The sequence below is a fragment of the Saccopteryx leptura genome, chromosome 9 (genome assembly GCF_036850995.1).
Source record: "Saccopteryx leptura isolate mSacLep1 chromosome 9, mSacLep1_pri_phased_curated, whole genome shotgun sequence".
NCBI classification, from domain to species: domain Eukaryota; kingdom Metazoa; phylum Chordata; class Mammalia; order Chiroptera; family Emballonuridae; genus Saccopteryx; species Saccopteryx leptura.
Genome location: NC_089511.1, coordinates 31,099,136 through 31,243,314, shown reverse-complemented (window position 1 = coordinate 31,243,314; position 144,179 = coordinate 31,099,136). Strand labels below are relative to the sequence as shown.

At 41.3% G+C, this 144,179-nt stretch overlaps 2 protein-coding genes and 1 long non-coding RNA gene across 5 annotated transcripts; 1 reads left to right on the top strand and 2 right to left on the bottom strand.

The window, feature by feature from the left end:
- The first annotated feature begins 12,716 nt into the window (after positions 1 to 12,716).
- MPHOSPH6 (M-phase phosphoprotein 6) lies at positions 12,717 to 38,465 on the top strand. The gene is made up of 5 exons (XM_066348716.1): positions 12,717 to 12,809; positions 18,554 to 18,666; positions 28,716 to 28,806; positions 34,250 to 34,344; positions 37,750 to 38,465. The coding sequence occupies exons 1-5, from the start codon at positions 12,759 to 12,761 to the stop codon at positions 37,880 to 37,882; spliced, it is 483 nt and encodes a 160-aa protein (XP_066204813.1). The 5' UTR covers positions 12,717 to 12,758; the 3' UTR covers positions 37,883 to 38,465.
- Positions 38,466 to 51,903: 13,438 nt separating this feature from the next.
- On the bottom strand, positions 51,904 to 65,494 carry LOC136380987 (uncharacterized). Of its 2 annotated transcripts, XR_010747002.1 has the most exons (4): positions 65,243 to 65,494; positions 65,039 to 65,110; positions 60,630 to 60,711; positions 51,904 to 52,137 (listed from the first exon to the last, which is right to left on the bottom strand). It is a non-coding gene; the product is annotated as an uncharacterized lncRNA (long non-coding RNA). The 2 variants fall into 2 exon arrangements; XR_010747001.1 differs by lacking the exon at positions 60,630 to 60,711.
- Positions 65,495 to 77,765: 12,271 nt separating this feature from the next.
- On the bottom strand, positions 77,766 to 138,795 carry HSD17B2 (hydroxysteroid 17-beta dehydrogenase 2). 2 transcript variants are annotated; one of them, XM_066349332.1, is made up of 5 exons: positions 138,269 to 138,795; positions 105,894 to 106,106; positions 99,281 to 99,466; positions 83,255 to 83,392; positions 77,766 to 78,214 (listed from the first exon to the last, which is right to left on the bottom strand). In XM_066349332.1, the coding sequence occupies exons 1-5, from the start codon at positions 138,534 to 138,536 to the stop codon at positions 77,853 to 77,855; spliced, it is 1,167 nt and encodes a 388-aa protein (XP_066205429.1). In that variant the 5' UTR covers positions 138,537 to 138,795; the 3' UTR covers positions 77,766 to 77,852. The 2 variants fall into 2 exon arrangements, with proteins under 2 accessions (XP_066205429.1, XP_066205430.1); XM_066349333.1 differs by lacking the exon at positions 77,766 to 78,214 and adding an exon at positions 78,295 to 78,507.
- Positions 138,796 to 144,179: the final 5,384 nt, after the last annotated feature.

Below are 144,179 nucleotides of genomic sequence, written 5' to 3'. Positions count from 1 at the left end.
TGCCTTGGCCAGTGGCGCAGTAGGCAGAGCAACGTTCCAAAGTGCCAGGGTCACCTGCTCAACCCCAACAGTGCCTGTTTGACCCCAAGGTTGCCAGTTGGAGCCCTAGTCAGGGCACGTATGAGAAGCAGTCAATGGATGCACAACTAAGTGGAACAACAAGTTGATGCTTTTCTCTCTCTCTCCCTTCCTCTCCCCCCCCTCAAAAAATTGAAGCATTTATAATTTTTAAAATAGAAATTTGATCATGTTATAGAAAGTATTCTATTACTTGCTCTTTCACTTAACAACATATCCTGGATATCTTTTAGGTTATGTTAGTATGTATAGATTAATGCTATTGACAATAAACTTATTGTTAAACTTACTTGATCAAGTGATGGTGCAGTGGATAGAGCATTGACCTGGGATGCTGCGGACCCAGGTTTGAAACCCCGAGGATGCTGGCTGGAACATGGGCTCATTCAGCTTGAGCACAGGTTCAAGAGCTTGACCTCCTGGATGCCAGCTGAGTGTGGGATCATAGACATGACCCCAAGGTCATTGGCTTGAGCCTAAAGGTAGCTGGCTTGAAGCCCAAGGTCACTGGCTTGAGCCCAAGGTTGCTGGCTTGGCTGCAGTCCCCCCACCAGCCCCGAAAAGGCACATATAGGAAAGCTATCAATGAACAACTAAGGTGCTACAACAGAGAATTGATGCTTCTCATCTTTCTCCCTTTCTGTCTATCTATACCTCTCTCTCTCTTAATCTCTCTCTCTCTCTCTCTAAAAAAAGTTGTATACTTTAAGTATGGAGACAAATAAGTTGAATGATACAAATAAGGATATAAAGTGTTCTTTCATCATTGTTTAACTTTTAACTGTGATAAAAATACTATGATTACATTGTTATTATTGTTTTAACTCCTTACCATTTAGAGATAGCTACTAAATTGTTTATAAATAAATTATATGATACCTATGAATGGTTCCAAAATAACTGGAAGAAGGATGGAGAGAAAAAACCTGGAGAGGGAGGGTAATATAAGTAAAATAAGATTGGCCATGAGTTGATAATTAATCTGGCTGGTGAGTACATGGGTGATATTTAAACTATTCTCTGTACTTCTGAGTACTTTTGAAATTTTCCATAATAAAAAAATTTAAACATTTTCTATTCTTAAAATTTATCTACTAAATGTAAAATAGCCATACATTTAAATTACAGCAATTAATTTCTGATTAGATAATTTAATCAACAAGACTAATCATTCCTAACACCTATCCCCTAAGCAGCACAAATGAACTTAAGCTTCCTTGCAGTTTGAATTGCTATAAACACCCAAATAAAATAACCAGCCCAGAGAAGCAATGGTCACTAATGTTATAGGAGGTATTCATTGACTATTGTAAATTATAAACTACAGTGTGTCCGTAAAGTCATGGTGCACTTTTGACCGGTCACAGGAAAGCAACAAAAGAGGATAGAAATGTGAAATCTGCACCAAATTAAAGGAAAACCCTCCCAGTTTCTGTAGGATGATATGGCAGCATGTGTGCATGTGCAGATGATGATGTAACACCATGTGTACAGCGGAGCAACCCACGGCCATGCCAGTTGAGATGTGGATGGTACAGCAGAAAGTTCAGTGTGTTCTGTGGCTCGCTAAATTTGAATCCGTGACCAAAGTGCAACGTGAATATTGGCGCATTTATAACGAAGCACCACCACATAGGAATAACATTACTCGGTGGGGTAAGCAGTTGAAGGAAACTGGCAGTTTGGTGGAGAAACCCCGTTCTGGTAGGCCATCAGTCAGTGATGAGTCTGTAGAGGCTATGTGGGATAGCTACCTAAGGAGCCCTAAAAAATCTGTGTGTGAGCCCACATCGAACTGCACTGAATAGGTATGAAACTGGGAGAGTTTTCCTTTTATTTGGTGCAGATTTCACATTTCTATCATCTTTTGTTGCTTTCCTGTGACCGGTTAAAAGTGCACCATGACTTTACAGACACACTATATTACAATTGTTGCTTTTTAGAGTTAATGTAGAAGTGTTTTATTCTCTCACATTAGAATTATTGCAGCTGGACAAAAACAAACAAACAGTTTTTTGTCTACCTACAATCAAAAGTCAAGATAATATTATGTGCTCTGTTCCCCCAGTTAAAAGGGCACACACAATCTGGAGTGCACTCACCAAAACTCAGCCCTGCTGAAGCCAAGAGAAGGCTTGTGTTATGCCACTGAAGCAGATAATTATTTGAATCTTCAGATTGTGTTTTTCTCTATTAACATCTCAGTAGTTCCAAGAAGGCAGCCAAGACCTTAATATTATATAGGGCACAGAATGGAAACTGCTTGAATTCTACAATTCTTCCTGACTCTTAAAATCTCCACTAGCTAAAGAGGTCATGCCCGTGGACTGGAGGCAAATAAGAAAGCTGCAGTACCTTCTAGGACAGCAAAAGGCAAGTGGAAAACATTTCCTCAATATTGGGAAGAGGTCAGGATTCAGAAAATCTCATGAGACAAAGAATCTATCAAGACAAGGAATAGTCTGTCTGGTGCACCTAAAGAGGTTGGATATAATCCATATAATCCAATGGGACACAATGATCAATGACCAGAGGGATCTTCACCTATGCTTTGCACTATTTAGGATTCTGAACCCTAGTATTTGGGACTGGAGAGCATTAATATATATTTAGATTTAATTCCTGCCAGCCCAGAACTATAATTAAATCTTTATTTGGATTTAAGTGGATTTAAAGAAAATAAAGATGTGCAATGGTTTTTACAGATCTGCGTATTTGTTAACTCATACAGACTACCACTCTAAAAAGTAACCATGCTAATAAAAGAGGCTATAAAAGCAACCTCTGTCCATGCTGTAATAATAAACATTCATCATATCTGCACACTTTGTACATTTGCTAAGGTGTTTTCACATGCATTATCTCATTTCATCCTACAGAGTTAAAAGGGTTCAGTGGCTTCTCTTCTCTCTCTCTTTCTCTCTCTCTCTTTCACTCTCCTTCTCTTTCCTGTCTCTTATTCTTGTTAGAAACAAGGAGAGGCTGACCTGTGGTGGCACCGTGGATAAAGCGTGGACCTGAAACACTGAGGTCACCGGTTCACAACCCTGCACTTGCCTGGTCAAGGCACATATGGGAGTTGATGCTTCCTGCTCCCCTCACCCCTTTCTTCTTTAAAAGTAATTAAAACATATATAAATTTTTAAAAAAGAAACAAGGAGAAAATTTTATTTAACACTTCATTTAAAAGCAACTATGCAAAGTTGTAATTTGTACGATGAATTTCACAAATCCACTGCCAAGGATAAATTCACTTCTTAAGGGGTTGCAATTTAGGCTGCCACCCAATGGTGATAAGTCATGTACAAATTTCACAGAACAGAGGAAAAATAGAACAATAAAACACCTGTATGCATATTTGAGAAAGAGATAAAATTTTGTAAGGCCTTCTTACTGACAGAAACAGTTACCTTTCTTAAAACAACAACAGGCATAAAGTTTACTTGAAGAGTATTTCTTTAGTACTAATTTCTAAAGCCAAAGAATTTAATAGAGGTTGCCTCTCAGGAATGGGAGGTGGAGAAGTGAAGTAAGTGAGAGTTTCATTTTCTACTGTGTACATTTCTATATTTTTGTATTGGTTACAATAAAATATATTACTTTTGTAATATATAATTGGAAAACCTAATCATTTTAATCAAATAATTAATATCTATTAATCAAATGATCTAATATCTAATTAGATTCTTTTTCTCTTTAATTTTTTCTTTTTTTTGTGGCAGAGACAGAGAGAGTCAGAGAGAGGGAGATGAGAAACATCAATTCTTCATTGCAGTTCCTTAATTGTTCATTGATTGATTTCTCATATGTGCCTTGACGGGGGGGGGGGGGGGGGGGGGGGGGGGCTACAGCAGACCAAGTGAACTCTTGTTTGAGCCAGCGACCTTGCGCTCAAGCTGGTGAGAGCCTTGCTCAAACCAGTTGAGCCCGTACTCAAGCTGGCGACCTTGGGGTCTCAAACCTGGGTCCTCGGTATCCCAGTCCGACACTCTATCCACTGCGCCACCGCCTGGTCAGGCGATTCTTTTTCTCCTTATCACAAAACATCATTACTAGTTCTCTTCTTTTATACTTTACAGGGATTCAAAAATAGAACCTTCATTTCTTTAATTGTTTACTTTTGTCATGAAAATCCTTGCCCTGGCTTGTCATGCCCTCTAGACCAGGAATTTCCAACTGTGGCATGAATACCAGACAAGGATGAAGAACCAGCATCAGAATTAAGAATTCACTCTCCATCGGCCTACACCACCTAGCAAGTGTACAGGGCTGAATGCATCTGCCACTAATTTTTCAGGCATGCTCTCAACAAACAGGTAGAAATCAAGGGGAGCAAGTTTTTTTGTTTGTTTCTATTTTTAAGTTGTAACAGGAAAAATTTCTCCAAAAGGCAAATGAATTTTGATGTCTTCAAAACTTACTACAAATAATAACAGAATAGCTACAATTAACTGTGCTTGTAGGAAAAAATAATGGGCTTTTTCTTTTTGTAACAGTAGGACTTATATTCTTATACAACAGAAAGAGCCACTAATCTGGCTTGGTTCAGTCTCCACAGCCTCCTTCTTACAACTGACTTTGACTTCCATAACCTGGCCTCTTCTTTTTTATGTGGTAGAACTTGAGGTAGGTAAACAGAAAACTGTTCAGTCTCTCTAGCCATCCAATTTAAGACCCTTCTTTTGCTCCTTTCTATTTACAAACACACAAGTTCCCCTTGGGGAAATAAATATACATCTGAGCTGTGACTTGACTTCCATAATCATATGTTCCCCTAACACTTCATTTCCACATATTTTTTCTTTCTGAGAACCTCATCCAGTGGTGTAGTTCAACCAGTTCACACAGGTTCAACAGAACCGATACCTAATTTTTTGTTGAGTTTGGCAAACTGGTTGTTAAAATAGCACTTATAATCAGGGTTCTCTCTAAGGTGGGTGCCTGGGCAGCCAACCAATGTGGAAATCACAAATTTACATTCCTTACTGTTTTTTAATGTTCATCTGCACAACAGCGTATTCTAAGTGCCTGTAGTAATGTTCATTCCATCCATAGGTGCAAAAATTTGCAAGTGAAGATGCCAGTCAAGAAGCAATATGGAAATAATGGTTTTACTGTTTTTTGTCAGGTACTATTTAGTATTTTTTCATTAATATTTTAAAGCTCTTATAATCTAGTTTTGTATACTTTATTGTTCTTATTTAAGTATTAAATGCATAAAACAATGAACTACCTTTGGTATATTGTTTTTTTATACTTGAAATGGTCATTAGGACAGAGAACCAGTTGTTAAATTTTTTATTTTTATTTATTTAATCATTTTAGAGAGGAGAGGGAGAGACAGAGAGAGAGAAGGGGGGGAGGAGCTGGAAGCATCAACTCCCATATGTGCCTTGACCAGGCAAGCCCAGGGTTTCAAACCGGCAACCTCAGCATTTCCAGGTCGATGCTTTATCCACTGTGCCACCAAAGGTCAGGCCAAATTATTTGAATCCCACCACTAACTTCATCCATCCCTCACAAATGTCTTCCAGGTTTAGACATGGTGGCTTCATTTGATTAAGTTGGTCATTTTTTTTCTCTTCATAATTCCATAGCAACTGACTTCTTTAGAAACTTCTATAGAAAGCCCAAAGATACCATCTCTCTTCACTGAACAGGACATTTTGAATAGAATTAGTATAGGAAAATAAGCAGATTTTATTACCATGTTTTTGGCCTTTATTATTTTTTCTTTTGTAAAATGAAAAAACATTTTTAATGTCAACTCAGCTAGATAGAATAGGGTAGGTACTGTGGTGCTCAAAAGTTAGTAAAGGATAACAACTTTTAATTTTAAAAGATGCGGTATTACCCAGTTTAAAGGCAGTTTTTCACTTATTCTTTCAATAAGTGTTTATTGAGTATATTAAGAACTGCTTAGAGCTGTGAAAGATTCAGATAACAATAAAATTCAGAACTGACCTCCTGCACCTGCAATAATGTTAGGTAAAAGGCAGTGTATAATTAAACATTTAAAGTATAAAACAGCCCTATAAGCATTAAGGGTGGGAAGAAATCATCATTTTCAGTTAATGTAGGACACTGAAATCTGAACTGGGTTGACAGATAGGCAGGACTTGAAAGTTGAAAGAAGCAAAAACATTATTCCAGAATTAGAAGGCAGCAAGAATATTTACATGGAGAGTAAATCTGGAATGTTTGGGGGCACAGTGAGTAGGTCAGTTTGGCTAGAAGAGACTAACGTGAGGCACAAAAGACAGAGCTAGAAAGCTAGGAGTTAAAAAGGCAGGCGTAAAAAACCTTGATAGTCAGCCTAGATTTTATCTCATAGGTGACAGAATTAACTAATTAAAATAGGAAATTAATCTAAAAGAAATTGGGAAGAGTAATCTGAAAGAATATTTGAAATGATATGAGGGTCAGACATTCTCCCTGCCTTTTGTTTTTCCTTCTTTTGTTTTCTTCACTTTTGGCCAGGATGATCCTTAAGATGACACAATACTAATTGTGTAGTTTTAAAATGATGTCGTTCTCCTGCTTAACACAATTCAGTAGTTTCATGCCAACTTTCAAAATCTTACTAATTTTAAGATCTAGCCTTAGCTAGCCTCTCCAAACCTGTCACTTAACAATAGAAATTATTTAAACTCCTTTCCATCTGACTCAAACACTCCTTCACTTTTCTTGCCCCTTTCCCCTTTTATAAATTAAAAAAAATTATTCATTTTAGAAAAGGAAGGGGAGCATCAACTCCCATAAGCACCTTGACCAGATAAGCCCAGGATTTCAAACCAGTGACCTCAGTGTTCAGGTTAATGCTTTATCCACTGTGCCACCACAGGCCAGGTTGCCCCTTTCCCTTTTTTGTCTAGAATACTCTTAACTCATCTTGCCATCTCAGTGTAAATGCCACTTCCCCAAGGAAGGCTCTCCAATCTGCTCAAATCCAGATTAGGTTCCCTGCTATAACTCATCTCTATGACAGCACTTAGGATCTATATCCTTGTGTCATATATGGCAGTGGTCCTCAATTCCCGGGCCGCGGACCGGTACCGGTCCGCAGAGAAAGAATAAATAACTTACATTATTTCCGTTTTATTTGTATTTAAGTCTGAACGATATTTTATCTTTTAAAAATGACCAGATTCCCTCTGTTACATCCGTCTAAGACTCGCTCTTGACACTTGTCTCGGTCACATGATACATTTATCTGTCCCACCCTAAAGGCCGGTCCGTGAAAATATTTTCTGACATTAAACCAGTCCGTGGCCCAAAAAAGGTTGGGGACCACTGATATATGGGGCTTAAGGGGGAGTAGTTACTCAGAACTTAACAAAGGGCCAGGAACATGAGATTACCAAAAATGTGTTAAAGAATAAAAAAAGCAGAAGATAGAAAAAAAACCCAAGAGTTTATGGCAGGGAGTCATAAAGTAGGAAGATTTAGCCATTAAATTCAGGGATAGGCTCATAGCAATGGAAAAAAAAAGAATAAATGGAGCACACAAAAAAAGAAAGCTAAATGCGAAGTTCACAAATCTGAATTCTGAGTTGATGTAATTTGGTATACATAATTAGGAGATCACCTAGCTCAGTAGTTCCCTAATCATGGCAGACCATCAGAATCATCCAAAAATCAGAAATAATTTTTGTTTTTGTTATAATTTCCTTTGTTTGCTGTCATAACCACTGACTAATGTTCAGGAATTACTTACCTGGATGCTCCGTAAGGCCACTTCTAGCACTAATGATCTAATTTAAGACACCCACAAGATAACTAGAAACAATTGATAGGACTTGATATTGAATGTAAGAGCATAAGAGATGTATTACACTAGACTTTTAAGCTAATTGACCTAGAGTCCTAATTTACACATAACAAGCAACCAATAAATACTTGCTTATTAAATGAAATAGGGGAGCAGAAAGAGGGAACAGATTTTGTGAGAAAGGGTAGATTTGATGTTAAATATGAGTTTTTCAACTAACACTCTACCAAATATTTGTCCTTCAGGGCTGTGTCAACATAATGCTCTTCTTTTCTGCCTTAAATAGGTATTCCTGTTTTGGCTATTATAAGGATTACCTCTTCTTTGGGTTACAGTACCTAATTTCTCTTTAAAAAACTACCCTCTCCCATTTTCAATACTCTCTCAGGGACTATAAATCAGGCCTGTCCTCTCTTAACTAAGACTCTAGGAGACTTTCTCCTAAACTTTGAAAACTTGAACAGAATGTCCTAAGACCAGAGAAATCAGCTAGTACTCATCATTCTTGCAGTGGCACCAAATTAATTCTTGCATCCTAGTTCACTGGGCTACCCCAGTTTCTGTCCTTTTAACTTGACTTTGTTCTCAACCCATCATTATTTATATGAACTACCCAGTGTCTCTCTAATAAATCCTCATTACATTTAATAAACCATTATCAATGCCTGGTATTTGTCAAACAAATAACAAAAACTAATGCAGATCATAGGGGAAGGGAGAAGGAAAGGAGGGAGGGAGGGAAATGAAAGCCATATATGTAATTTTTAACTTTTCTAGCAACATTAAAAAACAAACTGATGGAATTAATTTTAACATTAGGTTTTATTTAAGCCAGTGGTAGTCAACCTGGTCCCTACTGCCCACAAGTGGGCGTTCCAGCTTTCATGGTGGTCAGTAGCGGAGCAACCAAAGTATAAATAAAAAGATAAACTATAGTAAGTTGTTTTATAAAGATTTATTTTGCCAAACTTAGCGAAAATCCGACATAAAGTACTTGGTAAGTAATTATTATTATATGTTTTAACTTGCTGTAACTCTGCTTTATAAATTTTATAAAGTAAAGTTACTTCCCTACTTTATAAATCACCACTACTGTGGAACCAGTGAGCGGTTAGAAAATTTTACTACTAACAGAGATACAAAAGTGGGTGGTAGGTATAAAAAGGTTGACTACCCCTCATTTAAGCCAATACATCAAAACTGTAACATGTAATCAATGTGGAAAAATTAGGTATTTTACACTTTTTCTTGTTCTAAGTCTTTGAAATGTGTATTTTATACTTAATAGCCCATCTCAACTCAAATGCTAAGTTTTCAATTTAAAGTGAAATGCAGTCCTTTCAAAACAACAAAATGAGTATGAGGAAAATATTTTACACTGCTAGTTCTAAATTTAACTAAAATTAAATATTCAGTTCCTCAGTCACACTGCCACATTTCAAGTGCTCAGTAGCTTCATATGACTAGGCCTATGGGAATGGGCTGCACAGCTTTACATACAGGGAGGGGCCAAAGTAGCTCTATAGTTGTAAGTACACGAAACAGTTTATTCTTTTATTAATATTTATTGTATTATTTTTCACAAGAACAACTATAAATCTACTTTGGCCCCACCCTGTATAATTGGCGACAAGAATGAAGAAACTCAGGGGACCTTTTCTTGATAGACCTAGTAGTTGGAAAGAATCGGAGGTTTTCACATTTCCAACACATTTCATCACAAAAGGATTCAGAACTGTATGAAGACTTATAGACATATCTCTTCCCCAAAATAATGTTTCCTTGCTTGTGTTACTAAAACAGGTTAACACATTATTGAGTTTGAGACCTATCATGTGTATCCTACAATTTAGTGGCATAGAGATTTAAGATTTATCTTCCCTGTAAGGGAGTTTAATTCAAAGCTAAAATTACATGATTATGCACTCTTAAATCACTTCTCATTTATTACATTTTGATAGGTAGAAAAAGATTTTTGAAGATTAGCTTTAATTTATAAGTGTTTTCACTATCAAATAAAAATGTAGAATTTGAATAACAGGTTGAAGAATTTGACCTTCATCCCTCAGATATTAGAGTAACAAAATGAAGTCAATGTTTCAAGAAAACAAATCAGAAAGATCCGTAGAGAAAATGTGGAGCTTCTAGAATCCTTAGCTGTTGTACATGAGCTCTTTTATTTTCTTCTTCTTCTTTTCCAAGTGGAGAGGAGGGGAGATAGAGAGGCAGACTTCCGCATGCACATCGACTGGGACCCACCTGGCAACCACCATCTGCAACCAATGTTCTGCCCACCTGGGGCCATGTTCACAACTGAACTATTTGTAGCACCTGAAGCAGAGACTCCAGGAAGCCATCCTCAGTACCTGGGACCAATGTGCTCAAACCAATCTAGCCATGGCTGCAGAAGAGGAATAGAGAGAGAGAGAGAGAAAGGCGGGGGGGGGGGGGGGGGTGAAGAAGCAGATAGTAGCTTCTCCTCTGTGTTCTGACCAGAAATTGAACCCAGGACATCTGCATGCCAGGCTGACACTCTACCACTGAACTAACCGGCCAGGTGAGCGGTTATATGTCAGGAATTATTTTCCTCTTCTATTGACAAGACAGGTGTTGATCCTTCAAGATCTTATTCAAAGTCAGCTGTTTCCTGGATGCAGATGTCAGACTGAGTCCTTCACTGTTGATTCCATTGAACTTCTCTCCAATCACAGAGGAAGTGGAATAGTGGTTGTGGGGGAAGAGAAAATGGAAGTTATTGTTAAACTGGTGCAGTTCCCATTTTACAAGATGAAGTGTTCTGTGGATGCAGGGAGTGATGGTAGCACAGAATTAAATGATTCAGAGGTCTTCCCCAGCCTAACTCCTTCTCTTTCAGATTGCAATTTAAATGTCACACCTTTAAGACTCCTTCCCTTTTCCAGGCCAGAATGGTTGAGGTACATCTGCTATACCCTCTCATGAAGCCTATACTTTTGTTATAGGGTTTTCATTCCAATTATAATCAACAGCTAATTATGTGGTATATTAGTTTACTAAGGCTGAATAACAAAATAGTACAGACTGGGTGGCGTAAGCAACAAAACTTTATTTTCTCACAGTTCTGGAGGCTAGAAGTTTCAGATTGAGGTGTAGGCAGGTTTGGTTTCTCCTGAGGCCTCTCTTCTTGGCTTTCAGATGGTTACCTTCTCCCTGTGTCCTCACATGGTCATTCCTCTGTGCCTGTTCATTTCCTGTGTCTCCCTGTGCATCCAAATTTCCTCTTCATATAAGAACACCAGTCAGATTGAATTGAGGCCTCATTTTAACTTACCACTCTCCAAAGGCCCTATTTCCAAATACAGTCATTTTCTGAGACAAAATTCTAATGAGCTTCGGAGGACGCAATTTAACGCATAATCCCTGGTTATTTCTGTTGTTCCCACCTGGTATACTCCATCACAACTCTTGTCTTGTTCAATAAGAACAAGGACCTGTACAGTTGCTATTCCCTGTTTTTAGAACGCTCTACCACCAATTCTTCATACAACAGGTTTTTCTCAACTTTCAAGTCTTAGCACTAAAATCTGACAAGATCCCGCACCACCTGATTCAGAGCAACCCTAAAAGTCCCTCCATCACGTTTCCTTTCTTCCATGGCACTCACCAGAATGTCAGCTCCAGGGAAAGGAGGCTGTGTATTTTACCAAAATAATGTATCCCAGTGTCTCACACAGTTATGAAGGAATGAGTTTCTGTAACCACTTACTGCATTGACTTTAAACCAAGGAGAAAACCTGCCACGGAGGGGCCACATTTTTATGAAGCTTTCAAAATCTCAGCTCTAACCCTTAACTAGCGGTGAGAACTCTGGGAAGTTCCTTAACCTCTGTGGGCCCCACGTTCCCTAACTACATATATGACAATACCTTCTTCCGCATTCTTATAAAGATTAAATAAAGTTCATACACAATATGGTACCCAGCACAAGAATGTGGCGTACAGTGCACGCTATCAACCGAAATTCTATTATGTTGGATGTTTTCCAAAGTGTGGCCCCTGTGAATGGTATGAAAAAAGCCTGTGGGTGGTACGGGGCACTGACGCTATTATCGTTTCAATTCTTTAGGTTAAAATAAGGTCGTCCTCTTGTTCTCCTGTGTCTTTACTATCTCTCGCTATTCTTCCTATTTGACAGAAAGTTCACTGAAGTTACCACGGGTTGAGCACTGTTGTGCAGGCAGGCCGCCTGGGTTTACACCCAGCTCCCTCAGTCTGACTGTGGGCTGGTTAAGGAGCCTCTCCAGACCTCAGACCTCAGTGGGCTCCAGTGCAACGCGGGGCTAAGGGCAGTCATCGCCTCGGGGGACAGCGTAAATATATACAAAGTGAACTATCACAGGCAGAGCGATGCAGAGCACAGGCAGCCCACCACACGTGTTATAAACACCTGAAAAAAAAAGTTCAGGTGGGATGGTGTGGCAACCGCCTCCAAGGTCTCACCAGGACAACTGAGTGGGAGAAGCGCGGGAGAACCGAGTCCGTGAGGCGGGACGGCACTCGCCATTGCCAGGTCCGAGGCCGCTCTGTTTGGCGCGGTACCTGAGGGACCCGGCCGAGGCCTGCGAGGGACCAGATTCTCGCAGCGGCCAGAGCTCCGGGATCCTCCGACTTCGGCCTCTTTGGGGTCTCCCTACGGCTGTTAAAGTAGCTCATCCCTGCGTGGGCACTCGTGCCCTTACCCTGAGCTTCTTGGGAAGGTAATCGCTCTACGGTGCGACGCGTGAAGGTCGGGGAGCGTTCCAGCACGAGAGACAGGGGCGGGGCCACGGGGCTGGGAGACGCGCGCCACGTAAGAAGACGCCGCTGCGTACGTAGCAGTGCGCACGCGCGGTGGGGCCCTACTGGAACGCGGTACCGGGCGGGAGCTATCATGGCGGCCGAGCGCAAGTCTAAATTGTCCAAGAACCTGCTGCGCATGAAGGTGCGGGGTGCGGGGGAACCATGATGGGAGGGCAGGGCTACCCGGTCTTCCTGGCCCGGCTGAGACCGAGGTAACGGGCGTACGGAGGCCCCAGAGGGGCTCCAGCTGTCGCATTCATTCATTCACCTAGCGCCTGCTCTGCGTTAGGTACTGGGAACTGAATTAGAAATCCGTCGTATTCTCTCTTAAAGCCCGCGACGCGATCAAATAGGCGAGACAGATACGTAAACAAGCAGTTAGGATGCAGCGTACTAAGTGCGGTGATGCCAGAAGCGCCGGGATCCCCGGGAACTTGGGCTTCTGCGGGAAGTGGTTCCTAAGTAGAGACTGAGGGGAGATGGGAGGTAGAGGCATAGCAACCCAAACTGAGGGAAAGAGCGAGTTCAGAAGTCTGAGAGAAAAAAAAAAAAATCCACGATGAGTTTGAAGAACCAAAAATAATTCAGTATGTCTGGAAGGTAAGTAGCAAGAAATGGGCCTGAAAAAGTAGACAGGTCACAGCAGGGAATCTTAGGGCTGATTTAGGATTTTTTTCTTTCTTTTGTGAGTATTGGGAAGCTGTTGAGCACGGGGAACAGTATCATAAGCTGTGCCTCTCACTGTGTCCTGTGGAGAATATTTGGTGAAAGTAAGACCCAACAGGGGACAAAAGTGCAGTCAGACCATCCAGAAGCTCCGATGATCTGGGCGAGTCTTGCAGTGGTGGTGCGGATGGCACTACAACAGTTGAGGTGAAAGTGAGTTATGTCAGGCAAAATTGATTTTTATATTTCAAGTTTAACCAATATCAAAATGGAAAAAAGACAAGAGTAGTTGAAATGAATACAAGAATTAAAAAAAAGGGGGAAACAACCAATTCTTAAACCTTAAATGATGGTAATAATAGCAAACATGTGTAATTCTTGCTGTGTGCCAGACACTGTTACACGTGTTTTGCATATATCAACCCAAGAAATCCACGTAACTCCTTGAGGTGGGTACAGTTATTATCCTTCTCTACATTCAAGGCAACTGAAACAGAGAAGTAAGTAGCTTGCCCAAAGTTACTGCTAAAAAGCAGTGTGGACAAGACTCAGATTCAGACAGTCTCACTCCAAAGCCCCATTGCTCTTAATTACTACTAGTTACTGAACACTTAAAAGATGTAAACTGTTAGATGTCCTGTTTAGAGAGTTGTGGAATTTCCAGGAAGAAGAAGCAGGCTGTAAAGAGTAAATATTTCATGTGCAAATTGTGAGTTGAGTAGAGCTAGGGTGTAAAGGGGGATGAACAGGGTGAGTGAAAATGGAGGGAAAATCATAGCATAATTTATAGTTTCTGAAATACTTCTTTCATGCATATTAGCAAATTTTGAATCTTTACTGAACAGTTTTCTCTTGCCTTATGTAGATTTCAAAGAAATGGAGTAGATAGACAAAAAGGCACTGAAAAGATTTTAGCAGTTTAACTCTTGGAATAAGTCAAATGATGTGCTGGGTGATTAAAACACAGACTGAATATCTGATCTGGGAGTTAGGAATGAAGAAACTAACTTTAAAATTTTATTTATCCCTTACTTGAATGATTAAGAGAAACTCAACTAGATATTGGAAGCAAAGGAGAGAGACAAAAATACCCAGGTTCTCTGAGTAACAACTTCTATTATTGATAAGAAAGAACTTGTCAGGATAGCAGGAGACACAGTACATACAGATAGAGTGGAGTGTCTTATGAGAAGGAATGGAGCAGCTGCCTGAGGTTGTATCCAGTGTAGCTAGCTGTTCAGCTAGAGCTAAGTATAGAACAGGAATGACAGGGTTGAGGAATTACTCTTGACTCGTTTGTTTTCCAGTGTACTTGAAGGCCTCTGACTTGGCTCAGCTGTTAGGGGCTGGAGGTTGATCCTGGTGGGAAATAGAAAGTGAAAGAAGATATAGGTGGGAAGGCTGTGGGTATGATGGAATTGTAGAAAGGGTGCTTATTTGTGATTTTTGCTCTTTTGGACTCTTAAGACAGGAGTTGAACTTTTTTCTGTTAAGGAATAAATACTTGAGGTTTGTGGGCCATTGTACCTCAGAATCAAATGAACATGGCTTTGTTCCAGTAACACTTTATTTACAACAAAAGTCTAACCCAGGAGTCCCCAAACTACGGCCCACGGGCCACATGCGGCCCCCTGAGGCCATTTATCCGGCCTCCACCGCACTTCTGGAAGGGGCATCTCTTTCATTGGTGGTCAGTGAGAGGAGCCTAGTTCCCATTGAAATACTGGTCAGTTTGTTGATTTAAATTTACTTGTTCTTTATTTTAAATATTGTATTTGTTCCCGTTTTGGTTTTTTACTTTAAAATAAGATATGTGCAGTGTGCATAGGGATTTTTCCATAGTTTTTTTTTATAGCCCGGCCCTCCAACGGTCTGAGGGACAGTGAACTGGCCCCCTGTGTAAAAAGTTTGGGGACCCCTGGTCTAACCTAAGGACTATGTTTTGTGATATCTACTCTAGCCCCTCAGTTGTGAGTAAAACGAACTCACTAGCTTTAGAGTATGTTTATAGATGCTGTGGAGTCAGAAGAATCAAACTGCTACCTAAATCTGGAGTTGCTTCATTCATAGTCAGAGGGTTTTCTGTCCTTTCCATATGTATAGAGGTGTGTGTGTGTGTGTGTGTGTGCTGTCAGTATCAGTAGATGTGTATATGAAGAATATCTACTTAAAAATAGGTGGTAAGGCCCTGGCCAGTTGACTCAGTGGTAGAGCATCGGCCTGGCATGTAGATGTTCTTGGTTCAATTCCTGGTCAGGGCACACAAGAGAGACACCTATCTGCTTCTCCACCCCTCCCCCTCTTGCTTCTCTCTCTTTCTCTCTCTCCTCCTCCCCTCCTGCAGCCATGACTCTATTAGAGCGAGTTGGCTCTGGGCACTGAGGAGGACTCCATGGCCTCTGCCTCAGGCATTAAAATATGGCTCTGGTTGCAACAGAGCAAGAGTCCCAGATGGGCAGAGCATTGCTGCCTAGTGTGCTTGCTGGATGGATCCTGGTCAGGGCCTCTGCAGAGTCTGTCTCTGCCTACCCTCCTCTCAATTAAAAAAAAAAAAAGGGCAGTTGGACAGGATTGGTGAGTTTTAGCATGAATATGAGTAATGAAATAAGACATCTAGGTTTAAAGAGAACCACCCAAGAAAGGAAATCTGGAAAAGTAAGACAAGTATAGAATCAGTTACATTTAGAGAGAACTGTTAACTCTCTTTTGTGTACCGGATGCAGCCTAAGCACAAGTAATACAAAATGAACAAGGAACATGGTCTACATCCATAATCTTACTCATTTGGGAGACAGAAAAAGCATAATGGACAATTAGCCAGTGTTTATAAAGCTGTTGTAGAAGCAAGGAAGATTCATCAAAGGACACGTGCTCAGGGCCTTCCTTCACGAGTGAATATTTTGTTAGGCAGAAAATGGAATCATAATGTTGAAAAGCAGGCAGAAGGACTGGGAGGTACAGGGCATGCTTTCCAGGAACTGCCAGTTCTTTCCTGTGATGAGGATCTAGGCCCAGGTAAAGGACTGGGAGGTACAGGGCATGCTTTCCAGGAACTGCCAGTTCTTTCCTGTGATGAGGATCTAGGCCCAGGTAAAGGACTGGGAGGTACAGGGCATGCTTTCCTGGAACTGCCAGTTCTTTCCTGTGATGAGGATCTAGGCCCAGGTAAAGGACTGGGAGGTACAGGGCATGCTTTCCAGGAACTGCCAGTTCTTTCCTGTGATGAGGATCTAGGCCCAGGTAAAGGACTGGGAGGTACAGGGCACGCTTTCCTGGAACTGCCAGTTCTTGCCTGTGATGAGGATCTAGGCCCAGGTAAAGGACTGGGAGGTACAGGGCATGCTTTCCAGGAACTGCCAGTTCTTTCCTGTGATGAGGATCTAGGCCCAGGTAAAGGACTGGGAGGTACAGGGCATGCTTTCCAGGAACTGCCAGTTCTTTCCTGTGATGAGGATCTAGGCCCAGGTAAAGGACTAGGAGGTACAGGGCATGCTTTCCAGGAACTGCCAGTTCTTTCCTGTGATGAGGATCTAGGCCCAGGTAAAGGACTGGGAGGTACAGGGCATGCTTTCCAGGAACTGCCAGTTCTTCCTGTGATGAGGATCTAGGCCCAGGTAAAGGATAAGGACAGACAAACAAACAGTGCAAAGCCAGGAAATGGACAGAGCTTACCCAGATTTTACCATTTTACTTGCACTCTTTTTGTGTGTTTATGAGTGTGTGATTGTTTTATAAAACTTATTGTGTGTTGATTTAGCTAACTACCATCACAATACAAACATAACTACCACTAAGATAAAAAGCTGTTCCATCACCACAAGGTTCCCACTATGTACCCCATTGTAGCAACACCTATTCCCTTGTGTCATCCCTGTAACCCCGGCAGCCGCTAATCTGTCATTCATTTTTATAATTTTGTTATTTCAAGGATGTTATATAAATGGAATCATATAATATATAACCTTTAAAATTGGCTTTTTTCCCTTAGCATAATTCACTTGAGATCCATTTAAATTGTTGAGTATATGAATAGTTCCTTTTTTTGCTGAATAGTGTCCCATTGCTGTGGATGTACTATAGTTTCTTTTAATTACTCATCTGTTGAAGAGTATTTTGGTTGTTTCCTGTTTTGGGCTCATACAAATAGAGCTGTTGTGATTATTCATGTATAAGTTTTTGAGTAAATGTAAGTTTTTATTTCTCTGGGATAAATGCTCCAGAGGACAATTGCTGGGTTATATGGTAAGTTCATGTTTAGCTGGGTAAACTATGCTGCTTTCCACAGAAGAAATCCAGTTTCCTTACCTCCTCGTCAGAACTTGCTGTTATCCCTGTGTTTTATGTGTGAATGTTTTTTAAGTCATTTCAGTTAGTAGTCATTGGTGATGACTAAAAATGTTTCTGGAAGAGCTGGAATGGAAGGAAAAGCAATATGGAGCCTGGATAAGGGCAAGAAATAGGAGTAAATGGAAACCAGTGGAATCCTAGACCTAATAGCTGGGTGGTTTATTTTTTCCTGTATTGAAACTTTATCATTTTACTGTGATTAACTTCTTAGTTTGTTTGTCCCCTGGAAGTAGAGCTATTGTTTGTGCTAGGGAGAGACTAGCAACAGGACTGCTATTTTCTCTACTGGCCTATTTTGAGTTTAGCTTCTGCAAATTTTTGAATAAAGAGCAGCTGTCGAGTTGATCTGCATTTCAGAGGATAAATACAAGTGAAAAACAAGCTTACAGATGTAGCTTTGCTTCTGTCTACAACAGGGGTCGGGAACCTTTTTGGCTGAGAGAGCCATGAATGCCACATATTTTAGAATGTAATTCAGTGAGAGCCATACAACAACCCGTGTATGTTACACATTATCCAATAAAAATTTGGTGTTGTCCCTGAGGACAGCTATGATTGGCTCCAGCCACCCGCAACCATGAACATGAGTGGTAGGAAATGAATGGATTGTAATACATGAGAATGTTTTATATTTTTAACGTTATTATTTGTTTTATTAAAGATTTGTCTGCGAGCCAGATGCAGCCATCAAAAGAGCCACATCTGGCTCTCGAGCCATAGGTGCCCGACCCCTGGTCTACAGTTTTAGAGTCCTCAATCATGAGAAGGGATTACTGGAGAAATGGGGAAGAGCAAGTGAAAGTATAAAGTTGTTTGAGTTACTTTAAGTTGGAAAAATTAGTTGCTAACGCTGATAGTGTTTTGTTTTGACAGTTCATGCAAAGGGGACTAGACTCGGAAACCAAGAAACAACTGGAAGAGGAAGAAAAGAAAATCATTAGTGAAGAGCACTGGTACTTGGATTTGCCAGAACTTAAAGAAAAAGAGTAAGTTTTGTTAGAGATTATATTAATGACATTTTGGGCATTCAGGACAAAATCCTTGTAAATGTAACTCATTATTCCAGTGACATAAAGCCCATGAAATAGCTTCTATTCCATTTCTTGGATTAGCCTTACAAATAGTTTTCTAAATTATTAAACCTATAAGAGGTCTACTTGAATTTATACATTTTTACTGGCCTTTGGCTGTGATTTTTAACATTGTTTTTTTTTTTGCATAGCATAAAGGAATCTATCCCACATATCTGGTAAGAACTGGGAACCTTTTATGAGAATCTGTAATGTACTTTCTAAATACTAAGTTCCAAAGATTGGATGTGAACTTCAGGGCTCTCCAGTTGTGTTTCAGTTTAACAGAATTCTACATTAGACTGAGCTGCTTAAAGGCGGGTCAAGGGATCTTTTGTTTGTTTCTTTTTTTTTTTTTTAACTATTGATACCAATCATCTTAACATTTATTGAGTCTATAGCGGGTGCTAGGAACTAGGAAATCACTTACATCTCTTAATTATTTAATTCTTTTAGGAAACTTGTGAGCTGGCTACTCTATTTTATCCATTTTATAGTTGAAACTAAAGATTAAGAGAAAATAACTTGCTCAGAATCACCCAGCTAGTCATTGCTAAAGCTGAAATAGCACACTGGACCATTTCTCCTCGCTGTAAGCTTGTTTGGTGCTTGTTAAATAATTTTGAATAAAAGAGTGATGGATTCACATCATTCAGTAATTTATCTAAATTCTTCTGAAAGGTACTTATTTCTCTTTGATGCTTTGCTTACCTTATAAGCTGTGTGCTATGGTAGTTTTACTTAAACTTTGTCAAAGGGCTGAAGATGCTGCTTATTATCTTCAGGCATATTTATGTTTTTTCTTTCTGTACCTTCTAATTTATTTTTTGTTTTTAACATGTTATACTCCCTTGTTCATTTGGCTGATCCTCTCTGGATCTTTTTTGAAAGGTTAGATACCTATCTTCTCTAAAGATAGGAAGTATGCATGTCCCTATAGAAGGGATGGGAGGAAGGTACTTTGTTTTCTCTTTTTGTTTCTCTGTGTGCTTGCTTTTCTTTTTATTGCTTCTCAGAGGAAGGAAAATGTTAATGAGGACTAGGAAGGTAATGCCAGAGATGGTGTGGATTTGGAAGCAGGGGGTGTAGTAAAGGACCATTACTAGTAAGCTATAATTTAATCTTATGCCTTAACTAAACCTGCATAAAGTATCCCAGATATCTTGTTACTTACTTTTATTGAAGGGCTGGACGATTTCCATCTTGTTTTTAGTATCCTCCTCCCCCAACACAGTCTATTATTCCCAGAAAAATAACCTTTAAATTTCTTTCCTCAAAGATAAATGACTCAGTCTGTTTGAGCTACTATAACAAAATACCACAGACTGGATAGCTTATACACACAGAAATTTATTTCTCATAGTTTTAGAAGCTGGAAGTCCAGGGTCAGGGGAATGTGTGCCTGAATTTAGATTCCCTCACGGAGAGGTGATGTCGCAGGAAATGAAGTGCACCAGGACTAGAGGGCCAGTGAGAGAGGAACCTAAAGAGCAGTGGTTCTCTGGCCCTGGCTGGGTTGCACAGTGGATAGAGCATCATCCCAGGGTGCTGAGGTTACAGGTTCGATCCCCAGTCAGGGCACTTATGAGAAGCAACCAATGAGTGTACAACTAAATGGAACGACTATGTGGAATAAGTTGATGCCTGTCTCCCCCTCCTTCTCTCCCTCTGCCTTTCTATCTCTTTCTTTCTTAACCCCCCCAATATCGACCCCCCTCACCCCCAGGCTCTTCCACCCCCTCAAATCATTGGAAAAATTAAAAAGAACAGTGATTCCCAAGTTTTCAGTTCAAGGATCATGAACATATTTAAAAATTATTTAGAAGCTATAAAGACTTTCTTTGTAAAACATCTTTTTAAACTATTCATCTAAGAAACAGATGTATTACATGTTAGCATAAGTAATAGATTTTGCATGAAAAATAACTTTACCAAGATAAAAAATATTAGCTAGAAGAGTGACATTGTTTTACATTTTTGCAAATCTCTTTGTCTGGCATAATAGAAGAGTGACATTGTTTTATATTTTTGCAAATCTCTTTGTCTGGCATAATAGAAGACAGCATATTATTTTAATTCCTGCATTCAGCCTGTTGGAGTATGTAGTTTTGGTTGAAGTACATAAAAAAAAGTCCACATGGAGGGGTGTTGTAATACCTTTTTTAGATAATTCTTTGATACTACTCCAAAACTCAAAAAGTAGTAGTTTCTTAAAAGTTAACTTTTAATGTGGAATCTGAAAACATCTTTGAATCTTTTAGAAACATTGATCTATCTTACATTTTTAATAGATCTTTTGCCAATGCATAATTTTGTAACATGCATTTCTCATTTGGAATATATTAGTTTAATGAGTTATATAGATTTTCCAAATAACTCATTTCATTGTACAGTATCAAAAATCACATTAATTAATATCACTGTGGGTTTCAGAGAAAGGTTTTTAAGTATTGGGAAGCTGTCAAACCCGAAATGACATATGCAATCTATTCAAAATTCTAATTTTTGCTTGAAAGCTTGAGTTTTGTTATGGGCAAGAAGTATTGTCAGTTATTTCCCTTGAGATGACAAATTTACTTTATTCATTTTCAAGAAAATGTCTGCTAAGTGCCCAAGCCTGAATAACCATAGCTATACTATACCAAGAAAAAAGTAGCTAGTTCAACTTACAGCTCAGTCACACAGTGTATTTTCTCAAGACAGTCATACTTATATATGCTTCCCATTTTTGTAGAGGATATTTTATAAATGTGTAATCAAAGGCTGAGATCAGTAATAATAAATTTTTAATGCTTCATCTACTACATAATTATTGGCTTTTTTTTTTAACTGTAAAAGCTAGCAATGAGCAATATATAATGACTGCTGGTACAGTCTGGTATCACTACTTTCATTTATAATAAGATGTGGCTTTACCCATAATTGCTTTTGCACATACTGTGTAAATGTCAACATAGTGAAAAAGACAAATAACATCTTAGTGTTATCAAGGAAAAAACTTTGACCTTCTACCATTTTTACCTTCTCTCACTCCTTTCAAGTCTTAGGGGCCTCCTTACTGTTCTCAGGCAAGCCACTTACATTCCTCTCAGGACAGTTACTTTTAACTAGTTCTTTAGGGATTTTTTTCCCCAGGTGTCCTCATATCTTGTTCTTTACTGTCTTCTGAACTTTGCTTAAATGTCACCCTATCTAAGACCTATCCAGACAACACGTCATAAAACAACCAAAGACAAAAATCTTTAGATAAAAAGAATTTGGATGAATTGGATAGAATTCTGTTTTCATGTCTTTGGGGGATAAAGGTGAAATTGCTGGATCACAAGGTTGGCATATATTCCACGTAGGAGAAGCTTTCAGGTCAGTCTCCAAAGTGATTGTGCCATTTTACACTCTCACTAAGGTAGTATTAGAGTTCTAGTTGTCCCACACCCTGCCAATGTTTGGTGTTAGCTTTTTAATTTTACCTATTTTAGCATTCTAGTGGTATCTCATGGTTTTTAATTTGCGTTTTCCTGGTGACTAATAATGTTAAAGAACGCTTATGTGTTTATTGGCCATTTCCATATCTACCTTTGTGAAGTCCTGTTCAAATCTTTCTTATTTTTCTTAAAAAGAGGTGGTTTTGTCCTGTTTTCTAACATTTTGTATCACATATTTTTCCGCTCTCTACTGTCAACCCATTTTATTTTTTATGTATTTCATAGTAAGTAGCAGACATCAGTATTTTTATCACTTAACTAGAATTCACTGTTTGCAAAGGGTTTTTTCTTTTTTTTTTTTTTTCCTGTATTTTTCTGAAGCCGGAAACGGGGAGAGACAGTCAGACAGACTCCCACATGCGCCCCACCGGGATCCACCTGGCACTCCCACCAGGGGGCGACGCTCTGCCCACCAGGGGGCGATGCTCTGCCCCTCCGGGGCGTCACTCTGTTGCGACCAGAGCCACTCTAGCGCCTGGGACAGAGGCCGAGGAGCCATCCCCAGCGCCCCGGCCATCTTTGCTCCAATGGAGCCTCGGCTGCTGGAGGGGAAGAGAGAGACAGAGAGGAAGGAGAGGGGGAGGGGTGGAGAAGCAGATGGGCGCTTCTCCTGTGTGCCCTGGCCGGGTATCGAACCCGGGACTTCTGCACGCCAGGCCGACGCTCTACCACTGAGCCAAGCGGCCAGGGCGGGTTTTTTCTTTTTAAGGTAGAATTTACATACTTCTATACAGATAAGAGTTCTTTATATTCTGAATACAAATTTTTTGCCTGGTACATATACTTTGAGTATTTCCTCCTATTCTGTGGCTTGCCTATTTTCTTACTATCTTTTAATGAACAGTTTTTATTAATTTTGTTTCATTAATTTTTTTCTTTTTATAATTAATTTTTTCTGGATCCTGTTTAGTGAATCTTTGCCTGTAACAAGGTTGCAAATATATTCTCTGTATTTTCTCCTTGAATTTTTGTAATTTTAATCTGTGATCTGTCTCTGCGTTTATGTGTATGGTGTGTGGTAAAAAATCAGGTTTTTGTTTTTTCTTTTCTTTAGATAACAGTTGGTCCCAGCACCACTTACTGAAAAGACTTGTCTTTACTCAATTTTTTTGATTCTCTAGTCAAAAATCAGTATGCTGTGTTAATATAGGTCTGTTTCTGGACTTTAGTCTGTTGCATTTTTATTTTTTGCTATTCTGTTGGCTGATTGCTATGGATTGCAATGAGTCTTGATACCAGATAGTGTAAATTTTCCACTTTTATTATTTTTCAAGATTATTTTGCTAGCCTGTGTCCTTTGCTTTCCCACATAAATATTTAGAACCAGATTATTAATTTCTCCCCATAATCCTCTGCCCCGCCAAAAGTAGGACTTTGATTGGCATTGTACTGAATCTATAGATCAATTTGGGGAAAATTGGTATCTTAACAAATTTGTCTCCCAATCCATAAACATGATATATCCATTTATTTAGCTATTATTTAAATTCTCTCAACAGTGGTTTTATAGTTTTTGGTGCAGAGATTCTGTGTATATATACCATTAAATAGATCTCTACAGAGTTTTATCCTATTGTGACTTTTTTGCCAAAAATGGTTTGTTTTATGTATGTAGAAACTGATGGTTATGTGTTGACTTTGCATTCTGTAACTGTGCTAAATTGACTCACTAACTCTAGTAAAATTTTTTGGAGATTTTTTTTTTAGAGAGAGAGAGAGATGGAGGGACAGACAGAAAGGGAGAGAGAAGAGAAGCATCAACTCATAGTTGTAACACTTTAGTTGTTCATGGATTGCTTTTTTATATGTGCCTTGACCAGGGGGCTCCAGCCAAGTTAGTGACCCCTTGCTCAAGCCAGCAACCTTTGTGCTTTAAGCCAGTGACCTTTAGACTCAAGCCAGCAACCCCGCGCTCAAGCTGGTGAGCACTGTCTAGCCGGCGACCTTGGGATTTCGAACCTGGGTGCTCAGCATCCCAGGTCGACTATCTATTGCAGTGATTTTCAACCTTTTTTGAGCCGCGGCACATTTTTTACATTTACAAAATCCTGGGGCACACCACCTACCAAAATAACACTCTAACTGTTAGAATTTATTTAAAGTTTAAATAAATTACATTTATTAAAAAAAAAAGTTAAATAAAAAAGGATAACTCCCTCATATATACAGTCCCACGTAACATCCCCTTATAAATACAGTCCCACATAACATCCCCTTATAAATACAGTCCCACGTAACATCCCCTCATATACAGTCCCATGTAACATCCCCTCATATACGGCCCCATGTAACATCCCCTCATATATACAGTCCCATGTAACCTCATATATACAGTCCCATGTAACCCCTCATATATACAGTCCCGCTAATAGATACTGGAGCTTTCATCAAGGTTGTGGGTTCAAATCAATTTGGCAAATACTCTCTCTATATAGAGACTGGACAAAATCAATTTTAGAAAATGTTGGGTACTTGTATAACATCATAAGTCCTCAGAGCATCTCTACTGTCAGATTGAGAAGTTTGCTTTCTAGGTAAGGATTCTGATAAATACTAGAGTTCTCCCTGAGGTTGTGGGTTCAAATCCCATGGTCAGCTGGGTGCAGGAGCCTTGGTTCTGTCTGTTTTGATGGTGTATGTAGAGATTTGAGCTCTTGAAGAAGATGACCCTTCAGGAGGCCATATACAATATAGATAACATTGTGATGCATTGTATATCACCCTCTGCGGGGGCCTCTTTTAAAAAGAAAAAGGTCAAATATCTATATACACCATCAGGATAGACATAGCCAGCTGAGGCTGAGGCTTCATCTAATGGTGGCAACATTTAGCTCCAGTCCTGACCAGGATTAGAAATAGCGACCATGGGGAGGAGTAGCAGCTTCAACTACTTGGCGCGGCCACACAATGACAAGTATACGGCAGACCAAGCAGGGACCTTCCTGGGTGTGGATGAGAGGCGGCCTACTATTGGTTCATCGCTAGTGGTCGGAATGAATCCTAGAAGGTGATTGGTCAGTGAGCGTTCCCTGTGCCTCCACTCTTCCTGTCGCTGATAGCTGGAGGGCTTGTGAGGGGAATGTTTATGTTCGGATGGAGGCGGCTGGCAGCGGGCCGTATCCGGCATGCGGGCCATAGTTTGGGGACCCATGTTTAATTTCCCCATGGCACACCTGACCATGTCTCATGGCACACTAGTGTGCCGGGGCACACTGGTTGAAAAACACTGATCTATTGTACCACCACCTGCTCAGACTGGAGATTTCTTAAGATTAGTTACATATGCAATTATGTCATCTACAAAAAAAAAAAGTTAAATCTTTTATTTTATTTATTTCATTGGCTACGCCCTCCAATACAGTGATAAGAGTGGATATGCTTACATAATTTCTGTTCTTAGAGGAAAAGCATTTGACTTGTTTACTATTAAATAAGAAGTGCTGTATGTTTTCTTAGATGCCTTCTATCAGCATATTTTCTTTCCTCTTCTTAGTTTACTGAAGATTTTCATAAATAATATTGAATTTTGTGAAATTATTTTTGATGAGGTAATGATACGAATTTCTTTCCTCTGTTAATGTGGGAATTATATTGATGTTTGAATGTCAACCTTACATTTATGAGACAAACCCCACTTGGTATTTATTTGTAATATATATTTATTTTAATTTACTAATATTTTAGTACTGATTTTTACATCAACATTTGTAGGGGGTATAGAACTATAGACTTCTTAAAATGCCTTTAGTTTGGGCAATAGCATAACTTACGAAGTGTTCCTCCTCTTCTTATTTCTTAGTTTGTATAAAATTGCTGTTAATTTCTTTCTTAAATGTTTGATGAAATTTACCAGTAAAGCCATCTAGAGCCGGAGTTTTCTCTGTGAGAATATTTTTTAATAATGAGTTCATTTTATTTAATAGATATCAGACTATTCTGATCTTTCACTTCAGATATTGTGGGGGGGGGGGTCTGTTCTAGTTTCTATTTGGTAATCTTTTATAATTTCTATTTTTTAATTCACAATCTCTATTTGTATCCTTACATTCATATTTTCCTTTAAATCCTTGAACCTATTGATAATAGCTATTTTAAAGTTCTCTACTAATTTTGTCGTCTTTCATTTTCTATTGACTTGTTTTTCTTCTTCTGTTAATGGGTCACATTTTCTGCTTCCTTACATGTGTAATAATTTTAAGTTGTGTGCGATACATTATGTTATATTACTGACTACATTTAGTAAAGGGTTGAAATTTGTTCCATTAAGCAGTTAATTTACACACTGATCAGCTTGATTCCTGCTTGTGTTACAGTAAGTTTTATTAGCCATACTCTAAGGCAGTGTTTTTCAACCACTGGCCCTCAGACTGGTGCCGGTCCACCCGATATTTTGTGCTGGTTAGTGAAAGATTTAACCACCTTGGTGTTGTATGAAGATTATAGAATCAATAATCATTGGGCACCACTCTAGAATGTAACCTCCCTGAGAGCAGAGGCTCTCTTATTTGTGGCTATCTCCCCGGCTTCTAGAACTGCCTGACTTACACATAGTTTGGTTTGATTGTTTGCTGAGTGAGTGAATGAATGAGTGAATCTTGACAAGAAGCAGGTCTGGCTTTCCACCAAAGAAGCCATAAAAGCCAAGTATTTGCTTTCCTAGCATATTTTACGGTTGGCAGCAGAACTAGAGCCAGATGTGCTCACTGAGGATTAGGGGAAGGAGAATTCTTTTTGGAGACTAGAACATCCACACTTGCATCCTGTTTCTAGGACAACAGTGGCCTGCCTGATGCCCTCTGTGGTCTCCAATATTTAGCCCTCTTGGCAGCTGCAGTGTCATTTTTACGAGGGTAGTTTTATAGCATGAGTTTGGTTTTGGACCAACCACCTATCCACCCTTATATCTGCCCATTTTCTAGTTCTGCTCATCCAGCTTTCCCAGTGATCCTGTGAGATACCAAGTGTCCTTACAATAATTCCTTCTCTGTGCCCTGGCCGGTTGGCTCAGCGGTAGAGTGTCGGCCTGGCGTGCGGGGGATCCGGGTTCGATTCCCGGCTAGGGCACATAGGAGAAGTGCCCATTTGCTTCTCCACCCCCCACCCCCTCCTTCCTCTCTGTCTCTCTCTTCCCCTCCCGCAGCTAAGGCTCCATTGGAGCAAAGATGGCCCGGGCGCTGGGGATGGCTCCTTGGCCTCTGCCCCAGGCGCTAGAGTGGCTCTGGTCGCGGCAGAGCGACGCCCCGGAGGGGCAGAGCATCGCCCCCTGGTGGGCAGAGTGTTGCCCCTGGTGGGCGTGCCTGGTGGATCCCAGTCGGGCGCATGCGGGAGTCTGTCTGACTGTCTCTCCCTGTTTCCAGCTTCAGAAAAAAATTAATAAATAAAAAAAAATTAAAAAAAATAAAAAATAATTCCTTCTCTGCTTAAGTCATCCAGGTCAGTCATTGTTTATAACTAAGAGTTCTGACTAATAAACTCTTTTTTTTATTTTGTTTTAGGTGAGAGGAGGGGAGATAGTGAGACAGACTCTTGCATGTGCCCAACTGGGATCCACCTGGCAACCCCTGTCTAGGGCTGATGCTCAAATTAACTGAGCTATTTTTAGCATCTGAGCATAATGCTGATACTAACCAAGCTATCCTCAGCGCCCAGGGCCAAGGCTCAAACCAGTCAAGCCACTGGCTACAAGATGGGAAGAGGGAGAGAAGGGGGAGAGGGTGGGGGGGAGAAGCAGATGGTTGCTTCTCTTGTGTGCTCTGACCAGGAATCACACCTGGGGCATCAATACACTGGGATAATGCTCTATTCACTGAGTCAGCTGGCCAGGGCCTGACTAATAAACTCTTAAAGCTGCCCAGGACTCTTGTAATAAGAACTTGGTGGAGGGGAGTATAAACATCAAGGAAATTTTGCTTCAAATTTGAGAGATTCAGTTTTATTATAAATACTTTTAGGTCTCTACATTGTACACTTATATTAATTAAATGTAGTGTTTAGAAAGACTGCCTCCAAGCCCTGGCCAGGTAGCTCAGTTGGTTAGGGCATCATCCCAATACACCAAGGTTGCAAGTTTGGTCCCCAATCAGGGCACATACAAGAAACAACCAGTGAATGCATAAATAAGTGGATCAACAGATTGATGTTTCTCTCTCCTTCTCTCTCTCTCCTTCTCTCTCTCTCTCTCCCTTCCTCCTTCTCTCCCCCTCCCCCCTTTTCTCTTTCTTTAAAATAAAAAATTTTTAATGATTTTCTAGAAAAGGAAACAAATGACTGTGCCTTTAGCCCACAGCTCTGGTCTCCTCATGCTTTTGCCGGACAAATTAATCAGGTTTTATCTTTAACCCTAATTTAGAAATCTTACTGTATTTTTACTTGATTCCACTGAGAACTATAAGATTGATTTTTCATTTGAAATCTTGACTATATTTGCTGTGCTTTGTTAAAGGAATAGACACTCTACTGATACAGTTTTATTTTCTCGTTTAGGAGTTTCATAATAGAAGAGCAGAGTTTCCTGTTCTGTGAAGATCTTCTCTATGGAAGAATGTCATTCAGAGGATTTAATCCTGAGGTTGAGGTATTAAATATAATTGCTTCAAATTTTAAATTTTTCCAGTTGAATTCTTCCTGTTAATAACTGGGTTTAGATTTTTTCCCCACCAGGTACCATTTCTCCTCATTATATGGAAAATAACAAGTCTTGAAATATTGCCATAGCTATTTAAAGAAATTGCAGGTGTTGCAGTCTACTTTTATGGTAGAATTGAGTAGACAATTTAACATAGCAGTATAAGACCCTGATAATGCCGCTGTGTTAGAATTTCAGCTTGGGTCTTTTACAAGAATGTCAGGATTTTATTCATAGGATGCTATGATGAAAAATTATTTTCCGGCATCCATAAATATATCTTTTGTAGTGCAAAAAATTTACTTAAAAATTGAGTAATTTGACTTTTTAAAGGATAGGTTTTGATCCAAGCTTGTTAATAGATTTTTAAAAGAATCCTTTGGGAAGTTTGCTTGAAAAGTAAATATTAACCTTATAACTACACTGTTAATTTGAATTTTTTTTTGCCTTGAGTTTGTTAAGACACACAGGCCTTCACTTAACAAATATGGGAACTCTGATTGTATATTAAAAGCTATCTTACCAAGTACTTGACCAACCAAATGGAGGCCTGTGATACAAAGTTTTAGTTTTATAACTAACATTTAAAGCCAGGGTCTGTCAGCCCTGGCACTGTTGACATATTGAACCAGATCATTCTTCATGGTGGGGGCTGTCTTGTACATTGTAGGATGTTTAGCAGCATCCCTGGCCTCTATCCTCTACCCCCTAAATTCCAGTAGTGTGTTTGCATGCATAAACACCCCACACACCCCCCAGGTATGACAGCCAAAAATGTCTCCAGACATTGCCCCAGGTCCCCTAATGAGCAGAATCTTCCTGATTGGAAAGTACTCTAAGGATGCCTGTAGACAACTATAGCTAGCCAAATTAATTGCCAGTTTACTGAAAGATTATAGTTTAATATTCCCCCCCCCTTTTTTTGAAGGGGTATAATTCAGATATTAAATTTACCTTATGCAAGATCAACACTAAAAGTGTTTTTAATATATGCTTTCCTTGCTTTGGCCTACTTAAAGCTTTAGATTGGGGAAAGAGAGAGGGCAGGGAAGCACAGGAGGAAAAAGAAGCAAAACAAAGATAATGAGTGTGTGCTGCCCAAAGCCTGGGGCTGTGGGTAGGCATTCACTCCAAAGTTTGTCTTTAATCACTGGCATTCTGTACCACTGAGCACGTTCTCTCTGGGGAAAAGTTTTGAACTGTTTTGACTTGCTGTCATAAAAATGTGAGCAAAGTTCAATATCCCTGGTTATGAAAAGAATGATACTAACTTGAGAGACTTACTTTTTATAAGCAGGATGTATTTAGAACACATGTTTAATATTGTACGTTTCTAGTGACACCTAGCACAGAGTTTATTTAGTCAGTAAATATTTATTCTGTGCCTGTGGTGCATCAGCCCTCTTGAGGCAGAAATGCAGCAGGGAACGCAAGTATATGCCTTCACAGAACTAGTATTCCCAAAATTATTTTTTTTCAGTCCTTTAAAAGTTGGAAAAGCTAATTGAGATTGTTTTCTCATCTGCTTTTTCTTCCTTGTTCCACCTTCGTTATAAAGATAGTTACTGTACAGTGAAAATAAAATCTGTCAGAGGGTAACTATCAAGAAAAGGTTAATAATGTAAGAAAAAAAGATGGAGGAGAGATCTATGACACATGCACAGGAGGGATGCATTGTCCACCCTCACGTTTGGTAGTGAGGCAGGTCCTCCCATTATACCAGTGCCAGCTTTCCAGTTCTTCCTTCCAGCAATTTGCTGCACGACCCCCCGCCGCCGCCGCCACCGCCACCACCAGCATCAAATAAAATGCATTTAAAATTGCTCTTGATGATAATATAATGCTCACAAAAATTAGGGGATATTTCAAAATGAATATGAAGTGATAAAATATCCCCTAGTTTTTGTGAGCAGAGTACTTGTTCCATTTGGCTCAAAGATGGGAAGTTTGGAGGAAATCTGAATGTTTACTTTTTCCTTCCCCTACTCACTAGAGTGTGTTAGCAGTGTGTCTGCTTTATTTTTTCATAATTTTTAAAAAATTTTTATTTTCAATTACAGTTGAAATACAACATTATATTAGTTTTAGATGTCCACCGTGGTGATTAGACATTTGTATAACTTACAGAGTGGTCACCTTGATAAATCTAATACCCATCTGACACAACACATAGTTACTAGAATATTATTGGCTACATTCCCTGTGCTATATTTTACTTGTCCATGACTTCTGTAACTATCAATTGATCCTTTTAACTTTTTCGCCCATCCCCCAACCCCTCTTCCATCTGGCAAGTGTCAAAATGTTTTCTATTATCTGTGGGTCTGTTTCTGACCTGCTTATTTTGGTTTTTTTTTTTAGATTCCACATATAAGTGAAATCATCTGGCATTTGTATTTCTCTGTCTGACTTATTTTACTCAGCACAATACCCCTAGGTCCACCCATTTTTTTTGCAGATGGCAAGACTTCACTCTCTTAGTTTTTTATGGTTCAGTCATATTCTGTTGTATATGTGCACCACTTCTTTATCCATTCATCTATATATGGACACTTAGGTTGCTTCCATATCGTAGCTATTGCAAATAATACTGCAGTGAACATAGAACTATATATGTCTTTGCAATGTAATGTTTTCAGTTTCTTCAGATAAATACCCAGAAGTGGAATTGCAGGATCCTTTGGCCCTTGTTACAGCCTTTGTTGTCAAGTCTATCATGTCAGATATAAGTATTGCTACCTCAGCTTTTTTTATTTGTTTGTTTTCGTTTTCATGAACTATCTTTTCTCATCTCTTTACTTTTAGTTTGTGTGTGTGTCTTTCAATCTGCAGTGAATCTCTTATACACAACATATGTAAGGGTCTTGTTTTCTTATCAAATCAGCCACAGTATATTTTTTGATTGGAGCATTTAATCCATTTGCATTTGATGTAATTATTGATAGCTATGTATTTATTGCCATTTTATTATTTATATTTTTTATCTTTTTTTTCTTCTTAAGAACCTTCAACATTTCTTGTAATACTGATTTAGTGGTGATGAACTTCTTTTGCTTTTTCATGTCTGGGAAGCTCTTTATATGGACTTTGATTCTAAATGATAGCTTTGCTGAGTAAAGCAATCTTGGTGATGGGTCCTTGCTTGTCATCACATTGAATATTTCTTGTCAGTCCCTTCTGGCCAGCAAAGTTTCTGTTGAGAAACCAGCTGACAGCCTTTGGGAGCTCCCCTCTAGTTAACTGATTTTCTCTTGCTGCTTTAAGATTCTCTTTGTCTTTAACCTTTGACATTTTAATTATAATGTGTTGGTGTGGGCCTCTTCGGGCTCATCTTGTTTGGGACTCTGTGCTTCCTGGCCTTGTATATCTGTTTCCTTCATCAGGTTAGGAAAGTTTTTTCATTATCTTTTTGAAATAGGTTTTCAATTCCTTCTTTCTCTACTGACACCCCCGTGATACAAATGTTGGTACACTTGAACTTGTCCCAGAGGCTCTTTATACTATCCTCATTCTTTTGTATTCTTTTTCTTTTTTGATGCTCTGATTGGATATTTTCTGCTTCCTTATCTTTCAAATAGTTGATTTGATCCTTTGCTTCATCTACTTACTGTTGATTCTCTGTAACATGTTCTTCATTTCAGTTACTTCTTCATTTCTGACTGGTTCCTTTTTATGTTTTCTCTCTGTGTTTTTATGTTTCCTATCTCTGTGTTGAAGTTGTCACTGAGTTCATCTACTCTTCCCCTGAGTTTATTGATCATTCTTATAGCCAGTGTTTAGAACTCTGCATCTGATAGATTGCTTAACTCCATTTTGTTTGTTTCTTTTTCTGGAGTTTTGTCCTATTCTTTTATTTGGGGCATGTTTCTTTGTCTTCTCATTTTGGAAGCCTCCTCTGTTTGTTTCTATGTATTAGGTAGAGCTGCAACATCTCCTGGTTTGGGTAGAGTGGCCTGTGTAATAGGTGTCCTGTAGGGCCAGTGGTGCGATCTCCCCAGTCCCACAAGCTGGGCACTGTAGTTGTGACCCCCAATGTGAGCTCTATGCACCTTCCTGTTGTAATTGAGCCTTGATTGCTATTAGCACAGCGATGGGAAGGATTTACCCCCCGGTTGATCAACTTTGAGGGGTGGCCGAGATGACTGTGGAGGATCTGCTGTGCAGGGGTCACCTCCACAAAGCCAGGCTCACTTTGGCAGGTCTCTGGTGCCCACTGTGTCTGTCTCTTAAGTGTGTTGCTCATGAAGGTGGTTGGGTTGTAATTTGGTTTGGCCTGAAAGCTGCCCACCAGGTTTGCTGTCTTTGGGGCCTCCCAGGAGGTACAAGGTCAGCAGCTGCCTCTGCGCTGCCTGGGGCCACAGCATGAGCTGCATAGCAACCTACAGATGGCCGCTACTTGTGCCAGGCTTGAAGGAGCCCTGGAAAGGCCAAGCTGCAAACCAAGGTGGCTACTGCAAGTACCAGACCTAGTGCCACTTAGCAAGAAGTACAGGATACATTGAAGCCAGATGCTGCTTGTTTGAGAGATTGTAGGGAAGTCCTCAGTATGAGCCAAGACAGGCCATTTGTATGGGAAAGCCACTGGAAACTGCTAGGGTGGGCCCACAAGTTGGGTGGGGTGGAGTTTTAGAGTCACTGGGGTGGGGCCAACAGTTTGAGCCAGGTTAATAGAGACGCATATGGCTCCTGCCTGCTGGATCTTTAGGGAGGAAGGCTCAGCAAAGGAACGAAAGATGGCCTCTGGCCAGCACTTCTCTCTGGGAGAAAGCTATCCCTCCAGCCTCCCTTGATAGCAGATGTTCAGTTCCTCCCTCTATGTCCCTGGATTGTTTCAAAGTTGCTGCCCCAGAGCTGGAGCCCAGAGCAAGTGAATCTAAGTCCATCTGCAGGGTCTTTTAAGAGGAACACCTGGGACTCCAGCAGCCTTCCAGTCTCACTCAGCTAGTCTTCACTGGTTTTCACAGCCAGACGTTATAGGGACTTCTCCTCCTGGCTTTGGAACCCTAGAATGGGGTACCTGTTGTGGGGCTGGGACCCCTCCTCAGCGGAGACCTGTGAGGCTGAGATCTCCCTCCTGAATTTTATCTGCCACACGTGGGTGTGGCAATGTGTCTGCTTTAGATATAAGTAACTAATAATAAGATTTATGACCTAAAAATACAATTTAAATTTATTAACAAGTCTAATCTGCTGGGGATTTATCTTACTATTTTTAATTCAAAGCTGACTTGTGTTAGCACATTGTGGAATAAAGTATTACTGAGAATTCCCTATAAATTTTGGCTAGTCCAGTAGATTCTGACTTCTGTTTCTCTACCTTCGAGTACATTTGACACCAGTGCCTTTCACAAGCCTTTTTCAGCCCTGATAGCCAGTGTTGTACATTTTTCAGAAATTAATGCTTCAGATGAATGCTAAGAACAAAGCAGAAGAAGTTGAAGAAGAAACGGTGGAGCTTGATGTGTCAGATGAAGAAATGGCTAGAAGGTAACTGTTCCCTTGAAACAGCTTTGTAATCTGGGTCCAGTCTCCACTGGCTCTCACATGTGCACTCCCCTTATCCCGTGGGCTACCCCAGCAGGAAGACAACTGTTTCTCCTCTCTGTCACATGCCTGGGGTGGGTACGTACTGTCACAGCTGGCAGTTGAGGGCTCATTTCTAGTGCTGCTTCCAGTACATATTTTAAATATTCATCTTAATTTACTTAGGATGATACAAAAACAAAAAACAGAAGAATTTTATTATTCTTAAAGAATTTCATAAGTTTTTCTTTTTTTTTTTTTTTTTTTCATAAATTAATTTTTATTTTAATGAGGTAACATCAATAAATCAGGGTACATATATTCAAAGAAAACATGTCCAGGTTATCTTGTCATTCAATTATGTTGCATACCCATCACCCAAAGTCAGATTGTCCTCTGTCACCTTCTATCTAGTTTTCTTTGTGCCCCTCCACAACCCCCTCCCCCTCTCCCTCCTTCCCTCCCCCTGCCCCCCCCCCGTAACCACCACACTCTTGTCCATGTCTCTTTTTTTTTTTTTTTTTTAATTTTATTTTTTTAATGGGGTGACATCAATAAATCAGGATACATATATTCAAAGATAACAAGTCCAGGTTATCTTGTCGTTCAATTATGTTGCATACCCACCACCCAAAGTCAGATTGTCCTCTGTCACCTTCTATCTTGTTCTCTTTGTGCCCCTCCCCCTCCCCCTTTCCCTCTCCCATTCCTCCCTCCCCCCCCCCCCCCCCCCCCCCCCCCGTAACCACCATACTCTTATCAATGTCTCTTAGTTTCACTTTTATGTCCCACCTACATATGGAATAATGCAGTTCCTGGTTATTTCTGATTTACTTATTTCGCTTCGTATCATGTTATCAAGATCCCACCATTTTGCTGTAAATGTTCCGATGTCATCATTTCTTATGGCTGAGTAGTATTCCATAGTGTATATGTGCCACATCTTCTTTATCCAGTCATCTATTGACGGGATTTTTGGTTGTTTCCATGTCCTGGCCACTGTGAACAATGCTGCAGTAAACATGGGGCTGCATGTGTCTTTACGTATCAATGTTTCTGAGTTTTGGGGGTATATACCCAGTAGAGGGATTGCTGGGTCATAAGGTAGTTCCATTTTCAGTTTTTTGAGAAACCACCATACTTTCTTCCATAATGGTTGTACTACTTTGCATTCCCACCAACAGTGTATGAGGGTTCCTTTTTCTCCACAGCCTCTCCAACATTTGCTATTACCTGTCTTGCTTATAATGGCTAATCGAACAGGTGTGAGGTGGTATCTCATTGCAGTTTTGATTTGCATTTCTCTAATAGCTAAAGAAGATGAGCATCTTTTCATATATCTGTTGGCCATTTGGATTTCTTCCTGGGAGAAGTGTGTCTGTTCATATCCTCTTCCCATTTTTTTATTGAATTGGTTGTTTGTTTGTTGTTGAGTTTTATGAGTTCTTTGTATATTTTGGATATTAGGCCCTTATCTGAGCTGTTGTTTGAAAATATCATTTCCCATTTAGTTGGCTTTCTGTTTATTTTGTTATCAGTTTCTCTTGCTGAGCAAAAACTTCTTAGTCTGATGTAGTCCCATTCATTAATTTTTGCCTTCACTTCTCTTGCCTGTGGAGTCAAATTCATAAAATGCTCTTTAAAACCCAGGTCCATGAGTTGAGTACCTATGTCTTCTTCTATGTACTTAATTGTTTCAGGTCTTATGTTTAGATCTTTGATCCATTTTGAGTTAATTTCTGTACAGGGGGAGAGACTGTAGTCCAGTTTCATTCTTTTGCATGTGGCTTTCCAGTTTTCCCAGCACCATTTATTGAAGAGGCTTTCTTTTCTCCATTGTGTATTGTTGGCCCCTTTATCAAAAATTATTTGACTATATATATGTGGTTTTATTTCTGGACTTTCTATTCTGTTCCATTGGCCTGAGTGTCTATTTTTCTGCCAATACCATGCTGTTTTGATTGTCGTGGCCCTATAATATAGTTTGAAGTCAGGTATTGTAATGCCCCCAGCTTCATTCTTTTTCTTTAGGATTGCTTTGGCTATTCGGGGTTTTTTATAGTTCCATATAAATCTGATGATTTTTTGCTCTATTTCTTTAAAAAACGTCATTGGAAGTTTGATGGGAATTGCATTAAATTTGTATATTGCTTTGGGTAATATAGCCATCTTGATTATATTTATTCTTCCTAGCCAAGAACAAGGTATATTCTTCCATCTCATTATATCTTTTTCGATTTCCCTTAACAATGGTTTATAGTTTTCATTATATAAGTCCTTTACATTCTTTGTTATGTTTATTCCTAAGTATTTTATTTTTTTGGTTGCAATCGTGAAGGGGATTATTCTTTTGAGTTCGTTCTCAATTGTTTCATTGTTGGCATATAGAAAGGCTACAGAATATAACATATTCTGTATGTTAATTTTGTATCCTGCGACCTTACTGTATTGGCTTATTGTTTCTAGTAGTCTTTTTGTGGATTCTTTGGGGTTTTCGATGTATAGGATCATATCATCTGCAAAAAGTGATACCTTTACTTCTTCTTTTCCTATATGGATGCCTTTTATTTCTTTGTCTTGTCTGATTGCTCTGGCTAGAACCTCTAGTACCACATTAAATAAGAGTGGAGAGAGTGGACAACCCTGTCTTGTTCCTGATTTAAGGGGAAAAGCCTTCAGTTTTGTGCCATTTAATATGATGTTAGCTGATGGTTTATCATATATGGCCTTTATCATGTTGAGATATTTTCCTTCTATACCCATTTTGTTGAGAGTCTTAAACATAAAATTGTGTTGTATTTTATCGAAAGCCTTTTCTGCGTCTATTGATAAGATCATGTGGTTTTTGTTTTTTGTTTTGTTGATATGGTGTATTACGTTAACCATTTTACCTATGTTGAACCATCCTTGAGATTCTGGGATGAATCCCACTTGATCATGATGTATTATTTTTTTAATATGTTGTTGTATTCGATTTGCTAGTATTTTGTTTAGTATTTTAGCATCTGTATTCATTAGAGATATTGGTCTGTAGTTTTCTTTTTTTGTGCCATCCTTGCCTGGTTTTGGTATGAGGGTTATGTTGGCCTCATAAAATGTGTTTGGAAGTATTGCTTCTTCTTCAATTTTTTGGAAGACTTTGAGTAGAATAGGAACCAAGTCTTCTTTGAATGTTTGATAAAATTCGCTGGTATAACCGTCAGGGCCTGGACTTTTATTTTTGGAAGAATTTCATAAGTTTTTCAATCAGGTGGCTTATTTTAATCATAGTTTTGATTTTTCTCATTCTTTGTTGCATTCTTGACAAGGCTTGATTTCTACTTTTTTTATTATTTGAAATTAAACTTGTGCTATTTATCATCTTAACAGATATGAGACCTTGGTGGGGACAATTGGAAAAAAGTTTGCCAAAAAAAGAGACCGTGCCAATTATGATGAAGATGAAAATGGAGACATAAAACCAATTAAAGCAAAGAAGATGTTCCTAAAGCCCCAGGACTAAAGTGGATGCCTTCAGATACGGCTCAGGAGTACTTTGTGAGAGTGAACGTATTCTGGAACTCATTCCACTGGTTTCTCTACACTTGTTAATACTGTGATGTTTATTTGTAGAGATATGTATCGTTTTGGAAACGTGCTGTTTCTGAAACAGGTGTGTGATGGATGTTATACATCCTTTGCTTAACGCTATTCATCAGGAGTGGGTTTGTAGCCCTTGATCTTCAAATCTACAAAGGTACTTCCTGTACATGTTTGCTTCCTGAAAAGTTCTGACCCCAGATTCTTTTAATATATCTCTTCAGTTACTGACCTTAAGTTGACTCATAAATTAATACCAGTGTTTAAATTATCCTTATGTTTATATTTTACTTTAAATTATTAATAATGTCAAGCCAATTCATACATTTTGGACTCAAATGTAATGTGAATTATATAATATGTAAATTCATCAAAGACAAACTTGGTCACCAGCCTAAGTATTTGCATGCTCCTAACTCAGTCAGTTTGTGGAATTACAGTTTTTTGTTTAAAGCTTTTAATTAATAAAAAAATAATGTTCTGCAATAAACGTCTGTTTTCATATACTTTTTCTATTTTCTTACACTTTCAAATAATGATTTTAGTCTGATTCAGTATTGGAGCTTTAAAAAACCAGCCACTAATTTAGAATATGGTGCTATATTAGATTGAACTATAGAAATTGACTTCTGTGGGTTAAAACCAATCATCAATTGCTTATAGTATAGCTCAGTAGAACTTAACCATCCACCAGATCATCTCCTAATATGAACCTTATTCTACATAGTAAGTACAGAAGCCCATGGAGTTTAGTGTATGTGTGTGTGTTTCTCTTTCTATCTGGAGATATATACCTAGGACTTCATTTCATTTTGTTCCCAGAAACTAAATGAAGTGTATGTGTCTCCTCTCTCTCTGAATGTTCTCAAATTTTGATTGCTCTGTGACCTCAGCTATGTGCTGAGTTATGAAAAAAGTCATGAATTTGAAGTTAATCTGTGTCTTTTTCATTGTGAAGGTGAGAGTAATGCCCCTTCCAGTTCTGTACATCCTGGGGCAGAAGCCAAAGTTCTCAGTGCTTTGCCAGCACCACAGTCCATTAAGTTATAGAATTTCTTATTCAGCCTCATTCTGCACAGCATTACTTTTTATACAAAAATCCATTTCACAGTAAAAGAAGTAGGACAATGGGCTTATGCCTTGGAACTCACTGGTCTTAGCCTATACCCCACATACAGGAGCAGCAAGTATAAATGAATGGTCTACTTAAGGCTTAGTTGTGGCCCTAGGTGGGATACATAACTTCATCTCACAAAATGTAATTTATGCTTTGAATCATGACCATTTAATGGGGTTGTTGATCTTATCGTAGTCAGAATATATGGTCTGGAATCAAGCAGGGGTAGAGAAAGTGGCTCCTCTCACTGTTACACCCAGTAACACACTCACAAATGTTTTGCTTCCTACACCTTAATTTAGAGCTCTGTTAGGAGGTCTGAGTTCACAAGGGAAGAGGGCCCCCATCAGAGAACACAACAGTGTTAAGACAGATTGAAACAATCTGGTCATTTAAATCAAAGGTAAAGAGTTAACTCTCCCCATTTCTCTTACTGTATATGGGATTTAGAGGATCAACTTTGCGATAGTCTTGAGATAACAATATTCAGATGAGTCTCTGATTAAATTCTAGATAGTGTAAGTTAATGATCAGGAGATGAGATGAATAGTGTGACTGTCCCAGAAACTAACAGTATCTTCTGGGTCTATGTCTCCTCATTTTGGGAAAAAACGTGAGAACATCTTTTGTACAAAGGATGTTTGCAATTAAGTAGAAATAAAGAGTTGTTTTTCTTGTGGGGAGTTGAATCATGTTTAGAAATGCATGCATGTGGATGTTGAATGGCCCAAGGAGACAGACTGTAGTAGATATTAACCTGTTTCTCAGACTCAAACTTGCCTCCTATACAACTTTTGGTGCTGGGCTGGGACTCAGCAACCCCCATTTCTTCTTTGCCAGCTGGTTCCTTATTGGGATCGGCCAATGGAGGCCCAAAGGAAGAGGGCAGGGCTAGAGGAGGAAGAAGTTTGGTTCTATCTGTCTGCTTCTTCCTTTTTGCTTTCCCCAAAACACCTCTTCACCCCAGCAACGGCTGGTGTTTCAGTAACAGTCATTAATAACCGCTCAGTACCCTGGCCCATAAGAACCCCTCCTTCAGCTCAGATACTGGTATTAACCTGATCAGGGCTCTTGAGTTTAAGCCCTTTGGAGTCTCTCTAAGCTTCTAAAATTGAACAATTTCAGCCTTTTCCCTAAGAGTGACAGCTTCCTGTATGATACCTTAAATGTTTTGTTTTTGCTTTTTTAGATTTTTAAGACCCAATTAACAAATCTTTTTATTGAATTTTCTCTTTTGAAATAAGGATGGCTTTTATCTCCTAACTAGATTTTGACTGATAACAGACTCATCCCAAAGCATCTGTGAAGTCATGGGTTTCGTGGGCTTGAAATGCTTCTTTTACTGAACTGTTCAAGTTTACAGCTGTTGAAGTAAAAATGTTCAGCCATTTGCCAGACTGGTGGCGGCACAGTGCATAGAGCAGGGGTCAGGAACCTATGGCTCGTGAGCCAGATGTGGCTCCTGATGGCTGCATCTGGCTCGCAGATAAATCTTTAATTTTAAAAAATGTTAAAAATATAAAACATTCTCATGTATTACAATCCATTCATTTCCTACCGCTCATGTTCATGGTTGTGGGTAGCTGGAGCCAATCTCTGCTGTCCTCCAGGACAACACCAAATTTTTATTGAATAATGCGTAAGGTACACAGGTCATTGTGAGTTCAGGAAGTAAACTTCCCTCCTTTTAATCAAGTAGTCAGTTAGCTAATTGCAGAAACCCTTTTGATGAAGAAGATGGCTAAAAGAAAAAAAGATGAAGAGTATCATACTTTTCAGCAGGAATGGACAGAGGAATTCGCCTTTGTGGAGAGAGCAGGTTCTGCAGTGTGTCTAAAATGCAATGATAAAATTGCATCGATGAAATGGTCAAATATAAAGTGGCACTTCAACACACGCCATACTACATTTGCATCAAAATATCCAACGGGACAACAGGAAGAAAGCATATCAAGAGCTATTGTGCAGAGTGCAAACTAGTCAGCAGCAACTCCGTGTTTGGACCCAACAAGGTAACTGGAATTTGGCTAGCTTTGCTGGTGCTTTAGCAACTGTGAGAAACGGAAAGCCATTCACAGATGGGGAGTATGCCAAAACATTCATGCTTGATGTTGCCAATGAACTTTTTGACGACTTTTTGGATAAAGACAAGATAATCAAATGAATAAAAGACATGCCTCTGTCGGCAAGAACTGTTCACGATCGTACCATCATGATGGCAAATCAAATTGAGGCAACACAAGTGAAGGACATAAATGCAGCACCATTCTTTTCTCGCTTTGGATGAGTCAACAGACGTAAGCCATTTATCCCAGTTCAGCGTGATTGCAAGGTATGCTGTCAGTGACACACTACGTGAGGAAAGTCTTGCTGTTTTGCCTATGAAAGAGACAACAAGAGGGGAGGATTTATTCAAGTCTTTTACTGAGTTCTCTAAAGAAAAAAATCTACTGATGGATAAACTTATTTCAGTGTGTACTGATGGTGCTCCATGCATGGTGGGGAAAAACAGGATTCGTTGCACTTATTCATGAACATGAAAAGAGACCCATCCTAAGTTTTCACTGCATCCTACATCAGGAGGTGCTTTGTGCTCAGATGTGTGGTGAGCAGCTTGGTGAGGAGATGTCGCTTGTCATTTGGGTGGTCAACTTTATTATTGCCCCAGCTTTAAATGATCGCCATTTTAAAACACTGCTGGATGAAGTTGGGAATAATTATCCTGGTCTGCTTCTGCACAGCAATGTGCGTTGGTTGTCAAGAGGGAGGGCACTCAGCTGTTTCACAGCTTGTCTGAGCGAAATTCGGACTTTTCTTGATATGAAAAACGTCAAGAATCCTGAGATAGCTAACACTGAGTGGCTCCTGAAGTTCTACTATCTCATGGACGACATGACTGAACATCTGAACCAGCTCAATGTGAAAATGCAAGGCATTGGAAATACAGTCTTATCTCTTCAACAAGCAGTGTTTGCATTTGAAAACAAGCTGGAACTCTTCACTGCTGACATTGAAACAGGTCATTTACTACACTTTGAAAAACTGGGAGAGTTTAAAGATGCATGCACAGCAAGTAACCCTGCTCAATATCTTGATCTCCAGCAGCTAGTGGGCTTCACATCTAATCTGCAGTCATTCAAAGCCTGCTTTGGAGAATTTCGTGAGCGCACTTGTCTTTTTAAGTTCATCACCCATCCACATGAGTGTGCAGTGGACAGCACCGACCTGAGTTACATCCCCAGTGTCTCCGTCAGAGATTTTGAGCTACAAGCTTCTGACCTGAAGGCCTCAGACATGTGAGTGAATAAGTTCAAGTCACTGAATGAAGATTTGGAAAGACTTGCATGACAGCAAGCAGAGTTGGCGAGCAAACACAAGTGGGGAGAAATGAAAAAACTTCAACCCGCAGACCAGCTGATTGTCAAATTTGAAATGTGCTTCCCATCACATACCACACACTGCAGCGTGTGAGTATTGCTGTACTGACAATGTTTGGCTCTACGTATGAATGTGAGTAGTGTTTCTCACATCTAAAGAACGTTAAGACTAACCTACGATACGTTTAACGGATGGAAGTCTCAACACCTGCATGAAGCTTAACCTCACCACATATCAACCAGACTACAAAGCCATCAGCAAAACCATGCAGCACCAGAAGTTGCATTAATGGTAAGAAGTACTTTATTCATCATTGGTTAGCAACAGCATAACAATGTTATTAAAAAGAATTCAGAGACTTATTGTACTTTAAAAGTGTTGGTCTTACATAAAATGCACACATTTATTTGTATTTAGTGTTAGATATATTGCATGGCTCTCATGGAATTACATTTTAAAATATATGGCATTCATGGCTCTCTCAGCCAAAAAGGTTCCCAACCTCTAGGATAGAGCATCGACCTGGGACACCAAGGGCCCAGGTTTGAAACCCCAAGGTTTCCAGCTTGACTATGGGCACATCTGGCTTGAGCGTGGGATCATCGACATGATCCCATGGTCACTGGCTTGAGCCCAAGGTTGCTGACTTGAGCAAGTGATCACTGGCTCAGCTGGAGCTCCCCAGTCAAGGCACGTATGAGAAGTAATCAATTAACAACTAAAGTACTTCAACTACAAGTTGATGCTTCTCATCTCTCTTCCTGTCTCTCTCCCTCTCAAAAAAAAAAATGCTCAGCCATTTACAACTTCCTGGAAGTTCTCTCATGTTGCCAGTAGTTAGTATACCACATGTTGAAAAACCCTGAAACACTGTCCCAGTGCAATAAGCCCCATTGACTTGGTTGCTGCATCATTCCTGTTCATCCCCTTAGTTGTCAAGCCACTACCATCCTCTGAGGAAGGGACTGTATCTTTTTTTTTTCTTTGCTCCTGTGCCTAGCAAGGAGTGTGGCCCATATTAAAAATTTCAGTAAATGTTTCTTCAGTAAGTGAATGGTTGTTAGATGATTTGGAAACCAATTGGCCTGCAAAGCCTATTTAAACCACAGTGCTGTGGAAATAAGGAGCAATAAAATAAGAAAACAAAGACTACTCAAGACATGCTATATAGTAGGGAAGTAAGCCATCATCATTTCTGTTTTGGCAGACAAAGGCAAACAGCGGAATGGAAAACCTTAGTGTGAAAAAAAAAAGGCTTCAGATACGCCTTGATTAGATAGAGGCTGTTGGCATGATGAAGTTGTAGGTGGCTAACTAGAAACAGGTATATACTGTGTGATTGGTTAGAGATGCATATTTGACTCTGGTTGGTCCTAAGTTGGAAGTGGGGACAAAAATTAAGGAAGCTCTCAGTTATTTAAAAATCCTTTCCTTTTGGGGCCAGTTATTACAGAAGTTATTGTTTAGCTTCCTAGAGTGTCATTGGTGATACCATCTGGCTTCCTGCAAGGCTGGCCCCCTGAGTTTAGTGGAGATAAGGAGTTGGTTTCTTGGACCGGTTGCTGCAAGTTATAGGTCAAAGTTCTAGGTATTTCTGTAGATAGTCTGGCCATTGTCTGTTTGTTATATTCAGTCTCTCGGTGCTTAAGAATTTCCAGTGACTTCTCTCCCACTCACGGCAATCTCTCACACCCATATCACCTTCTCTGACCTTTGCCCTGAGTCCCTTCCCCACATATAACAGCCATGTCAAATGGGTTTCATCCTTGAGCCTGACCATACTGTAAGGTACAACTGATTGATTATGATTCTGTGGCTTTGATTAAAGAAGATGCCACTAGTGGGATTAGGGATGTTTGTGGCTCTAGCCAATAGTGGAGCTACCTGGAGGCAGACACTGCAGCATTTAGTGCCATAGAAAGAAAGCCACCAAATCAGGCAATTGAACACTTTTGCTATTCTAGATCTTGGGGAGGGAAACTGAATACCATTGGCCAATGAATATAGAATGCAATTTAACAGATAATCATCATTTCACTCATTGATTCACTGACATCCATATTGATTGATGAACTTGATCAAAGAGGGTTATTTGGTAGGGAGAGAAGATGTAGCTATATAGTAGTTTTAAGAAAATCCCTAGAAAACTTCCACTTTCTAATAGGTTTTTTATGAAGATATCAGTTGCCCCACTTGCACACCAAAACACATTTTTCCAATCCTGGCCTCAGTGAACACACAGGTGCCATATCATTTCAGTTCAAGGTGTGTTGGAGCTTCTTAAAGAGAATCTGTGGTCTGACATGCCTTCTTCCTGCAGCAATATCCTTACATGAGCAGTTTATTATAATTATTTGGTGGCTATAAGCTTCTCACTATACAGTAAGTTCTCATTTTAATTTTAGTCATTAACCCATTTTTGTACCCTTTTTTAGCTCTGTTTGGACAAAGAAATAATTTCCAAACCAACAGCTCAATTTTATATCCTAGAGTTTCTTATTAACATATTTTCCTTATTTCCTGTGTGGTGCCATATTTTTATTTGCCCAGGAAAAGAATGATGCCCCTGGATTTCAGATATTCATATAAAGCAGAAACCCCTGGACTTGTTTGTACAGTCACACTGTTTTTCCGCAACGCATATTTAATCTGGATGGTATCTCTTCCATCAGCATTGAATGTGAGAAAATCCTGCCTTCTCATGACTAGCAGAGGTTACCCTATGTTGCAAAATTGCAACACGATAAAACAAGACCATTCAAATAGCGAAGATGACAATCTGACAAATACTGGCAGGCTGTGATTTCCAGTGACTTCTCTCCCACTCACGGCAGGCTCTCACACCCATATCCCCTTCTCTGACCTTTGCCCTGAGTCCCTTCCCCACAGATAGCAGCCATGTCAAATAGGTTTCATCCTTGAACCTGACACCTCTGTTTCCAACTTGAATTCTCATTTAACCACAAGTGGCAGCCATAGTCGAAGTAGGAGACTAACATAAGGAGCAAGTCTCCAGTTCAAACCGTAGACCAGATTCGGGAGTCCATGGTGGAAGAAAACCTGACCTAGGTCAGGAATGTAGGGCACAAACCCACACTTGACCATTGGAGATTTTGTCAAGTATTTACTCAAGAAGGGAGCTGATAATAGTGGGATTAAGATGTTCCCTGTAGGATAATAAAGCAAGGTGGAAGCAGCTGCTCTGCTGGGTGGCTGCCCAAAAGAGTAACCACCATAACGGCTGTGTGGAGATCTGTCACTAAATGTTAGCCATGTACCAGGAAGATTTCTGACATTATTCATTTGACTCAGCCAGGCACTGAATTATGTGCTGGGGGTGTAAAGTATTATCTCTTGTTTTACTCATGAGGAAACTGAGGCACAGAGATATTCATACATTCATAACTCACCTAATGTCACACAGCTGTCACATAATGGTGTCGGGATCTGAACCTAGACCTACTGACCTCAAATCCCATGCTCTTATGTCACACTGTAGGGAAAAGCAAAAGAATAGAATTGGAGAAACAGGTATAAAATAGCTTCATCCACCTGACCTGTGGCAGCATAGTAGATAAAGAGTCAACCTGGAATGCAGAAGTCGCCAGTTTGGAACCCTGAGCTTTCCTGGTCAAGGCACATATGGAAGTTGATGGTTCCTGCTCCTCCCCCCTTCTCTCTCCTCACTGAAATAAAACATATATATTTTTTTAACAGGGACAGGGAGAGTCAGAGAGAGGGATAGATAGGGACAGACAGATAGGAAGGGAGAGAGATGAGAAGCATCAATCATCAGTTTCTCGTTGTGACACCTTAGCTATTCATTGATTGCTTTCTCATATGTGCCTTGACCATGGGCCTTCAGCAGACCGAGTAACCCCTTGCTCGAGCCAGCAACCTTGGGTCCAAGCTGGTGAGCTTTTTGCTCAAGCCAGATGAGCCTGCACTCAAGCTGGCGACCTTGGGGTCTTGAACCTAAAGTTGTTGTTTTTTTAATTTTTAAAAAATTTTTATTTTTTGCCTGACCAGGCGGTGGCACAGTGGATAGAGCATCGGACTGGGGTGCAGAGGACCCAGGTTCGAGAATCCGAGGTTGCCAGCTTGAGCGCAGGCTCATCTGGCTTGAGCAAAAACCTCATCAGCTTGGTCCCAAGGTCACTGGCTCGAGCAAGGGGTCACTTGGTCTGCTGAAGGCCCATGGTCAAGGCACCTATGAGAAAGCAATCAATGAACAACTAAGGAGCCACAACAAAGAACTGATGTTTCTCATCTCTCTTCCTTCCTGTCTGTCTGTCCCTATCTGTCTCTCTCTCTGACTCTCTCTGTCTCTGTCACAAAAAACAAACAAACAAAAAAACTTTAAAATAGCTTTGCCCCATAAGACTGTATTTTCCAAAACAGAATTTTTCAGAATCATATTATACTACCTGGCATTTTTTCATATTGCCTTTTTTATAAATTGGCTTTTTATAGGTGATATTTGTCAAATACGCATTAACAATCTTCATTTGTCAAATACGCATTAACAATCACTTTTTGACACAAATGATTAATATTGTAAATAGGGTATTTTCAATATTAATAATCCCATATTAAGAAAGATACACACGCATCTATGGTAACAATAAAGGTTGGGAAAACAATTATTTGATGCATGCTCACTTGGAATATAACTATACATCATCACACATTTATTTAGGTCATATTTAATAAAATAACCAATTTGAAAACAAGGGTAATAGCTCAGTCTTTTTTGTCTGGTTCCAACCCCAAGTTGCACACACAGACCATTGTAATAAGATAGGTGCTAAAAAAAAGTAGATGCTTAATATATGATAGTGAATAGAATGAAAATATTTTCCTGTTTACCCAACCTCACATAAATGTTTTCTTTGTGTGTGTGTGACTCTTCTGTGAGTTTGTTTAATAAATATTGGACTCCAAAGATTTGCATACTTCACTGTTTCACAAGATAATTCTATCTGCGGGCAGTATTCACAACCTCAAAATCTTCAGTTGTTCAAGGGTAATGGAGTAAAATATTTGTATTTTCCCCAGGAAGTCAGAATTATGAAATTCTTAGTTTGGAATGCACTTCTCCCTTCTGATTTAATCCAGGTACCAAGTTCTACTCTCTTTTGTCAAGTGGAAGATGCAAAGCATTTAAGACTAGTTCTTCCTAGAAACTGATTCCTGGACCTGCTCTATCTGGTAAATCTGGCTGGGGAAATACCCAGGCAGAACTTGAAAAGCGACAAATAGCTTCTTTTGATTGTCGACGGTAAAATGCAAACCAAATACAAAGACAAACTACTGAAAGGACAATTCAGTTTTGTAGCAGAATTTAGAGAAAATTTGAGGGCTCAGGGTGGTCTTTATAGCAAGCAAAAATTCTCAAAGTAAGAAAATGCAAAAAAAGTTGCCAATAAAATTGATCTCAGGATAAATTTTGAGGTAAATCCTCAAAGTCAAGGATGCAGCTCTAAAACCTTTTTTTTTTTTTTTAATTTTATGTCACAAAGATTTAATGGCTCTAGCTGGTTGGCTCCCGGGTTCAATTCACAGTCAGGGCACACAGGAGACGTGCCCATCTGCTTCTCCACCCCTCCCTCCTCTTGCTTCTCTCTCTTTCCTCCCATTTCCCCACCCCCACAGCCATGGCTTGATTGAAATGAGTTGATCCTGGGTGCTGAGGATGGCTCCATGGCGTCTGCCTTGGGAGCTAAGAAAAGCTCAGTTGCTGAGCAACAGAGCAATGCCCCAGATGGACAGAACATCATCCTCTAGTGGGCTTGTCATGTGGATCCTAGTAGGGACGTATGCAGGAGTCTGTCTCTGCTTCGCCTTCTCTCAGTGAATAAAAATTAAAAAAAAGAAAGATGTAAGGGTGTACCTCCTAGACACTGTTTGTTATGTAAGAAAGAGTCCAAGAATCTTAAAGGCACCATCACTGAATTTGAGGACTTTTTGTTATGCAACAACATAAGTAAAATGCCAACTTCAACACATTTGCAATGTGTACAAGATGTGGCATCTCCATGTTTCTTTCACTTGCATTTTTCTAGCTTGTAGTGAGTTTGAGAAGCTCTTCTTGAATCCCTGTGAATCCCCTGTAAATTGGATTGTAAGGTGGTCAGCAATGGGGGAAGGTCACATGAGGAACTCAGACCCGGGAACTTTGGCTGGAGCCGCCCACAACCAGGCGCTCCAAAAGAAACTTCCCAGGAGTCCTTGGGAAAAGAGCGACCGTCTGCCAGCCAGTGAGATTTCACCACGTCATATTAGCTCGACCACCCTACAGACCCTTTAAATATTCCCCACGTGGATCACCCCATGCGACTTCCCTGGCCTCTGCCCCCGGGACCAGGGAACATCGTCTGGGAAGCACTCTGTACTCAATAAAGCTTTTGCTTATCCACACTTCATGGCTACACCCCTTCTTTCTTTCTCATCAGGGAAAAATACTTTACATTTAGTGCCGAAACCCGGGAGGAGTTAGAAGTCCGCAAGGACCACTCCTCTCTCCTTCCCCTCTGAGAAAGAACCAGGATCTCCAACTTTCCACCCACTTCAGCACACAGTGCAGTAAGTCCCCTGCCTCCAGCCTCCCCTCAGTTCTTTCCGCCGAGAATCCTTGTCCAAAACCGCAGCTGTGTCAGGGACTTCTTTTCCGTTCCGAGTACATGTGTGCCCGAGCACACCCACTTTACTTATCCATCCAGTAGCAGAGCTTGAGTTGCAGGATGCCAATTATCAACTCTGACCACTCTGAGAACTGAGGGTGGCCATAGAGGCGCAGGAATCTAAACCTAATCCAAAAAGACTCCTGGAATTGCCTTATTCAAAATCTCTCCCTCCCTAAAGAAGAAGAAACTGTTCTTCTCTGCTGTGGCCAGGCCACAGAACCCACTGGATAATTGAACCTGGTAGCCTCCTGAAGGGACTTCCGGTTTTAATACCAGCACCAATTTAACTATCCCAAAAAGAACTGGAAATTGGTTGGAGATTCCTTGCATTCAGGGCCTCTAGTATTAGCGCTCCCGTCCAAATCTCTGTGCCGCCTGTTCTACCACGCAGCCCTTTTTGGCAAGAGAAACCTCACCTAAACCCTCCACTCCTGATCTTTCCTCCTTTGCCCAACCCCCAACTCTCTCCCCCTCCTGCCTGACCCCTGGGGGCACCCCTTTCTTGGGGCCCTTCTCTGGTCCCTCTGTGGACCTCTTCGCTTGGGTCTCTTCCCTCCAAGAGCCCCCTCCCTTCCCTTCACAGTATCCTGTTTCTCATTCACCTTCAAATACCAGTTTCTCTTTCCCCTCCCCTGCTGGCCAGGGGCCCCTCCCTCTCCACTGTGTTCTTAAGCCCCTCCTCCATCAGGCCATCCTCAGCCTGACATTGGCCCTTACACCGGTTTGCAGGATGCCCAACCCTAATCTTCTTACAGGAAGGCCTGGCCCTGTCCTGCCTCTGGCTCCAGCGTTTCCTGCAGGATCTGGATTCCGGGCTCCCCAGGAGCCCCCTTCCTTTTATTCTAACCCCCAAACCCCTATCTGAGACCTGTGAACATGGCATTTAAAGTTTTTAATGGTTGGGAGGAAAAGGCATAGGCTGTTCTCCAGGCCCGCGTGCAGCAGAAGGTAACGCTCCAAACCCAGACTCTTGTGGCAGCCCTGAGGCCAGCAGAGCAACAGGGGCAAGGCACAGGAGGTGCCCGACTCAAATCCAGGCCGCAAAGAGGAACCCCATCACTGGTCCTGGCAGGGCCCCTGCCCACGACTGCCCACTGAGCCCTGCCCTAACTGCAAGCACCCCGGTCACTGGCGGAGCGATTGCCCCCTTGGGCAACAGGCTCATCCTCAGCACCTCTACATGGAGGACAAGCCACCCAAATGGGAGGCCAGGCCAGCCAGGCAGGCCCACCACTCGAACTTCTAGGCCTTGTGGACAACTGACACGGCCTAGACTCGGAGACCCCCCCATCATCCTCACCAAACCCAGGGTAATGTTGCAAATAGCGGGTAAGTCCATCTCATTTCTTGTGGACACAGGAGCTGCCTTCTCTGTTTTGCCATCACACTCTGGACCTCTAGTGCCCTCACGGGTCTCGGTTATGGGAGTGAATGGGACTCCTTCTTTCCCCTTCACACACCACCTCTGACATGCAGTTTGGATGGAATCCCCTTTTCGCACTGCTTCTTAGTTATGCCATCATACCCTGTACCCCTCCGACGTTGGAACACTCTTCAAAGTCTTGAAGCCACTATCCAGCTGACAACATCTTCCTCACTACCAAGGGCTCCCCTATAATCAATACTACCCTCATTCCTAACCATGTCTCTCACCTCAAGCTTGCCCCCATGCAGGACCACTGGCAGTCAGAACCACAGGGCCCTACCCATCTCTGGCTCATCAAAAGGTTGGGCCCTGCAGATCCCCCTGTTGCTCCTATCCCTCCCACCAGGAACCTGCCGCCAAAGTGAGCTGAAGCAGAGAACAATGCTGTTCAATGAGACTGGCCTGATGGAAGAAAACATCAATCTCCTCAACCGTCTGCGAGAGAAACTGAGCAAGAATCTCTCCTCCCACAACCCACTTAACTCCTAGTGACAGCCACCCCTTCTCACCTGGGCTGCCTCTATCCTAAATCTTCTTCTAATTATCAGCAGATAACTCATATTTGCTCCTCTTTTTTTAAAAATTCTTATAGGACCACATCCACGAAGTTTCTCGAGTCACGGTCAAACAGGTGTGCCTCCCAACTCCCCTCAAAACCACCACCTTATGACCTCCCCTCCCCACGACGCCCCTAACCTACAGGAAGTAGCCAGATGAATAAGTGGCGCCCCTATTTGACACAAAAGGTTGTAATGTAAGGTGGTCAGCAATGGGGGAAGGTCACATGAGGAACTCAGACCCGGGAACTTTGGCTGGAGCCGCCCACAACCATGCGCTCCAAAAGAAATTTCCCAGGAGTCCTTGGGAAAAGAGCCAGTGAAATCTCCACCAGCCAGTGAGATTTCACGACGTCATATTAGCTCGACCACCCTACAGACCCTTTAAATATCCACCATGCGGATTATTACCCCATTCAACTTCCCTGGCCTCTGTCCCGGGACCAGGGAACATTGTCCGGGAAGCACTCTGTACTCAATAAAGCTTTTGCTTATCCACACTTCGTAGCTATGCCCCTTCCTTCTTCTTTGGCACGGAAAAATACCTTACATGGATGATGTGGTTTGGAAGGGGGTTGGGAGAGTTTCCCTAAATTAGCCAGAAGGAATCAGCTATATAGCATAATCTACAGTGCAGATATTGATGGAGAGAAGTTTCCAGAAGAGAAAATAATCCCAGAAGTTTGGGTTGATGGTTGGCCCATCCTTACACAGGACTTGTAACAGACTTCAAGAGACTTGTCCAACAGATTTTTAGAAATTACAATTCAAATGGCCAAAATATACAATTCTGAGGTAGCTTCTATCATCTGTAGCAAAAGTAGCAGAAGCCCCTAGAGTCTCCAGTAGAAATCAAGCAGGAAACCACTGGGATGGAAATCTCCCTGGTGAATAGAAAGTGATGCTGAAACTCTGCGCTTATGTTGAGCTGGGTGACGACAGAGGGTTTCAGTTCCCATGGATTGGCAGTCAGCTACTTTCAAATCAGGAATTGAATGTTTCCAATGTTTATACCTGGAAGCAAAACAAAACAAAGAAATACCTATAGACATTCTGAGTTTACTTCTGATATATAAAGAGATAACAAACAAACAAAAAAACAAGACCATTAAATATATGCCAAAGAGTTCAAAGGTGGGAGGAAGCTAAGAAAAGTTATTCTTAAATGTGAATTAACATATTGGAAGCTGACTCGCTTTCATACTTAAACTGTTAGAATTAGCACCATCTTGCCTGACCATGGTTGCACAGTGGAAAGAGAGTTGACTCAGAGTGCCAAGGTCGCTGGTTCAATCTCAGGGTCCCCAGATCCATCTTGGGGTTGCCAGCTTGAGCTCGAGGTCCCCGAATTGAGCCCAGAGACGCTGGCTCAATCCTGAGATCACTGGCTTGAGCACAAGGTTGCCAGTACGATCCCCAGTCAAGACATGTGTGAAAAGCAATCAACGAATGCACAACTATGTGGAACAAGTTGATGCTTCTCTCTCTCCCTTTCTCCCTCTCTCCTTTCCTGTATACAAAAAGAAAGTTAGAATTAGTACCATCTTGTTCCAAAAATTCTAATTCATATTAAATCAACTCAATATAAAAATTCTAATATATGCTCACTCTTTATTTCCTTGATGAAGAATAAATACTTCTGTTCTTAGAATAGAATGGAATGGGGGAGGAGAAAAATAAAAACTCTTTATTGAATTTCCCTGAAAAGGGGCCAAGGAATAAATTAGCTTCAAGTTGAAGGCTTTAAGTAACTCTTTTGAAAGGTCCGGACCAAAACTTCATTGCATGGGTGTCTTTTATTTTGACACTGTCAACTGGTAAAAAGAAATGTTATTTTCAGTCAGTATTGAGGTATAATTTACATGTGATAAGATGCACCCATTTGAAATCTACAGTTTGATGAATTTTGACAAATGTAGTCACTTGGGTAACCATGACCACAATCAAGAGATGGAATGTTTCCTTCCATCTATCCTAGAAATTCCCTCCTACCTCTCTGTATTTAATTCCCGACCCCTGTCTAAAGCAAATACTGATCTGTTTCTGTCACATTACATTAGTGTTGCCTGTTCTAATATTTCATATAACTGGAATCTCACAGTATGTATTTTTTGTTCCCAGTTTCTTTTGCTCAACATAATGTTTTGGGATTTATCCATGTTGTTGCATGTTTCGGTAGTTTGATTCTTTTGGTTGTTGACTAATATTTCATACTGTGACTATACCAAAATTAATTTTATTCATGTACCTGTTGATAGTCTATACTTTTGTTCTATAATATATAAAGGTATTATAAATATTTGTGTGTGTTTGTGAAAATACATTTTCATTTATCTTGGATTAATACCTAGAGGTGTAATTGCTGGATCTTAAGATGTGTGTTTCTTTTTATAAGAAACAAACTGGTTTTCTAGAGTAGACCATTTTAGACTTCCATCTTCAACATGAGAGTTCCATAAGCTCCTCATCTTTATCAGCACCTGGTATTGACCATTGTTTTAATGTCAGATATTTTGTTTTGCTTTGTTTTACTCCCACATAATGCAAATGGAAGATGTGCACTTTTATGTAACTCATTCTGTAGTGCTCTTTGGTTTTTTTAAAAATATATAATTAAATCTCAAATTTATGAAAAGAGTCAAGAGAGGTTGGACATCCCATCAGGGGACAAGTACAAAGCGTTATGTACATTGATAATTTCAGTCAGCAGAGTGGAAGGCAAAGGATTTCATCTGGGGCTTCTCAGGATAATCAAAATGCATGTTTGCTCTTGAATTTGAAGATCTGTATCTTAACTGAAAATAAGAGAGCAAGTTTGCCTTAGAAGAGTGTCTAGGAGGTAGAAACTGCTGGCTCTGGGGTGAAAGGTTTTGGCTTTTCTGAGAAGAAACCAACTACAGGAAGGCTACCCTCAATCTAGGTCAGAATTTTATCAGCCAGCACAGCAGGCCAAGGAGAATGCAAAGGGAGTGGTGGGGACTGTGGCGAAGCAGAGAGGAGCAACCTCTATGCAGCTTCACCAGGGGGCAGTGCAGACTCAGGCGAGTGTTGAGAGAAATTCCAAATCTAAAACAGTAAGTGCAATTTCTCCAGTTTTAAATGTTGGCAGATAATTCTAGATGTCTCAGACATTGGATAGAGCCAAGCCTGCAGACCTAAGGTTTGCAACCTTTGCCCTAAACAGACTCGGTTCTGCAAAAAGTCACTGCAAAATAGTCACAGGACATCATTTCCCTTCCCTGAGGGCACCTGAAATCCCCTTCCAGACCCTGACAGGGCCAGTCCTGCCTTGTTTTGCAACCCATTCCCCCTCCTGACAAACAAAAATCACATATACGCTCCCACACATTCATGTCTCTGAGTTTGAGAATTATTGTATCTTCTGGGTGTTGCCAAAGCCAAGACTTGTTGAGCTTTGCTTTCTAAGGTCTGTCTGATAAAAACGTTGGTCTTTGTGCTTGTTTTCCAAACATGAAATGATTTTTTCATTTCTTTTTTTAGCAAGAATGTTTTGCACTTAGATTTTATTTATTTTTTATTTTTTTATTTTATTTTTAAAGTGAATTTATTGGAGCGGCACTGGTTAATATAATCATACAAATGAAACAAATCATTTTTATATGTGCACGCATCTCAGATGGCTTTACCCTTGGCCTTGTATGTGAGGCATGCTCCGTGCCCTCACATGTGGGGTGTCGGCAGCAACTCCAACCAAATCGAAGCATCCTGGCTGACATGCCAGCATCCAAAACAGCCCTCTCACTGGTTCCCAGCGCTCATTCCCTGGGGCGCCCAAGACAAAGTACTCAGATTGGTCTGCGGCTGAAGCCACAGAAACTTACTTGATCACTCTGAAGCTGTCTGTGAATAGGCAAATTTATATATCTATTTCCAATCAATGTGTTTTTTATTTCCTTTGTCCTGCCTTATTCCACTTGTTAGGACTTCCAGTTCCATGTTAAATATAAGCGGTAAGAGTGGTCATCCTTGCCTTATTATCAATCTTAGAAACCTTTCTTCTGAAATAGCCTGATATATTAGCAATGAAGAATAAACCAGAGAAAAGTCTTTTCAGAAAGAAATTTCAAGGGGGGGGAAACAATCATCCCAAAATGTAGGGTTTGTTGCTACAAAATTCCTGCCCAGCACAGCAGTAGTTTTGTGGCTGGTGTCCAGAATGGAATTAACCAATGGAATATGACTTATTCTCCTTGATTCTGGGGAAATTGACATCTAGGATTCTTAGGAATTATCATTCCAAACTGCCAAATTTATAAGTCTGAATTGCTTTTATTATCTTAGCCAACATGACATGGGTACCTGAGTGTCTCCAGCACAGAAATTAGAAGGCTTGTTGGTTAAAAGTGGGGCTGAAATCTTCTATTCTGATGGTAGAGGAAGAAACACCTGGGGTGTTAGCAACAGAGATGACAGGAGGTTTGAAAATGCCCGCCAGCACCCAGTGACTGGCAGACAGCAATATTTAAATCAGAAATTGAATAATTTCCAAGTTTTATTACATGGCAGCTGGAGAGCAAACTTGAGGAAAACATGAAGGTTTTTTTTTATATAAAGAACTGCAAGATCTTCACTGATTGAAATGTTTTCATCAAAGATGCACGATATTCACTTTTTGCAGATGATATGATCCTATACATCGAAAACCCCAAAGAATCCACAAAAAGACTACTAGAAACAATAAGCCAATACAGTAAAGTCGCAGGATACAAAATTAACATACAGAAGTCAATAGCCTTTCTATATGCCAACAATGAAACAACTGAGAAGGAACTCAAAAGAATAATCCCCTTCACGATTGCAACAAAAAAAATAAAATACTTAGGAATAAACATAACAAAGAATGTAAAGGACTTATATAATGAAAACTATAAACTATTGTTAAGGGAAATCGAAAAAGATATAATGAGATGAAAGAATATACCTTGTTCTTGGCTAGGAAGAATAAATATAATCAAGATGGCTATATTACCCAAAGCAATATACAAATTTAATGCAATTCCCATCAAACTTCCAATGACGTTTTTTAAAGAAATAGAGCAAAAAATCATCAGATTTATATGGAACTATAAAAAACCCTGAATAGCCAAAGCAATCCTAAAGAAAAAGAATGAAGCTGGGGGCATTACAATACCTGACTTCAAACTATATTATAGGGCCACAACAATCAAAACAGCATGGTATTGGCAGAAAAATAGACACTCAGACCAATGGAACAGAATAGAAAGTCCAGAAATAAAACCACATATATATAGTCAAATAATTTTTGATAAAGGGGCCAACAACACACAATGGAGAAAAGAAAGCTTCTTCAATAAATGGTGCTGGGAAAACTGGAAAGCCACATGCAAAAGAATGAAACTGGACTACAGTCTCTCCCCCTGTACAAAAATTAACTCAAAATGGATCAAAGATCTAAACATAAGACCTGAAACAATTAAGTACATAGAAGAAGACATAGGTACTCAACTCATGGACCTGGGTTTTAAAGAGCATTTTATGAATTTGACTCCAATGGCAAGGGAAGTGAAGGCAAAAATTAATGAATGGGACTACATCAGACTAAGAAGTTTTTGCTCAGCAAGAGAAACTGATAACAAAATAAACAGAAAGCCAACTAAATGGGAAATGATATTTTCAAACAACAGCTCAGATAAGGGCCTAATATCCAAAATATATAAAGAACTCATAAAACTCAACAACAAACAAACAAACAATCCAATAAAAAAATGGGAAGAGGATATGAATAGACACTTCTCCCAGGAAGAAATACAAATGGCCAACAGATATATGAAAAGATGCTCATCTTCTTTAGCTATTAGAGAAATGCAAATCAAAACGGCAATGAGATACCACCTCACACCTGTTCAATGAGCTGTTATTAGCAAGACAGGTAATAGCAAATGTTGGAGAGGCTGTGGAGAAAAAGGAACCCTCATACACTGTTGGTGGGAATGTAAAGTAGTACAACCATTATGGAAGAAAGTATGGTGGTTCCTCAAAAAACTGAAAATAGAACTACCTTATGACCCAGCAATCCCTCTACTGGGTATATATCCCAAAAACTCAGAAACATTGATACGTAAAGTCACATGCAGCCCCATGTTTATTGCAGCATTGTTCACAGTGGCCAGGACATGGAAACAACCAAAAAGCCCATCAATAGATGACTGGATAAAGAAGATGTGGCACATATACACTATGGAATACTACTCAGCCATAAGAAATGATGACATCGGAACATTTACAGCAAAATGGTGGGATCTTGATAACATGATATGAAGCGAAATAAGTAAATCAGAAAAAACCAGGAACTGTATTATTCCATACGTAGGTGGGACATAATAGTGAAACTAAGAGACATTGATAAGAGTGTGGTGGTTACGGGGGGGAGGGGGGAATGGGAGAGGGAAAGGGGGTGTGGAGGGGCACAAAGAAAACAAGATAGAAGGTGACAGAGGACAATCTGACTTTGGGTGGTGGGTATGCAACATAATTGAACGACAAGATAACCTGGACTTGTTATCTTTGAATATATGTATCCTGATTTATTGATGTCACCCCATTAAAAAAATAAAATTATTAAAAAAAAAAAAAGATGCACGATATTTTGGTAGTTTACCAAAATATTATAATTTCATTAGATATAGATACAATATAGACAGCTAGAGATGGTATAGATATATTTAAGAACATAATCTAACATTGATTTATTTAGTAACCCATGAACTCATTTAGAATGAAAAAAATAATCTTTGAAAGCCAATAAAGTAAGTATGATCCAATCAGTCACAAATATTATATTTCAGTACATAATATTTCTGGGTACAAGTATGTAATATTTCAAAGTCAGGGATTTTCCCAAAAATTGCCACTTAATAAGTTTTAAAATAAAAGAGAGTAAAAGGAAAGGAAAAGAAAGATTTATTGGATAATGCTCAGACCATTCAGGGCTGAGAACATTACCATATCATTCTCTAGGAACTTCTAGGTTGAGGATAGGATGAAAAGAGTATAGGCAGCTTGTAAAGCTAGTGCCTTCAAGTATATCACACAAGAAGGCCTGAGGAGTGTGACAGCTCAGCAGCAAACTATGGCCCTAGATCATATTTACAAAGTTTTTCAATAGCATCCTTGTACAAACATTTCACATTTGTCATCATAATATCTGTGGAATTTTTAGGACAAGAATGTGCTTATTTTTTAAAAGCTTTAGAGTGATGTTACCAAATTGACATCCATAATATTTTTATCAATATTATACTTCAAGTCTGCTGTATGAATGTTTGATTTTGCTTACAAAAAAAGAAATCTCTATTGCATTCTATTTTTCTTTTTTTAAGTTTCAAAGGGCATTGGTGCTTTGTTTGGTGGAGGAATTGTGAATGCTCTGAAACTGCCCATGAAATGATTACCTGTTCAGCCTGTGTATAAAACTTTCACATAAAATAAATTATAGCTGTCTTTTTAACTTACTCCTCTTCATAAATAAGCAGAGATCTAGAGTTTTGTTTGTTTGTTTTTAAGCATTAAATAGATTCCAGTGGTTTCAAATACAAAAAGAAATAATAATCATAAAACAAACAAATCTTTGAGTATGTATTATGTAGGTTGGAAACATACTGATTTAAAACTTAAAGTGTAAGAATTTGTATTGTCTTTATTTAAAAATTCTAATTTATTCTAAATTAGTTTAAAGAATCTAATGTAACCTAGCTTACTCTTTATTTTCTTGCTGAAAAAAAAAAAGTAAACTGAAAATAAAGGAATGGGTAGAAAGGAAGAAGGAAGGAAGGGAGGAAGGAAGGGAGGGAGGAAGGAAGGAAGGAAGAAAGGGAGGGAGGGAGAAAGGGAGGGAGGGAGAGAGGGAGGGAAGGAGGGAGGGAAGAAGGAAGGAAGGAATGGAAAGAGGGAGGGAGGGAGGGAAAGAGGGAAGGGAAAGAAAAGGAAGGGAAGGAAGAATGGATGGGAGGGGGAGAGGAGGAAGTTGGAGAGGCAGGGGGAAGTTGAGGGAGGGAGGGAGGGAGAGAATAAAGAAAGCAAATAAGGAAAAAAGAAAAGGAGGAAAGGGAGGAGGGAGCTATCAAGAGAAACAAAGAGGTCTCATTTTGTCTATTCTCTGTCTGACCCACAGAACCATAAGAAATACCATGCTGTTACTAATGAATGCTCTAAGATTTGGGGCAGTTTGTTATTTGGAAGAGCGGCAGAACTGGAAAATGAGCTCACATATTTTAACCCAAGGGCTTATGCTCTTAAATTCTCCAATTAGACTGCTTCAAGATCCTGTGAATTTTGTTTTGAAAAGAAAAGCAGAATGTGCTGGAAATTGGGCCCAGGAACTGACTGTGAGAATAACACAGGCTTGATTCACAACCTCAGTAAGCCTCCTATGTCAAAGTTGGGCTCCAGTAAGAAGGGAGTGGGGTGGAGACATCTGAGTGGATGGACTTGAGAACATGCTGATTTTCAACTTAAAGTGTTAGAATTTATACTGTCTTTATTTGGAATAGATTATGCTAAATCACTCTTTGTTCAAAAAAACTAATGTAGCCTCACTCACCTTTTATTATCTTGCTAAAGAATAAACTGAAAAATAAAGAAAGGAGGAAATATAGCGGTACCTCTGAACCCTCTGAACCTGCAGAATTGATCTATTTACTTTCATTAAAATCCCATCTTTGTCTAGATTAGAATCTTTCCCTGCCCTGTCCTGATTTCCTCACTCTCCTGCAGGCTCCCCTTGTGAGCACTCACTGAATAAACCACTTGCACAGGAACCCTTCTCAGGCTTGGCTTCTACAGAAACTAATGCTCACGGATCCAGGAATGAAGGTGTCAAAGAAGGTGATAAGAGTCCCCCCACCTACCCATGTCACCACTTCTAGTGACCCACTTGGAGAATGCATGCTTCCTGTCCTTTAAGTTTAGGCTTTCCTGGGCTAGAAGTTCTGGTTCCCAGGTGGAAGACTTTTACTAGGGGTCACAGTAAGTGTTCCACTAAACCTACATTTACAGCTGATGATCTTTTTTCTTTTTTAATATTTTTTTTCTTGATTTTACAGAGAGGAAGGGGAGGGACGAGAAGTATCAACTCATAGTTGCTTCACTTTAGTTATTTACTACTTGCTTGTAGTATGTGTCTTGACCAGGCAAACCCAAGGTTTCAAACCAGCAACCTCAGAATTCTAGGTTAACGCTCTATCCACTGCACCATCACAGGTCAGGTAGCTGCTGATCTTTTCAAGCTCATTGTGCCCACAGACCATTAGTCAGAGGAAAGAGTTACTATACCAGCAAGAGAAATTCACATGGATTATCCCATAAGAAGATAAAGTTGCTGCTACATAACAAGGGCAGAGAGGAGTATGCATGGTACTCCAAGAATTCACTGGGGCTCCTCCTGGTACCTCGCTGTCCAGGGAAAACAATAAATGGTAATTTGCATGAACCACCACCTAACAAGGGCTTGGTAACCAAAGTCTCACCGTTTTCAGAGATGAAGCTCTGTGTTACCTCACTGGACAAGCAACCTAGACAGCCAGAAGTGCTGACTAGTAAGAGGGAAATCTAGAATTGGTAGAGGGGAAAAGGGAAATAATGAATACTCATTGTATTATCAGACTCAATTGTAGCAGCAGGGTCTGTAACTTATCTCAGACCTAACTACTCAAGTTTTCATTTTTGACATTGTGACTGGTCACCACCTTGAAGAACCACAGGAGGGATGGAGGGAATTAACGTGGAGCACAGGTAGGTCTCAGTAGTGGAAAGGGTAGACTATAGCATATGCCACTGGTGCCCTGCCCATTTCCCTTAGGTCTTACCATTCAGGGTACTCCAGCCAACTTCCAACTGCCAAAATCCACATCTCTATGCCAAAGCCTTTTTCCAAATTTGTGGCTGAGCATTCTGCCTGGGCACAGCACACTGGAAGTGTCTCAACCAATCACTCATCAGAGTTGATATCAAAACACCCCATCACCACTCAGCAGTGACTACTTGGAGCGTAGCACTATTTCAGAGAATTCTCTAGTCCCAGTTGCCCTCAGCACTGACTTGCTGGATAAGGCAGCTTATTGGCCACTTTTTTTTCTCCTCACTATCCTCCTGCACCTCCAAAATAATCTGCTTGCACATGGATCCTCACCTCGGGGTCTTTAGAGAGCAACTTGGAACCAGGCATTTAAACAGTTTCTATTGATCATATAAGAATAAATAGACAGGCAGACAGATAGACAGACAGATAAAAGATAGGAAGATAGGTAGGTAGGTAGGTAGGTAGATAGGTAGATAGATAGATTGAGAGAGAGAGAGAGAGAGAATCATGGATGGATGGATGGATGGATGGATGGATGGATGGATGGATGGATGGATGGATGGATAGATAGTTAATACATAAAATCAAGAAAAGACTGGAAAGGAGAAAGATCACAGACACTTTTATCTGGAAAGTTTGTATGGATTATATTTATATTTTCTTATTGAATGTTTAAAAATTACAAATTGCTTTGCATTTCTTTCAAGTCTTTTAATTGTGGAAAATTTCAAACCTATGCAAAAGTAGACAGAATAGTATCAGAGATTCCCATGTACCCATTTCCCAGCCTCCAACAATTATTGACTTATAGTCATCTTGTTACATTTATCATTTCACCTGCTTACCTGACTCTATATTGTTGTGAATTAAATTTGAAATATCATACCACTTTATCTGAAAATATTTTAGTGTATATGTCTAAAAGATAAGGGCTTTTAAATAACTATTATCACATGTAAAGTAATTAATAATTTCTTAACATAAAATATCCAATCAGTGTTTAATTTTTTATTTATCTCATAAATGATTTGTTGTTTAAATTGAGATCCAAATAATGTCTCTACATTGTGACTGGTTGATATTTCTTTTGGAAAAGGCTTTGGCATAGAGATGTGGATTCTGGCATTGGAAGTTAGCTGGACTACCCTGAATGGCAAGTCTCTTCATCTATAGGTTACCTACTTCATCTCCCTCTTTTCTTTCTTTTTTTTTTTTGTATTTTTCTGAAGTGAGAAGCAGTGAGGCAGAGAGACAGACTCCCGCAGCAGGTGCCCGCCTAGGATCCACCCAGCAAGCCCACTAGGGGGCGATGCTCTGCCCATCTGGGGCATTGCTCCATTGCAACCAGAGCTATTCTAGCACCTGAGGCAGAGGCGGTGGAGCCATCCTCAGTGCCCCGGGCTAACTTTGCTCCAATGGAGCCTTGGCTGCGGGAGGGGAAGAGAGAGACAGAGAGGAAGGAGAGGGGGAGGGATGGAGAAGCAGATGGGTGCTTTTCCTGTGTGCCCGGGCCAGGAATTGAACCCAGGACTTCCACACACCAGGTCGACGCTCTACCACTGTGCCAACTGGCCAGGGCTCTCCCTCTTTTTCTTGCAATGCATTTGTTGAATAATTACATGATATATTTTAATTCAACAAAACATGGATAATCTAATGCAAATTACATTTTTGCTTCCTATGAGTTATACAATTTATACCCCAGGTTTAAGCCAGTGCTTTGACATGATTTCTTCTTTTCTGCAGACTAATGTTGGAAACTTTTATTTATAATGTGGGAGGCATTCTCAAAATGTAAAAAGCTTGAAGGCTGTAGAAACAGACATATGTATATGAAAGTAAAATCAGGGGCTCTCAGAAGTTGGAGAAGTAAAGAGAATGAGAAAGCCAGAAATAAATGCCAACTTAGTTTCTAAATCTGGAAATTGATCTTGTCACTTCACTTAAAATGTTTCTATGATTTTTCATTACAATGAGGATAAATTCCAAATTCTTACTCTGGCCCCATGTGATCTGGACCTCACTTTGCATCTCACCTTATGAACTCTCCTCTCCCAAATCTTTCACCATAGTAGGGTTTTTGCACGTGCTTTCTCTGCCTGGGTAGTACTGTTCCTCACTCGAAATGTGTTTGCTCAAAATGGAGGACTAAACAGATGCAGGCCACTTTCCACATTTAAAAATGTGTAGCCAAAGCTAAAAACAAGAGACAAAATGTCCCAGTGGCCAGCAGGGGAACTTAGCTACACTAACATGCAGGAATGAAAACTGTGTGGCCTGGGAACATAAATGGTACAACCACTTTGGAAGACAGTTTGGCAGTTTCTTAGAAAAATTAAACATACTTTTATCATATGATCCAGCAATTGTACTCCTTGGTATTTACCCAAAGGAGTTGAAAACATATGTCCACATAAAAGTCTGCACATGGATGTTTATAGCAGCTTTATTCATAATTGCCAAAACTTGGAAGCAAGCAAGATGTCCTTCAGTAGGTAAATGGATAAATAACTGTGGTCCATTCAGACAATGGAATAAATGAGCTATCAAGCTATGAAAAGACATGGAAGAAACTTACATGCATATTACTAAGTGAAAGAAGCCAATATGAGAAGACTGCATACTACCTGGGTTCAACTATATGACATTCTGGAAAAGATAAAACTATTATGGGGACAGTAAATAGATCAGTTGTTTCCAGGGATTGGGAGTCAGGGGGTGTTGGGGAAGAGGGAAGAAGAGATGGAACACAGAACTTTAGGGCAGTGAAAATACTCTGTATGAACTGCGATCATTGCATTATACATTTGTCCAAATACATAGGATATATAAAACCAAGAGTGAACATTATAAGGTGACGGGTGGACTTTGGGTGATTACGACGTGTCAGTGTAGGTTCCTCAACTGTAACAAATGTATTACCCTGGTGTAGAATGTTAATAGTTGGGGAGGCTGTGTATGTGTGGGGGTAAAAGGTATATGGAAATCTCTGTACTTTACCCTCAGTTTTGCCATGAACCTAAAGCTGCTCTCAAAAAAGTCTTCAAAAAAAAAAAAAAGACTGTGTTTCATGTGTGAATCTAGACAAGATAAATCCTTTGAGAACTAGATTTTGAACTCATGTTTAGAAATGAAACCACACTTGACCATAGTTTATTCAAATACAGAATTCTGGATTGAAATTTGTTTTCACAAACCCAGAGATCAAGAGCTATTATTTCTTCCTGAGAGAAGTACTGAGGAATGGACTTAAAACAAAGGAAATATTGTGTCAAAAGAGAAGAATTAGTGAGGATAGAACTCAGCAAAAAAAGGTTTAAAAAAATCTAAATATGTATTGATTGTAATTGTGTAATTATTTAGAAAACTTAAATATTTATTATTATAAATAATCTAATTATCTGGTTTAAAAATAATATGAGAAAAAAATAACATTGAAGATGGGAAAGGAGAATTCTGAGGGAATTTAAATTGTGCTAAAAATCATTAAATTATCCAAGAGGAGACTAGAAATACAAATTTTTGTAAATATATATTTTTTTAAATAAAACATTAAGGGTACATGTTAAAATTTTTAGTAACCATCAAAGGAACTGAAGTAGTCAAGTTAAAAATAGGAAGTCTAAACTAACTTAACTCATCCAATAAGACAGAAAAAGAGAAATAAACAAAAAGCATATGGCATAGGCATAGGATAGACAGACACATGGAACAGCAGAGAGGGCAGAAATAGACCCATATCGATATGGTCAGTAATTCTTTTACAAGGGTATCAGCAATTCAATGGGGAAGATCAAGTCTTTTCAACAAAGGTTGCAGGAACAATTGAATATCCATGTGAAAAATAGTGAACTTTGATCCCTAATCTCACCAGTATGGGCTAAACAGGTCTATTCATTTTTCAAAACTCATTGAGCCATCTGCTTAACGTGTGTGTGTGTGTGTGTGTGTGTGTGTGTGTGTGTGTGTGTGTGTGTGTGTGTGTGTTATACTAAAATAATAGTCAGTTTTTTAATTTTTATTACAGATGATTATGTCTAATTCCTCCACAACGTTTGTTCTCAGCATAAATGTTACCTCCTCAGAGAGTTTCTCCATAACCACTCGGCCATCAGCAAATTCAGCATTCTGCACTGTACTGTCTTCATCCTGAAAGAGGTAAAATGTTATCCAGCCAAAATCCTTCCTTCTCTCCCACCCCGCTTTCCAGCCAGCCTCCATCCCCTTTGCTCACTGGCTCTTCCCCTATGTGTTTGCCCCATTCCCTCCCACCTCCAGCACCTTGCATCATCCATTATCTCCTTGCCTCCCATTCCAATCGCCTCATCTTCTTCCACTGCAAATCCTTGCCAGGCTGCCTCCTGCAAGATGTTGAGGATAGCAAGGTAAGAGGTAATGGCAACCACTCCCAGTTGTTTGAACTTTTGGACCCCAAACTTGCCCTGCCTTCTTGGTGTTCTGTCAGAATCCATGTGGTTTATTCAGTACCTGATGAATTGCTGCTTGGAATTCAAAATCATTTCTGGTGTTCCTAGAGCAGAAGGCCTTGCAGGAAGGTGGAATCAAAACTGGATTTCTACCCTTCCCTTCTCCAGTTGCTGCTTGCTTATCCTCTTTAGTCTCATGCTATCTCAGGTCTTGAAGGGTGCTTTAGAAAAAGGGCATGCCAGAAACTGTCCTTGGAGAACATAGAAACTCAACAAGACTGACATGCATGGTTGTACAGGTTGGGCATTTCACAATATATCCTTCTAAAGACCTTGAAATCCAGCCCTCAGTCCCCTTACCAAGCCAGTCATCCTTAGAACTGTGTCTGTCTAGCAAACAATAGTAAAATCTGTGAAAGTTACTATAGAGTCCAGCATCCACCCTGAAACAGCCTGGGGAAGACAGAAAGGGACCCTGGCTTTGGCTGGATTCGGATTTTCTGAAGCATTCAGGACCCTGAGGTCCTGGAAGGCAGGGGTAAAGTAACCTTGTTTTATAGGATTCTCTGAGTAGTTCCGAGAGAAGGCAGCCTAATGACATGAGCCAGTTTTCATGGAGGCCCATTAACATGTTCAGTGAGCTAAATGATTTACTAATATCATCCACAGCACATGTCTGGCACGTTGTATCCATCCACTCAGCTTTGGCCAGCGATGACCTCACTCCCTCTTAGGCCTATGCCATCTGGCCGATGCCCAGGTGTTTCAAAACCAATTACCAGATCAAACAGATTCTGAGGCTTGTCACCTCAGACCAAAACACAGACTCCTCCTTGTGATCCAGATCCTGCAGACCTGAGTGCTATGCCCCTACTTTGGCGCTGACGTTACAATCAGGCCCAGGCAGAACCATGCTTCCCCACAGGTATTAGATGGGGGTTGGAGTCACTTCTTAAGAGAAGAAAGAGCATGTATCTGAGTTAGAGTGAATTGGACACCTTGGCGTGTCAAACAGTTATTCAAGGGAGAGCTGTAAGCCTTCTTGCATGCCCTGCTCGGGAGGCTTTCATCCTTCACTGAGCTTTCAGAAGAGCCAGTGGTGGTTGGCTCAGTCTTTGGAACCCTGATGAAACAACTAAAATCAGGAACCCCCTTGAATAGGTGTATAGAGAGCTCTATGGTCACTCAAACTTAACAGCACTGATCACATGTTTATGTCAAATAACTTTATTTATTTAGTTGCTGCATGTCAATCTTCCCCACTATACTTCCAATTCCCAGGAGAGTAGGAATCCATCTATTTTGTCCCCAATCTTTCCCCTGTGCCTAGCACCATGCCTGGCACAAAAACCTGTTGAGTAGGAGAAGGAGTTGGAGATGGGTGAGAAATGAAAGAAAAAAAACTAAGGTTTAGGGTTGAAGCAGAACTCGCTCCTTCTGGTGCAGTGTGGGCTGAGTGTGCAAAGTAGGCATCCATGACCTGGTTTGGTATTTGTAGCCCCAGAGAAGATCAGAGAAGGCAGAGTGGCCAGGAATACAGAGCAAAAAACATTTGAGCTCCAGTCTGGGAGTGCAGGATATATAATATATGAAATGCTTCCTCCCTTCAACTCTACTTTGTCGTTGTATAGCTATATCAACTTATGCTTGGCTAGTACTTGCGTGGTATATTGTCTGTCTTCTTCAGTTTTAGGATGTTTGTCTTGTTGACACTCTCTTATAGTGTCTTTGTAGAGACTGCCCCTGGAAGGTCTGAGTTAAGTGTTGGTATATTCCTGTCTACTACACAGTGATTCATTTCACTCTAGTGTAACAATGAAGCAGAAGTCCCAGGACACCAAGACATAGAGATGCCTCATGTTCCATTTTCTTTTTCTTGCACACAAATCACAATGCCAGGTGTTACCTACTCAGTGTATAGCCTCTGCCTCCTTGTGCTTTCCTTATGATTTTTCTTCAACTTTCTATTCACGGCTGTTCTGACAGGGAAGATGTTCTGTCCCCTCTTATCATTTCACATAGGACAGAAATGAAAGACTCGTGATGACACTGAATTAGTAGTGTTCTTTTACCTATTTGAAACATGGATGAGCCATCTTTTACCTAATTTTGCATAGAAATATAAATGTCAAGTGTAATTTTCAAGCAGGAAATTTTGTTGACAATTTGAAAGCTGTGTAATTATGAGAAATAGCATTTTAACAAAGTACACTGACACACTATTTAAGTCTTCCCTCTTACTGCAGGTGACATGTTTTTATGAGAAGAGGCACATAGGCCTTAGTATAGCTCACTTAGGAAGCTTGTTATAGAATAGTAAACCACAGGCCTCATGATCCTTCTAGGGGAGAGATGCTCCAATGGCTTCCAATAGACTTCAATAAAGCTCAGCACATAATGGATGCCTTGGAATAAAGGAAGGATAATTGCTTCTCCTTCTGGGTCCTAATCTTCCCACTTCTCTTGATTACAACAGGTCCGTGTACTGGATAGAGGGACCATACACTCTATAATGTCACTAGTAGTACCCAGTATAACTAAGAACAAACCTCCCATCCCTTGCAAGCTCCTCATTCATTTTACACACCTGATACAATCAAAACAAAACATTAGAGTGAGATAAAGAGCTCTGAAGTCATGTGATTTATTTCTGCACTCCTGACTAAGGAAGAGCAAGTGAACATTTATCTAGAATGGAAAAAAGAGCTTTCTTTACTTCTCGCTTTCTTTGACCTCTTACTTTCCTTCAGTGAGAGATGACTTTCCTCATAGCTAAGCCAGAGCTTTGACTGAGTCATTGGAAAAGCTTCAGCCAACCATAGGCGATGCTGTCTGGAACTTCTAAACCAAGCCACAGTCATCATCAAGGGCTGGATGACAAATCAATTTCTTCTCTTGTACCAGTTCTTATTAATTGGTAGTGGCTATATGGAGCATGGTGCAGAAAAACCATTTGACACCTTATCTAGACTTGGTGGAAAATTTTTTTGATTGCTTAGCAATTCATACCTTGGTTTGTGTTACGAAAAAATCATCTAAAACTTGGAAATACATCAAAAAGATACCTGTAGTCTTTTTAGTATCATGCCACAGCATTGTCTAAAACACTACCTCAGGACCACTTGACTTTAAGGAAATGGGACTTTGCTTGACTTACAACTTATATATTAATGAGGGCCCCAGCTTTGTAAGAGTACATGTTAATCCAGAGAAAATGTCTAGGGTGCAAGTTATTTTTATCCAGTGGAGACGCATTCTGACCATTAGAGAATATAGACCCAAAGATTAGGAGTGTATTACTCTGTAGAACTGTGACCAGTTTTGTATCTAATTTAGCAATTTAATCCTAGCATCCTTTTATTATTTTAAGTGCACTATATTTTATATAACAGCTCCTAAAATCCTCTCTGAAGCCTGCTTTGCTACCCCACTGGTTCTCTATTAGTGAGTTAAATAAAACCTTGGTGCATGTTCATTGTGTATTTGTATGAGATTTTAACACCTTCTGAAAATTACTCCTTGACAGGTGGAAGGAGGAGGGAGGTGGAGTGGAAGTTGTGAGTTTTGCATTCCTGGTTTGGAGTCCAGAGGAGGAGAGAGGTTGGAGAATGGTGCCCCCACAGGCTGCGTTCTGCAGCTTGTCCCAGGCTCTCCATCTGCCAGGGAGGCAACTGTGTCAGTAGAGATGTTCATCGTGTTAGTAGTGGCCTGTTGGGGCCACCCAGTTCTCTAGTGGTGAGAGAGATCATGTTGCCTGTCAACACCAAAGGAAATTCGTGTGATCTAATGAAATCCCACCAACATTATATAAGGAAGTGATATTATCACATCAAGCCCAACTCAAAAAATTCAGTTTGAATAAAACTTTATGTCGATCAAAAACCATCTCCACATCCCCACATCTTTGCTAACACTTTGTTCTAGCTCCTGTCCCAGTATTTCTACAGCACTCTATAATTACCAGTGTGGAATAATGCTTATTATGTGCCTACTATATTTACAAGATAAGTTATAAGTACTTTGGCTAGATTAAGTTATTTAATATGATAACCACTCTAGGAGAGAGAGACTGTTAATTATTGTCTTCTCTGTTTACAAGTGAAGATATTGAGGTACCAGGCACAAGTAAGTTCCTCCAGATCTCATAGCTCATCGATGGCAGAACTGGGGGTTTGAACCTTGAATGAATTCATGCTTTTAACTATTGCACGATTGCTCCTTTCACAAATTAAAAGTTAAACAAACTCAAGCTTGAAAAGCTCAATTCTTGGGATAATGGGAAAGTTCTGGAAATGGAGGGTTGTGATGGTTGTACACCTTTCTGAGTATACTTAATGCTACTGAATTGTACACTTAAAAATGGTTAAAATAGTAAATTTTATGTTATGTATATTTTAGCACAATTAAAAAGAATAACTCCGTTCTACTACATGCTAAGCACGTGACTTTGGACCAGTCAACTACTAAACCTGGTTTCTACTCTAAAAATGCTACTGATGATAGTACCTATGTCATGAGGTTGCTGTAAGGATTGAATTGGTTAATCCAAGTAAATTGCTCGGCAGAGTTTCTGGCAGCACAGAGGAAGCTGTAAATGATTGTTAGCTTAAATAAAAGGTAATAGGGATCATTATCAGGATGAGTAAGAGGGATGAACTTTATTGTTTGTCCATGCAAGACTCCCCGTGCTCTCGTAGAAGGGAGGAGGATTAGTTGATTGGCAGTAAAAATTCTCTTTTGGATCCGGGTGTTCTTTAAGTCCTGACTGCAAAGATTCAGAGCCACATTGCCCCCCCCCCCACCATCGAACCTCAAAAGGATATACCAAGGTGACCTCATTTCCACAGCAAATGTGCTTAGATACAAAGAAAAAGAAAACAATTATTATTCCTACATCTATGAGACTCTGGGTCAATGCCGGCATTATTACCATACCCTTTGCATTATTATCCGATCTCATCATCATAACCTTATGAGATTAGCATTACCACTGTCCCTGCTTTTAAAGTAGAAAGGAGAGGAAAACACTAAAATGCAGAGAAGTCAATAAGTTTGCTTATGGTCACCCAATTATTGAAAAGCAGACTCAGGATTTGAACCCAAGGCTTTACCTCTTAGTCGGTTTTAGCTGCAATAACAAAATACCATAGACTGGAAAGCTTAAACAACAACCATTTATTTTTCACAGTTGCTGGAGTTCGGGAAGTCCAAGACCAAGGTGTTGGCAGATCTGGTGTCTGGTGTGGACCCCTTTCCTGGTTTGCATATGGCCATCTTCTCATATCTTCACATGCAGAGAGGGAGGAAAGCTCGCTCTCTCCCCTTTCTCTTCTTATAGGGGCACTTATCTCATCACAAGGGCTTCACTCTCATGACCTAATCACTTCCAAAGGCCCCACCTCCTGATATCATCACACTGGAGGGTAAGATTTCAACATATGGATTTTAGGGGGGACATATTTAGTCCATAACACCGAGTAATTCCAAAATGCCCATATGATACCACCTTGCTGCTTTGCCACCAGGAATATGACATATTTGGAGCAATATTAACCAGAATTCAAAACGCAAAACAAAACACTGTGGGTGTGGGGAGAGCAGTCTTTTGACCTTAAAGCAGAGAGAGACTAGTAGAGTCCTCCCAGATCATGTATAAGCTTTCCTGGAAAAGTGTTTCCTTAAACGACCATTCTCTTCCATTTCTCTTAACCTGCCCAGGTCAAATCTTAGTCTCACTCCTTAGAGTCTAGCCCACAGCCTTCACTCTGGGGAAGGCTACTTCAGGATCTAGGGTTAGAAAGATGCTTTTCAGTAGAAACCAAAAAGAAGAGATGGGCATCCAGGGCCTGCCTACTGTGTCCTTGCAGGTAGGACAGAGTGCTAGACAGTGCAGAGGAAGAGAGAGTTACTGGAATGGTACACTAGGGAGAATGTACACAACACCACTCTTTCTAGAGGGCACATCCTTCTGGGAACCATTTATGCTAAAGACCCATGAATATGTGAGGCTGTGTTTTGGGGGTGGGTTTGCATGTTGAGGTGATGATGATGATATAATTTAGAATGCTTGTGGTTGCAAGTAACAACAACTGAGTTTTGACTGTCTTTGAACAAAATGGGAGTTATTTGAAAGTGTGTGGTGTGTGTGTGTGTGTGTGTGTGTGTGTGTGTGTGTGTTTTACATAATCAAGGCAAGGCTAGATCGGGCTTGAAAAATTGGACTATGTTGACCAAGTGTCTCAAAGGGCTAAGAAAGAGGAAACACAACTATCATGTGTGGGAGAGTGCCACCAGTACTCTTCAGATCCTTCATTGGCATTCCGTAACCTAGGAAGCTCATACGTTTATGATGCCCAAATTCTGGAGGTTAAGATGATGAAAGAGGCAGGATTTAGAGCTCTGGTATCCGTAGTTGGAGAAAAAGCATTGCTTTCCACCAAGATCTCATACCTGGGGAATGACTTCCAAATAGGAAGGTAAGTGGATACTGAACAGTACCCCCCCCCCCAAAAAAAAACCCTAGCATTACAATGGCAGTGGCATGTATTGGCCTACCCCTCTTCTGATTTTTTCATTCCTGTTTTGCTATTCACCATGGGTATTCAAGATGAAACTATGAGTTTTGTGTTCATCAATGACAATTTCTCGCATAAACATGTGTCTTCCTTAAAAATCATACCCAGACCGAAGAATGGCATATTTCAAGTTAAGACCTTCTCTGTATAGAATCAGTTTATCTTGGATGGTCAAGAAAGAAAGCACAGGGCAATGCCAAAGAGAGAGTTTACAGGGGGATGCATTTGGGGCCACACTAGAATCTATGTAAACACAATAAATTAAAATCAATAAAGAGAGAGTTTACATTATATCCACCAGTGAATCATTGCCTATTATCAAAATAGAAGAAAGAACAGAAAGTGAAGCTGAACAAAAATATCTTTGTGGTAAAATTCGCTGGGCAATTACCTGGTGACCAGAACACCCTCATACAAATGGAATGACCTGAGGAGATCAAATAATTTAGAACAAAAGCCTTCAGTTTGCTTGTTGATCTTCTTGTTTTTCATGGCTGAGATTCTCCATATTTTGCAACATGGTCAAAAAGTTCTTTGATGATCCAGGACAAAATATTCTATGATGCTAGATGCAGTGTACTCTACACTGTTGTCCTAGCCAAACATAATTCCAAGAATTGCCGGAGCTCGGCTGAAATCTTTGTTTTTCAACAAAATCCTTTGGAGCTCAGTAAGGATTTTGTTTCACCTTGTTTCAGAAGAGCCATGCTCACAACCTTGGGGGATAAAGCCCCAAATTATAACTAAAAAAAATTGCTTTTCTCTGAAAGAGGGCTATTGAATAATAATATCATCCACCTAATATCCTTTTCTTCTTTAGTCTCATCTTTCTTTCTCCCCTAGGACATTGCTGCCTTGCCTATTTTTTTTTCCATCAAGGATTATTTTATTCCTGATTCTTCACTGAACCCTTCCCTAGAGTAAATATTTGTCAGGAATTAATTCTGTTGCACATGATAGAAACCCAACTTAAAACAATTTAAACCCTGGTCAGATAGCTCCGTTGGTTAGTGTCGATACACAAACGTTGCAGGTTCAATCCCCAGTCAGGGCACATACAGGAACAGATGAATGTTTCTGTCTCCCTCTCTCCTTTCCTCTTTCTCTAAAATCAATAAATTTAAAAAAAATAGTTTAAAGAAAAAGTATTGGCTTACACAACTTGAAATTCAATGCAAATGGTATATTTGTAGGTACAGCTAGATCAAGATCAAACAATGTCATCAAACCTTGATTGTTCCTCATCATTCTGCTCCATTTTCCTATCATGGCTTCATTCTCTACTCGACTCTCCTTCTGGTGGATTCTAGAAGCTTCAGTTTAACACAGTCATTACATCAGAAACTGATACCTTTTCTGCTCAGTGCCCATTAGTAATCCTCCCACCATTAGGAGTCATGACTGGCTTTCTTGGGTCATGTGCCCACATGTGAACCAATCATTGGAGCCAAGGGTATAGGTTGATTAGCCAGCCTGAATCATATGCTCACTCCTATGGTGGGGAAGTGGGGTGCCTCTGAATGACAGTCTCGCCAAAATTCCCTCCTCTACCCCCCCCAAAAAATGCTGGGCAGGCAAAAAAGTAAGCAACTTCAGACTACAAACGTGTTGAGGTCTCCCTATTTCAAATGTTCAAATTAGTTTCCCATCTCTCTTCCTTCCTTTTCCCTTATTTCTTGATGTGTAATTCTGAGCTGGGTATTGAGCTGGGACTCAGAAATACCCATATAGTGCTGCCATGGCCACCTGTACACCTGAGAGTGCAGATGGAAATACTGGCTTACAAAATAATTTGGTAGGGAACCACTTTATTTTGAACCACTCCAGAACAGGTGTCCTGGGGTCCTACACCCTAGAGTGAACCACTGTGTGTGAACTAGAACGGGGACTATTATTGGGCAGGGGACACCACTACCCCATCACAGACTAGCTCTTTCAGAATTACACCATCCATAATGGCATTCTAAAACGTAGCCTTTGTCACGAGCATAATAAAATTGATCAAATTTAATGTTCCATTCCAATAAGATAGTAAAGTTTATTTATAGGCTTTTATCAGCTCCTTATGTAGTAAAAGAAATCATATTTTCACTGGAAGCTTTTTCTGATTTCTCCCTGTTATCCTGGGTCTGTTGCGAGGATGACCCACTTTCCTACTGCCAGCACTGGGGAGATCCAGAAAAAGGAGTGATATAGAGCGATGGCTGCAGTTTTGCATGGGATTGCATATGCTATTTTATGGCCACATGTTAATGTACCTTGCATCCTGCCTTGGAGCAGAAGAGAAGGACTGGGGGAGTAAAATACTTTTTGCCAGAAGTCCTGTTGTTGAATCACCAATTCATCATGCCTTCTCCTGATAAGTCAACGAATTGTAGGCTTACTGGGGGCTTACCTCTGCCATTAGCTCTTACTGGTTTCTAAACAAGGGACATCAGTTACTGTGCAGACATGATCAGGATATGGAGGTATATTGTTTGTAATAGCAGTCCTTTGTTTTCTGAGAATCTATAGGTATTGTGCTAAAAATGAAATAGATTTGAATTCTTATTAATACTTTCAGGTAATTTGGTCTCTTCTGGTTTAAAACAGGGTTTTCCAGATAAATGTGCAGTGGAATTCAAGACCCATCCCCATCTCCCCACCCCCACCCCCTTCTCTTTTCCTTGTTATTTTCCTCAGAATCTGAGTTCCTAGGGCCTGGGGCATTTTCCCGGCTCCGGAAAAGTTGACACTGCCTGAATTCTACTGACTCTGGTGGATTTCTCATCCCTACTTCAGCCCCCAAGTTCAAGGCTGCCCACGGGTAGCTTTTGTTACACCATTCTCCCAGGCACCCACATTCTTCGTTCCCAAAATTTTTTCAATTTTCCCCTGCTTTTTCCAGAAACCTCAACAATTTTTTTTCAAAACCCACATCCTCTGACCCAAACCCAGGCGAGTCATGATGGAAGTGACAGTGAGAGGTTGTCATTCTGTCTCTGGCCACCCTGAGGTTTCTTTCCCTCCCAGGTAACCCGGAGATTGAGTGGAAGCATTCCTGCAGGGAACCAGTCAGCAGTGCCTCGGCCCATCTGGGTCTCTAGTCAGCACCGTCTGCCCATGTGGCCCAGAGTTTTCAACTCCAAGGGGCTGCAGAACAGAAAGAAGGCCCCACACTCAGGTCTCAACGTGATGTCTCCCGTTCTCCCCCAATGTCCTCAAAGAGCTTTCGCCTTCCTCCTGTGGCCTGACCACATACCCACAGCCTGCTTACTCTCTGCCTTGGAGCCGTGGTACTCAAACTTGGCTGTGCATCACCTGGAGGGCTCATTATGACACAAATTGCTGAGCTCGCCCCCAGAATTTCTCATTCACTCAATGAGGTTCGTAGAATAATGGTCCCTAGTAATGATAATAGCATACGAGTCCCCAGAACTTGGGAATATATTACCTCACACAATAAAAGGAATTTTGCTGATGTGACTAAATTGAGATATTAAGAATATTTTTTTTCCTTTTTCTTTTCCAAGTGAGAGGAGGGGAGATAGAGTTCCAGATGAGCCCTGACCTGGATCTACCTAGCAACCCCCTGTCTGGGGCCATGTTCACAACTGAGCTATTTTTTAGCACCTGAAGTAGAGGCTCCATGGAACCATCCTCAGCACCTGGGGCTAATGTGCTGGAACCAATTAAACCAGGGGTTGCAGGAGGGGAAGAAAGAGATAGGGGGAAAGGGAGAGGGGGAGAAGCAGATGGTCACTTCTGTGTGCCCTGACTGGGAATCGAATCCAGGACATCCACAGGCCGGGCCAATGCTCTACCACTGAGCCAACCAGCCAGGTCCAATTAAGAATCTTAAAATGGGGAGATTGTCCTGGATTATCTGGGTGGTCCAATATCATCACAAGGGTTCTTATAAAAGGGAGGCTGGAGGGTCAGAGGCAGAGCAGGAGATGAGAGGATGGAACCAGACATCAGAGAGTTGCAGACACAAGCAAAAAAAATACCGAGGCCTTTGAAAGCTGGAAAAGGCAAGAAGTGAATTCTCCACTGGAGCCTCCAGAAGGTACAGCCTCGGCTGACAACTTGCTTTTAGCCCAGTAAGACCCAGTTTGGAATTCTGACCTCCAGAACTGTAAATTATAAATGGATGTTGTTTTATGCTGCTGAGCTTTTGGCAGTGTGTTATAGTGACCATAGGAACCTGAAATGCAATAGGGATGGCTCCTAAGAACCTGCATGTAACTTCTCAGGTGATGCAGGTGCAGGAACCACACTTTGAGAAGCCCTCGTTCTCAATCCCCAGTCCTCCTCCAAACTGTGGATTGCAGGTTATACACACCCTTTGCCCTCTCAATGTCTGAACCCGGTAAATGAAAGTGTTGGCTTTGACAACTCTTATCTCCAAAAAGTGCCTATTTTGGAAATCAATGATTAACTTGATTTTTTTTTCTTTTCTTTCTGTTTTGTCCTAAAGCAATAGTAGAGAACCACTGGGCAGCTGGCATGACCAGCCATTAAAAATGCATTGTATTAGAGAACAGACTGACAATTGTCAGAGGGGAACAGAGTTGGAGGCCTGGGTGAAAAAGGTAAAGGGATTAAGTACAGATTGATAGTTACAGAATAGTCAATGGGGATGTCAAGTACAGTAGGGAGTATAGTCACTAAATAATATCATAGTAACTCTGTATGGGGCCCGAGGGGTACATAAAACATCGGGTGACTCACTCTGTAAAATACATAATTTTCTAACCACTATGTTGTACATCTGAAACTGATACAGAATAATATGGAATGTAAACAGTAATTGAAAAATTAAAAAATATATAAAATGTATTAATGAATTTCTAATCATCTCATTACATCGCCATTTATTATTTTCTTCTGGAGAAAATCGAAAAGCACCTTCGGTTTATCTGCTCTCCCCAAATCTCCAAGAGGTTGGGAAATAGAAAAAGAGATTGCACTTTTCAAAAAGGAAATGAGGCAGAGGGAGGTTCACTGTGATCAAGGTGTCTGAACCTCTGCTTCCCTCTTATCAGGCTGATATTTTTTTCTAATTTTTTTTATTCCCCCTCTGTTCCCGGCTCCTCCCCCTTTTGCCTACCCTAGGTGAACTTGGCAACACCTCTCTTTCTCCCTGACATTGTTCCCTTCAGCCAGGCTTCCCCAGGTAATAACACTGGCTTTTCATCCTGGGATGCTCAGATGGAGGTAACAGGGAAGGTTACTATGGACACCAGACCAGCCAGTCACATGTCCTGGGTCTGCCAAAAGGTCTCTGGGACTTTTCTTGAGAAGAGAGGCCTTATATTTTCTCCAGGGCCCCTGGTAGAGGAAGGGAGAGGAGCTGCACAGAGCACTTGATTAAATACAATAAATCTAACACCTCGAATAAAGCAGTTACAGCAGGATATCAGTGCACAGTGAGAAAGGCTCAATTTGACTCTGGTCCTTGCCATTTCATCCTCCTCTTTTCCCTTCCCTCTCTCTTTTTATTACCTCTTCATCTCTCTTTTACTTCCTTCTCTCCTGGAAGACAGTGGAGTTCAAATTAGATTTCAATTCCAGCTCTGCCTTTTGTTAGTTATGCAACCATGAACTAGGGAACTTAACCTTTCCGATCCTTAATTCCCTTACCCATTAAGTAGGGGTGAAGATAACTACCTAGGCTCTCTGATGAGAACTAGATGAGGGAATATCTGAGATGTATCAGGTACAGAGTTGGCACTCAATCGATGCTCCTCATGGTGGTCATTTCCACCCTCCAGATTTCTCACCAGTGGGTCCCATTCAACAAACAGAGTACACGGGAAATGCAAGGTAGGAAACCAGGACTTTAATGGGAAGCTCTGGCTTCCCTTTGACTCTAAGACTATAACATTTCCCACTTACAGTATTTGCCTACATGGCCTTATTCTTCCAGTTAGGCATGCTTAGCGTTCTAGGCATGCTATTATGAAAACTATGAAGTTTTTTATTAAAGTAATCAAATATGCCAGTTGGGCTAAAGGAAACAAAGCAGAACCACAGGTAAGCGCCTGACCCCGGCGTGTAAATGCTATAGGGGTTCTTAGCAGAGATGGCGTGCCGGATGTCCAGGAGCACAGGGGACAGGTCAGAGCTGGAGTACATAGTGAGTGAGTTGAAAAAATTCCGTTGCGAAAGGATATAGTCCTGGCCGTACTCCTCCTTTACGTCAGGGGTGAGGTGGTCCAGGATGTCTTTCTCCAACTTGTTCCACATCTCAGCCGTGCCTGTGATATCTGGGATGCCAGAGGAAAGGGAGGCTCAGGTGCTGGGACAGCCCGAACTGGCACGGCCGACCCCTAACGGGGAAACAGGCCCTTGTGAATTGGCTTCTGCTGAGAAGGACCAGCATTCCCAAACAAATATGTGCTTTATCATGGTATTTGTTATATTTTTTAAACAAAAATTGTGCAGATGACTGAGTTTTCACAAACTGAGTAGCCCGCGGAACCAGCAACCGCATCAAGAAAAGGATAAACCATCCTCGAAGCCCCTAACTTCAGCTCCCTTCCCAGGAGCCACTGTCCTGCTGAAAAGAATAAAGTGGCTTGGCCTGGCTTTGGACATGTTATAAATGGAATAATACATGACATTGAGAGATTCATCTATGGCAGGGGTCCCCAAACTTTTTACACAGGGGGCCAGTTCACCGTCCCTCAGACCGTTGGAGGGCCGGACTATAAAAAAAACTATGAACAAATCCCTATGCACACACATATCTTATTTTAAAGTAAAAAAACAAAACGGGAAGAAATACAATATTTAAAATAACAAACAAGTAAATTTAAATCAATGAACTGACCAGTATTTCAATGGGAACTATGCTCCTCCACTGACCACCTATGAAAGAGGTGACCCTTCCAGAAGTGCGGCAGGGGCCAGATAAATGGCCTCAGGGGGCCGTATGTGGCCCGGGGGCCGTAGTTTGGGGACCCCTGATCTATGGCATCGTGTGGCCATTCTCCCAGCTGCATAGGTTTCCATTGTATATATATGCCTTGAATTATTTATCCATTATACTGTGATGGGCATTTGGGTTGTTTTCAATTTGGAGCTCTTAGAAATCATGCTGTCACAAACATTCAGTACACCTTTCATGACTATTATATACAATATAAAATGTATTAGGCGTAAAATACCTATACTATACATATTGTGAATAATAAGGAGGTGTATCTGGTTTTGTTTTGTTTTTAATCTCTCCTCTGAGGCAATCTACAGTTTTGTGTATCTTTCTTCATTTCCCCTTGTTTATACAAACATATCTACACATACAAGGTTTGGGATCAATTTCTGTTTTACCAGGAACGAACAAAAAACAAAAAGGATCATATGATAAATCTTTTCCAGGAATTTGCTTTCAAGTTTGTTTGTTTTTGCTTTAGTAATAAACCACAGCCAGCCTTCTGGTCAATAGACTGAAAGCAGAGCAGCAGAATTTTCCTCTGGACAGCTCTTAGTCAACCACATCTCCATCGGAGGACTTCCCAGTCCTAGGTTTCACCATTGTTGACAGCTCTGTTGTAAAACACCTTGCATATTATATCCTTTTGTATTTTGGCATTTACTTCTGTAGGTTACAGTCCCCAAGGTGTGGCTGTCTGGTCAAAAGGCACATGCATTCTGTATTTTAATAGCTACCGCCAGATTTTTTTCCTGAAACACTGCAGCAACTCATACCCCCTCCTGCAAAGTATGCGACTGCTTGGGGTTTACCATGGGGATGGGCCTTCGTCTGTGAGCTTGGTTTACTCCCCCCAATATCAGGACCATGAGGGAGTCTTGCTGTGAAATGTAAGCCAGTGAAATCCAGTTATACTCAAGAGATTTTAATTTTAATTTTTTTCTTTTTTATGAAAGCCCATGCTGTACTTAAAGGAATGATTACGCTGACAATTATTCTGGAGGCTTCTGAGTCATGAAAAACATGTTTGCATGAACTATTGTTCTTCCAACTACCTCTCTCCAAGTCTGGGCTTTCACAGTCAGGGGGCTTCCTTTCTGTCTCTACTTCCTCTTTAAATACCTCAAGCACTTTCTAACCATTCTCATGAGTACTTTATCTAGATTTCCCAGACCTCTCTTTATTGGTGTCAAAGCCACAAGCCCTTTGTCAACTTTCACCTGCCACCTTTGACACACACCTACCCATCCCTTGCCACTTTGGGCAACACAATAAAATTGTTAAGACTATCTGGATCCAAATCCCATCTCTGCCTCATATTGCCTCCTATCTGTTCTGAGGCTTGGGAAATTTCTTAACTTTTCTGAGCCTCAGTTTTCTCCCTATAAAATGTGATTCTTGCCCTGGCCAGTGGCACAGTGGACAGAGTATTGGCCCAGATTATGGATATCCCGAGTTCAATTCCCAGTCAGGACACACAGGAGAAGTGACCATCTGCTTCTCTGCCCCCCTTCTCTTTCTCTTCCCCTCTCGCAGCCAGTGGCTCAAGTGGTCTGAGCATGGTCTTGGGTGCTGAGGACAGCTCTGTTGGAGCACATTGGCCTCAGGAGCTAAAAATAGTTTGGTACTCAAGCATCAACCCCAGATGGGTTGCCAAGTGGATCTCGGTTGGGGCACATTGCGAAAGTCTGCCTCATTATCTCACCTTAAAAAATGTGATTATTACAATGCCTACCTCATAGAATTAAGTGAGATTGTGCATGTCAAGTGCTTAAAACCTGCTAAGCCTGCAATGTGTTTTAGCTATTTTTATTGCAGGGCACTAAAATATCTGGTGTGTTTCTCTGAATGTCTCTAGGAGCTCTGAGTGTCAATGATGATTCTTATTTTTCTCTTCCCCCCACCTCAAGCATTATTCTCCAAACTTGAGTCCTCAGTCCTCCATTGTTTAGCCTATCACCTTCAAAGGGTCCATCAAATATCAGCTTCAAATCCAGGGCTTGGCTTTCTGGTATAAAAGAAAGAATCCAGCACTGCATCCAGGGATCTGGTTTCACACTCCCCACCATCACGGTGGTGTGCCAGACACTCATAGCGAGTATATGTGACCCACCTCACCTCAGTGTCCTCATCTGAAGAATTATGTCAATTAAGCCTACCACTCAGAAGTGTGCGACAATCTAAGACATATAAGGAAAGGATGGGACAATGAATTAGAACAATATTTTAGAAAACAGTTTGGTATTATCCAGTAAAATTGAAGATGATTAAATGCTAGGATCTAGTCATTCCACTCCTGGGTATGTATTATAAGAAAAATCATGTACACATACACCACAGGACATGTTACAGAAATCTTCGTAATTGTCCAAAAGTGACCCAAACATTTCATCAACGGTAGAAAAATGTGTGACATATTCACAGAATACTATACAACAATAAAAATGAATGAATCATAGCTACACATAACAAAAATGTACTATGAAAACAATGTTGTAGAATACAAACATGTTGATTCTGGTCGAAGTTCGAAAATGAGCAGAGCCAAACTCTATTGGTTGAGAATACATGTATGGATATACTTTGTAAAGAAAAACAAAAGATTATTACAAAAAGACAGTGGATGCATTTGGGGGATGGGAAAAAGCTATGACTGAAGAGGATCATATAGGGACTTCTGGGTGCTGGAAATGCTTAATTTTTATTTGGATATTAAGGATGTGAGTTTTTAGAATAATTTGTTAAACTATGTGTGCACATGATATATTTCTCAACTAAAAAATAAATAAGCCTGACCAGTGGGGGCACAGTGTCTAAAGCAGGGGTAGTCAACCTTTTTATACCTACCGCCCACTTTTGTATCTGTTAGTAGTAAAATTTTCTAATCGCCCACTGGTTCCACAGTAATGGTGATTTATAAAGTAGGGAAGTAACTTTACTTTATAAAATTTATAAAGCAGAGTTACAGCAAGTTAAAGCATATAATAATAATTACTTACCAAGTACTTTATGTCGGATTTTCACTAAGTTTGGCAGAATAAATCTTTATAAAACAACTTACTATAGTTAAATCTATCTTTTTATTTATATTTTGGTTGCTCCACTACTGCCCACCATGAAAGCTGGAATGCCCACTAGTGGGTGGTAGGGACCAGGTTGAGTACCACTGGTATAGTGGTACTCATCAGCCTGGGACACTGATGCCCCAGGTTCAAAACCCTGAGGATGCCAGCTTGAGTGCAGGCTCATCTGGCTTTAGCACAGGGTCACCGGCTTGAGCATGGGATCATTGACATAATCCCATGGTCTCTGGCTTGAGACCAAAGGTCTCTGGATTAGTTGGAGCCCATCCCGGTCGAGGCACATATGAGAAGCAATCAATGAACAACTAAAGTAATGCAACTACAAGTTGATGTTTCTCATCTCTCTCCTTTTCTCTCTCAAAGATAAATAAATAAGATCAACAACATCAGGAAAGACTATGTGGAAAGTGGCTAGTGTCTAAGAAGAGCAGCTCTCCCAAAATTAGCCATAACAATTTTAATAAATCCTCGAAACTGTAGCTCAAATGGAGTCACATCTCTGTGTTGAAAGTTTCCTTTGGCTGTGCTACCAAACTCTAAATCCTTCTGCCAAGTTATAAGTCAAATTCATCATTTAGCCCTTAGACTAGCTGTCAGTCAACTTTCTTTTCTATGTTATATCTTCTATCTTAGTCTCTCAGTCTGTCACATTTGGCCTTAACTTTGACCCATTCAATTCTCCTCCCCATCCAGGAAGTCCCCAAGGTAGAAAACCTTCTCAAGACTTCATCTCCCTTCCATTCCGACAGTCCTGGTCTAGCCTCTCCACCTGAGTGGTCCAGACTCTTTCTCTCCCTCTCAGAAAAGGCCTTTCACCCTCATGCACCTCCTGGTTAACATAGAAACCTCTAGGATTTGTCCTTTAGGATGTTATCAATCATTCCCAGTTTGCAGTCTTTTTTACATCTTTACTTCAATTACCAATCAAATATTTGATGGCCCAGAACTAAGTACTGAGCCATGGGGGTTGTTTTCATCTGCCTAGAGTTCAGAAGTTCAGGGAGGAGAGAGGAGAGAATGGCTATCTCCTCCCCAGGTAGAAAATAGGTGGGTCATATTCTTCAGAGGGGAGAAGATGGTGTTTAACAAATACATGACATCAAAACTTAATTCCTTGTGGAAGAATGCAGGGGAGTAGCCATAGATTGAAAAAAGGAACCTAGCATTTACCCTTCTGTTCTTAAAAGAGGCCCACCCGTCCCATCTACTCTTGAGCTGATTTCTGAGGTGTTCAGTGGAGCAGAACAAAGGACCTTTAGCATCCCTCCCAGGATGAACATTGCACTTACTTGTTTTGAAGCCTCCAGGCTGGATGACAGAGACTTTAACTTCCCATTTGGAAAGCTCTTGTCTCATGATCGCAGAAAACATGGTCAGAGCTGCCTTTGATGAGCCATAGGCTGCCAGCTTTAGTAATGGGACCCCTCCTATAGAAATGATGGGAGGAAAAACATCAGATCTGATGTTTTCATTTTATCATTCACTAAGTATTCACCTGGTGTGGGGTCCAGGAGGAAGTTGATAGGGGACAAGGAACTTTTAGGGGGTGATGGACATGTTCACTATCTTGATTGTGTGGTAATGGTTTCATGAGTACACATATATGTCTACATTTATCAAATTGTATACTTTAAATATATCTATAGTTTATTGTATATTAATTATAGTTCAATTTTTTTTTAATTTAAAAGAAAAGCAACCACCTGGCTTTTAGAGACCATAGACATTTCAACAAATGCCAGAGATAACATCATGGGTATTTTATTCTGCCTAAAATCCCCAGGTCATTTGCACAACTATCTAGGGTTGGGAAGAGGACCTCCAGTGCTCCCTGGTCTTACCTTTCCATGTTTCCTAGTTCCACCAGCTTTCCCAGCCTTTGGTGATTCTCACCAAATCAAGCATGGGTCTAGTTTTGCACATTGCTTGTCTTTGTTCTCCTAACCTTAGAATTTTGCAGATGACGTCTTTCAGTTCGATGTGCTTCATTCATAGGAGAACATCTCTCTAGCCCTGAGTTCTCTTGCCGAAATCCTAACTCTATTCAAATGTTAAAGTTTTCAGTGGGAGCATTTGAGACCACAAAATATGTCTTATACTCATATTTAACATTTATTAGGGATCATTTATTAAGGGATACTTAAGTCATCATCTTAAGTATGTAGTATATAGGACAAACCCTTGTTCTAAATAGGCTTTCAGCTCCTTCTTCCTGGATGCCTACAAAACACTGAGCTCATTTCTTCATACAGGGAAAGCATGACGGCAGTGACTCTGGTCTGGTTTCTTAAAGGACAATCTTACTTAGTATAGACATTGGCCATTTCTAGTCACTTAATGAAACCATGCCAGAATTTGACTATCTAGACTTGATCTGAAAAAAACACAATGCAAGTAAAAAGAAAATGAGATGATAAAATGTATGAAACAAAACAAACACACAAGTATAAGTAAAACTGGGAAAATCTGAATAAAATTGATGGATTAGATCATAATCAGTATGCTGGTTATACTATTGTACTATAGATTTGCAAAATTTTATCACTGGAGGAAACTGGGTAAATGCTACATTCCTTACAACTTCAGCAAATCTATGGTGATCTCAATAAAAATTTCAGTTAGAAAAAAAAGAGCACAGTATCTGTACCCCCATGTTCATTGCACTGTTATTTACAATAGCTAAGACATGAGAGCAACCAAAATATTCATCAACAGATTAATGGATGAAGAAGAAGAAAATCCTTCCATTTGCAACAACACAAATGTACCTTGAGAACCTTGAGGGCATTATGCTAAGTATAATAAGTCAGAGAAAAACAAATACTATATTATCTCATCCACATGTGAAATCTAAAAAACCATAGATACAGAAAACACATTGGTGGCTTCCAGATTGGAGGTGAGGCGAGTGGGCACAATGGATGAAGGTGGTCAAAAGTATAAACTTCCAGTTATAATCTAAAGTGGAAGATGTAATATACAGTAAGTCCTTACTTAACATCATCAATAGGTCTGTGACTTAAAGGAAAAGAGGTATAATGAAACCAATTTTACTAATTAATATAAACAAGAGTTAAGTTCCTACAGCATCTCAATATATTTCTAATGAAACTAGTTGAATAAAACAACATTTTTTTTTGAGAAAATGATGAGTGAAATAAGCCAGAGCAAGGTAAGTGCCATATGATTATATGATTTCACTCATATGTGGCATCTAATGAACAAAATAAACTAACAAGCAAAATAGAGACAGACTTACAGATGGAGAGCAGGCTGACATCTGTGGGGCGGGGGGCATGTTGGTAGGCTAGGTGGGGGGGTGGAGGGATTGAGAAAAAAAGAAAAACTCATGGACTGGACAACAGTGTGGTGATTGCAGGGTGTGGGGAGGGCAGGTGGAGGGGGGAATAAGGGAGATAAATGGTGATGGATGGAGACTTGACTTGGGGTGGTGAACACACGATACACTGTACAGATGACATGTTGTGGAATTGTGCACCGAAACCTGTATTATTTTGTTAATCAGTGTCACCCAATAAATTTAATCAAAAAGAAAATAAAGAAAGTAAATCTTAATGTTCTCATCACAAGAAAAAAAAAATGTAACTACATGAAGTGATGGATGTTTTTTGTTTGTTTTGGAGTTTATTTTTAGAGTCAGGAAGAGAGAGAAACAGAGAGACAGGAACATCGAGGTGTTCTGTACGTACTGTGACCAGGGATGGAACTGGCAACCTTTGTGCTTCTGGATGACGCTCTGACCAACCCAACTATTTGGCCAGGGCTTAGTGAGGATGTTAACTAACCATATTGTGGTGATCATTTCATAATTATACATATATATCAAATCATTACATGTACATCTTAAACAAATACAGTGTTATATGTCAATTATAGCTCAGTAAAATTTGGGGGTGGGGTGGGGAAGAGCATAGGCACTGAAGGAGAGAAACCTAGAATAATGAATGTTAATTATCATTATTTTTCTTAAATTATTATTAAAGCTTTGGTATGGCTCACATAGTTTTCTTTTTGGGAAATACAGGCGAGGTATACCTCATAGATATTGCAGGTTCAGTTCCGGGCCTCACAATAAGGTAAGAATCGCAATAAAGCCAACCCTAATCTTTTTTGCTGACACTAGGTCTTCTTTTCAATTTGTCAAAAACGTGTCTGTTAAGCTCAATAAAGCCTGCACTGACCCTTAACCTCTGTGCCTCTGGAGGAAGACTATCTAGTGAATGGTTCTGTCTTTCTCATTAAGAGAAGCAGACTGGCCAATCATAATATCTTATCCCCTGGGGGTGGAGTTTGGTTGGAGCTGAACATGTGACTGGAATTGAGCCTTCCTGATAAAGATGGTGGTTTTTCATTCTTTCCTGGCTACTTAGGTGTGATAATGGTGAAACAACCCCCCGGGCCATTTTTGCCAGCCATGTAGGAGAGTTAAGCAAAGGAAAGCCAGGAACAAACTGGGGAAAGCAGAGACTTGAAGGTGGCTGTTGAGGAGGGAAACGGGGTGGGGGTGGGGGAGAGTTACAGTGATCCCATCTTAAAACTTGGTCCAAGCCAGTTGGTGAACTAACTTTTTTTCCCTTTTTTAATTTTTGCTAGTTTGAGTTCTGATCCTGTCACTTAAAAGGAAGAAGCCTGAAGCTTAACTGATGGCATTTCAATGTAGCGGCCAGCATCAAACAATAAGCGGTGCCACCAACGACCAGTTGATTCTTTTTAAAGTAAGTTTTAGTTTCACAAAATCTTAGAGTTCCAAATCCAACTCCGAGAAAGGTCAAAGAAGTTAAAACAACTTGTTCAAAGTTGCAACCCAGCTTGTGGAGTTAGACCGTTTTCACTTCTCCAGGGTTTTTATAGCCGAGAGGCCAGCTAGGCGGCAGGTTAGCAGAGGGCAGCAGTTACCAGTGGGATTCTGGAGCCTGCACTGTCTGTGTTCAAGTCCCAGCTCTGCCATTAATTAGTAAAATCAATTAAAAGTAGGAAAATCACTTTATGTGCCTCTGTCTTTAACCTGTAAATTAGAATAGTGCTGGGCACAAAGTAAGCTCCATAATGAGAGCTTCCTATTGTTAGTACTATTCAGGGATTTTACAATAATATCTCAATAGCCCAAAATACTCCATATGTTCCGTGTTTCTTAGAGTCATAAGTGCACCTGCTCAGGATCTCCCAGGATATTTGTTTATTATATGGATTTCTAGGACCCTCCCTAGACCTACTGGATCATACTCAGCGTTGGAAACCAAGTCAAGTGATTTATTTGAATACTGAATTTTAAACTATTACATTAGGTTTTTTGTCATGAATTTCTGAATATGTGCTTTCATGGTGATTACTTACCTTATGGATAGTATGACAGGTGGTGAGAATTTAGCATATCCCACATTATCCATCTAACGAGATAATATGCTTTGGACCAAACATTTAAGACACATCTGTCTTTTGTATTATGTTGAACCCTATGAAATTGCTGGTATTAGACCACTTTTGACTTACAATATGGCAGTTCTGTAGGGTTCAACCTCACAGATCCAATCTTGCTGTTAATGTTTTATATTAGTGTCTACTATTCCTGGTGTCATAAGATAAAATACATGTCGATATCCAAGACCCACAGGGTCTCAGGGCATTCTCCATTCCTGACCTTATACACCCCTTTCTCATCTGTCCAGTTAGATTCTTTAATTTTTGTCTCTGTTCCATTCAAGTTAAAATCCTATTGCCAGGGGCAGCAAGGCAAAATTTTGCCAGGAACTTGGTAATTTCATTTCCAATTCAACAGGGAAAATTTGACTTCCTGAATGGGGGCTTCTCTACTGGGGCACTAGTAAAAAATGCAGAACCCTGGGAGTATGTGTGGGTTATAATCTTTCTTTTTTTTTTTTCATTTCTCCGAAGCTGGAAACGGGGAGTCAGTCAGACAGACTCCCGCATGCACCTGACCGAGATCCATCCGGCATGCCCACCAGGGGACGATGTTCTGCCCCTCTGGGGCGTCGCTCTGTTGCATCCAGAGCCATTCTAGCGCCTGAGGCAGAGGCCACAGAGCCATCCCCAGTGCCCAGGCCATCTTTGCTCCAGTGGAGCCTCGGCTGCGGGAGGGGAAGAGAGAGACAGAGAGGAAGGAGAGGGGGAGGGGTGGAGAAGCAGATGGGCGCTTCTCCTGTGTGCCCTGGCCGGGAATCGAACCCGGGACTCCTGCACACCAGGCCGACGCTCTACCACTGAGCCAACCGGCCAGGGAGGGTTATAATCTTAGCAACAGTATAAGTGTACTGATATTATTCCAAGGAGGTTAAGTCTTAGAATTTTACATACTCATCCACTAGCTGACATTAATTGAAACCAAATATAGTCGTTTGGGTGCCCAGAGAGATGAATATATATTTAGTGTGTGTGTGTGTGTGTGTTTTGTCTTTAATTCCAGATCAGTGGTACATAACATTGTAAGCAGAGTAGAAACACCTTGAGAATATTTTTTTAATGCCAATGTGCACAGTGGAAAAAGTGTCGACCTGGAACACTGAAGTCGCTGGTTTGAAATGAAACCCCAGGCTTGCCTGGTCATCACCTATGCAGGAAGCAACTGCAGGTTGACGATTCCCGCTTCTCCTCCCCTTTTTCTCTCTTTCCTCTCTCTAAAATGAATAAACAAAATCTTCTTTTAAAACGCCAATGCCCAGGTCCTATCCTAGACCAATGAAATTTTAAAAAATTCTGACAGTGGAACCTGGACATTAATTAGTATTAAATAAAACTCCACAGGTGATTTTAATGTGAGAAATGTTCTGGCCCTGTGGGTCTCAGATTTGGTGAGTATCAGAATCTCCAAGGGAGCTAATGATACGCCCTGAGGTCCAGAGTCCTTTCAAGGAGGAGAGAGCCTCAGTTTTCTTAGTGTTACCAAATACTCCAGGTGAACCTGATTATCACCTCTCCTCCCCCACCCCACCCCTGCCCCAAGTTTGAGAACCTCTATTGTAGCTAATTGTTTTTAGAACAATTGTTTTCAAAGTTGGTAGCTTAATGGAATTTCCTACTGAGCATGAAAAAAAATCAATTCCTTCTCTTCCCCCAATATGATTTCATTGGTTTGGGGTTTATCACAGGCACTAGGGTTTTTAAAAACTGCCCCTGGTGCCTGACCAGGCGGTGGCGCAGTGGATAGAGCGTCGGACTGGGAAGCAGAGGACCCAGGTTCGAGACCCCAAGGTTGCCAGCTTCAGCGTGAGCTCATCTGGTTTGAGCAAAAAGCCTACCAGCTTGAACCAAAGGTCGCTGGGTCCAACAAGGGGTTACTCAGTCTGCTGAAGGCCCGTGGTCAAGGCACATGTGAGAGAGCAATCAATGAACAACTAAGGTGTTGCAACGCGCAATGGAAAACTAATGATTGATGCTTCTCATCTCTCTCCGTTCCTGTCTGTCTGTCCCTGTCTATCCCTCTCTCTGACTCACTCTCTGTCTCTGTAAAAAAGATATATAAATAAAAAATAAATAAATAAATAAACTGCCCCTGGTGATTCTAATGTGCAGACAGAGCTGTTCAGCACTTCTAGAGAACACCTTTGAAATTTTTCCATTATTTCAGTCCTCTGGACATGTAAATGCTAGTACAGATTAGGATCTGAAAAAACAAAACAAAACAAAATAGAGATCTCTGTTTTGGCTGTAGAAGGCTCACATGATCTGAGAAGTTGAATAGCAACCTGGCAGTGCTGTTTTATCCTTGATCTAAGTCTCACAGATGTGGGAGATTTGTGTGTGAACTGTATAATTGTGTGTAAATGTATTTTAGTCAAAACACATTCTTTTTAAATTATGTTGAATGAAAGCCAGTCTCAAAAGGTTGCATACTGTATTGCTTATTATATGATTCCCTGTATATAACATTCTTAAAATTTAAGTATAGAGATGGAGCCTGACCAGGCAGTGGAGCAGTGGATAGAGTGTCAGCCTTGGATGCAAAGGACCCAGTTTCGAAACCCTGAGGTCGCCAGCTTGAGCGTGGGCTCACCAGCTTGAGCGTGGGTAGCTGGCTTGAGCTTGGGATCATCTACATGACCCCAAAGGTCGCTGGCTTGAAGCCCAAGGTCTCTCTGGCTTGAGCAAGGGGTTACTAGCTCAGCTGAAGCCCTCACCTCCCAGTCAAGGCACATATGAGAAAGCAATCAATGAACAACTAAGGTGACTCAACTATGAGTTGACGCTCCTCATCTCTTTCCCTTCCTGTCTGTCTGTCTCTGTCTCTGTCTCTCTCGCAAACAAATAAACAAACAAAACATGGCTAGAGAACAGATTCATGGTTGCCAGGAGTTGGGAATGGGATGGGGGTCAGCAGTGGGCAGTGGCTATGGCTACAAAGAGGTTTCTCAGGGATTGCTTGTGGTGATACTACAGTTCTGTATGTTGATTGTGTTGGTAGTTACAGGAAGCTACACGTGTGATAAAATGGCACAGAACTATAAACACAGACACAAATGAGTGCAGATATAACTGGTGAAACCTGAATAAGTGTGCATTGTAACAATGTCAGTTACATGGTTTTGATATTGTACTATAGTAATGCAAGATGTTATCATTAGGGGAAGCTGGGTGAAGGCTAAACAAGATTTCTCCATACATTTTCCTCACAACTTCCTGTGAATCTATAATCATTTCCAAATTAAACGCTTTAAAATACTTCCTTGAAGACATGCTTAGATTTCGCAGTGGCAGTATTATATGTAGCCAATGAGGTTTATCTGAGGCACAATTATTGCTAATTAGAGGAAGAATTACCTAGCTCTCATGTAGGTCTTTGCATGTACAAAGGTCATAAGGTCTCTAAACTTTTGGAAATAAAATTAAAAATTTGTATTTTTTTGAAGTTTGAGGTGAAAGGTTAAAACATTAAGGCCTGGCTTATTTGAATTTTTAAAAGATGAGATAAGCCCCTTGGACAAGCTAGAGCTTTAGAAACATCTGCCAAGGCTACAACCAAATTTTAAGTAATAATATACCTCTTCACCCACTCCATCCTACCTGCACCTCCGTCACATTAATGTGGCTAACATAAAAATAAAACTTCGTACTTAGAGCAGTACTTGCTCAGGAGATATCAAAATTGAATGCTGGGTTTCCTTCAAATAGATTTTAAGTAGCCAATTCTGATAAACAACTCAGAGTTGGGGCTCACCTGTTAATGGCTGACCTCGTCAATAATCACACTTGTTTTAACCAACCACATACAGATCTTTGGACTCTTTCTACCTGAAAACAGTCTATCCTTACTTAGTGTAGCCACCATAAATGCAGCATTCTCACCCCCTTCCCCTGCACCCCCCTACCTAGCTTTTTTGTCTGGGGAACTACTCAATGACTGTTTCCTGGCAAGTGAATACTCTCAGCATTCACATTGATCACTCCAGTAGCCATTGTCTTTCTTTGATGTCATGGGTACCACTGGTCATGGCTAAAACTGAAGGAGACTTGAAGTTGCAAGTTTGGAGCTTACAGAAGAATTGTGAAAACCCTCTACCCACCCTAACCCTCCTCCATCCCTGCAGTGGCTTCAACCCTGGTCTTTTCCTGAATCTTGGTGTGACATAAGGAGTAAGTTAGTAACATTTGCTAAGGTTCTACCAGCCCAATGTTCTTGATGTCCTTGGAGGTAGTGCAGGGCCTCAAAACACTGGTAGCCATAATAATCAACACCCACATGGAGATCCCTCTTTTTCCTAACCTAAAGCTAACATGCAGAATTATGGAAAAGAAAGGGCACCCTGTGAATACTCTACTTGCAGGGGGCAGAAATACTGCAACTTTTCAGCCTGAGGCTATACAGGTATGGTGTGATATTTTGATTTATAATAAATACATATTTGGTCTTAACAGTTCTGGCACAGAGCTCCTTAAACCCTTGGAATTTCTAAGTGATGAGAGCAACAAAGGTGTCTTTAGTTATTGTTGGATAAACCAATGTTTCTTAAGTTTGCTAGCTTGTATTGGGTCTGTGCCTTGTGTGTATAGTCTATGGAAGACTGAGGGTGCTTGCCCTCAGGGCAGCAGATTGCAAATTGTGGACTGCCTGCCATAGTGGGGAGGGGTGATTGTTTGCTGTTGTTTACTGGAGAAGGGGTGTTTTCCCCCAGCCTGTTTTGCTAGAGTGGAGAAAGAGAGAGAACTGAGGGTCTTGAGAGCCCAGAGATTTCAGCCCAGCCTGTTTGGCTGGGGACTGGAGAGGCTGGTTGGGGCCTGTTTTGCGCTGTGAGTCCGGGAGATTCTGAAGGGAAAAACGGAAATGATCTTCCCTGCCTGTTTGCTCATCTGCCTTTATGAGACTTAAATAAATGGAATGGCCCACCAATTTCTAGCTCCACAGTTCCTTTACCGTCTGCCCGAATCCAATGGGAACCTGCACCAGGATGGCAATGGCTAGGGCCACAGCCTCTGGTCTTATGTTAATGAGCTGACTTGGGCTGATTTGGAACTCACCTAAGGGTCGGGGACTGGTTATTAGGGGAACCAATCATGTGATCACAGGGTTGGAACTCTCAGTCCCACCTACCACCCAACCTCAGGGAATGGGAGAGGGGTTGGAGATTTGAGATCAACCATCAATGGTCATTGACTTAATTAATTGTGCCTATGTAATGAAGCCTCCATTAAAAAAATATTATTATAATAATAATAATAAAAAGAGGAGTTTCAGAGAGCTTCCAGGTCAATGAACATTTGGAGATTCCCATAGAGTGGCATGTTCAGAGAGCATGGAAGCTCCATGCCCCTTCCTTATGCCTCACCCTGTGTATCTCCTCATCTGGCTATTGATTCGTATTCTTTAATATTGTTTTTAATAAACCAGTAATCCAGTGAGTAATTGGGTTTCCTCAGTCCTGTGAGTTACACTAGAAAATTAACCAAACCCATGGGTTCCAATGTATAACCCATGAGTCAGAAGCACAGTATTAGATAACCAGGGCTTGCAACTGGCATCTGATAGTCATGCGAGACCAAGCCCTTAACCTGTGAGATCTGATGCTATCCTCTGATACATAGTGTCAGAATTAAGATAAATTGTAGCCCTGCTGGTGTCTGAGCATTGCCTGTTGGTGTGAGGGAACCCCCCCTCCCCACCCCACATTGGAACTGGATGTAGGACATTTTATAGGGGTACCAGGGTTCCCTACCCACAGCAGCTTTCTCATTCTCTAATACCTTCCAAGCCTTGTCCTGAATGACATTGTCTCAGGAGAATGTAATAAGGACTCCCAGCCAGTTTCTGCCTCCTCCAAGGACACCTGGAGCCAGCTCTCAAGTAACAAAGTCCACCCCTTTTTCATGCCTTTCCAAGCTAAAGAACAAGGACCAACCACATGCCCCCGAGGAGAGGCAGGTTTACTAATCTCCTTGAGGCATGAAATGTCTCAGCAGAAATTTTAGGCTAATTGCATTTGATTATGCCCTTATAAATCTGATCATCTGTGGGGATAGCACAAACTATTATCAAAATAAAAAATCTTAAAGTGTTGAGACAAGATAGTAAAAAGCTAGAAAAATTCCTTGGCAAGTGGACTGGGGAAACTGAGACAGAGAGCTGAACAAACTGGCCGAGCAATTTACAACCAGATATGGGACGTCACCAGGGCAGAAAACCCTGGGCGCCTAGCCACAGGCAAAATTGGCTCAGATCTTGTACCCAGAGTGGCATTTCCTTCCCTAGCATATGGCTGGTCATGTGGTTTAGACCCTCTGACCTTTCCTCCTTAGAGATAACTTCTCTGCCTCAGTTGTATTTTGGCTACAGGCCCAGAAAAGACCAGATGGGTGATACCAGGACCCCCTCCCTGCCTAGGCACTGAGCAGTCAGTGGAGACCATGACCCTGAAAGGGCACACCTGGAAAAGCTGATGAATATTTTATTGAGATCCGCCCCTAAGACTTCCCCTAAACTTCCAGCTTTTAATACCCTCAAAACGAAGGTCCCAGAATGTACTCGCCCTCCCGGGAGTGTGTGTGAGCCTTTCTCTCCCGCTTCTCCCCCCTCCCCCACATACATGCATCTCTTAAACTCTAAGGGACCTCATGACACTTGCAACCAGGGGGGCAATGGGTAATGGCAGTTCTCCATCGTCCTGAATGACATTGTCTTCCTGGGCTAACCCCCTGAAGCTGTCCCCAGGGCCCCCTTTCTCTGACTTTCCCGGGAGCTGACAGCAGCCCCGCCCTGGCTCGCTTCTTTCCCGCAGTGTTTCTAGGGAGCCAGAGCAGCCCCGCCTGGTCTCTCCCCTGCTGCTGCTTCTATCCTAGGCCCTTCCTTGTTTCACTGTCCCCAGCTTTATTAAACGTATTTTAAAATCACCCAGACTCATGTTGTGAAATCTCTCCTGAACAAATCTCTCCTGAACAAAGAACCCATATGCGACAGGCCGACCCTGGGCAGACTTGCTTCAGGCCTGGTCCCCTTTCCAGTAACAGTGTTTCTGAGAAACAGCAGCAGCTGGGAAGATATTAAAAATGCACACCCTCAGGTCCCACTCCAGACCTAGAGAATCAGTAATTCTGGGGCTGGGCATAGAATTTATTTCTTATTGTGATAAAATACATATAAAATTCACCATTTAACCATTTTAAGGTGACAATTCAGTGGCATTTAGTACCTTCACAATGATGTGCAACCATCAGCACTGTCTAGTTCCATAATGTTTCCAATGCCCCAAAAGGAAACCCCATACCATTAAGCAGTCACTTATTCCCTTTCTCCTCAACCCAACAACCATTAGTATGTTGTTGTCTATCTCAGTGGGTTTGCCTATTTGGAGCATTTCATATAAATGGGATTGTCCTATATGTGGTCTGTTGTATTTGGCTCTGTCACTCACCGTAATCTTATACCAAAAGGTTCCTCTATTTGGTACCATGTATCAGTGCTTCATTCTTATTTATGGAGTAATAATATTTCATTGTACGGATAGATCACATTTCGTTTGTCATTTCATCAGCTGATGGACATTGGGTTGTTTCCACCTCTGTGTATTGTGACTAAAGATACTATAAACATCTATGGACAAGTTGTTGTTTGGACACCTGTTTTCTGTTCTCTTGAATATAAATTTAGGCTTGGATTGCTGGGTCACATGCTTAACTTACTGAGGAAGCACCACGTGTTTTCCACGGAGGCTGCGCCACTTTACATTCTTCCCAGCAATTCAGGAGATTTTCAATTTCCCTACACCCTTGCCCTTAAGTATTGTGTTCTGGGTTGTTTTTTTTTATTATAGCCATTCTAATGAATGTGAAATGTGATCTCATTTTACTTTTGATTTCCTACAGTGTTTGTTTGGTTTTTTTTTCAGTAGCTCTCATGGTGATTCTAATGCATCGAAAGTTTGAGAAAATCGCACAAGAGCAGTAGCATTCACTTAGGAACTAGTTAAAGAAATGCACAGTCTTGGGCTCTCACCTCAGACAAACCAGTCAAAATCGGCATTTTTATAAAGATCCCCAGGTGCTCACTACACACGTTAGTATTTGAGAAGCTCTGGTGTAAGAGACAGGCAGCCCTAAATTGCTAATACCTCCTAATCATCATTTTGGCACACTAGAATCAGTCTCTGTGTTTTGTTTGTTTGCCCTGTTTGCCCTATTTGCCCGGTGTGTCCTTGTTTGATAGTCTAGAAAAGTGAGAGGAACACAGAACAGAGGGTGAAACAGACAGACCAGGTAACCAATCTTGACTCCAGCATTTACCAGCTGGCTAATCCTAGGCTAGAGTGTGCTTGATATATAGAAAAGGAATTAATTCCTGCATCCTGCAGACTTTAGGATTACATAACGTTAGGCATGCAAGCGTCTAATACTATTTAGCGCCAAGAAGTTCGCTTAGAATTGTTCTGCTCTCTTCCCCTTACCCTACACTAGCTCTGGCTTTTGTGTGAGAGTTTCAGGAGCCCAGCTCTCAGCTTTGGCTTCCTCACATCACAGAGCAGCTGAGGGACCGGCTGCATGATTTGCCAGGTGATTGATTTCCTGAAGGCAGCCAGCTCAGCAAGAACAAAATCCAGGAATGATCCCACAATCAACTTCTCTATGCTAAGTCAGACCAGGCTCAAAGCTGGAGCCATGAACTCTGCCTGATATCTATAATTTATAGACTTGTAACAATCTCCAAGGCTGCTGACTTTGGTGTAATTTTAATGCATTTTAACCAGTAACTGTGTTAAGAACTCAGAATCCACAATGCATTTATATCTACAGTCAAGATCAGAGGTTCTCAATTGGGGGTGATTTTCTGTGACACCCCCCCCCACAAAGAAAAACAAACACAGTGGACATGTAGCAATGTCTGAATTTGTCAGTTCTGGGGATGGGTGCTCCCTATGTCTAGTGGGTTAAGAACACAGATGCTGCTAAACATATTACAATGAATCAGACAGCCATTCTTCCCCTGAAAAAATTAGCCTCTCCAAAATCAATAATGCTGAGGTTGTAAAACACTGCCCTAGACTCAGGTGCTGGGTCACCCTGTCATTAACAGATGATAAAATGGACACACAGACAAATAAGATGACCTGCTCCCAGATGACCCAGCAGGATTGAAACCACAACTGGCTTAAAAGCCCTGAGGCCCTGAGTTGTTTTTTAAGGTTTGTTTTCAACCATTCTTATTCAAGTCAAGCTTGTAGCTGTACCTACATAGCTTTTACTTTGCAATTTCTTAAGAGGCAAACTGGCCAGAAAAAGCTTTTACATCTCTCAAACATAAAGATTTTTCAAGTGCCCTTTGTACAATCAAGCTAAGAATTACCTCCCAATTCTTCTCTTCTTTGGTTAAATATTTATCAGACTGCCTTGCCAGGTTTGGGTTAAAGAGCTATTGTATTTCTGTGGTAAGGATAATAAACATGATTACAGGAGATAAAATTCTACCAGATAAGATATGGTCAAATCTAAAAGTAGTAACTTGTTAGGGGCTAGTGTGTGACGGGGTGCAGTAGGATGGACAGTGACCCATTGTCACAATCAAGTGTGGTAATGCCAACAGCTGGCAGGATAAAAAGTCACAGATGCACATATAGTCAGCCTCTTCCCCAGATGTCACAGCATGGCTCTTGGGTCTCTAACTCACTAATGCCAGGTGTGACTGATGCTTAAACGTGTGTCATTTCATCTCATCTCACCACAACCCTAAGAAGAAGCAATTATTATTCCCATAGTAAGTGAGGAAGCTGCAATTCCAGGGGTCAGCACTTTGTCCTAGTTGCTCAGTTGTCAGTGGTAAAGACAGGATCACAACTTGAGCAGTTCATCTCCACTCTGCTTGGCTGACTTCCTCTTCTTTTTGAAACCTGATACAGGTAGACCTGTATCGCTAAATGATATCTCTCACTCTTTCCGTTTCTTGTTCCTTTCTTTGGGAATATGGGAGAAAAAGATATATTCATAATGAGGTTGACTTTTCCATGCATCTCCTAGAAAAGAGTGTAAAGAAATAATGTTTTTTCTCTACCCCAATCCTTATACGTGTGAGGCAGGAGTGTCAGAGTCTAAGAGAAATTGGGTGATGAAGGAAGGGTTCTTCAGCCAAGGAAAGCAGGTGACTTCTAGAAGCTAGAAAAGTCAGGGGTATTGATTCTCAGAGACTCTGCAAGGAATACAGCCCTGCTGACTTTGATTCTAGCCCAGTGAAACCTCTCATCTTTAGAACTACAAGAGGAATTTTTTTTGTTTAGCCACTAAATTTGTGGTTATTTGTCCTAGCAACAATATAAAGTAATACACCTGGGCTAATGGTACATCTGCCCTTTTCCCTGCCTTTCATTCCCCCCCCCCTTTCACAAAAAACAAATGTGGAGACTGGTCTTAACACCCAGCATTGGCTGTCCATGCTGAGTTCTGTCGCAGGCCTTCCAAATACTCCTACATAACATCTTTTATCACACATATGTGATGTCACATGCATGGGCATTGTTTATGAAAAGGAGATTATTATATTCTTGACTGAAGTTATTGACTATCTGTTCTTTGACTTGGAGAAAAACGAGTCATCAAATGTCTCACTCTCACCCAAATGTAAAGATTGCAAAATGATGGAAATGATCTTATGGGAAACAGTAGTAGGCAGCCAACTCTGACAGTGCCAACAGAATGAAGACATTTGCTACCATCTAACAGGGAACAAAAGAGTATGCTGAAATGTTGGAGAGGCTGTGGAGAAAAAGGAACCCTCATACACTGTTGGTGGGAATGTAAAGTAGTACAACCATTATGGAAGAAAGTATGGTGGTTCCTCAAAAAACTGAAAATAGAACTACCTTATGACCCAGCAATCCCTCTACTGGGTATATATCCCAAAAACTCAGAAACATTGATACGTAAAGACACATGCAGCCCCATGTTTATTGCAGCATTGTTCACAGTGGCCAGGACATGGAAACAACCAAAAAGCCCATCAATAGATGACTGGATAAAGAAGATGTGGCACATATACACTATGGAATACTACTCAGCCATAAGAAATGATGACATCGGAACATTTACAGCAAAATGGTGGGATCTTGATAACATGATACGAAGCGAAATAAGTAAATCAGAAAAAACCAGGAACTGTATTATTCCATACGTAGGTGGGACATAATAGTGAAACTAAGAGACATTTATAAGAGTGTGGTGGTTACGGGGGGGAGGGGGGAATGGGAGAGGGATAGGGGGTGGGGAGGGGCACAAAGAAAACAAGATAGAAGGTGACAGAGGACAATCTGACTTTGGGTGGTGGGTATGCAACATAATTGAACGACAAGATAACCTGGACTTGTTATCTTTGAATATATGTATCCTGATTTATTGATGTCACCCCATTAAAAAAATAAAATTATATATTAAAAAAAAAAATTAAAAAAAATAAAAAAAAAAAAAAAAAAAAAAAAAAGAAAAAAAAAAAAAAAAAAAGAGTATGCTGAGTTCAGGGAGGGCTGAAAGCAGTTTACCCATAATGCTGACTGACATTAACTGTATACAATATTTCTTATTCAGATCTAGAAAGCATGTGCATTGGCAGTCACATTGTGAAGATATGCAACAGCCCTAAATCTCCAGTAATGAATATATGAATTAGAAGGTGTGTTAGAGTTTGTTCATAAAAAGATTTGAAAGAAGAGAAAGGTTTCATTGTGTTAAGATCAACAGTAAACATACAATTTGACTAATCTTGACCCAGCCCTGCATGAGCGTGTCCTGCTTTCTTGTTTAACCCACAAAGAATGCAGCGAGCCACATCTTGCATGACAGGCACTGCACAACCTTGTGGGGAAAGGCCAACTCACCCGCCATGCTGCTGATATTCACCAGCCTCCCCTTGGATTTCCTAAGAAGAGGCAAAAATGTCTTCGTGACTTCCACAGCCCCGAAGAAGTTCACGGCCATGCATTCTTTGTAATGGGTCATGGGAATGAGCTCTCCATCAGTGGGTAAGCCAAGGATCCCAGCATTGTTGACCACAGCCCACAGCCCTGAGAACAGAAAGGAACAACGATGAAGTTGGGCCAGACTAGAGAGCAGGACATTTTTTAACACTTCAAGTTCCAGAGTCAAAAGTCAGATCACTTAAACTCTCAAACCTCAGTCTCCTTAAATACCTACAACCACTTACCTTGAGAGGTTGTATGGGGAACAGATTCATGAAATATCAAGCAATATTTGGGGGGCATTTTTCTTTTGCTTCAAAGCACTTTCCTACATCCATGAGGCTAAATAAGAGTCTACCTCATGCTTCTTCCACCAAAGAGTATAGAGAGACTGTATAATATTTTAGAACAGGCAGGATGACATAGGGCCTGCCTTCCCTTTTCCTTAAACAAGAAGATCTCATGTCAGGAAACGAGAAAACTAGAACACAAGTGCCAAGAATTACAAAGATAGCCTGACCTGTGGTGGCGCAGTGGATAAACCATCGATCTGGAAATGCTGAGGTCGCCGGTTCGAAACCCTGGGCTTGCCTGGTCAAGGCACATATGGGAGTTGATGCTTCTAGCTCCTCCCCCCTTCTCTCTCTGTCTCTCCTCTCTCTCTCTCTCTCTCTCTCTCTCTCTCTCTCTCTCTGTCTCTCCCTCTCCTCTCTAAAATGAATAAATAAATTAATTTTAAAAAAAAAAAGGCCAGGGCACACAGGAGAAGCGCCCATCTGTTTCTCCACTCCTCCCCCTCTCCTTCCTTTCTGTTTCTCGCTTCCCCTCCCGCAACCAGGGCTCTATTGGAGCAGAGTTGGCCCGGGCGCTGAGGATGGCTCTGTGGCCTCTGCCTCAGGCACTGGAATGGCTCTGGTTGCAGCAGAGCAAAGCCCCAGGTGGGCAGAGCATTGCCCCCTGGTGGGCATGCTGGGTGGATCCCAGTCGGGCACATGCGGGAGTCTATCTGACTGCCTCCCTGTTTCCAACTTCAGAAAAGTACAAAAAATAAAAATTAAAAAACAAACAAACAAACAAAAAAGAGTTACGAAGATTGCAGAGACCCTGAGCCCTATTCCTTTCCCCAGCCAGCCCACTCCCCTTGATCAGAATCACCAGGAGGGCTTATGCAAACACAGAGTGCCCCCTCAAGAGAATCTGATTTGGGATGTCTGGGGTGAGGCCTGAGAATCTGCATTTCTAACAAGTTCCCAGGCAATGCCGATGCTGGCCTCAACCACACTCGGAGAATCACTGTTCACAAGTAGTAGTTTTCAACCTTGACTGCACATTAGGCTCACCTGGGAGGCTTTTTCAAGCCCCAATGTCCAGGGTGCATCCCAACCAATTGGAACAGGACTCTGGGATGGGGGAGAGAGAGGACCTTGGCATTAGTAGTATTTAAAATTTCCCAGGTTATTCAGTGCATAAGCTTAGGAACCACTTCCATAATAGTAGGAAAGGAGTAACAGAAAAACACCAGACATTTCTGTGGGTAAAGGGATCTGGAGCAGAGGTGAGTGACCTGGGTCCTCTTTATCTGAGAGAACAGAGGTGACAGGACCCAAGCGAGGATCATGTAGCCTGACAGTCCTGAAGCAGATCTTCTGAGTTCCTTGAGCCTCAGCATGATTTAGGACAGCGGTTCTTGAGGTGTGGTCCCGAACCAGCAGCATCCTCATCAAGTGGGAACCTGTTAGAAATGCCAATCTGGAACCCCACCTCAGACCTGCTGGATGGGAAATTGGTAATCGGAAGTTGTGGGAGCTCAGCACCTGATACAACCTGCCCTCCAGGCGATCCTGCTGCACTCCCAAGTGTGAGAACCTGTGTTGTGCATAGGAGGGGAATGAGCTCCGTGCTAGCAGAGCACAGAAACGGCAGGAGGCGCCAACGCTAAGAGCCCCCTTCCAGTAGCAACAAGGAGGGAGGTCCATGAGGACTGGAAGGAGCATCGGAGCTCACCACAGGGGCCAACATGAAGCGTTGACAAGCCAAGATGCAATGTCCCATCCGCAGGAATGTAGAAACTATCCCAGGAAAATGAGATGAAGCCCAAAATGATAGAAATGGGTTTTTCCACATGGCAGAAAAATGGCTCAAAATAGACATTGAGTTGAGTTATAGAAAATAGTGACATGACTTGCACACCTAAGTTGGTGACATTTACACACAATAATGTTGGGAGCATCTAGAGAGACGGTTCTTGGCATGTAGTAAGAGCTCAAAAGCAGTTATGAAAATGGTGAGGAGTGAAGAGGATGCCTACTATCCTCTCACTCAGTGGGGGTTTTAATTGACTTGGCCTGATGTACACCTTTAACCAGTCGATGTGCAAACAGCAGCTGGAGAATGCCCTAGAATAGGGATCAGCAAACTTTATTTGTAAAAGGCCAGACAGTAAATATTTTACTGTGACGGGTCCTACTGTCTCAACTCTGCCATTATTGTGTAAGAGCAGCCAGACTTTATATAAATGTGGGCATGGCTGGATGTCAATCAAACTTGATGTATGGACTTTGATATTTGAATTCTATATAATTTACATGTCAAAAATTTTCTTTGAGTTCTTTTAACCATGTAAAAATGTAAAAAACATCCTTTGCTCACAGGCTGTATAAAGACAGGTGGCAGAGCTATATAATAGTCTTTAAATGATAACGTTAAAGAGATAGAGAATATGTTAGTGATTGCCAGGGGTTACAGATTACAGATAAGAATGGTTCTAAAAAGGTAGCAGGAGAGAGCCTGGTGGTATGGAACTGTTCTTTACCTTGATTGTAGTGATTTTTGTATAAACCTACATGTAACATTGAGGTCGCAAGTTCAAAACCCTGGGTTTGCCTGGTCAAGACAAATATGGGAGTTGATGCTTTCTGCTCCTCCCCCCTTCTCTCTCTCTCTCTGTATCTCCTCTCTAAAATAAATAAAGTCTTTTTTTAAAAAAGCTAAAAAAGAATTTCAAAAAAGAAACTACAGAGCTATATACTCATACCTATATACACATACATGCACACACACACACACACACACACACACTTGCATGTACAGCTAGTGACATCCAAATAAGCTCTGTGGATTACATCAATGCCAACTTCCTGGTTTTGCTATTGAACTATAACTATGCAAGATATTAATATTGGGGGAGGCTTGTCAAAAGGTTCTTAGTATCTCCCTGAATATATTTTTTCACTTCCTATGAATCTATAATTATTTCCAAATAAAATGTTAAAGAAAAAAAAATAGCAGGTAGCGCCACCATAGTTTGCCAGCTCCTGCATAGAATTCTAAGCTGGCCAATAAACCCATTATACCTATAGGACTTTAAAATAATTAACATTAGTTAATAATTAACAATATATTGACATTAATTTAATAATATGTTGGGTAGGAACACAGCATGGCCCTCTTTCAGGAGCAGAGATTTTCTGGTTTATCTACAGGTCCCAGAGGGTTCTTTAGCAAACATCCTTCTTGGTGATTTTAAACTTCCATTTCACTGTTCCACATTCTCTTTGAACTTGAGAGGCTAGAGTTAAGAAAAACCTCAAGGAGAGCAGACAGAAGTAAGTGTATTGGTAATTCTGTCTCTGAAGAGGATTGCTCTCCAGAATGCTGGCTCCCAAATACCATGGGCTCATACCTTGTAATGTGTGTTCACCACATCCCTTCATCCCAGACACTGGCATGGTATTTCCTGCTTTATTATTCAGAATGGTCAGTACTACCCCTCTGGACCTCACTAGAGGGTATTGAGTATCTCCTTGAATAAGACACATGAAATCAAACTCATAAGAGGAATGAGTTCAACTTGGTAAGACAGCAAAGACCAGGCCAGGAAAACTACCTGGCTAGAAAATGATCACTCATTGCTAAACTCACTGAAAATTGATTCCCGATAACGAACAATTTATTTCTCTTTCATTCTCTCATTTCTTAGATGTTTATTAAATATTTACTGTATGCCAGGGTCTGTGTTTCGTGTTGAATGAATGGGAAATAAGAGCCCAAACTGGATGCTTGACTCATTTCAAGCACTCTTCTAAGTGCTCTCTATATAATAACTACTCCTTCAAATATCAAATGAGACAGATAATGTAACTCTCCTTTCACTGTAAAGGGATTGTAAGTAGGGAGTGTTTGAGGCTTCCATGGAAAGTCTTGTCATAAAACCAACATAAGAGAAAGCAGAGCTCAGAAATAGAGACTGGGTCCTGATGACATAGTTTAAGTGCCTGGATTCAGACACGCCTGAAGCCAACTGGTCTTCTCAATCTTATAAGCAAATACATTCCCTTTATGCTTTAGCAATTTCGAATTAGTCTGTGTCACTTGCATCAGAAAGAATCCCAGTGGAAACGTGGTTCTGGTTCTCAAGGAACCTAGAGGTGAGGAGTAGTAGATGGACAGATATACTAATACAATGATACAGGTGTGTGCAAGGTATAATGAGTGAGTGCCCCAAAAAGCAAGTGAATGGTGTAACCTGCATTACCAGGAAGGTCATGCAAGCGATGTTATGTTTGAGCCAGGTCTTCCCTGGGAGTAGAGTCTGCTTTTGGATGAAGGCAAGAGTCTTAGAGAAAGGAAGTGGAGGCATGAAGGACATTTTGGCAAGAGGAAGCAGGATATGCAAAGATACAAACTAGCACATTCTATTTTGGAAACCATTCAGAATTTACTGAGTGGACCAGCAGGTATTGCAGATTAAGCATTTGGCTTTCAAATCCTTTATAAGGTGTTTATATTTTATTTGGGGGTGGATAGAGAACCACTGAACCATTTAATGAGATAAAGTAAACCACCTACCACAGAGTTGGCTCATGGGAGGAACCCAAGACATGAAGGCTCTGTATGTCAAGGGGTTTCAGGAGGATGGATGACCTTGCAAGATGTGCACATTATAGAGATGACTCTCCATTTGGAAAGTAAATGGGAAGGTAAAGCACAGATGCAAGGATGTCATTTTGAGAGCCCAGGTGGGAGATGAGGGGCCAGGATGATAAAGATCTGGGAGGTAGATTTGACAGCGATCTGGACCAATAAGATGCAGGGAGCAACAGCAGCTAGCTGCAGGTCAAAGTGACCCCCCCCCAGGTTGATGGCTTAAATGTAGCAGTGCCAGCATCTGAGCTGTGGGGTACAGGAGGGTAAACTGATTTGCAAATTGGCAGCAGAGGTCAGTTTTTGATAAATCAACTTGGGATGTCCGATAGACAATTTTAAATACATATAGTTCCAGACACTGAGAAGAGGGCTAGGTTGGTAATACAGATTTTGAAGTTACATAAATCTCAGTGTTTCTCAACATTGGCAGAACATTAGCATTGACTGAGGAACTTTAAAATGTACTGGTACCTAGGACCCCACATAGGATCTTCTTTCCAGCTGACATTCCCAGCAAAAGTACAGCAACATTACCCGCCTCCTTTTTGAAAGATTCACTGGATTATTGGAGGTAGATACTGATGTAACTGATTGGGGGAGAGGTGCCCAGGCTAGTGTTATCAAGCGTGTGAGACCTTTGCAGTCCCAGGAACCAGTGCTTCAGAAAGGCCTCACGCTTGGTTGAATTCTCTGCTGGCATCATCTTAAAGTCATAATCAGTTTTTAAACTAAAGGAGCCCCATATAATTTTCATTTTTCACAGGGACCCCCAACATCTGTAGCCCATCTGGGCCCAAACTTGGATATTTTCTAATATACCCCAGGTGCAAATTTGTGGTATAGGGGAGAGAACAGTATTGCTCAAAACACGTGGAGTGGGGAGTTTGGGGATGGAGCCTTCGGTAACATTTACATTGATGGGTGGGGGTAGAAGGTAGAAGAAGAAGTTCAGACAAGAGAAGCAGAGAGAATGATCTGTGAACTAGGGAACTAGGGAAGGCAATAGGGGGCTGGTGACCCCAAAACCAAGGCAGGGAGGGTGATCGCCACATTTAAACACTGCAGAGAAGTTAGGAGCTTGGTGTTTAGGAAAATACTGATGAGCTCGGCCAGACCAATGAGAGCCCATGTTAGATTGAAGGTGAAAAAGTAAAAACAGGGCAGCAGAGTTCCAAAGAGCTTGGTCATGAAGGAAGGGAAAGAGAAAGAGCAGCATCTGAGGAAGGACAGTAAATATGAAGGTTTTTTTGTGTTTTGATTTTTTTTTTTTTTTTTTTTTTTTCCTAATACATGTTAATATTGGTGGGAGGTGAGAAATGAGGAAGGAGTGGGCAGTGGTGATTAATGAGGAAGTAACTGAGCAGATGTTGGAGAGAACAGGAACACTCTGTGAAGATAGACCATGCCTGACTCATTCCTAACATCCTCATGTTTATGAGAGGCCCTGGCATGCGGCAGGTGCTCTGTACGGCTGTCTTCAGATGTAGTCAGCAGCCAGAATAGACAAGAAGGCAGGAGTAAAGGAGTATTTAGAGGCTGGAACCCATGCTGGGCATTTACAAGGAGGTGGAGGGCAATGCAGGGCCTGGGCGGCTGACAGCAGTACCTCTGTTCTGCACCTTCTGTACCACTTTGCTGTAGGCATCCTTTATCTGCTGCGAGTTGGTGACATCCAGCTGGAGCACGGAGAAGCGGTTGGAGCAGGTTCTTCGCAGTTCCTCTGCTCCTGATCCATTTTCATTCAGAACTCCGGCAAACACGGTGAAGCCTAGCTCATCCAGATACTTGGACAAAGCATGGCCAATCCCAGAATCGCCACCTGCAAGGGGTCAAGGCAAGAAAAAGTGGCTCCAACTGAGAGGGCAGGAGAAATTACCTAATAAGGAAACACCACATGCTACTTATAATGGTCCATGGTCTCTAGACAGAGTGGGTTTTGAGAAAGTTTCTTTATTTGCTAAGTGAAAAATGAGCAGAGAAACCAAAACAGAAAAATTTTCCTATATAGTAAAAGAGAGATGAGGGAGAATTTGAGGTGGAGCCAAACTTGGTGGGGAAAATGCTGATGGGAGGATGGCCAGGAATGACTGGTGGCAAAAGAACTTAGGAGGCAATAAAACCTCTCTTTATTAAATAAGGATTTGTTTTTTATTTGAAAGTGAATTAATAAAGCCAAAGTTCATAGGAGGCCATCAGCTCCAACTGCTTGTCCTTACCTGTGAGCAAGGGTAGCACAGAGGCCTGAGTGTAAGCCTGGCCCCACCATTCCTACCTGTGCAACCCCAGTCAGGTTATTTTACCTCTCTGTGCCTCAACTTTCTCATCTGTAAAATGGGCTCAATAAAGGTACCTAGATCAGTTAATATCTGTGATGTGTTTAACAGTTCCTGTTCCAACTAATTACTATATAGGTCTTTTCATTTCTTTTTTTCTTTTTAAACAAAACTATGCCGTCCCTCATGAATTTTAGTCCTTTACGTGCATAATATTGGTAGGTGATGAATTTGCCTCTACCAAAAGTTACCTAAACATGTTGGTTAAGACTCAGACTACCTGATTCTGTCTCTTTCACGAATGAGCCTTGCTTGGGACATGTTATATGTAAAGTGATGTGAAACCTCTACTTCCTCATCTGGGAACTGGGATGACCTTAGAAATCAACAAGACAGAGGATATTTTGCACAAGGTCTGGCACGTCATTTGTGGCTGTTATCAGGACTGTGGCTCTAACCCAGACATGACATCTGATTCTACAGTTTTAGAGACCTGGCTGTGCCAGTCCTGGTGTTGTAAGGCTGTGAGTTTGTGCAGCGGTCAGAGAGCCTTGGGAAAGATATGTGACTAGGAGCCACTCCCTGCTGAGATAGGACAACCCTTGTGCATTCCAGAAACCCAAAGACAAGGCTGGGGCCTTTGTGAAAAGGCAAAGTGTTTCATCAGAATTATCCAATATGCCATAACCTCTGAAAATAATCATAACTACTACAAACTGAATGGTCACCAACTTCCAGCCAGCTGCACACGTATTAACTCATTGGATCCTCCGAACCACCCTGGGAACCACCATGGGAGAGAAGTCATTTTACTATTGAGGACTAAATCATTCCAGTGGGACATGGTAGAGGTTGGAACCCATGCAGGGCTTGGGATTTAAACATCTCAGGCATGAAATACTCACTTTTTCCAGAGCACAGTACTTAGCATTTAAGAGGGTACTGGAATGTAAATTCCTTAAGAATACAGAGAGAATCCTATTTCACTGGTGTTGAGGGTATCTGACCCAAAGCAAACCCTCAACCAACGTTTGTTGAGTTGGCCGCTTACCCTAATAGAGGGTGGGGAAAATGCTGGGGTTGGTTTTAAGCTATGTCCTTTTAAGATCATTCTGTCTCTGGTGGCCTGGAAATCCATCAACTTGGAACAAGCAATGAGAACAAGAGTCTCAGTCATGCAAGATTGGAGTGAATTTGTTTTTTTTAAGTGAGAGAATGGGAGATAGTAAGACAGATTCCCACATGTGCCCCAACCAGGATCCACCCGACAACCCCCGTCTAGTGCTAATGCTTGAACCAACTGAGCCACTGGTTGCAAGAGGAGAAGAGAGAGAGAAAGAGAAGCGGGAAGGGAAGAGAAGCAGGTGGTCACTTCTCATGTGTGCCCCGACCGGTGATTGAACCAGAACATGCGCACACCAGGCTGACGCTCTTTTCACTGAGCCAAGTGGCCAGGGCCAAAATTGGAGTGAATTTGAAATAGTGATTCACTCAGTAGAATTAATAGCGCAGTGGGTGGCACAGTGGATAGAGTGTCGTCTTGGGACTCTGAGGACCCAAGTTTGAAACCTGATGTCGCCAACTTGAGTGCAGGCTCATCCAGCTTGAGCATGGGGTCTCCAGCTTGATAGTAAGATTATAAACATGACCAACCACCCCATAGTCGCTGGCTTGAACCCAAAGGTCACTGGCTTGAGTAAGAGGTCATTCATTCAGCTGGAGCCCCAACCCCACCCCTGCCACCCATCAAAGCACATATGAGAGTAATCAATGAACAACTAAAGTGCCACAACTACAAGTTGATGCTTCTCATCTCTCTCCCTGTCTGTCTCTCACTTGCTAAAAAAAATATATACATATACACACATATATATACATATATATATATATAAAGTCTCAACTTATGTGCAAAATGGTAACAATATGTTACTTTAATTCAGAAGACTTAAGAAATGTATAGTTTCAAAACTGGTGGGTAATTGTAAAGGGATGTATTCTGTTGCCACATGGGGGAGCCATATTAGCTGGTAAACAGAAATATATCCCATCATTTATTGGGTTAAGTCTTGAATTAAACAGGTTGTGAATAATTAGAGCTCAGAAGTTCTTCAGTCCAGGTCCCTTGAATGAAACACACCCATCCTGTGAAAATAAGATTGCACATGCTCATGGACACAGCTGGAAGCTACATTCAGAAAGAGAGATAAAGGGTAAGAATATACAAGCCTATAAGTAATCTAGTCACTAGTAAAATGTCATAGAAGTAGTAAAAAAAAATAATGAAAAACTGTAAGATCAACGATGAGATAAAAAAGAAGCTCATCAATGTAGCATAACATAATTTTTGCACTTTTTCTTCTAGTCTTTTTTTATATATTCTTCTTTAGCACACACATAATTTGACTACTAATTTTTAAACTAATATTATATAAACCGATTTTATATACTCTATATCAGGCATCCCCAAACTACGGCCCACGGGCCGCAATGCGGCCCCCTGAGGCCATTTATCCAGCCCCCACTGAACTTCTGGAAGGGGCACCTCTTTCATTGGTGGTCAGTGAGAGGACCACTGTATTTGGCAGCCCTCCAATGGTCTGAGGGACAGTGAACTGGACCCCTGTGTAAAAAGTTTGGAGACCCCTGCGTAAAGTCTTCAAAACCATAAACTAGTGGTGTGTAGATTGTGTTACATTGAGTTGTACACTTGAAACCATGTTAGTACAATAAATTTAAAAAAAATAATAATAAGTCACCTGACCAGGTAGTGACACAGCAAATAGAGCATTGGCCAGGGACACAGAGAACCCAGGTTCGAAACCCTGAGGTCACCAGCTTGAGTGCTGGCTCACTAGCTTGAGCACGGGATCATAGACATGATCCTGTGGTCACTGGCTTGAAGCCTAAGGTTGCTGGCTTGAGCCCAAGGTCACTGGCTTGAGCAAAGGATCACTTGCTTGGCTATAGTCCTTCGGTCAAGGCACATATGAGAAAGCAATCAATGAACAACTAAAGTGCCGCAACTATAAGTTGATGCTTCTCATCTCTCTTCTTTTCTGTCTGTCTGTCCCTATCTGTTCCCCTCTCTCTCTCTCTTGCTTAAAAAAAATAATAATAAACCATAATTTTTTATTACTAGATAAAATTCTACCTATTACAATGCAGCAGAAAGAAATGGTGAGAGCCTGATTGTGGATCTAGGACACCTGAATTCAGAACCTGGCTCTGCAATTTACCAGCTGACTTTAGCCAATCACTTACCCTCCCTGTGCCGCAGTTTCTTCACCTATAAAGTGAAGTAATACTAGGACCTGCCTCATATGGTTGTTAGAAGATGAAATGACTTAATACACTAAAGTAATTGGAACAAAGCCTGGTACATGGCAGTTGCTATCCAGGTGTTTAAGTGGCAACTTTTGAAACATCCTTTCATTGGTTACTTCTAGTTCCTGAAACCAGAAGGGTTTCAGATCTGTTTGTACAGTATCTTAGAAGGTTTTCACAGCAATTATAACTATAGTCATGAATCAGCCAGGACCACAGCTCTGTTTTCTGCTAGTGGTCCCATCTCTCCCAAACCCTATCCCTAAAGCTCCTCTAAGTACCCATTTTGTCAACAATGCCTTCAACCAATAGCAGCTTAAAAGAGTTTCTCAGTAGTTGGGCATCTTCAGAGTTACCAAGGCTCTTTCTCATAGTGGAATGTCACTTCTAGTAGTGGAGAGGGCAAATAAAAATTAAGGACCTACTGTGTATGAATAAGAGCACACGGTCTGAATATGTGTTTGGTACAGCCCACACAGTGTATTTTGTAAAAATTTAAACTAATACTTCAAATGGAGTGATTTCATCTCAAAATCCAGGTCAGTTGTTCTTGATTAACCAGGAGCTGGGCCAACTCTGGGCCTACATTCCTAGAAGAAAGCCATGAGCTGAAGCTGAGGACCCCAATGACTGCCCCTTACATGGGTCATCTCAGAACAAAACTCATTGCTCCATCGTGTGCACGCATATTTCCACTGCCAGCATTCCTCACTAATATGACCTGCCTCACCCCTGTAGCCTTTGAGCCCAAGACCCTGACATACTCTGTCCCATTTGCAAATGTCCTCAGGGTCAAAAGTTGTTTATCTGGAAACCTGTGGAAAAGGAGAAAAGGACTTTCCACTCCCTTGTATAAGACTTAAGCAATCCATCAGATTGCCACTCTCATGTCAACACTGTGTATTCCCCATAAAATAGATTAAGGTATAATAAAATGGTAGATAAATAAAGTATAATTGGTGCACTTAAGACTTCTCTGAGGGCCATACAAGGCTCAGCTTCAAATTCAGTAAGAACAAATCCCTAAAAAATTGTACCACCAACATCCCATACCCCTTGCCTGTGGCAATCTAAAATGATAGTAACTGTTAGGTAGTGAGGCCCTGGGAAATAACTAGATCCTTCATGTCAATTTTTTAATAGAAATAAACACCTGGAACATAACTTTTATGAATAATTCTCCCATACTATTATTATTCCTAAATTAAGATAGGCAACTGTAACGTGTTCAAGGTTACACAGCTGGAATGTGCTAGGGTTAGCTCTCAAAACCAGATTTGCTCTTTCTAAATCATGTTCTTTTACTGCTATGATTCACTGTCTTTTTGGGCACTTGGGCAGAGGGAAAGGGGAATACACAAAGTGAGGACCAATGAGGGAGCGCTTTGCCAGAGAAGGGTCCCCATCTCTGGCGCCAGCTCCCTTCACAGAGGATAGACTCTATCATCTGTGAAACCACACAAACTACTTACATTTGTTCTTCCAGAAGGGATAATGCAATGGATTTGTTCTCAGTGATGCACAGAGAAACAACTCCTAGCCTTGCTGTAAAATAAGCAACCAATCGAAGTAACCGTCCTAGATTTGAACAATGGCTGGGGTCCCAGACCACAGTGCAGTCCTGATGGCTCTCCTGAACTCCACTTGCTGCCACCCTACTGTCAAGCAGAATTCATTATTAATTGCTCTCAATTGCTCCACCTTCTGGAATTCCTAATCCCCCTAAGTGGCATCCCTCCTTCCAGTTACTCAGGACCAACACCTTCAATCCCAGTCCTCACCTCCATTCAGTATCCATGCTTTCCATCTCGAGATTTTGACATCTCTCTCCATATCTCTTTTTCCTAACCTCGTGGCATTTAAAATGCCAGCTCAACTCAGCTCAGCCTGCCATCAGATTGCCACCAAGTCAGGGATATACATTCTCAGGGACAGCAGAATATGACATCATAATTATCTAAAGTTTTTTATTACATCTGTTGAGAGTATTCCAGTGAAGAAACACTGGAAATGCCTCAATACTAAAACCCCAAAATCAATGCTGATGGGGATGATATGCAGTTAGCTGAGATGGCCAGAATTTCAGAACTCCTCAGCCAAGACCAGAGGCCATTAGAAAGAGGTGCATTATGTATCAGACAAGGGTGGAAAAACTCCCTTTCATCAGAACTTGAGGGACTCAGCCATGACTTCCCAGCCCCATTTCTTCCATGAGTGTCTTTGCAGAAACTCAGGGAATACTTTTTTAAAAAATCTACTAAATGCCCACCTCTTCAAAAATAAACAAAATAGGAAGAGTCTATTATTCAACAGGTGGTATCCATGAGTATAAAAACAAAGGTGGTGCAGCCTGACCAGGCAGTGGCGCAGTGGATAGAGTGTCGTACTGGGAGGCGGAGGACCCAGATTCGAGACCCTGAGGTCGCCAGCTTGAGCGCAGGCTCATCTGGTTTAAGCAAGGCTCACCAGCTGGAGCCCAAGGTCGCTGGCTCGAGCAAGGGGTCATTCAGTCTGCGGTAGCCCCCTCCCCCTGTCAAGGCACATATGAGAAAGCAATCAATGAAAAACAACTAAGGAGACTAAGAAGCCGCAACAAAGAATTGATATTTCTCATCTCTGTCCCTTCCTGTCTGTCTGTCCCTCTCTGACTCTCTCTGTCTCTGTCGCAAAAAGAAAAAGAAAAAAAAATACCAAGGGTGGTGCTCTGGCTTTCCCTAATGCCCCTTCTAACTTCTGACACTTCTTCCTGACCCTCTTCACATTCATTCATTCACTCATTCATTCATTCATCATTTATTCATTCAGGGATCACTGTGTCAGGTCCTAGAAATACCACCACAAAAGAAAGACATCTCCTTGCCTTCACAGAGCTTCCTGCCTGGGACAGAGGTTCTCAGACCTGAGTCCCATTAGAATTCCTGGGATGCTCTGAAAAGTGTCAGTGCTCAGCCCTCACTCTCAGAGTCTTAATTAGTTGATCTGGATGGAGCCAAGTACCGGCCACAGTTTCCAATGCTCTCCAGGTGATTCCAATGCATGGCCAGGGTTGAGAAGCCCCGATCTAAGACAGGGATCTCAACGAGGGGTGACTGTCCCCCGGGATATTTGGTCATGTTTGGAGATACTTTTGGTTGTCACAACTCTGAGAATGTGAGCAATGTCCCTGGCATACAGGGAGTAGATGCCAGGGACATTGCTCAACAACCTATAGTGCACAGAGCAGCCACCATCACAAAGAATTATCCAGCCCCAAATGGTAATAGTGCTGAGGTTGAGGAACCCTAGTCTAGGGGAAAAACAGACATTTGAAAATTATTGTACTAATAGTAAGAACTGGAGTAAGTAGAAAAGTTCTAAGAACTCCGAGGCACTTTCTTTACAGAGAACCAGGTCCCATCCTTTAGTGAACACTCCATGGACAAGAATACGGGCACAAAAGAGAAGGAACTAGGTCATCTCCAACAAGGCAAGGACTTTATTGGGTTGTCTAGTTTACTGTTCTATCCCCTGTGCCTAAAACAGTTCTGGACAGTTGCTCAGTAAATACTTGTCAAATGATTGGCTGATTAAATGAAAGTATCATAGTCCAAGCACCATCATCTTTCCCAACACCTTGAACTAGACTGATTTTCTGGACTCATTGCCCTGCAATCCCCCCACCCCGTGCTGCCTCTCCTGCCCCGTCACCTGTCTGGCCATAGTGCCTGATTCTGCATCTCAAGGGTATTTCAAAGTCTACTTTTTCTCTACACCACAATTTCAGAGGTTTTCACTGATTGGAGAACAAAATTCTAGTTCTTAAGTCTGGCATAAATGGCTGCATGTTCAGATTCTAATCGCCATTCACGCTGTCCTTCCACTTGTATCCTGAATGCCACATATCACCATAGCTGAAAGTTCCTTTGTGCCTTTACCCACATCTTCGATCACTTGGATTTTCTGCCTAGAATGCTCACTCATATCCCGTTTGCCATTTCTTACTATCTTAATATTTTTAAGCTATTTTTTACAAAAGAACAAAGAGCTCTATAAAAACTTAGTACCCATCTTCCATTTATAAGTTTCTTCTATTTCCTCCCCACTCACTTTTTTTCTTTTTTTTTTCTTTTTTTTCTTTTAAAGCAAATCTCACACTTAATTTCATGTTATCTATAAATCCGTAAATATGTCAGTATACACCACTAAGAGACAAGCACTTTTAAACCTGTCTATATTGTTATTATAAACCTAATAAGATAAATAATTTTTCTTTAATATCATCTAATACCTAGGAGGCATTCAAATTTCTTAGCTGATTTCAAAAATGTCTTCTTAAAGTTGGTTTGACTCAAGGTATAAACACAAATCACATTTGGTTTTCATGTCTCTTAAGACTCATTTATTATATAAAATAATTTATTATATAAAATTCTTTTTTATGCTACTTATATGTTAAAGATGCTGAAGCATTTGTCTTTTAGATTATCCCACATCCTGAATTTGGCAAACTGCTTACTTGTGCCGTCAGCTTGATCCTCTGTCTTCTATATTTCTGTATTTCAAGTTACATCTAGAGGCTGAGTTAGATTTAGGTTCTTTTTTTTTTCTCCAAGACTGCCCATTAGACAGTGCTGGGTGCCTCTTGTTGCACTACTTCAGGAGATGCGAGGCTGAGCCATGGCCTCCCCCCCTTTTTTTTGTATTTTTCTGAAGTTGGAAATGGGGAGGCAGTCAGACAGACTCCCGCATGCGCCCGACCGGGATCCAACCTGGCATGCCCACCAGGGGGCGATGCTCTGCCCATCTGGGGTATTGCTCTGTCACAACCAGAGCCATTCTAGCACCTGAGGCAGAGGCCATGGAGCCATCCTCAGCGCCCGGGCCAACTTTGCTCCAATGGAGCCTCGGCTGTGGGAGGAGGGGAAGAGAGAGACAGAGAGGAAGGAGAGGAGAAGGGGTGAAAAAGCAGATGGGTGCTTCTTCTGTGTGCCCTGGCTGGGAATCAAACCCAGGACTCCTGCACGCCAGGCTGACACTCCACCACTGAGCTGACTGGCCAGGGCCCCATGGCCCCTTTTAGTGATACTAATATAAAGTTCCCCATCAGCATTCCACATGAGGTTTAACCTACATTAATGACATGAATGATTGTTGCCTCCATTCATATTTCATTGAAGATTCAAAATTAATAATTTTTCTACTTCTATAATTTCTTCTGCACTTATTAGCTAAAATTAGCACATGTTAACATCATTAGGGACCAAGATTTTCAGCATAAAGGAAAAGAGGTGCAAGTGTAAAGTTGAAGAAGTAAAAGTGCTATCATCTGAAATGTGTATTGAAAGTATCAATATGAATTCATGACTTATTTTCCACTTTCTGAACATCACATATTCTCTAGTTCTGTCCCCTGAAAAGGCCCAGAAGCAATGATAATCCTCAAATTTATATGTTGAAAACTAATTCCAATGTGATGGCATTAGGAGTTGGGCCTTTAAGAGGTGATTAGATCATGACGGTGGGGCCTCATGAATGGAATTAGTGCCTTTAAGAAGCCATAGAGGCATCTTTCTGCCCTGAGGATACAAGGAGAAGTCAACATTAAGCAACCTGGAAAATGGCTTTCCCCAGAATTGGACATTGCTGGTATCAGAACTGTCAGAAATACATTTCTGTTATTTAGAAGCTGCCCAGCTTGTAGTATTTTGTTATAGCAGCCAGAGCTGACTAAGACAACTTAACGTGCCAATGGTTTAATAACCAGCTCCCAGCATTCCTGAATATTTAACAATTGACTCTCTCTAGACCCTGTACCACACAACTCCAGTACACCACTGGAAACGTACAGCAGCTTCATGAAACATTCAGGTAGTTATCAGGAACCTAGAAAAGACTGACCTCAGGAATGAAAAAGAATATTAACTTGATACCTAGAATGTGCCAAGTGGCTTGTATCAGAGATATTAGTTCTAAATTTCTTCCTACCTCGGGACCTTTGCACATATAATACTTCATCTTTTCTTTACCTTGCTAGCTCATTTTCGTTTGCCAAGCTTTTGCTCCATTGTGACCAACTCAAAGAGACCTTCCTGATTATTGTGTTTAAAGTAAATACCCCTATCTCCCATGGTGGACACTCCTGTGATGTACCACCCAGGCTGTCTTCAAGAAAAGATGTGCCTTAGATGCTAGGAGTGCTGTCAGCAGACATCCTTCCGAAGTCAGCTCCTCCAGAGATTGTCTCAGCTTTAGAGAGCCAGTTTTCCAAATGCAGTCCACATCCAATAGCTGATCGGTGCAGAAGCAGAAAGGCCTGGTTGTTTCAGCCAACTTGGGAGAAATAAGAAGGGTCATTCCAGTTCTAGAGCTCCCCGTGGGATTGACTACCTTATTTTCTTTTCTCCTTTCCACAGGTGCATATCCCAAGGCATTCCTTAATAAGCACCTTGCATGCTTAATGCTGCCTCAGGTCTGTTTCCTGCCAGATCCAACCTGTATCAATCCCCATCCCAAATCTCATACTTCATTATTCTTTATCTCATCCGCTTGTTTGTTTGTTTGTTTTGTGATAGAGACAGAGAAACAGAGAGAGGGACAGATAGGGACAAACCAACAGGAAGGGAGAGAGATGAGAAGCATCAGTTCTTCGTTGCAGCACCTTAGTTGTTCATTGATTGCTTTCTCATATGTGCCTTGACCGGGGGGGCTACAGTAGACCGAGTGACCCCTTGCTCAAGCCAGCGACCTTGATCTCAAGCTGGTGAGCTGTGCTCAAACTAGATGAGCCGGCACTCAAGCCGGCGACCTCAGGGTTTTGAACCTGGGTCCAACACTCTATCCACTGTGCCACCCCTGGTCAGGCAGCCTTTTGTTTGTTTCTTCAACCCAAAATATATTGTATTTGCTGACCAAATTACTTTTTACATATTTCTCTAGTGGAATATAAAGTAATGAGTTATGCACAAAGATTGTGTTTGTTTTGATATTTCCTATGTTATCACAGTACTTGACTTGTAATAGGTATTCAATAAATTCTTAAAATAAATTCTCAAAGTATAGCCAATGATGGGCCACAAACAGATAAAATTCAGATCCTTTTTTAATGACCACATTTATCCATTCATTTATATGCACCTTCATTAAAAGTTTCTCAAACTTTATATTCACAAATGAAACCAGAGTACACAGATGACTGTAACTCATTCAGCATTCTACAGAGATCTGATTCCTATAAAAAGTTTCATCACCCGCAAGGCACATGACATCCAGCACAAGGCTGGTGTGGGAATGGGTGGAGTAGGTAGGTCCTAACAAATTTGCCCCAAGAATTATGTGGAATTCTTCTGAATGGGAGCTTTGTTTTTTCTCCCTCATTTATTCAAGCATTTATTTATATCATTATGAGCTCATAAATATTAATTTTATGCTTTGGGTTGTAATCCAATACTACTTTATTCCATTGCTCTAATTGTTTCCGCTTTGGCCCTTTGGAGCTATTTCAGTTGGCTCTGGCATAAGTAGTGCATCTTTTTATTCCCATTTTGCAAATGAGGAGACCAAGCTTCAAAGACTATAAAGTTTTCAGCCTCGCTCACTAAGAAGAGAGGTGCAATTAGAATCAAAAGATTCTAAAGCACACATTTGGGGGTTTTTTCCTTTCTGTTCACCATGTTCTATCTGAATATAGTCAATCTTGGTAAGTCAATGGCTAATGTGTATTTTACCTGATGGTTATTAAAGGCAATAACAGTTTTGAGACTATCAATCTGTTATGTACATTATAGAAAACTCCCTTCATTAGTTTTTATTTATTATAGTCTACACCTTAAGAAATTTGCTCAGATTAAATCCACTCAGGCAACCGGCACCCAGATCAAGAAACATCAGCTAAACAGAAATCTCCCTTGTGCCTCCTTCCAGTCATCCCCACCCCATAGGTTACCACTATCCAGTCTTCTTTATTCTTTTAAGAATTCAGAGCCAAGACTCCAACTATAAGAGGAAGTTTGTTTAGAGAGTCTCAAAGGTGGAAGAAGTGAGCGGTAGAAGAAACGGGCACAGGAAACAAATTACAGAGGCAGAGGAAGGAGGCCGGCCTTGGAGCTTTGGAGAGAGAAAGGTAGATAACACGCCTGGGAGAGGAAGGAAAGAGGGAGGGGGAAGGCTAGGGTGTGCTCCTGGGAGGGAGAGCCCCCTACCTGACTTCTAATAGCATAGATCAGTTATACTGATTTTTTTAAAAAATAAATAAAATCATACATTTATGCTTTTTGAGGCTGGATTCTTTTGATCACTCTCCTATGTTTTTCTGTGGTTTGCTTAGTGGAGTTTTTGGGGTTTTTTTTTAAGGTTCCAATCATATATTTTACAAGAAGGTTTTACAAGCAAAGTAACACTTGTAAAAACACGTTAAGCAACTATAGAAAAAAGAGCACACTACTATATAAAAAGTAAATTTACTTAAGATTAACATAACACAGAGATGGGAAAACCACCCAGAGGTGTAGTTAAATTGCCTCTTTATCCTTAGCTGACTTAGTTCTTCCTCCCTGCTATTATCTATAGTTTCATCTACAAAGGGCTGCCTGAATAATGCCTTTATGGGCCTTTTTCACAGGAAAGGTGGTTCCCGACTGGCAGGATGTCATTCTTGCCAACACATAGGTAAACACTCACTGGGCTGCTTCTAACATAAAATGGTGCAAGACGTTACTTGTCAAATTTGGCTAAAGTACCGCCCAGAAATTCAAAAGAGCTCTGATCTACAGAAGTTCTCTATTTTCTGTTTTATTAATAATCGCCACGGAGTGATTGTTAATCTGACCTAGTTCCTCTCACCAGGGATCACAAACCCTTGACCCTTCTGTCACCACACCCTTCAGACGCCACTTTGGAAATTGTTCAATCAAAGTTCTCTCTCTCTTAGAATCTACCTGCCCCAACACTAATCAATAAGAGATGGCACAAGAAACCATCGCACTCACACACAAAACACTGTTATTTTCTGATTGGATCCAGGCTTTCATTGCACTGTTTTCTAGTCAGATTCAGGTTTCTAATTTCTACTCCATCCTCACAATATCATTCTCCCACTCATGAACCTATTCTCGCTCCCACCTGTCTGATAGGTAATAAATGAAGTGCTCTCTCTGGGTTTCAACAATCTCTATGATTTGTTCATGCCCAACCAAGCCCAACTTTAGGACCTACTTTTCATTCCAGTTGGGCTGGTTTCTTCATTATCTCACATGTGTGCTGTTTTTTCATCATTTATTCACTAATTCATTCTTTCAAAAATCTATCGATTAAGCAACTACCATGTACTATGCATTCCTCTCTATCATGGCCTTACAGCAGTACATAAAGCCATCCAAGTCCCTGTCCCATGGAACTTACACTGTAGAGGGAGATAGCATATATTCTAAGAACAAACAAACAAATGCATATGGTGTCAAGTGCTGATGAGTGCTGTGAAGCAGAACAGTGACAGGGAAGAGGATGCCATGTCCTGTATGGAGGTCAGGGATGGCAGCTCTGAGTGGGGAACAGCTGAATAGACATTCCAGGAAAGGCTGTACCAGGCACAGAAAAGAGCAGGTACAAAGACTCTCAGACAGAGACATAATTGTTAGAGAAAGAACAAGGAAGCCATCTGGACCAGAGCAGAATAAGTGAGAAAGAGAATAATAGGAGGAATATCAGAGAAGTAGTCTGAGGCTAGTTCATGTGAGGCCTTTAAGCCAGTGGTACTCAACTGGGAAGATTTTGCCCCTCAAGGGACCTCTGACAAGGTCTAGAGACTCCTTTGGTTGTCGCAAGCTGGGTGGTGCTCTGGTATCTAGTGTGGAGAGTCTAACAATACTGCTTAACATCATACACTACACAGGACAGCCCCACAACAAGGAAGTATTAGTCCTGATGTCAACAGTGCCACGATTGAGAAACCCTGCTTTAAATCCAGTGAAGACTGTGGCTTTTTTTTTTTTAAGACTGTGGCTTTTATTCTAAGTGTGATGAGATGTCACTAGAAAAATTTGAACACTGGAGTAACATAAACTGACTTCGATTTTAAAAGGATCACTTTAAATAATTTGTATAGTGAGTCATAATTTGAATAAGAGCGATATAAAAGACAACCATTTATTGAGCATGTATTACAGTGCAGACACTGTACTAAACACCTTGCCTAAGTTATTGTGGCATTTTTCTTCATTGTTCCTACCACTACTTGATCTATTAATTTTTAAATATTTGTCTCCTTTGCTAGGATGTAAATTCAATATTTGCGTTCTGCTGAATCTCCAGCACCTAGGACAGTGCCTGGCATATGCTGGGTACTTTGTATTTGTTAAATAAATGGGTCCTAGGGTCAATATGTCTATCCCCACAGACAAGAGGACTGAGTTTCATTATTTGTTGCCTGACACGGTTACGAGCAAATCTGTATTTTATGGCCGTTCCCAGGAGGACAATCTCCAAGTTTGAAAGGAAGTTTCTCAGTGAATAATATTTCCTTTCTTTCCAAGAAAGAAAAATTCTCAGTGGATAATATTTTAGGTGAGTTATCTAAGTAGCTATTGCTACACTTTGCTAATTTTTGACATCTGTATCCCACAGGGACTCCAGCAGAAGATATCTTGACCTAATGGGGCAGGGTGACTTTTCCCTGATATCTGAGTCACTTCGATTATCAGGAACAACCGATTAATTAAATCAAAACGTGAGCTTCCATCTATGGTTTTTTGGTCTAGGTTAGAACCTCCCTTGTGTAACACAAACACGTAACCTGCCCATCAGGCGTTCTCCATGTCCAGCCCTTTGTTGGTTCCCCATTAGCAACCTGACATGAAGCTTCCTCTCCGGGGGCAACAGCACACAGGTCCTTTTCTCTAAGCACAGTCTCAGAGCTGACTTAAGACATCTTTAATTCACTCAGCTTCTCTGCCTCTTACTGGGCTGGGTGCTGAGGGTAGAACACTCTTTGTTAGAACACTTTGGAGTCATGAAGTTTCCCTTTTCTAGTGAAGTCAGAAGAGGAGAGCATCCCTGCCCACATGTGGTTCCCTAGGGCTACGGGACAGTCATCAAATTCATTATTTCCCAATTCCAGAAAAGAAGAAGGAAATAGAGAGGTAAGAGGACCCTGGCCTCACTTTACTGTTTTCTGAAAGAAGCCAGATTTCCCACCTGAATGTGGGCCTACCACAGGTGGGAGGCACAACTTTGCCAATCCCATGACCCACCATGGAGAAACCTGGGATTGGTCATTTTTTCCTAGGGACCAGGCCCACGAGAATCATCTCTGCCAACCAGCCATGGGGCTGTCATTAAAGTACAGATACAACTCAACCTGGGGTCACACTGCACAAAGGTCACTGGCTAAGCATTTATGATTTGCCTGGCATCAAGTAAGGCACTGAGGGTACAGTATTGATCCCTGCCCTTGGTGATGGTGAGCTCTGATGGAGACCTGCACCAGCTGTCAAGGGCTAGGAATGAAAATCACAGTCACCTGGGGTCCAGGAGAGAGCAGGGATGACTACACAGCTAATCAGACACTCGTGGATAGTATCCCCATTTTGCAGATGGCTAACTTATGCGCTTAGAAGTTAATAAAGCTGTACCAGGTCACAGAGAGCTAGAAAGCCAGAGTTCACTGACTCCAAAGTCCATGCTCTTTCTGTTGTGCTAGATCATTTCTCACCCTGGAGGACAGCACTGCCTGCCCCATAATTCTCACTTGCTCATTCATGCATGCATGCATTTGTTCAATGCACATTCTTCCAGTACCTACTGCACACCAGCAGCTGCGTTGGAGACTGGTAATAAAGAACTGAGCGCAATAGTCTGAGGAGTCTAGGGGGAGGAGGGCCACAGATACTTACTAGATAAATAAATACATATTTAATTTCAAGGTGAGAAACGTGCCATGAAAGTCACAAATGAGATATGGAGGTTGAGAATAATAGCTGGAGACCTAAAGCCTGGACGCCAGGGAACACCTACTCAGGAGGGTAATATTTAAACCAGTGTTTCATCTGGCTGACGATGTTGCCACCACAGGACATTTGGCAGTGTCTGGCTATTTTTGGGTTACCACAATGGGGGTGGGAGGATGATATCAACATCTAGTGAGTAAAGGCCATGTTTGCTGCTAAACACCCTACAATGCACAGAACAGCCCCAAGAACAAAGAATTTTCTGGTCTAAAATGCTAATGGTACCAAGACAGAGAAATACTGGTTCACTGGTTTAGACTAAGATATAAAGGTGAAGAAGAAACCAGTCCTATAAAAAGGTTCCACCCCCATCAAGCATTCCAGATAAAAGAAAGAGCGTGTGCTAAGGGTATAATACAATGGTAGTCAACCTGGTCCCTACCACCCACTAGTGGGCGTTCCAGCTTTCATGGTGGGCAGTAGCAGAGCAACCAAAGTATAAATCAAAAGATAGATTTAACTATAGTAAGTTGTTTTATGAAGATTTATTCTACCAAACTTAGCGAAAATCCGACATAAAGTACTTGGTAAGTAATTATTATTATATGCTTTAACTTGCTGTAACTCTGCTTTATAAATTTTATAAAATAAAGTTACTTCCCTACTTTATAAATCACCATTACTGTGAAACCAGTGGGCAGTTAGAAAATTTACTACTAACAGAGATACAAAAGTGGGCGGTAGGTATAAAAAGGTTGACTACCCCTGCTATAATACCAGGAAAGGGTATGAGATGAGAGGAACTAGATCTGGCAGAGCCTCTGGTCTTGGGCAAAACTTTGAGCTTTTATTCTGTATAGTGGAAAGCCTTTGAAGGGTCTTAAACCAGAAAGGCGCACCCTGGCTACCCTCCAGAGAATGGGTTGGGGTGTCAAGAGTGAAATCCCAGAGGCCGGGGGCAGCCCAGAAAGAAATGGCGGCAGCTTTGACGTGAGCAAGGTAGTGAAGTAGGAGAACAGTAGGTGGGGTGTATGAAAATACATTGTGTGTGTGTGTGTGTGTGAGAGAGAGAGAGTGGGGGGGGAACATCAAGCTGTTCCTGTATTGCCTTGACATGGCAACTTCTGCGCTTCAGGACAAAGCTTCAACCAACCAAGCTATCTGTCCAGGGCTTTATTTTTTACTCATTGATTGATTTTTAAAGAGACAGAGAGAGAAAAGGAGAGGGGAGGGGGAAGGGAAGCAGTCATTTGTTGTTCCACTTAGTTGTGCTTTCATTGGTTGCTTCCCATATGTGCCCTGACCAGGGATCAAATCCTCAACCTTGTTGTTTGAGACAATACTGTAACTGACTGAGCTAACTAGCCAGGTCTAAAAATCCATTCTTAATTTTTTTTAATTTATTTATTTTTAGAGAGGAGAGAGAGAGGGAGAGAGAGAGACAGAAAGGGGGAGGAGCTGGAAGCATCAACTCCCATATGTGCCTTGACCAGGCAAGCCCAGGGTTTCGAACCGGCGACCTCAGCATTTCCAGGTCGATGCTTTATCCACTGCACCACCACAGGTCAGGCTGAAAATCCATTCTTAAAGTAGAAGTTATAACACAGTGGGGGAGAAGATGGAGAAACAAGGATCAAGGCGACTCTCGGGATTCTGGTCTCCACGGGATGCTAGATAGGGTGGCTCCCCATGATGGGGAAGACTGAATCAGAGTTAGGTAGGAAGGGGTCCCAGATAAAGAGCTCAGATTCAGACATGTAGAGTCTGAAACAGCCAGTAGAATTGGGTACACAGGTGTGGGAGAGAAGAATTGCTGTGCAAGGCATTGAGCTGTGGTTCATTTTCAATGTAGAGCTATGCATTAGCTTCACCTGGGAAGGGGATGTTCTAAAGAAACACTAACAACCAAGTCACATGCCTTAGATAAGGTAAACCCAAGATCTGGGAGTGGGCACCTAAGCATCAATATGTTTTAAAAGGCCCTCAAGTGATTCTAATGCACAGTGATGGAGGACCTCCACTAGACTCAATGTGCTGCCCCAAGGTAGAGAAGTGTGTATGCATGACAGCCCGCAGTGGGCTGAGAAGCCTTACCTTTGTGCATTACCAAAGGAACTACATCTAATTCCTGTCTATTTAACATTCTGTCCCTGCTTTTCCAGGCATTGGCTGAATTCTGTCAAAACAAGGAACTGCTCATAGTCTTGGGTGTTCTTGCATTACCTGTAGTTCCAGACCTTTTGTTCTGAAACTCATTTGTTTATAGCAATCTCAGTCTCCTGGTGATGCCCTTGGGTTGCTCCATATTTTTCATCCCTTTGGGGATAGAAGATTTGCAATCTCCTTTGTGACAATCTTTTCAAACAACTCCCAGCATCCTCTGACTCTATGTACTCAAAGCAGGAAAAAAACGCATTCAGACCTACCTGTCTATCCTTTAAGATCCAGTTGAATTCCCATTTCCTTTTATTATTATTGGGTACCCATTATGTGACTTACTTTCTAACTGGCACTTGGGGACATCATGATCAATGAGAATGATATGGCCTCTGAGCTTGGGAGCTCAAACTCTAGCACAGGATGTCTCAACCTCAGCACTATTGACATGGTGAGGTAATTCTTTGTTTGGGGGGGCTGTCCTGTGCATTGTATGATGGTTAGCAGCATCCCTGGCTTCTACACACCAGATACTAGGAGCATGTTTCTGTGCCCCACAGTGATGACAACCAGAAATATCTTCACACATTGCTAAAATGTCCTCTGGGAAACAAAATTGCTCCCAGTCAAGAATCATTGCTTTAGGAGGAAGAAGACATTAAATAAATACTCATAAAGGATGATAAAGGTGATGAAAGGGGCATAAAAAGAGAGATCTAATTTAACTTGGCAGGAACAAAGAAATAAGAGCTCATAAAGGAGACTACCTGTTCCAGCCCAGAAAATAGCTGGTATTATTTTCATCATCATGCTCTTTGCGTTGACTGTACTGTCTTTTGTCTTCTCCAATATCTTATAGCAGCATTTACCAATTGTGTACTGTTCAGCTAGGCACAGTGTTAAGCATTTGGCATGCCTTATTTCATTTTATTCTCCTAACTACGCTATAACCATAACTGGCACCCCAAACCATTGAAGATTCGCTATATAAGTAAATTGCCTTTTGAACCAATGGCTTTGCTAAGACAAAAGCTGAGACACCCATGGCTTCTACTTTTCTTTACGCCTTGGACAATACCCTCTTACTTCATCAATTACCACAATACTTTTGGTACTGTCAATGTCTTCTGATTTAATTTCAACTCATTAGTTTCAGTCTGGTTTGTATTGCTCATGCCAAGATGGCACACAATGTTAAATCTGAGTCAACATCTCAAAGGAATGTCAAGAAACTAAAAATGGTGCAGAGGACACTGAGAATGATGGAAGTTCTAAAAACCAGACCATGGAAGGGATGAGAATATTTAGTTCGAAGCCAATTTGGCTATATTATGATGCAGTCTTCACGTTTTTCAAGGGCTACCATGCAAGAGAGTACTTTCATTAGATTATGTGATTTCCACAGGCAGATTTAATGCATTGATAGGCATATTTTAGCCCAATATAAGGAAGATATTTACAGCTATTAACATTGATTAAAGGTGGAATGATTTCCCTGTCAAGGTAGTGAGCTTTCCATCATCGGTATTATTTAAACAACCCCACTAGATGGAATGGATAATCCTGAAAAGAGTATTCAGACATTGGGAGACAGTTCATTGAAATAAAGTTCATCCACGACTATGTAAACCCCATAGTAGCAGAATGAGGTGTTCTTTCCCCCTCACCACTTTCCCACCAATATCACAGCTGACCAGTATAAGTAAAGGGGGCCAGGGGAGACCCCTTGCATGTGACCAGGCCCTGCAATGAAACCTCAACCCCTACACCCTTGTCCTTATAGCAATGTTCCCGCAAGATGACTTACTGGTTTATCTCTCTTGTGAACACACACTTTCTGAGGCTTATTCTAGGAGCTTCTCTCCAACTTTAGATGGGAAAAGGTGTGAGTGTTAAGTGGGAGAATTCTGAGGAGGTAACTTTCTTCATATTCTGGGGCCTGTTACAATCATGCTCAATCTCCTTCTCTTTCTAGAATTTGGAGGGAGGCTCTATTAGCAGCCTCACCTTTTGACTATCTGGCCACCACCCTCATGCTGCTCTGTTTGGCTAAGAATGAAAAGTACCATCTACAGATGGCCCTTTATGTGTGTTATCTCATTCCACCTTGGCAACAATTCCAGCGAGATCCATATGATGATTATCTTCATTTTACAGAGAAGGAAACTGAGGTTCAGACGGGTTAATTAACTTGCCCTAGGTCAGAAAGCTAGTAAGTGGCAAGGAAGGAGCTGGTAGCCAGGTCAGTCATTGTCCTAACCGTGTGGTCCTAACCCCTACACCCCCCTTCTAACCCTGAATTACCACAGTAGCCAGACCTGCACTTAGATGCACATATGTTATAGCTTTGTTTCCAGAGAGAAACATAATTTTGGTTTTGTTTCTAATCCCCTTCTTGATGGCCAGGTTTGCTTTGACTCTGAAGGCCACGACACCTCAGTAGACATGAATCTTGAGAAAACAGTTTTCATTGAAATTCATATTCCTTCCCAGTGTTTCAGTTGACCTATCAGAGCCTTTGACCCCATAAAAGTGCAATTTGGGTTCTATTCAATCTAAGACCATGTTAAGCACTGTCTCAAACTAAAATGTATCTGGCCCAGTCCCTAGACCTTCAGTCCTCTTTATACAAAGGACATTCAACACAATGTTCCTAATGGCTTCTGTTCATGAGTTTCAGAATTGTTTTCAAGTGAACACATATCTTTTCAATTTCCAGGTTATGGCATGAAGTCTATGGGAGTTGGCAATCTGAGCACAGAGGAAGAATCTCATGATGTGGGCCAGTGGGCAAAGCAGATCAGGGAGTACCAGAGTGTTATATGTAGTAAATCCTAGGTTAAAGAGGAAATACCACTTGGTGATGATAGTGGATGGGATGGAAGCCCCAGCGGTTCCTGGATCATTCAAGCCAGACGTGTTACCCCATTCCACTTCATCGCTGCACTAGATTTCCTTGTGCTTCCTGCTTAGCTTGCCCCCATCTTATGCTCTTTGGCACCTGGATTTATTCTCATTCCCAGTTATCTGTTTATTTCTGTTTGTTTCAGTACAACTGAACCATCTACCTATTAACTTGATGTCACTGACCTTGCTCCAAACCACTACCTATATCCTTTCCTAGCACATATACATACATTGACAATCTATGGTCTAATCTGACCCCCAGCTCTGAGGACTTAGCTTTGAATCCCAAAATCGGGAAGGCAAGGGATGGGGTGAAGGAGCAGCATCTGGGAAGGTTCATCTTTAGGAACATAAACAGGGGATTCCAAAATCAATGGGGTTCAGATACTGAAGTACACAAATAGATATGGAAGCTTTGGCCATCCTTGTAAACAAGGATAATCTTTGATCATTTTTTGAGATTAGAACTTGTTTGTACCAGGAACGGTTCTGAAAACCTCAGGTTTTCCCTCCTCAGCAGGTCTTTTTTTTTTTTAATTTTTTTAATTTATTTATTTTTTATTTTTTACAGAGACAGAATCAAAGAGAGGTATAGACAGGGACAGACAGACAGGAACGGAGAGAGATGAGAAGCATCAATCATTAGTTTTTCGTTGCACGTTGCAACACCTTAGTTGTTCATTGATTGCCTTCTCATATGTGCCTTGACCGCGGGCCTTCAGCAGACCGAGTAACCCCTTGCTGGAGCCAGCAACCTTGGGTTCAAGCTGGTGAGCTTTTGCTCAAACCAGATGAGCCCGTGCTCAAGTTGGCGACCTCGGGGTCTCGAACCTGGGCCCTCTGCATTCCAGTTCGACGCTCTATCTACTGCACCACCACCTGGTCAGGCTCAGCAGGTCTTAATCTACCTTAAAGGTAGCAATATTTTTAGTGCAGTACCTGGATAGCATACAACTTTTGAATAGCTAATAGGTATCCAAAACTTTCCTGGGAACTTGGGGAATATAAAGGAACTATATAATATGACCTCTATTGTCAAGGATCTTTGCACAGAATAAGTTTTGGCTTTGTATGGATGAGAAAATATCATAGGATTTTATAAAAAGGGGAGTATGGATTGGTTAGCTTTATATTCTTACTCCTCACTAAAATTAGGGGATATAACAAAATGAATATGAAGCAATTAGAAAAAAAGCATTTGATTTTTTTTTATTAAACAAGAACATCAGAAAAGCAAATGAAAAGTCAAAGAAAGTTGTTCAGGCCCTGGCCGGTTGGCTCAGCGGTAGAGTGTCGGCCTGGCGTGCAGGGGACCCGGGTTTGATTCCTGGCCAGGGCACACAGGAGAAGCGCCCATTTGCTTCTCCACCCCCCCCCCTTCCTCTCTGTCTCTCTCTTCCCCTCCCGCAGCCAAGGCTCCATTGGAGCAAAGATGGCCCGGGCGCTGGGGATGGCTCCCTGGCCTCTGCCCCAGGCGCTAGAGTGGCTCTGGTCATGGCAGGGCGACACCCCGGAGGGGCAGAGCATCGCCCCCTGGTGGGCAGAGCATCGCCCCTGGTGGGCGTGCGGAGTGGATCCCGGTCGGGCGCATGCGGGAGTCTGTCTGACTGTCTCTCCCCGTTTCCAGCTTCAGAAAAATACAAAAAAAAAAAAAAGAAAGAAAGTTGTTGTTATGCAAATGAGATGCAAAATTAACTGTTATTTCATTGGTGAAAATGCACTATACAAAAGGCTGAAAGTACTGGAGTATCTGCACATTCCTTGATCCCTAATTTTTGTGAGCAGTGTAGTTTAGAAAAGCACTCATCTGGCTACAGAATGAGGACGAAGAAATGAAATGCAGGGATAACAACCAAGACACTATTACAATAGTCCAAATAAAAAAGAAAAGAGCTTTGAACAAAAAAAGTAGCTTCGGGAATAAAAAGGAGGTAGGGAAAGGTCTTTGAGTTATGAATAAATGATTGGTTGGATGAGGCAATGAAAGAGAAGAAAAAGTCAAGAAGAACTCTTAAGTCTGTGATGGGGGCTAACCGAAAGGATATTCAAAGCTAACTGTGAGATCTCTGACTTGGGTATATGGGGTGGGTGGTGTTAGTGCCATCAACATAGTAGAGAGGACTGGACCGGCTGACCCCAGGACATTCAAGAATTGGGGATGGTGGTCCAGAGTGTGAGAAACAAGCCTGGACAAGGATTTTAGAGATTGATCATTACCAGAATACAGGAGGCAGGTGATGCCACACATGGAAACAAGAGTACTGAGTGAGAGTGTAAGAAATGTAAACACTTCCTAAAGGAAAACACAGGGAATGGGGGTGGGGGGGGGGGTATAGGGAATGCTGGCATTTAGGAGGGTAGACAGCAGAAGATGAACCTATGAAGAAATCATCAATAAGGGATAAAAGGAACCTGCAGAAAGTGGCTGATGTAAAGAAGTGAAAGGAGGGATGGGAAAGAGGTAGAAGAGATAGAATTGGGGAAAAGGAGAGAACCAGGGAACTTAAGAAAAGAAAAAAGGTTAGGAAAAAAGGATGATAAGTCTTTCTTAGAAATGCCAAGTTTAAAGTTTCAGCCTAAAATCCTGGAAATGAGTCAGGAGGTCAAAAGAGTGTCAGGTATACAAAACTACAAATCTGTCAGTCCTCACATAGAGGGCATGGACACCACAGGAGCAAGTGGGACTTAAATAATAGCGAATGTGGCAAGGTAAGAGCGAAGGACAGAGCCACAGGGACCATTTTGGGGGAGGGGTAGGAAGAAGAACCTGGAGAACCCAGGGACAGAGAAGTGGGGGAATAAAAACATAGAAATGCAATCTGCTGGAAGACAAAAGAGGCCATGTCAAGAAGCATGGTCAGCAGTCCTGTGGTGGAAGTCAAACTCTGGTGACTGGGACGGCGCCAGTAACCCTCAGGAGAGCAGTTTCAGCAGCCTGCTGGGGGCCAGAGTATGTTCTGTTTGTGCCGCATCCTGGGTAAGCAGTACACTTAGAACCAAGTGATCACAAAGCCCTTTCCAGAGCAAGCCGACAGTTAAGTCATGGCAGAACAATGGGGCCTCAACAGCTCAGCCATGACACCCTGCCCTTTCTACTCAGGTGACTCCAGCAAAATGTACTGATGGAGATAAGAACCTAAGGAAGTGGGAAGATTGGGACTATCTCATTTTCTTTTTCTTTCTTTTTATTATTAAATTTAATGCAGTGACATTGATAAATCAGGGTACATATGTTGAGAGAAAACATCTCCAGATTATTTTGACATTTGATTATACTGTATACCCCTCACCCAAAGTCAAATTGTCTTCCGTCACCTTCTATCTGGGTTCTTTGTGGCCCTCCCCTCCCCCATCCCCTCTCTGTCCTTCCTCGCCCCCCCTCACCCCCCGCCCCCCCCCCCCATTACCATCATACTCTTGTCCATGTCTCTGGGGACAATCTCATTTTATTCAGCCAATTACCACAAAAAAAGGGGAGGACATATCACAAGCTTGGTTCATTTACTCAGGGCTCATGCATTTATTGACAATGCATTGGGTCTAATGTGCTCAGAGACTGCAAAAGGGGGACATGGTCATAAAAAAGACCTAGTCCCTGCCTTCAAACAGCATATATATATATATATATATATATATATATATATATATATATATATATATGGCAAAGGCAGGGGTGCTTTTATTCCGTGAGAATTCCCCCAACTAAAAAAATGAAACTCAGACACAGACAACAGTATGGTGGTTACCAGAGAGAAGGGAGTGAAAGGGTAAAGCAAAGGGTAAAGGTAGCCAAATTTATGGTGATGGAAGATGATTTCACTTTGGGTGGTGGGCACACAATGTAATATACAGGTTATTTATCACAGAATTGTACACTTGTAACCAATATGAAGTCAAATCACCACATGGCACATCTGATATCATCATCACCCATTTCAAACATCCCTATCCTTGTCCACAGTACCTTCATTTTTATCTTCTTTCGCCTGTATATCTGCATCCACTCAATTGCCAAGTTTTGTAACAGTGAAGTCTTGTGCACATAGTACAGGGTAGGGCAAAAGTAGGTTTACAGCTGTTTACATGGAAAATAATACAATTAATAAATAATAATACAAGAAGAAAAGGGTTTGCATACTCACAACTGTAAACCTACCGTTGCTTCACCCTGTAACATGTTCAACATGTACTTGCCCATTGAATGGACACATCTTATATCCTGGACACCTTTATAGTCTACTATAACCATGGCTATAACACTAATAACAACAGTAGTTAAGTACATGCCTTTGGGTAGCAGATTGTTCTGATCTGGATTTAGACCCCCTCTCTGCTACCTAGTAGCTCAGTGATTAGTTTCTTCATTCACAAGAATGTAATGTATTAGGGTTGTGAGAGTCAAATATAAAAATGTATGTAAATTGGCCCTGGCCAGTGGCTCAGTGGATAGAGCATTGGCCTGGCATATAGACATCCCAGGTTCAATTCCCGGTCAGAGCACACAAGAGAAGCAACCATCTGCTACCCCCCCCCTTCTCTTCCTTTTCCCCTCCTGTAACCAGTGGCTCAATTGGTTAAAGCATGGCCCCAGGTGCTGAGTATGGCTCAGTTGGTTCAGTATGTCCAAGCATGTCAGCCTCAGGTACTAAAAATAGCTCAATACTCGAGCATCAGCCCCAGAACCCCAGATGGAGTTGCCAGGTGGATCCTGGCTGGGATGCATGTGGGAGTCTGTCTATCCCCCCTCCTTTCACTTGAAAAAAATGTATGTCAATCTCTGAGCACAGAGATATTATTTCTTTTAGTCCTATAGTCCACTATCACTATTCTTCCATATCAAAATCTAGTGTTAAATCCAAAGGACACCAAATCCCAACCTGAGGCCAACAGTAGTCAATTTTAGAACCTTAATTGTACTGTGAATAAATCCCAACAGGGGTCACCACCCATGTAGGAGCCCTTGTTTGCAACATAAATAAGGATCTTCACATAAAACAGATCCCTCTTCCTCTCCTCCTTTGCACCCAGTTTTGAAAATTCCAATTAAAAATTATCCAACTGAACAAGTTTTAATGAGGGTTGGCTGTGTGCATAGGAGTTGCTTGACCAATTAGCCTGGAAGACCTTATTTTCCCTCTAGAAAGCTACTTTTTCATTCCTAAGGAGGCCCCTCCTTTGTCAAGCTTGCCCCAGTCCCCCACACAGGAGACGTGCTCACCCTTCATGCCACTGCACTTTGAGACCCCTCCAGGAGGCGCTTTCTGTACCCCATCACTTGGCTATAACCACTATGGCCAAATATCTCCCATTGGACTGTGATGCTCTCCAGGTGTGTGCCCTGCTCACCGTAGATGCCAAATCAGACGTTAACACTTGAGGTGGGTGAGAAAGACTGGAGGGGCCCGGATGCAAGGACTGAGGGTGGCAAATCAAAGTCACCTTTGTATCACTTACCAAGTTCAAAGGATAGTCTGAGAAGGACAATGCGCAACCTCAGAGGAAGAGGAAGGAACCCTGGTAAATGTGAGTCCAAGTGCAAGGAAATCTAGGAATTTTGATTCCATCATTTGACAACATAACAGTTGTATGGTCTTTAATTTTCTTCCCCCATCGCTTCTGGACAACACATGGCATATACTGAGGATGCAATAAATAGCTGTTGAATGAATAACTGAATGTTTCTTCTCTTCATTTCTTTGCCAATCTTTTTTTTCTTGTTCCCTTTTGGCCTCCCTAACCCTATTTCTCTACCTCTCCCCTTACCACCCCAATACAGAAAATCACCTCTTTCTCTCCACCCCTTCCATCACTCCATCTGTCCTTCCCTTCCTCCTTGTTTCTCATGCACTAATTCCATCTATAATAGTGTGTGTGTGTGTGTGTGTGTGTGTGTGTGTTATCATTTTCGGTTTACAGAGGAGAAAACAAAAGTTCCAAAGCCCAAAACCAGTTACCAAAGATCACACAGCTCTGCAGAGGTGTGTAGCAGATAATGTCATACTGCCCCAGATTACATGGCCAATGTTGTGCTCTCCAAGTCATTGTGTACTTTACACCCAGCAGCTAGCTTCTGTGACTTTGTCCGAGGGCTGCTCCAGGATGCTGTAGCTCACTTTGCCCTCATCAACACCACCCAGGGTGCTTATTGACAGGTGTGAAGGCATGAAAACCACAATGGGGACAGCTCTCATGTGTGGCTCCCAGTGCTTCCAGATCTGCCCCAATGATTAAGCCAACTGACCCTCAGCGGACTTCCCTTAGTGCACGCAACCCATGTGGCCTCCTCCCCTTCCTGTCCATCTTTCCTACTCCAGGACCTACATTCCTTGGGAGCCCTTCTAATAAAACCCTTTCATACTAGAGGGGTTCAGAATAGGCTTCCCCAAAATGTCTCCTCACTTCGGCATGTGAATTATTTTGAATTAAAGGGAATTGAGATTTTGCAGGCTCACGAGAAACTTTTACCTCTCCCATAAAGAATTTAAATTAGGGACTTTGCTCATAATAAGAGTGTCACCCAATGAGGGGTATACAACATAATTTAATGACAAGATAACCTAGACATGTTTTCTTTGAATATATGTACCCTGAATTATTAATGTCATCCCATTAACATTAATAAAAATTTATAAAAAAAAAACAAGAGAGGTAATAGCCAGTGTTGGAGAGGCTGTGGAGAAAAGGAACCCTCATTCACTGTTGGTGGGAATGTAAAGTAGTACAACCATTATGGAAGAAAGTATGGTGGTTCCTCAAAAAACTGAAAATAGAACTACCTTATGACCCAGCAATCCCTCTACTGGGTATATACCCCAAAACCTCAGAATCATTGATACGTAAAGACACATGCAGCCCCATGTTCATTGCAGCATTGTTCACAGTGGCCAAGACATGAAAACAACCAAAAAACCCTTCAATAGATGACTGGATAAAGAAGAAGATGTGGCACATATACACTATGGAATGCTACTCAGCCAAAAGAAATGATGACATTGGATCATTTACAGCAAAATGGTGGGATCTTGATAACATTATTCAGTGTGAAATAAGTAAATCAGAAAAAAAAACAAGAACAGCATTATTCCATACGTAGTTAGGACATAAAACCGAGACTAAGAGACATGAACAAGAGTGTGGTGGTTACGAGGGGGGGGGGGGGCGGGCGGGGAGGGGCACAAAGAAAATTAGATAGAAGGTGACGGAGGACAATCTGACTTTGGGGGATGGGTATGCAACATAATTGAATGACAAGATAACCTGAACATGTTTTCTTTGAACATATGTACCCTGATTTATTGATGTCACTCCATTAACATTAATAAAAAGAAAAAAAAACTTTTAAAAAAAAATGAGTGTCACCCAAAAACTACTAATTACTGAATATCTATTATTCTTATCACCCTACAGTGACCTTCTTCCCCCCAAAGCTGCCAAGGCACCCTACCTTATCCTTAGCTCGGAATGTCATATATAATTTAACTTTCCGTCCCTGAACCTCCTATGGACATATGTCCCCCTATGTACATATATAATTAAAAATGGTTATATTTTCTTGTAAATCTGTCTCATGTAGATTTGATTATTAGAGTAGCCAAAAGAACACTGAAGGGTAGAGGAAAGTTTCTTCCTCCCCAAGAACGCAAATCCTCATCTCAAGTGCTGCAGCTGCAGCACCCAGTCTACGGCAAGGAAAATGCAGAACTCAAACCCAAGCCACTATATTGTGCCTGAGATGCTATTGCAATCACATGGGCCTGCTCCTTATTAATTTTACAGTCATTTGAAAAACTAAATGGCCCCTATAGCTTCAGGTACCTGGAAGATAAATACGTGTTCAAATGCTCTGTGCTTGCTTATTTATTCTTTGTACTATAAATAACATGTTTCTGAGACAAAAGATCTTTGAATATCATAGCAAAGTGAAATAAGTGACTCAAAGAAAAACGTTACTTTTTTTAACTTTTCCTCATACCTGGGTCCTATACCTGGGTCCATAATTAAATGGACTTTATTCTTTTAAAAATAATAATAATAATAATAAACCAGTCAGGGAAAGATAAATACCATATGATTTCACTTATATGTGGAATCTAATGAACAAAATAAACTAACAAAGAAAATAGAAACAGACTCATAGATACAGAGAACAGACTGAGAGCTGTCAGAGGGGTGGGACGTTGGAGATCTGGGTGAAAAAGGTGAAAGGAATAAGGAGAAAAAAACACAAAACCTCACTGACACAGACAAAAGCATGGTGATTACCAGAGGGGAAGCAGGGGGTAGAAGAGGGTAAATGGGGGATAAATGGTGATGGAAGGAGACTTGACTTGGGGTGGTGAACACACAATACACTGTACAGATGATATATTATAGAATTGTACACCTGAAACTTATATAATTTTATTAACCAATGTCACCCTAATAAATTCAATTATTTTTTTCAGAGAAGAAAAAAATATATATTATTATATTATGTAGGTAATATAACTACATTAGAGAAATTTTAGGAAAAACATCCAAGTACTAATCCAACCATTTATAAACTATTTCCTTCCAGTTCTTTTAAATTTACGTGACATGGTTGCAGTCTTGCTCAAACACCTGGATCTCCTGCATGTTTTCCTTTAGCCCAGTTTTCCATGGTGTAACACAGTTCTGTGGTCATTTTTAATGGTTACCCATTGTTCTACCCAGAGGATATAGTGTAATTTGTCACTATTTTGATTGCATTTGGTATTTCTTAATTTCCAATAAGATTGTACTGAATAACTTTGTGAATATGCCATTTTGTTTGGCATCTACCCTTTTTACATATTTCAGTTTATTTCTTTAAAAGAAATTTTCAAATCTTAAATTATCAAATAAAGGAATAATATTTACGTCCATTGTCACATTTCTCCCAGTCCCCGCACTCGCTAAAATGTTTACCAATTTATAAAATAAGCCATCCTAAAACAAAGACTATTGCAAGTTGTGGTGACTTATCTTTTAATTAATTCTAATCTAACTAAATAAATTTATTTTCAAATTTCTCCATTTGGTACAAAGGTCTTAAAACCCTCTTTAGAATTATATTTAGCCTAATGGCATTCCTCATGACAAAGAACCTAAAAGGGATATTTCAGTCAGCCTGAAACGTATGTGGTTCCTTTATTAACTCTAAGCTTTCTAATTGCTAAGCATTTTATTGAGGAATTAGTCATGGGGCTTGGGTTGCCTAATTGAATCAGTCATTTTCCATACCACTAAACACAAGTCAGGACATTCCAATGGCTGATTTGGGCTAAAAGACTGTGGTGTGTATTTTTTGTGCGTTTCTGCTTGCCTACATCTGCAACAGTGGAGGATGAAGAACACTGACAAGATAATCAAGCAAGAGAGAATTCACTTTTCTCCATTACTTTGACGGTTTGCCTGAGTGTACCCTAAGGTTTAGTAGTCTTACTTATTAGCCTGGAAGAGCTGCTCCCTGACACTAATTTTTTAGGAATGTCTGGACCTCCAGGAGATCATGTCCCATTAGTGTCAATCACAGCATTTCTATTGCTTTGGGGGTTTTTTCTTTTTTTTTCAAAAACATGCTGAATTGTTCTGTCTTCTTTCACACGAGTGGGAAAATACAAAAAAAATTTTTTTGACCTAGAATTACTCTGAAAATTGTGGATACTTGCTATTGCACACAGAACAGAAGGATTGACTGTTATCATAGCTTTCCATCTGGCCCACCTTGAGAATTCTAGTGAAATAAGTAGAAACCCCAGCCAGATGCATGATTCCAGGTGATACTAGACATTCATTCAGATAAACATCCCATTGATCAACTGAGTTTTCATATTTTGGTGTTTTTTGTTTGTTTGTTTTTAGCAATAAAGAAAGACAGAGAAAGACAGATAGGGACAGACAGACAGGAAATGAGAGAGATGAGAAGTATCAATTCTTCATTGTGGAACCTTAGTTGTTCACTGATTGCTTTCTCATATGTGCATTGACTCAGGGCTCCAGCTGAGTCAGTGACCCCTTGACCAAGCCAGCAACCTTGGGCTCAAGCCAGCGACCATGAGGTCATGTCTATGATCCCACACACAAGCCAACGACCCCATGCTTAAGCTGGTAACCTCGGGGTTTTGAACCTGGGTCCTCAGTGTCCCAGGCCGATGCCCTATCCACTGCACCACCGGCTGGTCAGTAAGTCAACTGAGTTTTCTACCTTTGAATTGTTTGGGCTTTGTTTTGTTTTGTTTTTGAACGAGCTTGTTTTCTGCAACACTTCAAAACTCTAACAAGTGACAACTTGTGTTTCATTTTAAGAGAAAATTTCATCATTGGATTAAAGTAAAGGCAAAATAAACCAGTCACTTTAGGGTCTATTTCTCCTGTGCATTGGGAAAACCTCTATTTGCCTCCATTCACACCCTGTGTTTGCTTTCACCCCCAGCAGGTTGTAGCTGTGGGGCGTGGGGTGATGACAGCCGGGCAAAATGTTCCGCAGCTGATGTTCCTACCTTGGCAGGACTTTCTGGGTTAGGATAATACTGGGTAGTCCCACTTAAAGTCTTATTCAAGCTCAAACTTCACAACCAAACAAACCAGTTTTACAAACCACAGGAATTTAATTTGGCCTCACACTTGCAGCGGGAAAAGAAACACAAAAGAAGAAAAAAAGCTGGCAGCCTAGCTAACAAGCAACTGCCTTCTGGACACACTGCCTGCTTGATCCAAGTAAGAAACGTTAGCTGTCTACTGACAGATATGAAGACAAAGGTTCAGATGAGACAACGTTCTTGACAGCAGCCAGGAAAACTGCAAAGTTTCCAGCCCTGCTGAGTCCCTTCAATACAGGGGTGGGCAAAATAGGAGGTTTACAAGCTGTTAGTATAGAAAAAGACATGAAGGCTATATTACAATAGCTTTATGAACCCAAAACAATGTCACAGTGCAATTGTAAACCTACTTTTGCCCACCGAGGATTTTAAAAAACACAGCAAAGCACAAAGAGAACCTGGCTTTGTAAATTTCTTTGTACATCTAGGAAATAAGAGCCAATGTCTAGAACACAAGCAAGCACTAATCTCAGAATAAAATTCCACTTAAGCCTAAAGAAACCTATGGGATTTTCCTGGATATAATAAAACATATGAAATATCAGAGGTTTGCTTATTAATATTTATCCTGGGAAATTAACAAAATCATGGCTGAGATGCACTTCACTTCCCCCATCCCTCTCCAGTACACCTCCTGAAGAAAGCAAACCAACACAATGTAGTGAAAACCACTTGGGGATGTACTTTCCTTTACTCCACACCAAGCGTTTTATTTTTAAACCCGAATCTGAAAAGGTCCCACTAAAGCAAAGCAAATAGCAGATCCTGCCCTGAGTGAGAATCGCCGTGTCGTCCGCTTACCTGTGATTAACACAGCCTTTTGATCCACAGGTAACAACTCTTGGCCAGATAAGTAAATATACAAGAGGAAACATGACAGGGAGAAGAGTAACAAGCCCCAGAAGAGGGACAGGCTGAGCAGGCAAACCCCTCCCCAGAGGCACGCCAGGCAGACCACCTTTCTCCCCACCTGTCCTGGGCTCTGCTGGAGTTTGCAAAGAACTAGTCCTCCCAGCGCTGCTGTCACAGCCAGGCAGAGCCACGCTGTCTCAGAGAAGAAAGGGCTCATTCTCAGAGACTCCGCTGCACCTTTTTGTGCTCAGGACAAGTGGGGAAAGGCTGGCTGGAGGCAGCCTGGGTTATATGAACGGAGAGCCAGGAAGGGAGGGGGGAAAACAGCCCTGACACACTTTGAATGAGCCGGGATTAATCATACTCATACAGGCACATAGTTCCTAGTGGATAATTTAAACCAGCATGCAGTTTGATATAAATGCCAGAGCACTTCCTATTTGATTGCTCCCCCCTCACTCACTGCATGCATGACACATATGCGTTCTCACTCACAACACACACATTTGTTTTAAAATGACCTCTGGAGAAATAACTAGTTGGATAATTATTGACAACATTCAAACTGAACAGTGAATTACAAAACCTCTAGCTCCTAAAAGAAATATATGCTTTAGGAGCCTGTAGTGTATCTGATCTGTCCAGTTTTTTGCTTTTTTTTTTTTTTTCTGATTTCTGTGTGTATGTGTGTGTGTGAAAAAGAGAGAGAGAGGAAGAGAGAGAGAGAGAGAGAGAGGGAGAGAGAGAGGGAGACAGAGAGAGAATGACAATAAATCCAGGCAACCAGTAAAGCTTGGAAGATCAACCCTGGACAGGGAAGGCATCACTGATTTTGTCCTTGTCCACAGGATTCCTGCGATCTCCTGCCTGAGTCAGCTACAGGGCAGATGGAGAGGGAATAAAAACTAGAAGAGAGATTCATGGCAGTGAAAAGTGCTCTGGTCTTGCCAGAGGGGACATATGTCTAGGCATGATAATAACAATGATAATACACCTGATAATGGTCCATCCATACCTATTGGTACTTATTTGTGCCAGGGTCATATTTAGCTCCTTACCCATTCATTCTCTCCATTGAGACCCTATTCTCTGCCAAACTCTGTTCCAGACACTGGCACTCAGCAGTTAATATGCTTATTTTCTTTGAATGTAATATCCTTATAATGGTAGGTTCTATTATTATAGTGATTTTACAGGTGAGAACACCAAAGCACAGAGAGGTTAAGAGATTTTCCCAAGATCACACAAGATTGGAGTAAAGCAACCTTGTTTCAAAAGTGCATGCTTTTTCCCAATCTACTGTACTGCCTGTCTTAGGCAAAAAATAAAAGACAATCAGTCTGGATCCTAGCTAGATAGCTCAGTTGGTTAGAGTGTTGTCCCAATATGCAAAGGTTGAAGGTTTGATACCTGGTCAGGGCACATACAAGAATCAACAATGAATGCATAAATAAGCGGAACAACAAGTTGATGTTTCTCTCTCTCTCTTTCCCCCCTTCCTGTCTCTCTCTCAAATCAATAAATTAAAAAAAAAAAAAAAAAAAGACAATCAGTCTGTAAAATACTCATGTTTCCTTACCTTAGCCATAGTCAAACCTTAGGAAAACGTCAAGGTAGATATTATTATACCCACTTTACAAAGAGGAAAATGGAGGCTGGGAGGGGATATGCAGTGGATCTGGACCCACACTCATGACTTACTGGGTCGAAAGCCGGAACTCAAAGCTGTGACACCTTACTGACCGCCAGCAATGATGCCACTTGCCCCAAAAGGATGCCAAACCACCTGGGTTTATGGCATGCCATGTGTGTGCCAAGCACCAGAATTCCGATGAAGACTGAGCATTGTCGTATCTGTAGAGATAAGAAAGTTCTCATTTTGAGATCAGATTACTTGTGTTCAAATCCAATCTTAGCTCTGAGATAGGGTATGTGGAGGGATAGTTGTAATCAATAAAAACCACAGGAGCTGTCAAGAACATAGTAAGACCACCACCACCTCACTCTGAATGTATTTATTTATTTTAATTGAATTATTAGGGTGACACTAGTTAACATAATTATACAGGTTTCAGGTACCCAATTCTACAACACATCTCTGTATATCGTATTGTGTGTTCACCAACCCCAAGTCCCACACTGAATTTACGGCTTAAAACTCACAAGAGACCAGCTCAATCCAATGGAGACTAATTTCACCTAATGTTAAACCCTAACCTCATTATATGCTCATTGTAATACATTAGCATGCAAAACAACACAGCTCGAGCTGCGATGATTGGAAATGGAAAGCCCATATAAGAACACAAAATTGCTGAGAAAGCTATTCTGGAAATCTCCACCCCTTTTCCTGAGAAGATTCTAAATATTCCTCCCCTTCATTGAATACCCTACCCCTCATTAAATGAACCTCAAAAAGGAAGCAAATTCCGCTAAAGGGGGGGCTGCTCTGTCTGTGAAGTAACCCAAACACTGTCTCACTGTTTCATTAATAAATTCACCTTCATTTTAAACTCTATGCTGGTTTGAATTTTAATTCTTTCCTGTGTGAAGCCAAGAACCCACAGTGGCAGATCCCCAAACTCCCAGAACAACTGCATCACTGTCACTTACTAACTAGGTCGTCTTGGATGGGTGACATTGTAGTAGGCAGTTAGACATGAGCAGATCAAGGACTATAGCCCAGGCACAGAAGGCCACCAAATGAAAAGCCCCAGGTGCCGAGCACTGGGCAACACTGGAAAAAACAAGAACCTAGCCCCCAGGGTGATCTTTCCTTCCTTACCTCATCAGGAAGTTTAGACCTCCTGATTTCATGTCACTGGTTGTGCAATTCAGACCTTCCCCCGTTTTTCCTCTTCTGGCATATCTCTGGTCATGTGGTTTTAGACCCCTTTAGAGGAGAAACAAGAAAACCAGAGGACAATGTTTCAGCCAGGGGTCCCCAAACTTTTTACACAGGGAGCCAGTTCACTGTCCCTCAGACCGTTGGAAGGCCAGACAATTAAAAAAACTATGAACAAATTCCTATGCACACTGCACATATCTTATTTTAAAGTAAAAAAACAAAATGGGAACAAATACAATATTTAAAATAAAGAACAAGTAAATTTAAATCAACAAACTGACCAGTATTTCCATGGGAACTATGCTCCTCTCACTGACCACCAATGAAAGAGGTGCCCCTTCCGGAGGTGCGGTGGGGACTGGATTAATGGCCTCAGGGGGCCACATGCGGCTCACGGGCCGTAGTTTGGGGACCCCTGGTTTAAGCAATAACCCCTAGAGATATAACATCTAAGCTTCAGTTGTGTTTCAGTTCCAGGCCCAGAAAAACTTCAAAACCAAGGCTGGCCTCAGAACCAGCTGCATTGACTAATGACCCCTGCTTTGGCGCTGACCAATCAGTGGAGAACACAGCACTTTAAGAACATACCTGGGAAGCTGATGAATATTCTGTTAAGATCTGAAACCCTACCCTTAAAATTCTAAGGACAAAGGTCCCAGTGCTCTCTCCTTCCAGAGTACACTCATGCCTTTCCCTTCCCCTTCCTCCTCCTCTTATTTCCTCGAGCATGTTTTCCTTGCCCCCCACCCTTGCTTTCTCCTACGCACTAAGAGACCCCATGAAACTTACAACCAGGGGAGCAGGGGCCAGTGACAGACAGCTCTTCCTGGGCTAATCCCCTCACCTGTCTACAAGATCCCCTTTTCTCTAACTTTCTTCCTGCATGGCCATTACATTCTTCCTCCACTTGCTGCATTTTGTCTCTTGATTGAGTTCTCTCAAAAGACAATATGAGACATATTCCTGACCTGTGCTGGCACAATAGATAAAGCATAGACCTGGAATGCTGAGGTCCCCGGTTCAAATCCCTGGCTTGCCTGGTCAAAACACATATGGGAGTGGATGCTTCCTGCTCCTCCCCGCCCACCCCCTCTCTCTCTCTTTCTCCCACCTCTCTAAAAATGAATAAATAAAAAAAATCTAAAAGAAAAATGTTAAGAATATGAGATCTCAGGGCAAATTAGGCAGTTGAGGCTTATATGCCATCTTGAACTAACGGGAAGATGAGGACAAGCCAGGCAGTGGTTTGGGGTTTAAAGGGGAAGAAGGCAACTGACATGGAGAAGGAAAAGCAAATGTTTGGGAAATGTTCAATGGGACACAGAGGACTTTGATCAACTGGGCTAAATAGCAAGCTAGGGTCCTCCCTTTCTGTCATGCCTATAGTTTATCTATAATAATAGCTCCCTTCTTGGAGCAGATCCTCTAAATTTTTTTCAGCAGTTAGGGTGAAGATAAAAGTTTTTCCTGAGTCTTTTGTTTCTTGAAAATTACAAGCTTAAAAGAATCAAGATCCCAAAAAGCATATTTTGGGATAGCAAACTCTATTTGTCCTACAGGAAGAACAAAAGAAGTAAAATATGCATTATTGACTTGGCCCAAAATAAAGATAAAGTCAGAAAATGTTGAGGGGAAGAGAGGAGGAAGGGAGAGGAGGACTACAGTTATAGATGATCTGGGAGAGGTAGGACCACGGAGGAAATGGACCCGGTTGCCTATCATATAAGAAGGTAGACCAGGGGTCGGGAACCTATGGCTCGCGAGCCAGATGTGGCTCTTTTGATGGCTGCATCTGGCTTGCAGACAAATCTTTAATAAAAAAGATAATAACGTTAAAAATATAAAACATTCTCATGTATTACAATCCATTCATTTCCTACCGCTCATGTTCATGGTTGCAGGTGGCTGGAGCCAATCACAGCTGTCCTCCGGGACAACACCAAATTTTTATTGGATAATGTGTAACGTACACAGGTCATTGTATGGCTCTCACAGAATTATATTTTAAAATATGTTCCCGAGTGGGGGGAGCTGGCTCTGGCCTCAGATGAGCCTTTGGTGAGTCACTGTCCTTGGCCAGCTCCATTGTAAAGGGAGCCATCTGGGCTCAGGGCTATCTCAAGACCAAAGGGAGATCAGGTGCAAACCATACTGTGTTCTGGGACTGTGAGAGGTGATGACAAAGTCATTTGGGGGATCTCATATGGGACCATAGCACTTCTTGTCTGACCTTCCATCCATGTAGACTCTTGAGTTGGGGAGATATCACCAGCTCCAGGTCAGGAAATTTTGTCTAACCCTGAGATCTCTCCCCTCCACACACCCCATTGCCTCCTGTCAGTCCTGGGCTCACTCGTCCAAGGTACAGGTACCTCTCTCCGGCCCCTTGGCTCTACCAGTCAGGATTCAGACAAACCAGCCCTTGTGTCAGATGGTTTTCCAAGTGAAGATACAGAAGAATTCCTGTTCCTTGTTGGGGGCCTCGGCATTTTGTCAGCGGCTCCCACCCTGGGGCTGAGACCAAACACCCATGTGTGTTTCCTAGTGGGTGCATGCCACTAGAGATGAAGTGTCTCTTCTCCTAGTGTCAGCCCATATGGCTTTCCAGAGGCTCAGTTATGGGGCCCCCAGGGAGGGGGCAAATGCTGCCATGATCTAGAAGTCCAAGTCAGGGTGATCCTTGTGCTCTGATGGCGGGGTACAGTATTAAGAATATGAGTTTTGCCTGACCAGGCGGTGGCGCAGTGGATAGAGCGCCGGTCTGGGACATGGAGGACCCAGGTTTGAGACCCCGAGGTCACCAGTTAGAGCATGGGCTCATCTGGTTTGAGCAAAGCTCACCAGTTTGAACCCAAGGTTGCTAGCTCAAGCAGGGGTTACACGGTCTGCTGTAGCCCCCCAGTCAAGGCACATATGAGAAAGCAATCACTGAAAAACTAAGGTGCTGCAACAAAGAATTGATGCTTCTCATCTCTCTCCCTGTCTGTCTGTTCTTCTCTGTGTCTCTGTCAC

Coding starts and splice junctions, on each gene's coding strand:
- HSD17B2 (XM_066349332.1), bottom strand. CDS start 138,536: ATGAGCCCTTTCTTCTCTGAGACAGCGTGGCTCTGCCTGGCTGTGACA. Junction 83,393..99,280: donor GAATATCAGCAGCATGGCGG/GTGAGTTGGCCT, acceptor TCATTTCTATAG/GAGGGGTCCCATTACTAAAG. Junction 78,215..83,254: donor GCCTGGAGGCTTCAAAACAA/GTAAGTGCAATG, acceptor CTGGCATCCCAG/ATATCACAGGCACGGCTGAG.
- MPHOSPH6 (XM_066348716.1), top strand. CDS start 12,759: ATGGCGGCCGAGCGCAAGTCTAAATTGTCCAAGAACCTGCTGCGCATG. Junction 28,807..34,249: donor GATTTAATCCTGAGGTTGAG/GTATTAAATATA, acceptor TACATTTTTCAG/AAATTAATGCTTCAGATGAA. Junction 34,345..37,749: donor GATGAAGAAATGGCTAGAAG/GTAACTGTTCCC, acceptor TCATCTTAACAG/ATATGAGACCTTGGTGGGGA.